The 118,615-nt window shown below is 42.4% G+C and overlaps 4 protein-coding genes across 6 annotated transcripts; 2 read left to right on the top strand and 2 right to left on the bottom strand.

The window, feature by feature from the left end:
- Positions 1–5,544: 5,544 nt before the first annotated feature.
- On the bottom strand, positions 5,545–28,602 carry LOC103759071 (5-formyltetrahydrofolate cyclo-ligase). The gene is made up of 3 exons (XM_029958725.1): positions 28,558–28,602; positions 25,448–25,712; positions 5,545–6,866 (listed from the first exon to the last, which is right to left on the bottom strand). The coding sequence occupies exons 1-3, from the start codon at positions 28,561–28,563 to the stop codon at positions 6,643–6,645; spliced, it is 495 nt and encodes a 164-aa protein (XP_029814585.1). The 5' UTR covers positions 28,564–28,602; the 3' UTR covers positions 5,545–6,642.
- A 3,380-nt stretch (positions 28,603–31,982) lies between these two features.
- BCL2A1 (BCL2 related protein A1) lies at positions 31,983–39,270 on the bottom strand. Its single transcript, XM_008925388.2, is given in 5 exon segments — positions 31,983–32,614; positions 34,069–34,451; positions 36,769–36,859; positions 39,108–39,121; positions 39,124–39,270. Coding segments are annotated over 5 exon segments (666 nt in total). The 5' UTR covers positions 39,197–39,270; the 3' UTR covers positions 31,983–32,509.
- A 21,992-nt stretch (positions 39,271–61,262) lies between these two features.
- On the top strand, positions 61,263–97,658 carry ZFAND6 (zinc finger AN1-type containing 6). Of its 3 annotated transcripts, XM_018069694.3 has the most exons (7): positions 61,263–61,289; positions 64,068–64,157; positions 86,263–86,432; positions 87,358–87,469; positions 89,605–89,705; positions 95,933–96,046; positions 96,652–97,658. In XM_018069694.3, exons 3-7 carry the CDS (start codon positions 86,282–86,284, stop codon positions 96,798–96,800), a joined length of 627 nt encoding a protein of 208 aa, XP_017925183.1. In that variant the 5' UTR covers positions 61,263–61,289; positions 64,068–64,157; positions 86,263–86,281; the 3' UTR covers positions 96,801–97,658. The 3 variants fall into 3 exon arrangements, with proteins under 3 accessions (XP_017925183.1, XP_017925181.1, XP_017925180.1); XM_018069692.2 differs by lacking the exons at positions 61,263–61,289; positions 64,068–64,157 and adding an exon at positions 68,154–68,175; XM_018069691.2 differs by lacking the exons at positions 61,263–61,289; positions 64,068–64,157 and having other exon boundaries at positions 87,361–87,469.
- Positions 97,659–100,629: 2,971 nt separating this feature from the next.
- FAH (fumarylacetoacetate hydrolase) lies at positions 100,630–117,277 on the top strand. Its single transcript, XM_008925394.3, has 14 exons — positions 100,630–100,832; positions 103,063–103,173; positions 103,810–103,931; positions 105,016–105,065; positions 106,561–106,651; positions 107,177–107,274; positions 107,540–107,592; positions 108,666–108,765; positions 109,465–109,595; positions 110,323–110,398; positions 111,005–111,051; positions 112,180–112,281; positions 113,270–113,387; positions 117,054–117,277. Exons 1-14 carry the CDS (start codon positions 100,638–100,640, stop codon positions 117,131–117,133), a joined length of 1,374 nt encoding a protein of 457 aa, XP_008923642.2. The 5' UTR covers positions 100,630–100,637; the 3' UTR covers positions 117,134–117,277.
- Positions 117,278–118,615: the final 1,338 nt, after the last annotated feature.

A 118,615-nucleotide genomic window follows, 5' to 3' on the forward strand; every position in this document is an offset into this window, starting at 1 on the left:
TTATGTGATATTTCAAGGCTGTCTTGGGCACAGCATTCAGAAAATTATAGTTCTCTGTTCTTGGAGAAGTCAGGAAGGGGGTCATCAGAACAGCTGCCTTGGACTTCCGGAGGGCAGACTTCAGCTTCTTTAGGAGTCTGTTTGACAGAGTCCCTTGGGAGGCAGTCCTGAAGGGTAGAGGAGTCCAGGAAGGCTGGACATTCTTCAGGAAAGAAATCCTAAAGGTGCAGGAACAGGCCATCCCCACATGCTGAAAGATGAGCCAGCAGGGAAGACCAGCCTGGTTGAACCACAAGGATGTTGTGAGGTTATGCAGGGAGAAAATTAGAAGGGCCAAAGTCCAGCTAGAACTTAATCTGGCTATTGCCATGGAAGATGCTAAAAAGTGTTTCTATAAATGCATTATAATAAAAGGTGGGATAAGGAGAATCTCCATCCTTTATTGGGCATGGAGGGAAACAGTGACAGAGGACGAGGAAAAGGTTGAGGTACTCAATAATATCTTTGCCTCAGTCTCTAATAGTGAGACCAGTTGTTTCAGCCCCTGAGCTGAAAGACAGGAATAAGGAGCAGACTGAAGCCCCCATAATTCAAGGGGAAATAGTCAGTGACTTGCTACACCACTTAGATACACATATTGCATGAGGGGACATGGTTTAGTGGTGGACTTGGCAGTGCTGGATTAATGGTCGGACTTGATAATCTTAAAGGTCTTTTCCAATCTAAACAATTCTATGATTCTTTGAAAACCTCTAAGATTGCAGAGCAAAGTCTGGTTTCTGCAGCTGTCAGAGCTTCTGCATGGTCTGACCCTACTACAGACCTTAAAGAGATAAAATGGGAGCAGTTTCCTCCTCTGCTGCCATCCCTGCCTGATGTGCCAGCTCGGACATGGAGCTGCACAAAACTCAGGAGTCTCCAAGAGAAGAGATTCCCACCTCTCTCTGTGAGGGCTGCAGGTAGCAAGCAGCCAGCCCTCCAGGGCCAGCCCTGGTGAAGCAAAGCCCTCACAGCTGGTAAAGTCTGGCAGCCTTGTTCTTCACCATCAGTGCGCCCGAAGCACTATCAGCTCCCGTGACCTGCAGGTAATGTGCTCTGTCAAACAGACTTCTGGGATGACTCCCTCGAGCAGTGTGTCACAGATGCTGCCTGTGTGGTCAGAGGTGCTGCCTGCCTCCCCTACCTCAATACACCCCCTGTTATCCTACTCCAGCCAAAATATATATGACCATCCCAATCCTGCCTTATCCCACTTGGATCAGTCTCAGGCAGTCCTCAGCTCTACTCTGACTTACCCTGGCTATGCAGGATGGTAGGGACACAAAACCAGCTAGGGAAGCTCAACCATGGGCAAGGCAACAACAGGTTTATCTGTAATTACATTTTCCAGCTGCATACAGAATGAAAAGTCACACACATTTTAATACAGTCTAGTAACAATCACTCTATGAATCTAAACTATTTAATAGGAAATTATCCTTTCCAGTAATTTTTTCAACCATTCTAATATAACTTCTTTATTAGTAATATTTTATTAAATTTGACAAGGTGATAACAAAAGGCCATAGAAAAGTATTCAGCTTTATTATAGTCTATAGTACTTTTCCATAAAGGTTAATATGGACTCACCATTCCTAATAATTAAATGGCAATACTTCTGCTGTGAATATTCAAACATTATAGTCCTGCCCTTTCAAGAAAAATCCTTCGTTTTACATTATGTCCTACTCCACTCTTCTGTGGTTTTCTCCATCAATAAGGTACCTTTGAGAAATTTAGGGATATCTTCTCTTTCCTCCCCAAGTACTACTGGATGCACTACAGTAAAATACAAAATCAAATCTACTGATCAAGACAATTCGAAAGATGTCAACATATTTTGTTCTCTAACTATATATCCAAATCATCTCCACAATATTGGAGTCTTCTCTTGGAGCTGATAAACCATTTAAAATGCATTATTCTGGTGACAGACAAGCTGGCATTTGCTACAAGCATTTTTATGATTCAGTAGTTTTCAGAGAGACTAGAAAACTAAGCAGCAAATTTACAGTATAACAAAATAAAAGCAGAGATCTCATCTGCCTGATGAACGACCAAAGCAGCTTTCATCTCCAGATTTTCACATAGTTTGCCTGAAGGTGGAGAACTTATTGTTTAGGATGTGATAATGGTGCCTTCAGGCTACAATAACCTGGCATCTGCTGAAGACTGTACATATGCATGGGGTAAAGAGATTTTTAACTCTGGGGTGGTTTCCATCTAAGTGCATGTAAGTGCAATAAATTTGAAAGAAAAAGGAGACCCAAGGTAAAGAGATGTGCTATAGGTATGTATATGGGCCCCAGCAGCTGTGCCTGGCTCTTTGGTAAGGGTGCCACAGCAGATGTGGGGCTTTTCAGAAGTAAATAAATTCAAGGGCAACTGCAGCTGAAAGGCCATTACAAACACAGAATTTGGCATCAACGGACAGGCAGATAGAGTATTCCTGGCTGCCTTATTCCTCAGCAAACAGATATTAGATAATGCCTCCTTCTTGGCCAAGCAATGAGTCAGTGGTTGAGACAAACAAGGAGCTACAGCCTCTTGACTTCCAGTCTCCACATGTGACCAACAGGTCAAACCAGCTGTCTTCACCCATGCACTGGAAAAGGACATAACACCTAACAGCATGAGTGCCTGTCTCTTGGCACCAAAGGCCACACTCAGACCACCTTCCACTAAGGCTTAACCAGAATGCTTTGAGCTAAAATGCCCTAGATGGTGAGAGTGATGGAAAATTCATACCTTCCCAGCATCCTCTTATTCTGCCTCTCCATCACCTCTAATCTTTCATGTCCCGCTGCTGGGACCTAGAATCATAGACTTATAGAATGGTTAAGGTTGGAAAAGACCTTTAAGATCATCAAGTCCAACTGTTTCCTCCGTACTCTATCAAAAACCCCACAAATGTCAGGTCCTCCCTACAGAGCAAATGGCAACAAGGACAGGAGGCACTGTCAGATCTGGACTACATACTAAGCCTTTCAAGGTCAGCAGGAATACTGGACAAAACCAGAGACTGCATTTTCTATGCACAGACTTTTTGGTGCTTTCCATATGATTTTTAAACCATGAGTAATGTCAGTTTTCAAAGATTTGTCCTATATTTGAACCTTGCTCACAGTCACCCGCTTGCTTGGCTGTGAACATGATTTTAACAAAGCCATTTCAACCTCTTAGTTAATTTGTTTCTGAGGCCTTTCTCTTCCAGAGTGTGCAATTAAACTAAAAGAGCCTGGAAAAGCCCCTTATGGTAAATAATTTACAAGTTCCTCCCTGGGGACATTTTTTAATTATAACTCCACTGGTCAGATCTTACTGAATACTCTGAGATAGCATTCCCTGCTGAGATCCTGAAATATAATTAACTTATTCCTTCAGTAATGGTATTTTTCCTTAGTCTGTCTATTTCTTATGCAGGGCAGGCAGATTTGTTTATAAACAAAGTGGGGATTGATAGACGCTTTGTCATGAGAATAGCAATAATGGCATTCGCTGCACCAGACGGGGGCACGTCCATTTGAGGAAAGATGATACTGTTTTGAAGCAATTTTTATAAATCCTACCCTGACAATCCAGCATGGAGAGAGACAAGAGAGCAACCAGACAGCCCCGATTTCTCTCTGTCTTGGCAGCCTGCCTTGCTCCCGGAGTGCCACTTCATGCATAGCAAACGTAAATAATCCTGCTGCACCCACCACCCCCCTAACCCTTGTGCTTCAGGAGTGCTGCTATATACCATCAAACTGACAGTGATTTCATGTTATGTGGCAAAAAGGAAAACCCTGAGCGACAGCAGCAAGGCTGGGGATGTCAAATGAAAACTGTCACATTTATTTAGCTCCATGATTCTCCAGACAATATACATAAATATTGTTTTACTATCCCCACCAGCCAAATGTTAAGAGCTATTTGCATCAGCCAGGGTCCTGCAGCTCACCCAGCCTGACCAATGAGTCTGTCATGATCAACTCTTGACTCAGGAGAGGCTGGCAAGAAACAAAGCACCAACTCTTGTTCCAGTGATACCGTACAGTAAATAGTCTCCTCATCCTTTCCCACTGCAGATGTAGCCAAAAGGGCAGTTTGGAGTGAAAGCAGGAAATAATGGCTCAATGAAGTGATCTGAGACATAAGAAGTTTGTGGACACTCATTGCCCCAAGTCCTGAAAGCCTTCAAAGCTCACTTGCTTTTTCTATACCAATTAGTTCCAGTAACTCCAGTGAGCCCACAAGGACAAAGCTTGGTGCCTATCTGCAGCTGTGCTGGATAAGGGCCTGTATTTTGCATCCAAACTCTTGCTTTTTACTTTCCCCCCTCCTATTTTGAACCCTCACACAACAAAACCAAGTCCTTGTCTCTCTCTAAGCCCTTTGTTTCTGTACAGCTGTTAGTGCTGGCTCTGAAGCCTCTTCCCCATGTCCTGGCCTTTCCGTACACAGTGGTTCACCTGGTATCATCCACAGTGAAACACTTTCAAGCCAAGTAGCCCTTATTGTAATGAATAAATCACAGCTCAGACAGCAAAATCAAAAGCTGATCCAAAGGGCTGCAAAGTGTTGGACTTAATATATGCACTTAAAACACCCATCAGATGTGGGATCCAGGTTTCTGCTGTGACAAGCACTGGCTTCAGCATGGCTTTGCTGATGGTGATGGCAGGCCATGCCATATGGCAGTGCTGAGCCTAATGTGGTAGGTGAACTCAAACAGCCTTAAGACAAACCCAAAAACAGGTCTGCCACATGCAAAACTCTCCTCAGCTTTTTTTTTTTCTGTTCTCCATATGACAACAGAAGTTTAGAAATGAAGAAGGGATTAAAATACTGCCAGGACAGGGATTGAGGGGAAAAAAAAAGGTCCAATTTTCTCATTATATTTATTCCCCAGAGGTCTGGAATAGTAAGACTCCGTCTTCTGTTAGGCAGCACAGCTGGGAGTACTCAGAGCTGAAAGGAGCTGGAGGACACTCCAATGCATCCACCAGCACCCAAACTGTCACCTCACCTTGTGTTTGCACAACCTTTTGTGCACCAGTGAACCCACCTTTCATTTGGTGGAGTGAAACAGTCTGACAAGGAACGGATGGAAGCCCAAGTCTGATCACCATAATTTTACTAAGCAGCCCATCTTGCAAGCTGCTACCAGCTGTCTTGCTCAGGCTGCAGCTTTCCTGTACACACTGGTGGGATGCCCAGCAGGCAAACACTGAAAGGATCTTCAGCCAGATGGACCTTGCTTAACACAGGATGGAGAAGCACCAGGGAGCGCAGGCCGGAGAGACCTCAGTTGTTAAGCTTATGTTCACCCCAGAGCAAGAGGGTTTAATTAGTTACTGTATTAGCAAAATGGAAATAAAACTGAACACAAGCGTTCTGATGAAAAGGTTTGTACGTGCCATACACATGGTTTTGTTCACAAAAACACCAAGTCTTAAGGTCATTCCGCTCTGCTGCTGGTCCTTGAGAATACATGGATTTTTTAATGATGACACAGAGTAGTCTGGTGAAAAGAAACGCACTGATTTATTGATTGAGGGAAGAGTTAAACATGCATAGAAAAGGTGAAATTGCACCGAGGAAGGAACACAAAATTCTGACAGTTTGATTGATCCTGACTGGAAATACTGTGTCCTATTGCTGTGAGGACAGAGTGCAGAGAAAACTCACTATCTTCTTCCTGATTTCCATGATGGTCTGGAGAACCAGAGAACAACCAACCTTCCACCCGAAAATTTATTCAGTCCATAAAACCTGCTCTCTGCAACTCTTAGCATGTCTTTATCACTTGACATAGCACCCAAAGTCCACACAGTATTCTGGGACATTACGAATGGCCCATGTACAAAATTAGACAACTTAAAGTAATTTTGAATATTATTTTACAAAAAAAAAAAAAGGAGCTGTTTCATTACAGAGGGAGAACTCATTGACCACATTTTAGACTACATTACAATCTTGTATTCAGTTATAGAAAGAATCATATACCAAAGTTATGGACATAAGCCTTTTTTTAATAACAGATACTCCCTTTATTTTAAGACAACTACAAGGAGCCAAGTAAACAGCCAAAATTATTGTATACACCAAAATTAATTACGGTTTTTTTCCAATCATCATTTTTTTCTCATCTTACTCTAGGACTTATCTGGCAATTTCTTGTTTTGCTCATGGATGTACACAATATTTCAGTACTGAGAATTTTACCATAACAAGTATCTAATTCCAGAATGGATCAAGAACTGACATTAGTAGACATTTAACTTTTAAACTAGAATAATAAAACTGTTAAGTATCATGAAGTTTGTACCTCAACAATATTATAAGAAGAAATGGTCCCTTATGTATTAACAGTCACACATTCTTGTTTCTATAGATTCTAGAATAAGAATTCACACCAGACATTTGCTAACTAGAAGCAAATCAATGTAATCCTCACTACTATTACCCCATTTACAGTGTTTTTTGGTTTTTTTTTTCAAACACAAATAGTGTATTTTATTGTTCCCAAAGTTATATATGACAATTAAAAACCCCATGATTGATAGATCTGATGTCTTTGGTTGGCTGCTCTGAAGGTGGGTTGGTATCAAGACACTTTCAGCAGTCTTCATAAAGGATTTCATCTATTGGAACATCATTTTCTGTCACAGGCACTGATTCACAAATCTGTTCTCTAAAAGCCAAGGCAATTGTGTAAGGCTTTCCACTGGGATGTTTCATACATCTTTCAAGATAGGTATCATAATATCCTTTCCCTCTTCCCAATCTGTTGCCTTTTTTGTCAAACCCAAGGCCTGGCATGAAGATAAGGTCAAGACCTCCTGTAGAAAAATGAAATAAACATTAGTGGATACCCTGTGGATTTCCTGATGGCTTGACTACAACCACATAACTTCAGACATTTGCAAAAACGGAAGCTTTGTGTTTTGCAAAATGCTTCCCTCTCTTTGATCAGATGAAAAATACTTTGAATACTAAACCTGTAAATTTACATTTTCATCTTATCAATTTCATACTAGATCAGCTGCAAAATAATTAGGTCTTGAAAAGCTAGAAGAAAAAAACTCCTACATATTAACAAATTTATTTTATCATTTTAACCCCACACTTCCAAATACTAACGATTATGACTCTAAATCCAGGCAGAGACTGCACTCAGGGAAATTAAATGCAGGAGGAATTAGAAAATCAAATCAACTTCAACATCAGACACAAAAGTAGAAAAGGAAAAAAGAATGAAAAGGAGACATATAGGAGAGAGAGAAGACATCTTGACACCACTGTAAGATGTCATGAACCTTCTCTCAACCTCCCAAATCCAAAGAGCCTTGAAGACAATATATTCTGAAAGTGGGTATTTGCCATCTTACATCAAGATGAAGGTTTGAAGGCTTGTCTCTTCGTGATGTCAGGTTCCTTTTCTCCCAAAGGACTTTATTCCTCAGTTTTCAGCAATTTTCACTGTTGTTCCAGCACAGCACACACACACATTCTGCTTGCCTGCCCTGAATATCCCTCCTTCTGGAGGGATGCATGGGGTCCCTGAGATTCTTGTGAGATTGCATTTGATTGGAACTCAAAATGAGTTAAAAAATTGGAACACGCTGCATGAGCTGCTGATCACCTTGCTTTGTTCATAGCCTATGAATGGATCAGCACCACGCCAGGGAGTTACAGTTTACACTGGGCTGCACACTGGTTTCAGGAGCTGATTCACAGCACTGCCAAGGCAAAGGAAACTGTCTGCCACGTTGAGTGACCACCAGGCATGGAGGCTGCCAGTGTGCAGATCCCCATCACTTATGCAAGGCTTGTACACTCAGTGTGAGAAGTCTTGCAAGGACACCCCCTAAACAAATGAGCTTGGCTGGCCTGGTGCTGACTGCTGAACCCGGGAACTTCCCACTTACTAGTTTCACAATGCAAAGGAAGTCTTTTATTTCTTGCTGCTGAAGCAGACAGACACTTAAGGAGAGAAGGGCAGGGAGTGGAAAGCCAGCACAGACTAAAAGACAGCTGACACGAGTCTGGAAAGAAAGCAAATACTGCGTCTCAGTCCACTGCTTCTGCCTTCTTAGAGGAACAGTACTTAGCCTTGAGCAGCTTTTCTGTGACCAGCTTCTGCTCTTTCACCTGAGGTACTTTTCTGCTTTTTATATGTCCAAACCTACTTTCCTGCTATTTTGGACTGAGCTGCTCTCACTAGATCTAGCCGAGGAATGATGCTCACCATTCAAGGAGATGCGTGGGAGTATGTACTGGAAAAGCCAGAGCTGAGCAGTTTTTCAGTTGCCAGGGAATCCCATCTGAGATCATGTATCAACTCCAAACTCAGCGTGGAAGAGCATGTTAACAGTTCCCATAAGACCAACTCCTTCGCACACACTTCCCAGGCTCCTGGAGATTTCCTTCCACTCTTCATTGTTCAGAGAAGAGTCAGTGACATAAACACTCATCCATCATGAACTGAAGACTTAATTAGAACATTGATATAAAATATGCAAGGCAACACAGTGTGAAATGCTTAGAGAACATCCATCTTGCAAATCCAGCATCATACAGTCAAGAAACAAGGAGGTCAGAGGAGTGAGAGGATGGAATTAGGCAAAGGCCAGACCGCAGAATAATACTGGTACAAACAAAGACAAGTCTGAGTGTTTCACCACACTGCAGTCAACTTTTGACTCATGGAGCAATAAAATGAGTAAAATGCCAAATGGCAAAGAGAAAAAGAAGCCTGAAGGCAGAAGTATGGCTTCCCCTGAAAAGAGATGCCATTTTCATGGTATCACTTTGTACATCATGTTGGACGTACCATGTCACATCTCAGTTTGCAAGTTGAAAATTTCTCTTTGCCAATTGTCAGACCTATGGACTAGGACATAGAAACCAGCTGATATCTCCCCATTAGCAAGACCAGTAATAGATTCTGCAGGTCAAATCCTCCCCAAGTTACTCCTATTCCTCCTACTCCTACTCTTACTTGTCCTCTCCATAATCTGCCTCACATCAGTTTTGTGTAGGTATTCAGGTGGCCCAGAAACCAGTAAGTACCAAACACTAAGGATGCACAGAACGAAACACACTCTGCCTTATGATCTGTTTTAGCTGTTTTCACTCCGGCTGTCTCTCATGACAAAAAGCAGGAAACATTTGCAGTCACTACTGGTAGCAGGAAGAATGGACACTGGGGGCAAATCTGCACAGTAAAAAGGTGCCAATTCTCCTTACATTTGTGTTCCAGACAGCAAGAAGACAAGTCACAGGAAACACTAAGGGAAGAGGGAAATTGCAAAAACAGTGAAAGGAAGAAATATATTTTCTATGGAGTTTAACTGATAGCACCAGACACCCTCCAGCAAATTTAGATGCATTAAAGTGCTGTGCTTTCTTCTGGGTTCTCTGGAGAAACACAGGCTCTTCTAATGAGTTGGCTCCTCTATAATCATGGGGCTTTTATGGTGAATAACTCCACCAAGCTTGTGCAAAGCTCAATATGAAAAATTATGCTGCAAATACTGTAATGGTTACCCTTATATTTTTCTCCTATTGGAGTACTGAGATACTGCCTTGCTCTGACTCGCAACATGCTGTCTGACATCCATGCAACTCACACTGCACAAGATTAAGTAAAATGCCAAGTAAGACTGTTGGTACACAAATGACACAGCTAACTCTGCAAGGAGCCCAAGGGCAAGCCCAAGCCCAAGGCCCAAGCCCAAGCAGCATTGGCCCCAAGTCCTGCATCTGGATCTAGAATGAATGGCATAGAGCTGCATGTATTAAATGCTTCCAGGCCACATAACTTGTGGAGCAATAAAACCTCTTGTTGTGGCTGTGGCAGTGCGGGGGAAGAGCAGAGAGGTGACACACAGATGAGACCAAGATTGCAGACACATAAGATTGCTATCAGCAATGAGGGTACATCAACAGGTTGGCAGATGAGGGTAAGAACATCTTGACCCTCTTGGCACAGGGTCCTCATGCTCCCAAGCTCTTCTAGCCCTGCAGGACTACTGGGTGACGCTCAGGATGCCCTGCAGGCTTGCTCTGTCTTCACATCCAACTCCCCTTGCTCCCACAGACTGCTGTGTGAAATGGCATCCTTGTCCCTGAGAACACAGAGCAGATACTTGGGCATCAAACATGGCATCAGGTTTTAGCGCCTCCTAAAACACGCTGAGGAAGTCTCACATTCACCACCTACTTCTGGCCCTCTCTTTGTAACATCCACTGTCTCCCATGTGCCTGTGGTGGTTCTTGGATCCCCGAGGGTCCTGTGACCACATGCCAGGAGCCCAGGAAAGCACATCCACAGTCAAGAGGGTTTTGCTATAGGTAATCTGTGATTCTCCTGGAAAACTTGCATATGGTTTGGAAATTGCTAAAGGCTGAAAAACACTGTCTCAAGTGACAGTGTTTTGCTCCAGCTTCTATGTAGAGAATATCCATGCTCCTTACACACTTTAAGCTACTGGGTATACCTGTAAGGTTAGTAATTATGATGACAGCCACCTAATACTCACAGTATCTATGACATGAGCTCTAGTGGCCACAGGTCCTTCAACTGTGGAGCACCATGCATGAAACAATATACCCTGACTTATCTATCAATGTGGGAACACAGACCTGCTGACACTGCCACACAGGCTTCACTTATACTACTAAATGCAGCACAGCCAGAAAACAAATTGATTTACAGCATCACAGGTGGTCAATACTTTAATTGTCAGCACACTGTCTGGCACTGCCGGCCCAGGTGACACCCATGACTGCTCCAGGGGACAGGACTGCTACAGGCAGCAAAGACAGAAGGGTACAGGTCTGCTTCCTTCAACAGTGTGCAGTTCTCCCACACCAACAAACCTGGTTTTACTCCTCCAGACGCAGACACAGATTTTCCTGCCACATGCCAGAATATGCAACACAAATCTTCAAACTGATGCTACAAAAATACTGCTGTGATGCTCTGCCATAAGGTCTGGTAGTATTAAAATACTACAAACTGCAGAAAAGATTAAAACAAAACATTATTGCCTTAGGGCCACAGAGGTATCATGTGAGATCAAAAAAGAAGAGAGGCCAAGTTCTGTGTAATGTGGACAGGACTCCTCTGTGCCACTTAGCCCTGTGTTATTTAGCAGTGTAGATGCTGTCATAGCTTCCTAACTTGTCAGGTGGCTGTAAGGCATACTCTGTTTGCACTGACTTGCTTACATCAGTGTAGACATACCTTATGTTACATAGAAGTGAAATGATTTGCCCAAGGACTCAGGAAACATGTGGCAAAACTACACGCAAGAGGCAGGTGTGCAAACTGCACGTCCCCTGACTTAACCAGCAGACCAAAACATCAGCATCCCCTCTCAGTGTTTTAAATAGGAATACACACTTTCGTTTCCTCTAGGCATCCACAGTAAACTTCCCCAGTTTGGCAGTGCATTTCTCATTACCTTTCATGATGATATCAGATTTGATTTGTTCCCCAGGGAAGGATTTTCTCCTTGCACCTCATTACCTTCCTTCTCCCTAATCTGATGTTCCTATTTGAAATGCCAGCCAGCATTTTCAGAAGTGTTCTTGACAATGGTTAATTATAGAAGAGTCTGTCAAACTGCACAGATACAGGTCATGTAAAGACTGCTGGGGACTTGTTCTGCCCTCTGAAGGAGCAGCCTGCATGGCCTCTCTCTTCCCAGGTTCGAAGGGGAAGAGCCCACTGCCACCTGCTGTGTGGGGTCACTCATCTCCCCCTGCACAGCTTGACAGTCCTAATGGAAGATGACACTGAAATACTTTGTCATCCCACCTTCTCATCCCTTGCTGCCACTTGCTTTGTGGACACAGCACAGTGCCTGGGACCCATCAAAGTGGGAGCTAGGACTCTTTTGATTCTCTCCTCAAAAGCACTGACAGAGGATGAGGCAGAGGCCGAGCTGCAGCAACTCTTGTGTGCCTGTAATGGCAATGTGCTCATAAAAACCATGCTCACAACACAGACACTGCCTGAGCTCAAGCCTACAAGAGGTCAACAGTGATCAGCTCTATGTGCCACTGTTGCTGCTCCTCACAGCAGCAAGGATGGCTTGATCCTCCCAGCCTGGTACCTCAGGGAAGAAGGAGTTTTCAGTGGTTAGTTTTGTTGCACACACACCTCACTCTGCCGTGGTAGTCAGGGCCTTGCCCTGCTTTGCTTGGATGTAAATAATTACACAAGATACAGCCAGAAGAACCAGGACAAGAACAGCTTTCTCTTTAAGGGAAATGAGTGTTAATGTTGCTATGCACACCATAAACAATGTCAGATCAGTCTGTGCACGACCTCTGTGGACCTGAAAAATATCTGAGAGCTGTTCATTTACAAAGAATGAAAGCTTACTTTGGTCCTTTTCTGATCTAGCAAAGACTACAATGGATTAAAAAAACAAACCCTTTTGCAGGAAAAATTTACTTTTCAGAATGGAAAGGGTGCAATAACCATCTGCTGCCTCTGTATCTGCTACCCTGGCACAGAGGAAAAAACTAACTCAATCACTCGATCTTGATATCCAAGTATCAGTCTTGTTGACATGCAGGGTATGAGCCAATGAATTGGAATAACTCAGAAAGTTCTAATTATTGACAGAGTCATTACTGTAACTAATTACTGTCAGCAGCAGCATAGTTAGACCTTTTGGGTAGGTGTTTGCTTTCAACACATACTCTATAGGGCACAGATCATCATCTTGTTCTGTATTTACACCGTACCTAACACGGTGGTCTGGGTTAATCATCAGATCTGGGCAAAACAACCCTACGAAAGTAAATATTTCACTTATATTGCAGCAAAACAAATCCTTTCCCCTTTATGGCTTCTCCCTAGAACACCCCAGGTGCCCCCAGCACCGCTACTGAGGTTGCTAACACTTACTATTTCCTTCCAGATAAAAAGTCTTCTGCCCTTTGGAAAAAACCTGCCCTTGGTTTCGAGCACAGTGTATCTGCTCTTACATGTCTCTTCGTATAAGGTCAAAAAGGGAAATGCCAGCTCTGTTTGCTACAGGCCTACTCCAGACCATATTGAGGCATATGGTTCCTGAAGGGCTGAGATTACTTCTAGAGGGGAAACAAGTTCTCATGCCCACAAAGTCCTGGAGAAGACACGTACTGTTATAACCCCAGTGAAATGAGCAAGGAGAAAAAAACATTACCCTTTGCTGCAACTGATAAACATTTGGAAAAAAGTCATTCCTTCAAAACCAATGATGTGCACATTCAGTAGCACAGAGGACTGCAGACATAAACAGCTGCATTGGTTGCCTTTGCCCCAGCCGGTCTGCTAAAGTGCAAATGCAATTCCTTAAAAGAAAGGAAACTCGTAATCTATAACTCTTATTTGCTTACATGATATAATATCAGAAGCTCAGTGTGAATTCTCATCTCCTCGGAAACCCAAATTACAACATGAAGAATCAGATCTTCAGTTGCTCGAAATCAGCATTGCCCCCTGACTCCCCTCTGCACCAGTCTTGGGAACTACATGAAAAATATCCTGAGTTACTGACATGAGTTTTAGAAAAAACAGTTCTTTTGTCTTATAGCTCCTTACTGTTGTCTTACAGCTCTCCTCTAGTGCTCACTCTGTAGCTTCCTTATGATCCCAAACAGTTACCTAACAGGACTAAAAGTTGTGATTCATATTAGATTTTAAACCGCAGCCAGCAGCTTTTCCTCCAGGTGTTTCCACCGTGTGAACACCTTTAATTGTGCAGGACCACATCACTTCAGCAGGACTTGCTGTTTTCTAACTATTCACAGACATCTATTGCTTTAGAAGGAGACAGATTAATGGTCACTTTTATCCAGTACACACGAGCCAGGCACAGGAATCAAAAATCAAAGTATCACATCCAAATCCCATAGGCTCCATCCATGGTCTCCTGCTATGGGACACACCATGAGGTCCTCCAGGCCTCAACTCCTCCAGGGAGAAATGCTGGTAAGACCAGGGGTAATTGCTTTACTTCCAGTCTTATTTGTGTATGGGCACTTGGAAGGTTTCGTCTCCTTCTGTCTTTTGAAGAACATTTTGCCCACATCCATGCACACCCATAACCCACCTTTATCATCCATACAGATGCCAAGCACAGTATCTCCTCTGCAATCCTGGTGCCCCAGGTAATTGGTCCACTAGCATGACAGAGACAGCTTCTGTTATTACTTCAATAAAATATTTCGCAGAAAATAGAACCATCAGCAGAATCTACAAAACAAGCACTGAGCAACTCAGCGTTTATCTGTCTACTCATCCATGTCAGTGCTTTGTGTCAGCATGAAACATTGGTCTCCATTGGTCTCCACGGTTCACACTTGCCCTGCTGAACTGGAGCATAATAAAATATTTATACTTCTCCCTGAGAAGCTACATGATAGCCATCAGTCATACAGGCTTAAAACAACGAGTGGCAGCCACTCGCCCATTATTAAACCTGAGAAACACTCTAATAAAGCTGCTGGATCAGCTCCTGTGCTACTGAGCTGTGCTCAAGCAAACACCCTCATATTTTGAATTCATTTAAACCAAAATCTCTCAAATTTAGTGCCAATGCAACTGAAAGGTCAAATGCACTGTGCAGCATCAGCTGTAGTTCGTCAGCCCTGCTCAAACAAACCTATCTTGCTCCACAGATGAATATCCTTTAATGTGTCATCAGAGAAGATACTGTATAAGGCTAAGACTTGTGTTTCTAGCTGGTTTCACAATGTGGAAAGGCTGTGTGCGGCTGTAACCATCACAGTCATTTCCCCTAAGGTTTAACTTACAGTAAAATGAGTCTAGAGTCTCATTTTCAGAATTTACTAAATATCTACCTAAAAGAAAATTTTAAAAGTACTTTTCTATTTCACTATTATTCATCAAGTCTCTGTAAGCCCTGTAAATAAACCAAGATCACTCAATGCCACCTACAAAAATGTCTGGTTTTGCGAATTCAGAGTAAAGGGAAAAACAGCTTAAGACTGCTCAGTTATCAGTCTGGGAAAAATTATTTATCTGCTCCTGATACTCAGATATGTGAGCATGGTCTGATTGGGAAAACATGGGCAACTAAAAATGTTTAATTCCAAGGCTTGCACCTGGGTTCTCCTGTGATTTTAAACTACAAAAATACTCTTAAACAAGATGTACCAAGGAGCAATTCCAAAGAGAGGACAAATGGCATTTGAGCTGCTTTACAGTGCATCAACATATCTTGTTAAATCAGCAAATACTGACTGCAAATCTGCTCCTTTAGAGAAACTCACAAGGCATTGATGTGAGAACTGTTTATGTGGGTATACTGCTGCAGCCTAAAATACAAGGATCTTTGTGCATCTTTGCAGGTTTTTATGTGAAATTCTTTAAGATCTTGTCAGCTACACTTCCCATAGTGTTTATCTGAGCACTCATTTAAATACTCCCACTGGATACACGTGCATGTGCACTACTTCATTTTTTCACTCTTTTGCATGCTCCTGTCTGGGCATTTTTAAGTCTAAATATGACAGACGTGAATCATTCAGGGTTTTTTTCAATACTTCATGCATCACTATCAATATTTCCAACACCCTTTGACTCACTCAGCAGACAGCCCATCGTAAAACACACAGAATTGCCTGTGAAATATAAATGGGTAAGACATTAACTTCTAAGTCAGTGCATAAACCTGAATTCTGTAAGGAGTGACACCACTTGATGGGAACATCAGGCATTCTTGCAGGCAGGGTTTATTGAATATGCAGAGTCAGCTGGTTTGGAGGTGATGGCACCTTCACTGTCACTGTCAAATACGTTAACATCATAACTGAGAAATCCTGCTTCTGCCACCACAAGATTTTCTTTTATCTTTTTTTTAAGCTTGCACAGTTTAAAAAACCTGACTCTCCCTCGAATCCTTCACCTCTCTCACTCTAACTCCTGAATTTTTGGGGAAATTAGGCTGAAGCTCTTGTTATTCTGTGCGTGTGAGTACAATATCTGGATGAGATTTTAATTATAGGAAAACAGCCGAAATGACACCACTGCTCCACAGTAAATGTATGGAATACTGACACCTGCCGGCAAAGGGCTTCCTGTCACTCCTGGACAGGAATTTGCCCTCAATTACATCCCAAAAACTCACTGCCATCTCACGTGTACAACAGCCAGCGCAGGCAGGAGCTGATTTCAGTGTGATGCCAAACACGAAGACCAAGAGCTATCCTTACACTGTGAAACAACAGCATGAGGCTCCTGCTTCCTGAAAGCAAGTGGCTCTCGGACAGTCCAAGAATTTCCCGACACAGGAGGGAAATGACAGTGTATTTTGGATCTCAGCAAAGACAGCAGGGATTAACTGTGCCAGAAAGATAAATCTTTTGTAGCTGGAAAAGTGCTGACCTGATTTAATAGCCCACTAAGCTGGCAGAACACCAACCCTAGGAAAAAGAAAGAAAGAAAAAAAGTTGCAATTTTCTGCCAGATTCATGAGCTGAATCTGCTCAGCAGAGTACCAGAGATGGTTCCAAGGCTGAGAAGATCAAGGGAGCACAGAGTTGGGCACAAGAAAAAGGCAGCAGGACTATCCCTCCTGGCACCAGCCGGCTGTGAGTAGGGCTCAGTTGTCTCATCAAACCACGTCTTCAATCTACGTTCCCTACTCAGGTGGAGCAGCAGGAAAAAGCTTCCTCTCCTGTTCTCCAGATTATGTGCACAAAGACACTGAGATGAGCTTGATGCTGGCTCTTCCTTTCCAAAGATGAGAATAAAGGGAGACAGAAAAGTCTTTTTGGATTAATTACCGCAGCCAAAGAAACTTGCACGTTCGCATTTCCCCTGTATGAGTTGTTGTACAGACTCCTGCCACACTCCAGAAATGAATCTCACCTCTTATCTGCCTTTTAAAGACTCCTGTCTCTAGGAAACAGTATGAAGAAAAGGACAGTGCTACTGTTCACACTCATTGGAGCAAAATTAGCCCTCTTTGAAACAAAGCCCTCGAGAGTTACTTGCAGTGAATTCAAGGCCTTTGCTCATATGGCTTTCACTTCTCTTCAAACTTTAACTGATTACAGTAGAATTAACCCTTTTAGTTGTTTTGCTGAGTTTTCTGCAAGAAGGCAAATATGGATGACACTTAAGATGACTCAAAGGAAAAGCACTCTTTGAAAGCCTTAATAAACTTCATGAAAGCAAATAGCCATAGGGCTCCAGAGCTCTCAGCCCTCCAAGTTCACTGCAGGATACCCTGGCATGGGTGATATTAAAATTAAACCACACGGTGTTAACAGTTTCCTTCTATACAAAGGAAATTCAGGACATAAGAACACCAAAAAGCATTACAAAGTCATGTCACATAAATACGTGAATTTTTGCATTTCAGAGCATTTTTTCAAAAGCCTATCAAAAAAGAGTCTCTTTGTCATCATGTTGTGCCTGTTTCTGGACAGAAGCACTGATAGAAACTCAGTTAAAAGTGTGTCTTCACCTAGTAAATTGAATGTTGATTATTAAGCTGTTTCAGAGAGTTTTGGAAGCTGATGCAGACTAGGGGAAGGGCTGAGACAAGCTCCAGGAGAGAGTAATGCCAGCACTGGGATGGACTCCTACATCTTTCAACTGCAGGCTGGGATGCAGAAAAACCCTGAGGGAAACTTGTTATCACCTGAAATGTTTTATTTCCAAGCGAGCACTCTCCTAGCTCTACCTACTAAGGAAAAAGATAGATGGAATAATAAAAAACTATTTAATGGATCTTTAATACTGGAACAGGCATTTTTGTAATGATGCATCATTGTGGGATATCTGTGTGGAAATCAGCAAGAGATCTGCTCAGTGATCTGATGTAAAAGGCAGTGTTATATGGGAATAATTAACATCTCCAGTGCCACTACATGTATTTCACAGTGTTTCTTCACTTGGGCTTAAAATTTTCTCTCAGGTATCTTTTTTTCCAAAATAACATCAGAGAGATTATAAAGGTTGAAAGACCAGTGGCTGGAACTCTTACAGATTTAGAAAAATTTCTATATGAGAATAAGAAAACAGACAAAGTTTGATAGACAAAAAATATAATAGATATACTACAGGTGTAACTAAACAATGAATAATAAAAAGAAAGTAAATCAAATATCCTTATTTAGTTTTCATCATGGAAGAATGAAGTATCACTTGAACTGAAAACAGTAAATTTAAAATGAATACAAGGAACATAATATTTCACACATCGCAGGAACATAATATAATATTAACATAATAAGGAACATAATATTTCACATTACAACTAACTAACCAGTACAACTCACAGCTGTCAGAAGGCAGCAGAGCCAAGGGCTTAATACAAATAAAATTAAATGCTTAGAGGAACACTCCAAGCGCTTGCTGGAAAGAGAAACCAGAACCTGTTTTTAAGGGGATAAGCTGGGGACTGCAGCTGCAAAGGTAGGGAGAAATTTCAGTTATTGCTACACAGCTACAAGTTGTAAGATTTCCTGACTCCTGTAAAACACAGGATGCTGTACTGAATGTCCAGTGCTCTGATCCTGCACTGTGAGGGGAAACATCCTCTCTCCACAAGAAGATTCATCACCAGAATGTTAATGCTTCACTTGCACTGAATTTGTTCTCCTTATGCATATCAAAATACTATGGCTCATTGTCTCCAAACAGAAGTTCATTCCAAACTTTAAATCATTTCATTAAAAAATAAATTACATTAGGAGCTAAGCCTTGATTTTCAATTTTGTTTCGTGCCATGCTCTCAGGTTTTCTTTTTTTTACGACCAGTGTAAAAAGATTTTAAATTATAATCTATCCCTTGACATATTTTGTACTGTAAGTTTTAATCAAGTCTCCCAGAGGAAAAGTAGTACCTTCAATCACTTTACAATCTTGTTTGGGGTATTTTTTAGTTTTTTTTTTTTTTTCCTGTGCAGTTATATTTAACATCTCTGCTTTTCACGTACCCATATTTCACTTATTCCAGATACATTCCAATCTGCATAGAGCTCATTTAAATATTCAGTTACCTCTGAGCATTATTTACTACACATAGTTTTTTCAGAATGATTAGCATCATTTTGTATGGTCCCATTATGTCTTCATGGACAGCTACACAACATTTAATGCAGCTGAAGAAGCGTATTAGACCCTCCCTGTGCTTCAAGCCACAGCATTTTCTCCTCACAATGTTTTTTATTTCTAAACTCTAATGTGCCTCATATTTCAAAGCCCTCTCACTTCTGGTGCATTTTTTTGAGGGAGGAGGGGGCAACCCATTATCTTTTTTTCACATCACATTTTATTCTGCAGTTCTAAGTTAAACCTATTCCTCTTAAGACTGTATTGCCACCACTTCAGTCACACTTCTGAAGAACTGTGCTAAGATTTGGAATAACTAAGAATACTAATGGCATCACAAGGCCATCAGTCCTGGCAGCAAATGTAGACTCTTTGAATGTATGAATAAATAGCAGGAGTTTAAAGACAGGTGAAAAAGAGTTTCTTCAGACAAAAATGTTTCTGCAGGGCAAATCCCAACAGCAAAGTTTCAGATAGGGTTAATGATCACTCAGAAATAGTTTCAAAGTACTTGAGGTTGTTTAGAACTGTAACTTAGAGGTAGCCAGCATTTTCCTTGCAAGAAGATCACATTTCCCATCATAAACAGTCCCTATAAACCAAGTACAACCCCGCAGGTAAGCTGTCCCTGTCTGTTTCTGCTACCAGCATGTTGTTGTAATTTATGCTACAGCAAGCCTCAAAGTGTTCTGGAAGTTAAAAGGGCAGAAAGATAAAACTACTCTAACCTTAAAAGCCAACATTCAAAAGGTTATGTGAAAATGAAGCTGCAAGACATATGTTAACATCTCCTCACTTTGTTTCAAATTCAGAGCTTTCCTTATTATTAATAATAAATATACTCTCAGAGCACAGATTATCTAGTTAATATTTCACTAATTATCTTCAAGGTAGAACAAAAATACCATGATCAATAGGCTTCCAAAGCTTCCAGTGCTGAAAATGCCAGAAGTCTCGAAACTAATTACAAAATACAACTTAAGTTAATATATTCCTTTCTGGGAGCAAAAATACATTATGCTGTTGTAGACTAGTAGCAGATTATTCAGCATTCTCCATTACATATAAGATGCTATATTGTCAAGTGCTGACATTTTCCATCTTAGGTATTTATGCCAAACTGAGGCATGGGCAGAGGGGTTATGTTTGTTTTATTTCTGCCAAAATGGTTCACTGGTTTCCAAGAATAAAGCCAGCAAAAGACAACAACGGGGAAAGCTCTGTTGCTCCATGCCCTGTGGCAAGAACTTGGTACCCTCTGTGATGATGATGTGGCTTTAGCCTTGTGCAAATCCATTTGAGCCGAGCTGATGCAGTGTTGTAAATGTTTGAAAACCTGCCATTCGCATGGGCTTAGGAGAGATGTGTCAGGGTGAGCTCTGGGGCCATCTTCTCTGTACCACTGCTGGAGTCACAGCTGCCAGGGTGGCCCCATAGCTCTCTCTGGGAGCCAGTGCTACAGGGGATGTTCTCTCCATCCTGGCTTCTCATTCCCTCTCCACACACCTGGCACTGATCTGGCCACGTGGTAAACCAGATCCACTCATCCGGGTTACAAAATTCCCAACAAAAACAGGGCAGGGGAAAGGAGGAAAACACCCTGCATCAGAGCAGGAACATGATGCAGCTTATCACAGAGAGGCAGGAATAGCCTGAAAACCGAAAGAGGGAAAATTCCCTAAGTCAGAATTGGAACAAAGACAGAGCACCTAGAGCTGCAGGCTCAGCTCCTCCTGCCAGCCCTGCTCCAGCTGCCAGGACTCCAAAGGACTTTCATTTCAGTGGCTTCTCCTAGTTCTGCTGACTGGGGCAAGACTGGGAACCGAAACATGGAAGGAAATGATGACTGAAGTTTCACTGAGACTTTTTTTGGCACAACACCTATTTACACAACCCCTCATCATCAGCTTCCTACCAGCCCTTTAGTTGCATCAGTCCAACTCTGTGTGGTGGCCCCATCAGAGAGAAGAAAAAACTTCTACTGGTGCTGGGTTAGTTCTAACCAAGATTAATTTCCCAGTATAGCTCCCACTGTGGCTGCAGAGCCATCTGTGCTGGCACAGGAGAGGAGGGGTAGGGAGCAAGAGGAGGAGAAAGGGCAGCAGCTTATTTAATCATGCACTGCCCAAAAGAAACAATCACCAAACTATGTCTTTTGTACTATTTAGTACAAAAAGTACCATTAAACAGAGACATTTTTTTAAGCCAATGAAAAAGAGAAGAAACCAGTACAGTGGGGAAGGAAATGAGTAAACTGGGATGAGGAATCTTGTATGTCTGGAAGCAGACAAGTGAAAGAAAACAAAGCACATGATCTCCTCCCTTTTGGCAGGGACAAGCTATTTACATTGGCCCCACTGCCCCTGAAATCAGAGGCTGGGAGTGAGAGCAGGAGGAAGTGGGGAATATGGTGAGAAAGGCCAGAGAAGGAGAAGGAGATTCAGAGAGGCCGAGCAAAGAGCAAAGAGATGGAAAGGGACATTATGGTGGCCAAGAAATTAAAGCTTGGAAAAGGAGGTCTAGCCCAAGGTGGAGACAAGTCTGCTGGCACCTCCTCTGCACAACTCAGGCTGGAACCAGGATCCTGAGCCTCTGCTGCTTCTCCATCAGCAAATACCACTTAATATCTTTAAGTCACTGAACACTGTAGTGATGAAGAGCCCATACAGAAACGTAGATCTCCATCTGCAACCCAAGGTTTGAATAATGCACAGTAAAGAGGCATATAATGCACCTTATAACCTGAGAGAAAAATGATTGAGCAGATACCTGTTAGCAGCATTCATTAATAGGCAGTACTGTTCATCTTCTGCATCACTGCCAGGGCATTGTATCTGGGTTCATCTATGAATGAGTCCAGATCTGATGGACAAGGTCAGTGTAAAATGTATTTGGGGAGCAGGGCAGAATTGACAAGAGATTAAGCAACTGAATTAAGTTTGTACACATAATCCCATTTCTTGCATTTCTTAGAAAAGCACGTCCCAATCCATTAGAGTAAGCAGATTCAGAGCCATAGATTCAAAAAACACTTCATTTTTTGGCCAAGAAAAATATCTAGGCCAAACCTCCTCTCTCCATAACCCAGGTGAATGTTTGAAAAGTTGTCTATCATTTATTGTACAGCTCCAACTACTAGTCAGCAGTTCATTTAGTTACAAACATTTTACACAATATTTGCTCAGGTTCAAGCCTTCTAGTCCAAAGTTGGCTACCTGCCTCCCTTCAAAAAAGCCATCTCCAAGAATTTTATCAGATGGAGATACTCAACCCAATCTTTTTTTATTTTTTTGTGTCCCAATAAGAATAATCTCTTTTTCAGAGGAGTTAGCTTAGCTTTTCACCCATAGTTTTCAGAGCAGGTTTAAGTAATAATAAATAACATTACAAATGAGGAAGCCCATGTCCAGCTCGATGAATCACACCGCCTCCCTAAACCACACTGAAACTGGAGCTGCTGGGGAAGTGTTCTTGAAATTTCTGTAGGAGTAGTGATAAAAAGCAAACAGGGAGCATGGTTTTATCTGATCTACTCCTTCCAAAGTTGTGCAAGGTATCTACACTTCTGTAAACAAGTACTGCAACCTGCCTGAACTTTCATTAGCAGTATTACCTTGGGCAAAACCCGATACCAGTGCACATTCCTACTCCTGATGGGCAAGGATACAAATGGGAATTGGTACCTATGAAGAAAATGTACCTCTGGCATACTCCTGAAGTTGTTTAAGTCTTTCAGCAGGTATACCTGGAAATTACCCAAGTCATGCACCTACACACAGCCCTATTCCAAAAATATCTGAACTTCTTTCACCTTTGTTCTTTCTGTTATGGTGTCCGTTTAGCCTAAAGAAAGCAACTTTTCATATGCCAATTAGTCACCCACAAATAGTAGAGAAGATCACAGACTTTGTGCTACAAAACTGCAGGGATCTCTGTTTATGCCAACATGTTGTACTGCCAAGATGAAAACAGGTAAACCCTGGTCCAACAGAAGAAGGATCATCTCCAAAAGGAGCGGTTCGTGTCTATTCAACACTGCCTGTGAGTGCCACAAAAGACTGGGAAACTCCATGCAAAAATTATACCTGGTCTTATATGTGAGTTATGTTGCACAGTAACCACGCCTGAAGTTTTAAGGACAGTGTGAATTTAAGCTTTTTGCCATGCAAAATGAATACACTCAGAAATGACATGACTTATTTATGTACCTGCAGGGTATTTCTTGGAAATTACATAGCAACTTATGCCAGCAATGGGAACATTACTAATGTAACACCATGTTATCTCCTTATAACACTGTAAATGCCTCAGATCACCACCGTATTTGATATCATCACTGAGATAAATGTGTCATCCATGCATAATTCCAACAATAGAGGATGGATGTAGCAGCAAGGCAATTTGCATTCCTGCAAATGTAACAAAGTTCAAAAAGATAATAACTGACACAAAAAGAAACCCATACCAGCGAAAGGAATTTAAAGACACATTGAGATGAAGCATGTGTTTCTGTGTGGACAAATTAGGAGTGTGTGTCTGAATATGCAACTGTGTAAAAACCCTAAACTTCTTCTCTCTAATCTACAAACACTCTCCAAGGACTGACTTCCAATCAAAATGGCGTTATTCCAAGATTACTGTACAAACAGTACTAACAGACTAAAATTGTGTTTTAGGCAGAACAAGTCTGACATGGATGTACACCAGTTTTTACAACTGGTCTCTTGGCATCCCTCTGTAGACTGCAGTAGCTCTTTTGGCATTGCTCTCTGCCCATAACCACACTCTGGTGCAGAGAAGGAAGCAGCAGGTCCAGAACTAGCCAGGTACCAAAACGTGTTCCTGCCTTCCCCCACCTTCACTGCCTGGCACCCAGGTACATCTCAGTGCACTCTACACCCACAAGTCCTTACTCATATCATATCTAAAACTGTGTGTTTACTCTGTGATCTCTGCAACAGATTTGTTGGATTTAATTAACAGCAGCTCATCAGTAGTACAAAAGCTTGTCCTGAGTGCCTGAACTAAGCTCAGGTACCTTCAAAAGCCCTTAAATCCTACCAATATACACAATTTACTGACAAAACTCAGGAAAACAAGTAACTGTGCTAAATATGAAATGTAAAGATGATGTATGAAGCATTGTATGAAGCAGTGAAATCCCTTGCTAGCTAAAATGTAGACACAAAAAGGATTCTGAATTAGGAAAGAGGTAATGATTGAAAATAAAAATGAAACAAACACAGTGAAGTGTTCTGGGAAAGTACATTGGCATCCCAAAGCAAATACAAGCCCAAGTTCAATCAGAGTCACAGAAATGTTATGTTGCTTTATCAAGCATTATAAGCTGGTAAGTCTGTGAGGGGTGGAAGCTGCCTGCACGGAGAATTTCCATCTAGAGAAGATTTTCCCAGGCTCAGGTTTCAAGCACAAGTTCAACATGAGTTTTCCATTAATAAGATTAAACGTTTCTGTAGATGTTTCAGGAAGATATTAAAGTGTTTACAAACAGAATGAAAATAACAAATGCAAACACAGAAAAAGTAAGTTTGTTTACAGATTTGTAGGAGTTGGGGAATTTTACATTAAGAAAGAGAGGTTATTTGGGGATTAAAACACATATAACACAAGTTTGATCTAAATGAACTTGTAACTTTTCAACCCTATGAAGAATCCAGTATCTGAGACAGCATTATAAGATCAAAATAAAAATGTGAGAGAATAATAATGGAAAAGACTTTGCAATATTTATCCATGCCTACAAGAAACTCCTTTTATTTTAAGTCTAAGGTCTCAGCCCAGAGAGCTGTTCTACATGGGCAGGCTCCATATCAGCACTTTGATTCATCCATGCAATACTATTGGCAGGATCAAAGATTTCAGAAAATTCTTATGTCAGTCTTCAGGCATCACCTGAAAAGTCCCCTAACTTTCAGGCAGCACAAACTAAAGTTCTCAGAGTGAATCCTAAACCTGTGAACTCCGTGACTTTCAGTGGCAGCCCCCAGCAAGCCCCTGTCTCCTTTATGAGCCTCCATGTTATGCTTGCTGAGACTGTGCTGAGGATGTCCATGAATCAGAGGAAGATGATTTATCTGGAGGGCTGAGTCTTCTTTCAGCTGGATTAGTGCAGTCTTGCCCCTGCCCTGCTGGCATGTCACAGGGGTGGCACAGGGTAGAGAAAAATGGGTAAGAGAAAGGAGCATCTCTCTACAATGTATAAAATCAAAGTGTAACATTTCACTCTTGCTATCAGAGTATTTCCTACTGGCCTCCAGGCTCCTGCTCCTGCTCAAAAACCCCACAATGCAGGAAGAAAATACTCACCTCCAGCAAGAGCTTCCTCTCTTGTACTGTCATCATCACCGGGCTGAAGAATATTCCAGGATGTCAAAGCAAGTGAAGAAATGTCTTCGGCTGATGATAACTTCAGCATGTCCATGTGATTGCTCTGAGGCTTGTAACGGGGGATGAAACACTCTTTGCCTTGCTTAAAAATGTCCTTAATTATTTCTTCTGTCTGGACTTCATCTGGCATGCTCAGGAAGATTGCAATTCTTTTGGATTCTTGGTACTTGGGATGGCCAATCACCTACGTGGGAAATTGATGCAATCAGTTTATAAAAAGTTTTTGAAAAGATCAATTTACTTTAATCTAATACAAAACTGGAGCAAAATATCAATTGAAAAGAGTAGAGATACAAAATTTGATGCATCATAAACGGAATAAACTGGCTTTATTTCCTAGTCCAACATTTCTACCACTAACAAAATCAAAATAGGCAGATTTTTGCAGCTAGTGAACAAAACACTGTAATACAGGTTTGGGCCAGCAAAAAACAATTTTGGAGACAACCTCCTGATGCCCTAAATATCTGTGCTATACAGTACAGACATCCTCAAATGCCCAATATCACTGGAGAAAGATACAGTGGGTCAGAACTGCCAGCTTATGCAAGAAGAGAGGTTTTAGCATTCCTTTTCTTCCATCCTTTTTACATGCCCATCTCTCATCCAGGCCTAGGTAGAATAAGAAGCACATCAATGATAATAACTCAAAAGAAAATTAGCATCAGAGCAGATGACTGCAGAGTACAAAGTCTTCCAAGACCTGGCCCCTCTTTCTTTTGTTAACCTGAATGTCTTCCCTCCAGCAAGTTTAGATATATGACTTTAAACATCACCTGCTTCTAATGGGTGATCTTATTACTGCACATTTTTCAGAGCTTGAAGGAAAGATGGTCTTGCCATTTTTTGCTTTTCATGAGATTGTGCTGGGCTTATAAAAGACTGAATAGAGGAGGGAAAATAAAAAACGCTTATATGGTGAAAAAGTGTTAGCAGACTCATACCTCAGTATGTCTCTGCTCATTCTAGACTGAATTCCACATTAAAATTTGAAAAGAGGCTTTTAAAAGCTTGTCTTCTTGTTCTTTAGTATCTTATATATTTTGTTACTTACATTTGGACAAAACAAATACAAATGTGTCCTTTCTCATTTAAATGTGATTTATTCTTATTCTACACACTTACAAAAATCTGTCAAAAACATCAGACAACTGAGAAACTCTCTAGCATCTACAGAACAGAGAGCAGCAAATCCTGTGCTCTGTGCTTGCATAACTCCAGGGTAACTTGATCTGAGCTTTAGCCTTTGCCCTGGCCTTGTTCTGAGATATAAATGCCCATATCAGAGTCAAGATATGGTTCTCACTACATTTTTTTCTTTCTTTCTTTCTTTCCAGTAGAGCACTTAAAAGCCCAGGTGAATCAGTCAGAAGATAAATATAATTTTTCAAGGGGAAAAAAAAAGAAACACGTCAGACCAAATTACAGTGATGTGTTGTTCCTTGGCCATAGAAACATCTTAACAATTCAAACCCATATTTTACTTCTTTTTGTATCTGCCCAGCCTAACATGTGGATTTTTCCAACCAAGGGATTAAACTCTTAAAGAACAGAATTTCCATGGCAGCTTTTGTTTGAAAAACTGGACTATTAAGTGAAAGTTCAGACTCCAGCAAATGGCTGTGATTCACGCTGTTGAGGGCCTCCAGAGCTGAAACTTCTCATGGGTTTGGTGAAGAGAGAAACTGGGACCCTGAACTCTCTTTCAGAGGGGGCTGTGTGCTGTTGGGCACAACACAGGTCCCATCTGCTCTGACATATCCAGTAACACATTGATTAGGCTGTGTATAGGAAAAAAAATGAGGTTGAAGATGTAAACCCACATGTGAGCAGGAAGACAGAATTTCAGATGTTCTCAGAACTGTGAATATGCTCCTACTATGACTCGGAGCAGTTTCTGAGAAGAGTGAAAAAATTTCCACACTTCACAAGTAGTACTGCCCTTTGTTCACTAGCTGGTGGAAATTTTTGAAGAATCAGAGTATGCAAACAGCACGACTTTAATCATGAACATAAACATTAAAAAAGAATCATAATCCAGGAGCTAATTAAATACTGGTGACTTGGTCTGCCTGTGAAGCTATTTCATTTGGAATATAAGGACTATTTTGAAATGAGATTTTACTACTAAAAATATTACTCAGGTGTTATAAAATAACCTGCTCACTTTTATTAGCTGCAAGCACTGATATACGTTACAAAGCTACATTTTTGGCCTTAGATCATTCCAGATATTTTCTCAGCCTTCTCAAAAACTTCTCCATGTCTGATCTATTACCCCCCTGTAAGGAAGCTGACTCTACTGTCCGCCCCTTGCACAATGCCACTGTCTCATGCAAGCTCAGGATTTTCAATTTGTGTCAGATTATTAAAATGGCAGGATAACATCAATTTATGTCCTACTTCCTGACGGCTTCTTTTAAGCAAAACAAAAGCTGTATCTTCCAGTGTCCTCTCACTAACAGAAATGAGTGCTCTGTTGCTGTATTTATCAGCAGCAGTTAGACAAAGGTTGAGGGCTCCTAAAAATTCAGTACTACATGGGCTAGGTGGTTACAAAGTTGGCTGAGGACTCTGCATTTCTCAAGAGGATGCCAGTATTTGTTAAAATTTGAGAGATTTAAGTCTAGGATGCATGACTACTAAAATGCATTATCATGACCGTAGGACGTGTCATATATACATATTTATAAAAAGTATTCTCCATGAAAAAAAAAGGTTATGTGAGTTCCAGTTAAACTTCCTACAACCTAAAGTTTCTGTGCTGCCACATCCCACTCATGAAGTGGCTACACATTAGTAGTAAATGAAGTCTATAAAATGATTTGAGATCCTCTGGCAGGAAAATAACCATATAAATGTAGATCATCCAGAAGTACCCGCTGGTGCTGCAAAAAAAATGAGGACTGTGTTCTATTACATGCAGTGACTGCAAAATAAAATTTTATCGTGTTTATTAAAATGATAAAATACATCTCCATAAAAACTGTGTAATCCAAACACAAACAGGACATTTCAAAAGTACATACCCACATCACGCTGTGGTAGGATACCAGTTAGGCAAACCCAGCTTGATATCTTTTAAAGTATAAAAATTATATTAGAAATAAAATTGCATGGAAGAAACACTGCTGTAAGATACAGAAGGGAGATGACAGCGCATAAAACAAGAGGCCAAATCAGGCAGTCGCTGAGTTTTTTTGTATGTACGTCCAGAGCCGGCCATGCAGCCACGTGAAGTGATATGAAACGTCTGAGATAAACACCCACCACCAGCCCCGAGGTGCCCCACTTGGGGTGTGTGGCACGCTGCCCCCAGCGTCCCCAACACCCACGGGTCATGTGTCCCCACCACCCCGTGGGTGAAGTGTCCCGCCCACCCCACAGGTGATGAACCCTACAATCCCGTGGGCGATGTGCCCCACAATCCCGTGGGTGATGTGTCCCCAGCACTCCACGCCATTATGTGTTCCGACATCCCCCCGAGCCGTGACCGGCGCATGCTCCCGGCCAGTCCTTGACACGCGGCGCCACCAGCCCGCCTCCGCAGTGCGAGGAGGACGAGGAGGCAGGCTCCGAGGCGGAGTCACCCCGCTCGGCGCAGGGCCCGAGGAAGCGGCTGGGCGCCCTGAGTCACGGTTATCGTCTGGCAGAGGGGCCTGGAAAGTCCCGGCCGCGCGGCCGCGCCGTAGCGGCGCGCTGCTCTGGGGGCGCGTTACCGCACCCACTTGAGCCGAGCAGGCGGGACTGGCGCTGCTTCTGCGGGGCCCGAGCGCGCTAGCGCTGCCCGCCAGCTCCCCCCGCAGCGGCCGCTTGGCCGCCGCAGCGCCGCCGCCATCGCGTCCCCCGCGGCTCCTCATGCGCCGAGTGCGCCGGCGGGACGCGGCGCTGCTCGGGGCACGGGGAGGGCAATGGGCACGGGGAGGGCAACGGCCCCGCGGCCCCGGCCCCGCCGTGCTGGAGGGCCCTGCCAACAACAGCCTCTTTGTCTTTCTTTTTTTTTTTTCTTTTTTTGTTTTTTTTTAAGCCTGGCGCTTATCGCGAAGGATTTCCCCTTCGCCGATTTTGTTGCAGGAAGGGAAATTACGTTTCGGCGGGATATTTTACCACCGTCTGCCAGGCAGTTTCATATCCCTGCGGCATCTGCCAGCGGGCTCCGAGGGAGGGGTGCGGAGGAGGGAGAGCCCTGTGCCCCCAGGGGAGGTGTGCCAGCCATGCAGCTGTGTCCAAAGGGAAGCACTGTAGGCCAGCGTTTGGCACATGGAGTGTTCCAACCCACCTTTAACCGCCAGGGTGGCGGAGTCACCGTCCCTGGAAGTGTTCAAGAAGCAACACATGTCTAGTTGATAGTGTCTAATATCTAGTGTCTATGATCTTGTGTCTAGTGCCATGGTCGAGTTGACAAGCTGGTGATCGGTCAAAGGCTGGACTCAAAAATCTCAGAGATATTTTCCAACCTAATTGGTTCTGTGATTCTGTGATTTTAGGCGCAGAAAGCTACATTTCCACAGGAGAACATCTCTTTTCATAAATCTCTTCCACGTGGCATTTGATGATATCTCAATTTAGCCACAGTGCAGATGGATGAAGTCATCAGCTGTCCCACTGTGCAGCTCTCTGACCTCACCTTTTGCTCTAGAAGCAGCACTGTGTTCTCCCATGTATTGCCTGACAGCTGTAAGGATCCCTTAAACAGCGGTGCCCTGGGACCTGGGCACTGCTCAGTGTCACGCATAGATAACTTCATGACAGTTAACAAAGTATATCTACACGATTTTGTAAGACTTAACTAGTAGCCTTGCTGTTTTCAGACATATTATTGTGTTTAGAATCAGTGTGGTGCATCTCATCACTGCTTTTCTTGCTCTTAAATGAAGGGCAAGGAAGGTTTTTTCCTGGTGAAGATAACCTGGAGCCCACTGGACTGCTAATGATCCAGGCTTTTTTTGTTTAAACCCAGGCCTTGCCATGAAGACAAGTTGTAAAATAATTGTATCATCTGGATTTTGAAAAGGCATGGTTGGCCCTTTATATTGAAATAAAGAACTGTACTCCTGAGTATGAAATAGGTTACTAGATCAGTGTAAAAGGAAGTGGGTGGGGTATTAATAGACTGGTGTTAGCCACTATAATCTGCATTTGCAATAGTGCACAAAAAGAAACTGAGTAAGAATTTCTGTTCTTATCATGAAGGCTTAGACAGCAAATAAATAAATATATGTCATAACATGCTCTGAAATGTTATTTCTGACAGGAACTTCCATAGGTGTTCTGGAGGTGGGCATTTTCCTTTAGCTGCCCCTTGCCCTCAGAATGCTGCCATCTTTTCTTCAACAGCAACAAACTTTATCTCACAAGTCCTGCCATACGTGCTAAATAATCTTTCTTGTTTTCAGTGGGGAGGGAGAGGAGAGAGAGGAAGAAGGAGCAACAGGGGTTCTAACAAACATTAACATATGCTTGTGTTCTGTGGTTAAACCCACCAGGTTGGACCACAGAGTCACAGAACAGCCTAGACTGGAAGGGACCTTGAAAGATTGTCTGGTCCAACCTTTCCTGGGAAAGGGAGCCTAGATGAAACTGTCTAGGGCTTTGTTCAGTTATATCTTGAAAACTGCCAGTGATGGGGACTCTACCACATCCCTGGGGAGGTTGTTCCAGTAAATGATTCTTCTTACTGCAAAAAATGCCTTACATTGAGATGAAATGCAAAATTCATTGCTGGAAGAATGAAAGATGGAGAGCCCTTCACCAGAAGGAGGCTGCTTCATTCTCTCAGTGTCATAAAGCCTGGATTTTCTAGAGGATTTGTGTCAGAGAATAGTGCTGCTGTGTGCCATAGGCAACTGATGGCTCAGTTTGATTCACCTCCCAACATGTCTACAAAAGAAGGGTGTTTAGACCCAGCCTTAGTACCCTAGTCTAGGAGAGTCACTACAGATGAAGTAAACCCTTCTAGAATGAATTCTTGAAGAACTACTGTTTCATCTTTGAAAGCAAGTGGACTTGGAGTCAAAACACTAATTGCCCCAATTCATTTATTTTGCCATGAGATGTCTGTTTCTTATACAAGCTACCAGAAGTACTGCAGAAAATTAAAGTCTTGACATCCATGAATGTCTGGTCAAACCCACATACTATGGGATTTTCCAGTAGCATTGTGATAGCTTTTCTAAGAGTTATCTTACTCAGGTAAAAAATGAGACCAATCCTAAGGCTTTAAAATGCATATTTTAATATATTTTTAAAAAATATTAGTGTATTTACATAATTTTCTCACTTTAAAAATATTTTATACTTGTCTATTTTTTAAAAAAGTTCAGCAAGATGATTACATCACACAGATATGAAAGAACATTCACTGTAGCTATGGGCAATTAAAAAATACAGCACAGAAACACATACCATTGCAGTAACAGTAAGTGAGTGCACATTTTTAAGTTGCTAGCTTCCACAAATAGTTCTTCCCGTAGAAATTGCTTAGTCTGTGTCAGTAACTTCTAACCACTTTTATATTGGAATTTTCATTCCTTTTTTTCTTCATAAAAATCTCCCCCTTTGGCTTATACAAGGATTGCAATAAAATGCATTACAGTAGTATTTCATTTACAAAACAAATGACATAAAAACTTTTTTCTTAACCCATTGGATTGTATTTCGCTAAAACAATGTCCTTTCATGGAGATTCAAGAGAGATTCCAAGAGCTGTCTGGATGTGGAAAATTATCTCAATCCTGCCTGGAAAGGTAGATTTGAATTGCTGCATGATGTCGTGTGGATTCCTCTTAGGAGGGATCTCATTTTCAGGTTTGGTAATTAGGATAGCATGTTAAACATTGTATTTAGTCAAAATAAATACAAATAAATTAAAAACAAATCATGGAAGGAAATTATTTTCTTGTTGACGTGTCTTGGAGGAAGGCTGAGAAGTGAAGGTTGTGGCAATACCTAGATTACACATAAATGGCAGGTCCTTTTACTTCAGTAGTACTCTCTGAGCAAGGAGAAAACAGCTATGAACAGGGCTGTAATTTTGGAGAAAGATAGTAGTGATCTTCTTTCAAACTTTGTTAGGAAGCCATTTTCCTGTGGAAAAGAAAAAGCAGTTAGGGACAGCTTAAAAACATGTAGGAAAACCCCACCACCCTGTGCTAGTGTCAGATTAACAGGGTGCTACAGCATTATGAGTAGAGGGACAGCTTTTGAGAGCTCTACCTCCAAAAGATGAATAAGGCTTTAAAAGCTATAGCTGAAAATAGCTGCACCTCACTAAATGTTTGTTTTATCTCCAAGTCAAGACTGTGCCCTCCCTGTGTAAATAGAAAACTGACATGAACTCTATCACCTGAGCCCACATCTTCCAGGGAGATACAAGTGCTATGTTTCTGATGTAGTAATATACTTAGAAATATCTTCCTTTAAGCCTCCTTATTCTACTGTGATGAGCCACCTATTATGACAGAATGTTGCCAGAAGTTGATACTTCTCTTGAATAAAATTGACTTTTTTTGAAAGAGATGGAAAGAGAAGCCTGCACAATAAATCTGGTGCACCAAGGGGCCCTGAGCCACTATCACTTCTTTTTTTACAGCTACAGACAGAGAAGGATTAAAACAAGCAGAAAAACAAAAGGAAAAGCAAGACACTAGAAAATAAATCTGGGGAAAAAATTAATAGCAAATAGGAGATATGAGAGAAGTGGGATGAGAGGAGGTGGAAAGAGAAAGTGACATTTACATATAAGTAAAGGAAAAAAGTACCAAGGAAATAACTGACACTTGTGTCATAGATTCTCAGATTCCCCTAACTGCAAAAGAAAAAAGTATTGGTCTGATGAAACTCTGCAAAAGCAAAAGGGCCCTTCCCTCCACTGGCAGAAGGTAATTTCAGCAGCTGGGCAAAATAATCCACTTATTGACAAGTGTTTTTCTCAGCATTGACCATTGATAAATGGAAGTCCTAGGATTATTTCACTCCAAACAATAAAGATTTAACCCCAGTTGTACTTAACTGGACCTTGGTTCTAAGTAAAACTGATTTGGGGGATTAAATAATGGCTTTGTTGAAATCCACAGCAAAAGTACAGACTTGATTTGTGAGGAACACACCTGTTCACTGTTCCCTTTAACTGAACCCCAATATTTTCGGACCGACTCCTCTATTGCCATACTGACCTTAGGATACCACTTAATTTTAGATTTAATAATGGAAATTTCATAGTTTCCCTATTTTAACATGCTTTGAGCAGAAGGCTGGACCAAATGATTTTCTAAGGTCCCTCTCAGCTTGAATTATGGTATGATCCTATGATGAAAGATCAGAAAGTGCCTTTTAAAGAGCAAGTTTTCTTTTAGCTTTGTTCTGTTTAAAGCAGAAGTGAAGCTCTCACTGTAAGTCTCAATGAGACATTCCAGACATAAAACGTTAAACTACCAAATGAAACCCTGAATAAAATGTTTCTGACAGTGGCTATAAAAATATTTTCCCTTAATTAAATGCAATCTCCTAATCGAGACTTTGGTGGAAAGTGAGAAACTCACCCAGCCACCGTTCGCATCTATCCATTCGGCCTTGTGGTTTATGATGTACTCTGTAATGAAATAGGAGATCTGCTCCTTCTCCTCTGCAGTCAGCTGAACTCCATGCTCCTGAAGCTTCTTAGTGAGAAGACCTCCAAATGTGAATATGGTCATAATTCGTCCCCAGTTAGTATTTCCATCAGCAAACTTTTCTTCCATGACACCATTGAAAATTCTCTTGGCAACAGCTACAGAGGTGATATCAATCCTGTCCAAGAGTGGTCTGAGAGCCTCCTCAGTTTGATCTTGCAGAGAAGATGCAATGCTTCGCAAGACATGAGCAACCCTGGTTTGGGCTGGTCCGAGGTGTGATTCCTGGAGCACATATTGCAGATAATCTTGGGCTAAGTAATAAACGTAATAGAACTCAGCAGTTTCCATTCAATGGGAAATGCAGAGAGCAGTGCACAGCTCTTAATCAGGGTTGGTAATGAGCAGCCACAGGACATGCAGACGACTTTTTATCGTCTGCTTTTGATGGAATCTTTCTGCTTTTACCACAGAATTTCCTGTAAGAGGTATGACTTAATGGTGTGGGTTGGGGAATATGTCACAGAGGAAATGAAAGAAAAAGTTGTCTGCTCAAAGTGCATAAAATATATCTTCTTGAGTGATTTCTCTAAATAGTGTGATTCCACAACTAAAATCTACCAGATTTTACCAGATTCTTTAGTAGTATAAATTGGCATTTCTTAGGGACTTTTGCTATGTACCACTAGCAGAGGTTAGGAGTTTGGCTTTTAAAAAATGCCTAAAAAGTGCATGCTGTTGGACCATGCAGCCCCCCTTCCAGCACCCCCATCTTCCCCCACTCTAATGTCCTCTCTGCTAGGGTTAAGGCTGCAATCTGTATTGCAGGTTTGTGGGTTATTTCTGGTCACAACTTTTTGAAGAAACTGATAGATAGACATTTCCAACAGGATTGAAGAATGGATAAACTTTCTTCATCACTCAAGGTGTTTTACATAACTGCAAAAAGTGGGAGTACAACAGTGGTACAGGGTTGGATGGACAAAGGGGAAAACCAGCTTTATAGCATTATCCTCTATTCCAGACTTTCCCACACTCTCTCTGTGAGTGCTCTTCAAGGTCCTTCTTTGAAGATTTGAATGGGTAGCTTCAAAGATTTCTTTCCCCCATGGGGAGTTCTGCTGTAAAAGACATTATTAGTATAAAAGACAATGCTAATGCAGTCAGCATGCTGGAATATGGGATGGAAAACATAGGGCCAAGCCAGTGATGTGTGAATCCACCTGAGTCCACCTGAATCTTTCAGGACAGGTAACAAAGAAGTATCATGATATCTACAGTTGTTCTTAGATTCAAATTTTCTGTCAAGCCATTATTTTTGGGAGAAGAGGTAGGGGTATCTAGCCAGCTTTTTCCTTACAAACCTTTCTACTGAGGCAGCCTGATCTTGCTAAAGGGTCAGTACATGTCTGTAGAGAACCCCACCCCTTTGCAAAGGCTTCAGAGCAGCAAACAGTTTGAAGTTCGATGTCTGGAGACCCCTCTCTTTTTCCATCCCCTTTTGTTTATCCCTCTACTTCTTCCCCACCTCTCATTCACTCCTCTTCCTTCTCTGAAAGCAAAAGGTACTTCCAGCCCCCCACACAAACAGCTTTACTTTGCCCCAGGAGTGGCTGTGAGCCTGTTTCCAGTCTGGGCACTCCCTAATGCTCAGATCTATGGAAGAGGAGCAAAGCCACATGCCTGGTGGCCAGCACAGGGCTCCAGTCTCAGCTGTCAGGGTATCACTGGCACCAAATTACACTGGGGCAAAGTATGTCTGGACTGTGATACAGCTCTGTTGTCAATACCTTGCTAATCCTAGATAGCCCCACAAACTGCGTGTGCTGCTCCTCTGACATCAGTTTTTGCAGAAACCCATTGGGTAGACCAGAGTAGTTTCCGTTTCCTCATCAGGTTTTTTCTTCTATATGTGGTGAGTCTGGCTGAGAATGACACAGTACAGTCTTCCATGCACAGTGGGGTTTGAAACCTCAAGCTGTCGCCAGCACAGCACAGCATCAATCACTTCAGTGATGCAGGAAAATAGTTCCCTTACTTTCTGCTGGAAGCAAAGAAAGAGAAGGCTTGGTTCTGCGTTCACTTTTGGAAGGGAGTGGTTTTAGGAGGGCAGTGCGAGCTGGAAAACTCTCATGTTAGATATTGCCTCCAGGGAAGGATGTGATGCCAGGACTGGGAACGGGCTGGGAATGGAAAGCTTGATCTCCACTCTTTCAAGCATGCACGTTCTTACCAAAGCTCATTTTGAAAGTTCAGAGGTGTCCTCTATCCAATACCTGCAGCTGCTGCTTTGGCAGAGCTGTTAGGCTGACTTTGCCTTTGTTATGTTCAGTGATTTCAGGAAACTGCCAGCATTTTATGAGGAAAGCAAACAAATAAACAAAAAAAGATGTGACAGTCCCTAACTCTTCCCAACTGGGGCACTGCTCTACACAACCAGTTTCCCTCATCAGATAGTTGTAAACAGGGCTGAGAGAGGTACTCAAGCAGATGTGACAAGAATCTTTCTATACAGCACAGTTTGTGAAGTTACAGATCACTCCTGACTTTCTTAGTAATTGATTAATGAAAAGCTTTTTGTACCCTTTGAGAATATAAGTAATAATTGAATATGAGAACAGTGAACAATACCTAAGGAGACCAGTTTTGTTTTCTTCACTGTCAACAGTGGCAGAGCACAAGCAGAAGCAGGTATTTCTTCATTAGTGGAGCATTTAGAATTCTGAGGAGGTGATGAAATAAGACTATGAATATGTCACCATTATTGAAAGAAATCAGTGTTGATACCTTGGCAATTTTGGTGCAAATGCTGCTAGAGTTTCTTGATCTCTTAAAGCACTGTGAGGTGAAGCTCAGGGCTCAGCTCCCAGAAGAGGGTGGCAGTTCTAAACAGACATCTCTAACAGCAAGCTGTGACACTGGTGACCAGAGCTCAGGATGGAGCTGTTGAAAATGCCCCAGGTCTCTCTTCTTCAGTGTTAGACACATTTCCTTTTCAATAGCATACAGCGGAGGGTGCAGTTCCAAGTGCTGGATGTTCAGTAGCAGTGACAGTTTATATATTTATACACACAAAAAGTCAGACCAGAGTGTGCAGCCCCATATCCCCAAGCAATAATGGTCAACTCTGAACACTCTAAGAAATCAGCTTTGGGATCTCTTGCCTGTATCTGCCACTTGAGTGCTCTGATTCTCATTTTCTACATTAGGCAGTGCCTTCCTTTCTTCTACCAGACTTTACTCATATTTTGTAGATGTAAGAGAATACCTCTAATTTAATGAAACTCTACTTTTCTTCCTACCTGCTCTGTCTCCCCAGTGCTGCATAGACTGCATTCTCAGACACTGCACTGCTCCTCTTTGCTGAATATACTTTAAGTGTTAAGTGTTAATAAAAGGCTTGAAATAGAAACCAGGTTGACATGGAAGCTCAAATGCAAACCCTCCCCTCACTACTTGGCAATACGAAGGGGCTTTAATTTAAATCTATGCTCTGTGGATTTGACTATACATCCTATCCTAACCTGAAAAAGGCTTATTTTTCCCAGAACAGATGGGGACTGAGTTGACAGATCCTCATAAAATTGACTTGTGAGAGACGATGTTATCTCATTGCATTCGAGACAAAACCAAGCCAAATGACAAAAGCTTTGTTGAGCTATTCATGCTGCATCTGCCTTGCCAGAGTTGTTCCAGTTCCAGGTGATTGTGGGAACTGTGATCTTTGTCTGGAGGAACAGTCTGAGGCCCTGAGAAAATTGTTGCAGGGTTTTTTTTCTGCTTTTCTTCCCTTTTTGATGTCCAAATGGGGGCGATTTATTTTTTGTGCGGTATTGGATTTCATTGCAGAAGAACGGCTTTCCCGTGTAGCTTTCCAGCTGTCCTGCACAACCCTGATATGAGACTTCGTGAGGCTTTGGTGGCTTTTATTTCCCGTGTATTTTGCTGTGAACGGGACTAAGCTGGCAGCCCTGAGCCCCGGGCTCGCTGGTGCTCGCAGAGGCGCGGTAGCCCAGTGGAGTGCTGACATCTAGTCGCAGCCGGCCGCGCTGCAGCAGGGAGGGAGCGGCGCATCCCTGGAGCTCCCCAACACCTTCCATCCTGTGCTCTGGGGTTCTGTGTGCAGCAGATTGGGACTCAGCCCTGTTAATGATCTAAATTAATAAATGATACTGTGTTTCCAGGAGAAAGCCAACCGTGTCCTGGGCTGCATCCAAAGCAGTGTGGGCAGCAGATGGAGGCAGGGGATTCTCCCCCTCTGCTCCGCTCTGGTGAGACCCCACGTGCAGTGCTGCATTCAGCCCTGGCATCCCCAGCACAGGAAGGGCATCGACCTTTTGGAGCAAGTCCAGAGGAGGTCACCAAGTTGATTAAATAGATGGAGCACGTCTCTTATGAGGAAAGGCTGAGAGAATTTGGATTGCTCAGCCTGGAAAAGAGAAGGCTTTGGGGTGACCTAATTGCAGCTTTCCAGTGCCTGAAGGGAGCCGACAAGAAAGATGAAGAGGTACTATTTACAAGGACCTGGAGTGACAGGACAAGGGAGAATGGCTTTAAATTGAATGAGGGTGGGTTTAGATTAGATATGAGGAAAAAATTCTTCCCTGTGAGGGTGGTGAGGCACTGGAATGGGTTGCCCAGAGAAACTGTGGATGCCCCATCCCTGGAAGTGTTCCAGGCCAGATTAAGTTGCTCTGAGCAACCTGGTCTAGTGGAAGATGTCCCTGCCAATGGCAGGAGGGTTGAAACTGGATGATCTTTAAGGTTCCTTCCAACCCAGGCCATTCTGATTGTGAGTCTATGAATTCTGTCAGCTGGGAAGCACCAAAGCTTCCTGTCCAAAGTTTGGGAGCAGTTCATTTTAAAACCCTTCAGACCTTCTCCTAATGTTTCTAGGATAGAAACAAAGTATCAAGATCCTGGATCTCAAATTTTGTGCCAATTGAAACAGAGACTTTGACCCAGCTTACATTCTGTGTGTCAAGATGCACTGAAGACAAGCTCCAGGAAGAATGGGAGGATGCAGCTGGTTTTGCATCTGCTGAGCCAACTGAGACATTCTGGGATAATTGGAAAGCCAAAGTGGTCCCCAACATACACTACAGCAAATTGCTACTCCAGCTTACTATTGAACTGTGGTGCTGTCGAATAACTGAGGGCTGAGTATTATGACATAAGGTCTGTCTGCTCCCAAAATGCCCCACAGCAAAGGCTGGGAGGATGGATCAAGCGGAGATGCACACCGTGGTTCTCCATTGCTCAAGCATGAGAATTGCCCTTGTGACTCCTCTGTAGCACTCCAGAGACATGAGGGGACTGCAGGAATGGTCAGGTTTTGCTGTCTTACTCAGGGCTCAGCTGCTGCCTCGTCACTTCCGCTGGTAACTGATTCCAAGTCAGAACCTGTTTTCCTCTGGATCCCAAGTTCTGTCATCATTATGAGTCAAGGAGGCAGCCAAAGACTCTGCTCCACTGTGTATGTGTCATCATGTGCATATGTGCAGACACATGTTCTGCATTCTCATAAGCCTTTCCAAATGTTTGTCTGGAATTAGGAGAATTTGAACAAATAGTCATAGTTGTCAGCAGTGAGCCACAGAAGCATAAGGGTCCCTAAGCTTCCCAAACAATGGAGCATGAACAACTAAAGTCTTGGTAGAAGCTTAGCAAGATCTTGCAGATGCCAGCAGAAACACTGAAGTCAGCTTCCTGGCTGAAAGTACTTGCTCCCAGAAGGAGGGAAAAAAGTATGCTTGTGAGTATTCATGAAATAAGAAGTCAAGAACTTGTGCCTCAAGATGATAACTAAAACTTTGTGTGTCCCTTGAACCCACAAGTCAAGGGTGGTCTGGAGTGTTGCTTCATCCTCCTATAGCAGGTGCAACATGAACACTTGCACGGTCCATTTGTGATTGATCTGCAGCTTTGTTTCAGAGCTGTGTCTTCCAAAGACATAATGCTGCCAGGAGAGACAGGCATTCAACATTGGTGATACATTGGTATCACATTAGTGATACTCAAAATGCTGTGAGACAGCATTTTAGTGACATATCTGAGCCTTACTTAGCGTACAGAGAGTCCCACTGGATGACAGTTCCAAAATATGAGTAAGATTTAGGCAAAGAGTTTCCACTGAGCATGGATAAAATATAGGTGCCCAGTTCCTTTTGGTGCCTTCTGGGAAAAAAAAAAAAGAAGTAACTATTCATTAAAACTACTAACAGTTTAAAGTTAGGCATGCTTTTAAATTCTTTGCTATTCGATTTTCCAATAGAAATTTATGTATCTCGTGTTTTTGAAATAAATCACTAAAATTCAAGCTCACTTTACAAGTTACAAGTTACCTGGGTGCCTTGGAGCTTTCCTGTCCTCTATATCAGCCCTCCCAGGAGTGTGCTTGCTTCTGTGCTTTTCCCTTTTAAATCAGCTCTGCATCTGCTCATGTACTTCTCCCTTATTTAAGTCAAAGCTGCATCTGCTCCTGGTACTACTAGTAACCTTTACCCTGGGTCAAGTGTTAATGATTCCTAGATTAAACATCTTTCCTTTAGAAGATAATGTATTCTTTTAATAAATCATTTCACCCCCCCCTTTTTCCATATCCCCTCTGTTGATGACCCTGTGAAAGAAGTTTGTAGCAACACTAATATTTCTACTATAAATCTCTCTTCATGGAGGTTCATAACTCATGTTTGTTTTACATGCAGAGTTCCAGTCTGGGGGCACATTTGTTTTTATTCCCCTTTCAAATTGTTTTGAATTATTTTAAGTAATAAATGGACAAAAATACAAATGTACAGTGTATAGATGTTTTCCTCTTCTATAATCAATCCAGATCTTTGAATAGAAATTATGATTAAAGAAGTGAATGTGTAATGTTATTTCAGTAATTTTCATATGCACAAAATAAATATTGATATTAAAACATATTTCTGAACCCTAATTCAATAGTTTTACTACAGTTTTATTACCTTCTCAAATGTGTGTTTGCATGAAAATGTTGTGGTGCTAGTGCCTACTGTTTGAAGCTTCTTTTTTTTTCAATAATTAAAAAAAAGCCCTTCATGTAAAAAAAAGAGAAATACAGCGACTACATTGCTGTTTGGTAGAACTTTTCTGAAGTCTAAAAGCAGTTGGTATGAAGCTCATTCCATCCACCTATAGCCTAAGAAACTGGGCTCCATATGGTAAAATAAAATCTCCTGCATTATTCAACTGCAAGGAAGAACTTGTGAACCTAATATCCCAAACGACCCTTCTGGAGGTTTCTTCAGCCCTAACTGCATTTCTCATTCTCTCGATTTGCACCATTTCAGCAGACACTCGGCTGTTGGCACTGTGCAGTCTTTTCAAATGATTATGTGTAAATTGCTGCAAATTATAGCAAGAAATTAGCTGTAACTCCCATGGTATATCCTTGTGCTTATTATGATTTTCTAATCCTCAGAAAAAGCATGCTGAGATGGCATTTCTGTGCTCCTAGGAGAAGGTTGTGAGCAGAAATAGCAAACTAATCTGTCTCCCCAGGTATTATAGCACATTCATCGCTGTGCTGTCTGAGCATGTAATACTGTCCCCTCAATCTTTTTAAGTGAAATGATGTCCTGTTAACTAAGTGTGAAGGAAGCTGATGCTACCATGACTAGTTATCCAAACCTGCTGCCAATCTTTAACAAAAGCAAAAAGAAATTTGCTTTTGAGCTCATTTTTTAATGATGGACCTTTGCAGTGCTCCGTGCTTTGAATTGCGTTTGTCCATCTTCATTGCCATGGCTGGGTACAGAGCCCAGGTTCATCGAGGGAATTAAGCCTGTAGGCATCTTAGTAATGATGCTGATACCAGGGCCTGCTCAGGCCCTAAAATGCTCTTTCAGAAAGCTCAGTTCTTTTAGACTCTTTCAAATAACCTCAATGCAAGGCTTTTACTTATTTGGGCAGGCTGTTGTAGGCAATAAAGCAACACTGAAACGCCCCAGCTGGGAGATTGTCCCGTGCTGGGAATTCAGCCATCCAAGCCAGGAGGAGTGTCCTGCCCCAGCTCACTGAGCGTGGGGAGAAGCACTGAGCCGACACAAAACCCACTGGCCTCACAAAACAGCAGGAGTGGGACCGTGATAGTCTTTCATTAGGCAACAGTGAGGGTGATTGCATTTAATCTGTCAGGCATTCTAACAGTGAGCAAACTCCATACCAGAAGTTCAGGGTATGTAATTCTGAGTTTTCACAATAAAACCCCAGAATACCCATTCATCCTTAGCAGACTTGCCTTTGTATCAATTTGGGACTAGATTCTTGGCATGCCAGGGAATTATGCATCATAATGACTTAATCAAGGGGTTTTACAGTGTGTTCTAGAGCTGAGAAACCTTTTTAAACCCAAATGCAGACGGAAGCTGGGACCCAGCAGCGAGTGCTTTGCTCATGAAGTCAGAGGAGCTCTGCACAGACTGACCCCCTGTGCCTCTGCAAAGCTCTATTGATTTTGGTAACTTCATCTGTGCAGGGATGTGAATCTATCTACAGGGAGATAAATGAAGCCTAAAGTTAATGATTTTCAAGAGCAAAGAACTTTAGTTAAAGATCTCTTGTGGTTTTTTAATTATTCCTGATTTTGAAACATGACATCACAGCACAGTAATGATATTAAGAAGTGACAGTAAATAAAACAGCCAGTTTCATGTGATTTAATGCAGTAAGGGCAGAGAGAATGGGATTGACTGAATTAGACAAGGTTTTTATTTGCTCTTTGTGCTGGATGACTGTTAATCACTCAATGAGAAATGCATTTCCAATGGCCAGTGCTCAAGCAACGTAAATAATAGCAACATCCTTGTTTCTCCTTTGCCCTCAATCTCCTTTTGGAGGCTTGACAATAAACGGCCATTCCCAATCTCTTCTGTAACTCAGAATCCAGATCCAAAAAGCCCCCATCAAATGTAATTAGTTTGCTTTACATCTCTCCTTTATATTCCTGAACTAATAAATGGCTACTGCAGTTCCAGAGGGAGTTCATTTTTTTGGCTGCCTACAGGGGATTGAGAGTTGTTGTCTCACTTGAGCACAACTCAATTGGTATCTGGATGTATCGGCAGGGACCAGTGTTTGCTACAAAAGGTGGCAAACCACAAAACATGGAGTCATTATAGCCAGTGTAAAACTTGGTGTTCCTTCAGCCTAGCAGACCCCTTCAAGTCACAGAATTTTGGTTTCCTCTACTATTGGATGGGCTTCTCCCACAGATTTGCTGATTCTGCAAACACAACTTTAGCTTTCTAGTTGTACCTACCTGTCCTTGAGAAAACTGTCTCTCTGTGACCCAGTTCCCCACTTCTAAACCAGAGGAAATTTGAGAATTACATTCAGGTCTGCGTCTGTTGCCTGTATTTAGCAGCCTTCCCAAGGAGGTGTGTTAGGGAAAGAGAGTTCAGTATGTGGTGCCTCAGCTGGGCTGGACCTTGCTGAGGTGTTTTAGCCCAGGCTATTGATGGTGACAATTCTGTAGCCACAAGCTAAATGGAGCTGAAGCAGGTAGGAGCTGACTCAAAGGCTCATCACTCCAGTCATTTGCCATCTGTGTGTGAGTCAGAGCCCTAATATTTGTTTTCCATCCTTTGTTGGAAGTCAGTGGAGCTGTTTATTTATGCAGCAGTTAGCATGCTGGGACCTTATTCTTGGCCAGGTCTAGGTGATAGTTTTAATACATAGTCTAATGTAGAGGCTGCTTTTGGCTTTTATATGTATGTGTGTGCATACCTCTTGAATCCCATTTTTCTCCCACATGACACTGTAGATAGCAGCAAGATCTGCCTTGGAGATGCCAGAGATGTAGAACTCGTAATTCTTTGAACATGTGTTTTGGTTAAGTCACCAAAGATTGAGTGCTTGTGAGGCAATCTGAAAGGCAGTTTTATCAAGTTCATCTTTTTAAATCACTTTTCTTTCACAATATGGCTTGCTAGTTGTAAAATTATTCTATTAAACTGTGTTACCACACTCTGAGGCAATTTGTTTTCTTGTGCATCGATCTTTGATCTAAGGTACTTGCTCCTGAAAACATTCTTCCTTTTTAACCACTTAGATAGGACTTAATTTTGTATAAATTGGAAATTGGTGTAGAACAGCATTTCTTTTTTATTTTGTCCTTTGTTATTTGCTAATCACTTTTTCTGGATAGTCAATTTGTGGTCAGATTTCTATTCAGTCATGGTCAGAAATCATGAGTTTAGTGTACTAAATTAATTTGTTGTGGAGCTCTCCAAAATAGTTTAAAATTATAGATTTCATACGAGGGTAAAAATCTCATCTTAAAATAAAGAGATTGTTTTGTTGGTATGTAATGTTTTGCAAATTGGAAACAATTGTAATAACAATAAACTACATTTATTGTTAATTAACTTGTAATCTAATGGAAACTAATCTCCCCTGGAAGGTAAAAACACAACACACTCACATGATGTAGTCAGGTTTTCTGTTCACGGTGTCCAGCTGGATACCCAACAAAGAAAATGACTGGGGGTTTATTGCATCAATTCCTTACCAAACAACGTTCCCTCCATTAGCCATGGCCTCTTGTGAAATCAGGAGGCGTTTTAGGTGCACTGGGGATCTCTAGTTATCGTTCCTCTTTGAGACATTGTTTTCATCCTAAAACATCCGTGCAGTCCTGTCCTCTTTCTTCCTTTCTGCGGATTTACAGCCCAGTCCTGCAGCCTGACATGCACGTGTGTAAGGTTTGCTGATGGTGCATCCTCCTGCATGGAGGGAGGTCGTATGGAGCTGCAGGATCCAACTTGTACAGCTACTGTCTCGATTCTGAAGAGTTATGAACCCTCCTGAGAAAGCAGGGCTGGCTAACAAAGTGTGGTCCAGAAGCTCACACTCTTGAATAGGGTTCAGTTTTAGCAAACATATTCCCTAATTCGTGGTGATATTATCAAGAAAAGAATGCTGAGACAAACATTTACAACTTCAATAATACAGTGAAAGTCGTGTTCTGCTGTGAAAAATGACTTGGTAAAAATGTCAACCAATAATCCTTCCAAGCTGCAGGATTATTGGTTTTCACTGAGCCCAGACCAAATGAGTTCAGTTTACAAGCAAAAGTACAGTATTTATCTCTTAGCTGCTAGCCATAAAAATGGGTTATGCTCTGGGTCAGCTGCCCTGTAGCTCGTGTAGTCATTTCCCCAGGTAGGTGTTGCAGGCATGACTTGGTAATGCTTTGTGTTTGCAATAGGGAGGTTGCAACTGGACGCCAAAGAAGTCAAAATAGGTTCCTTCCTTCTGATAAATGTACAGCTGCTAGAAATGGGTCATCCAGTCTGCCCTCTTTGGTAACACAAGCCATAGAATTTCAGTTAGTACCTTCTGTGTGTAGCTCATAACTCTGAGCTAAGACAGGGTCTGCCAGCTGCAAGTCCCCCACAGTTTTATCCTTTTATTCCATTTTAGTGGTTTTGCAGAGATGTAACAATCCAGAATGGGCACTCCGATTCACACATGCCTTGGAACAACTGTTGTGGTTCCTTCTCCCAGAAGCATTCCCTCTTGGTTCTTGCATTGGCCCTGAAGCTATTTGAATGTTGGTGCAGTAATGTTGTAAACCATCTTTCTACCCTGAGGTCCCGACCCCTCATCAAATCCCCAAAATTTGTTCTGTACTACTGGCATGTTTTGCAGGGGGATCAGTGGTTAAACAACCAAAATGATTGATAACAACTTCACCATTAAAGCTAAATACCTTCACTGGTGGTGTCTTTATGACTGTGTTTGTATACTTATTTGAGTTAGGTTATGGTGACTAAATATGCTGTCATGATTAACATTACACAAACTACTGTCGATGTCTGTAGTCTCCATCCTCTCTTTTATTGAAGTTTGGTATTTTGATACCTTCTGACATATTTAAATGAAGAATAACACTGAGTCAGCACAGGCTATCCCTTGTTACTGTGAGTAAGTGATTGCATCAGTGTTGACTCCTAAGGAATTTGTAAAAATTTATTTTCAGAGAGCAGTTGAGTTATCAGCCTCCAGAGGACTGATCGATAGCAATTGGTTTCAGCTATTACAGTGCTTTTAATTTGGCATATTGTCCTTTTGTCATGCAACTTCACAGGGTTTCTTCTGGCTTAAGGAGCCTGAAGAAAGGGAATATTGACTTTTGAGTGATTAAAATCTGGGAAGCTTTACCTTCAGTTTGTCTATAGCATCTCTATATAGACAGAACAAACTATTGAAGTTAAAGAGATTATTAAGGCAATACTGTGCAGGGAAATTTTTGTGCCAAAAATTTAGCCATGTATGTCTGACCATATTAATGGGAATCCTACTGCTAAATCCCTGTACACCCTTGTAAATAATTTGCCTAATGATTGCAGTTAAGTACAAAAAACAAGCACCATCTCTTTGACTTATGGTGCTTGATACATGGGAGCCAGAGAGAAAACAGCACTGCAGTGCAAGTATCTCGGTTCCCAGTACTGAGAGTGAGGGGAGAGGAGACTGGTGTAAGGATAAAGATGTCCTGGGACATCAGTGCTCACTGTAATGGATTCATGGCACAGGCTTTGGGTCCACTGCCAGGGATGCATCTTTTTTACCCTAGGTCTCAAGACTCTGGTTGGGAAACTCTTTTCTGCGTTGGGCTCCTGGTTTCAAAAATGACACTCAACTGTAGAGTCCAGGTAATCTTTAATTTGCAAAAAAATTTGGTGTTAGAACCAATTTGGACACAAACCATTACTTCTATAGTGATTTTTTCCTTTATCTTCCCTATAAGCAAGATTTCAGCTTTGGTGTATGGTGGTTTGGTACTTTCCATCTGCCTTTGGCAATAATTTTTCAAGGAAAGGTCTGGTCAGTTGTCTTCCCTTGTGGTACAGTTCCATTCATATAATGATAGGTTATACAGGAGGCATGATATGGACAGTCTGTGAGGAACTATCTGCTATTTCAGGTAATAACTAGTCCTTTCATAACTACATGTAGCAGCAAAGTGAATTTTAAAAAGCGACATAATAGAAGAACTTCTCACCTTCCCTGTGTTCAATTCTGATCTTCTTAACCTTCAAGTATACCTAGCAGAGGCAGCCCCAAAGCAGAAGTTAGAGCAGACTGTGGGAATGCACTGATGATGCATCATCTAAGTCCAGTAGAATGCTGTATATCCTCCTACTACACTTAGGAAAGATTAGCTGTCTGTTAAATAGAATGGTATTATCTGCATTACAACTCAGACATCAGCAAAGCACCTACGCACCCCTGGCAGAAGGCTGCCTGTCATCCACCTTCCCACACGTGTCACGTGTTTGGGCTGTAGTGAGTAAAGCTGTGTGTGCTCAGGTCCTGAGCCAAGGGGAGTTGGGCTTCACAAGTCACTGGGCTGCTTAGGAAATATTTTAGAGGAACTCATGCGCTGCTAGAAATGAACCTTTCACAAATGGACCTTGCCCAAGTCACAGCCTTGTCCTCAAGCTCAGGTGGAAATACTGCACTGAGTGTGGTGACAGGGAACCGAATGCTGGAAGCACCATCATCGCTCAAAAGTGATGAAACGACCACAAAATACTTTGGAGCATATTTTTACAAGCAAAAGCGTATCAGCTCTTATGTCCTCATCAAATTCCAAATCAAGCAATTACCTTGCAATTTCAAATGGCAATATTATTGTTTGCTTCATTACCTGCTGCGCTCGCTAATGTTGTTTGTGCAGGATGGTCACTATTTCTCCAGCTTAGCAGCAGTCATGTTTTAGCAATGAGCAGAAAGACCCATTATCAGCCTCCACAGCACCTTGGATCTCTTCAGGATGAATAGTGCAATATAAATGTAGAGGATTATTTAAAAACCCATTGCAAACACTTCTGGTGCATTAGCCATAATAATAGTCTGACTGTTTTATTTGGCGATAATCCAATTCCCTCATCAAGATACAGTACCTGGTGCATGTACTCACAGACCAACCAACTGGCTCATAAAATAGCAGGGTGGCAAAATTATCAGGAAAAACAGTGATGTGGTTTTATATTGCTGTAAGTTATGGGTGTGTAGTAAAAGGGGAACATGTTCTTGAGCCAGTGAGCAAAAAGGTGGGGGGTTTACAGCAGCTATAAGTCCTGAAGTGTGCATTTAATACCATGTGATCTTTAGCTGTCCAGCCTGATTTTTGTGTACTGGACTAATGGCAATAAAGGTGAAGTAGATAACTTGGGAGTTGGAAAATGTAGCAAGGCAATGTTTTCTTCGAGATCACTGAGCAAACATAGATGTGAAACAATTCAAATCAAAAGTAAAAATTTACAGGCCTCCATAACACCACAAATAAGTAGTTTATTTGAAATGTGAGGAGGAATCAAGAAAAAATTTCACTTCTGATATTTAAACAATATAGCCACAATAATACAATTAAAATGGATGTAGTTTCTGTAAAATTTAGTTTCTAATTTAGTGCTTATTAACAGATCTGCAGCCACTCTACAAAGGATGCCTCCAAGGGGAGATGAGGCATGGCACAGTACCAGCATTGACAAAAGCAGATATATCATATTAATTGGCACCTCTAAATAATATATATATTAATGTTGATAATACTCATCAGTATTAACCAAATAATTCCTGAACAAATGTTGCCTGGGGATCTGTGCAACTGGCAGATTGTTAAAACTTTATTTTTCAACCGAACATTTGTTTAAGATGAAAAAACCTTCCTGGAAGGGTTTACTGAGATGCTCTCTCATGCTGTCAGTGATTGCTAAAGAGTTTGGATCTTGATGTGCCGTTATGTGCTCAAGGCTCAAGTTCTACAAATGGGGTCTGTGCTGGGCTCCAAACTCAGCTCAGTCCTGGAACAGAGCATCTTAGGCTTAAGGACAAGGATTTTTAGAAGCAACTCCACAAAGATATTGTGTTCTTCAACCTCTGTGTTGATTCAGAGTTAAGCATGGAAGAGGGTAGAGGTGGCCCTTCATCACCTTGCCAGCTACTCAGATGAGTGGGTGAATTGCCAACTGAGCAAACCTCAGCTCGCAAATCTTCCTTAGTTCCTGCTTGTTTGTTCCTAAAGGAAAGCCTGGAGAGATGCAGATCCCAATATCTACATATGGCTCAACTAATTAAGAGGTGCTTTAGGCATAGACCTAATCAGCCAAGCCTTCGAGCACCTCTGTGCTGCAGATGCTTCTTTTCTGTAACTACAATGGGGCTCAGTCATTCACCTTCTGTGAACTATGGATTTTCTTCTGTCACAAATAGTGTCACCAGGGAAGAAAGTGTTACTCAACACGAGTAAATGTGACAGCAGCTGGGTCTGTAGTTAAGTCTAATCTGCTCTGAAGTGAGAACTGATGTAGGCCTAACCCTGCTGAATGAGTCAGTGGCAGAACCAGGGCGAGAAGAACAATCCCTTATTACCAGCTCTGCGATATAAACACATGCCTTCCCTCTCTGCCCTCCTAACCCTTCATTAACACAGCGGTAGCAGTTAGATTCAGTTTATTTTTTTCTCAGGATCAACTTTCACCTATTTTTTTGAGTTAGGCAGGAATCCTTCCTCTCCTCCCCTTGCTCTTCCTCAGCTTTCTCTGTTCCCATAAAACACCAGGAGTGTCAGACTCCTCATGTTTGCCACCATGAAACAAAAATTGCTGAGAAATACAAAATGCTTCATATTTGCTTGGTTGCCCCATACCTGTCACCTGGGTGCATTTCTTACAGTTGCCCTTCATTCTTTGTGAGGCACTGCAGCCCCACATGAACATTTAAAAGCTGTGAGTCAGGCCTCCAAGAAAAGTCATGCATGACTTAAAATCACAAGGATGATCAAAAACAATAAAATGCATTTTTTCAATTTGCCTTTGGGTTTTCTAAGGTTGTGAGGCACACCCATTCAGGTCTTCAAGCCCTGCTTTGCAATCATTAAGGCTAGAAATTCAGGGCATTCATTTGTCATGAGATGCACATAATTTCTTGTTTTCCGAAAAACAGGAAATATTATAAGACCTAATGGCCAGAATTGGCAGCACTGGTGCTGTCACTGAATGTACTTAGTAAAACTGAATGAGTGATTTTTTGCTTTCTATCTAGAATGAGGATTGCTTTTCACATCAGCACAATCACTTCATGTTTGGATTTGTCAAACTACATGAGAAAGTATAGGTTGTGTTTGCTGAGGCTTTTAAAAATTGTATCAATGGGTTGGTGTTGGATGAAAGTCACAGTGGGGTGGACTGTTCCCTGATTCTGGACTTCCAGCCTATGGTTGATTGTGCCACTGATTTGGCTTGGGTTTGGCATATTCATTTCATCTGTTGACCTTCACACAGCTCAGTACAGTTACACTGAATACCATTCTGAATTTTTTTCCTCTAAGCCTTCTCTCCTTTTTTTTTTTCTCATTGTAAATTTTGGACATTACAGCAAGATGCTCAAATGGCTGGACTTGGCACACTCCCTCATCCAGAGTTTCAGACTAAACACCTCACTGGCAGCCACTTCCCTTGGTAAACAGGATTCTGCAAAAATGACAATGTAGCTTGTCTGGGCAGGGGATGGGACACATCCCAAAGTAAATAATGAACTCCCTCAGGGGCTCATGGCCATTGCAAACATCACCACCTCCTGCTTCCCGTGGGAGATGCAATTCCTAGAGCTTGTGTTCTTAGATGCAAAGAGAGCTCTAATGGTACCTGCCAAGACACGAGGTCCTTCCCTTGAAAAAAAGGATGAGAAAACAAAATACATATGATAGATGTTAGTCATGTTGCTTATTGCACTGTTGGCACAATCTCCACCTGGGGCTCCTATACTCACATCCAGGATTTGGGGATGAGTCAGACATACTGCATATGCACTTATGGGCAATTGAGCATACACAGAACATAGTGGGAATTTCATGATGTCCCAACTTGCTTTGGCTTCCCTTTGTGCAACAAGATGTCTGCAAATCCTAGACAGAGCTCTTTTTCTCTGAGACAAGGTTGCTGGATGGAAAAAAATAGCACGCCCACAGGGAATTGCATGGATGGAACATCAGGTTTTTTGATAGAAAAATAGACTAAAGTTGCACGTTACTGCTGGTCACGTGGTCTTGGTGATGATTTTCTGAAATCTGTAGACACTGGAGTCGTAGCACTCAAGAATCTCTATTAAACAAAAAGTTTTCAGCCTCCACATATGTAAAATAAAGCTGGTTTCATGTGATTCCCCAGCATATCAAAAAGTGAAGACAAATAAGAACACACTGGACCTGTGTTTTGAAAACTGAAAATCTGTATGCCAATCACATGACTTTGGGGGACCTGAAAATTTATTTCTGAGCAGCTGGTGTCAACAACTTTCTAGTTTTCCTTTAATAGCTATGTCTGTGCTTGTGTGGTTTGGCTTCCTACACCTTCTGTAATAAAACTATCAATGTTATTTTGTATATATTAAACAGTTTTATTTTTCCTTCTAGTTCCTCAGTCACTAACAGGAGATATAATGTTATATGCAAGGCAATTATTCAGGCATTACAAGATGAAAACATGGAATATATTTCCCTGGGAAATAAAGTTTTCAGACAGTCTTTTCCACATATGGAAAAGAAATGAAAGCTCCAACACAGCCTGTTCTGGTTCCCTGCTTCTAGCAAAAGAAATTTTGGGTTTGGTTTTTTTTCTTTCTTGAAATGAGAAAGATTGTTAAAAACAAGGATTCAAAACTGGAAGAAGAAAAAAGGCACAAAGCTAACATAACATGTTGAAGAGAGAGTGTTTGTTAGCCTTCAGTGGTACTGTCTCCCTTCCATGAGGCTGTTTTACTGCAGGCAAAACACAACAACATAGCAATGAATAAAATATTAAATGCTGCTGAGACTTTTATAAGGACATTTTTATAGTTCAACCAGGTGCAGTGGCATTCTTTTAATTACCTGGACATGACAAAGAGTGCTGCAAAGTTGAAGTGTTGATTCTCTGCTATACATAAGGCAATAAAGGTAACAGCCAGGGAAGGGAACTCAGCTGCAGGTAGAAGATTCTAGTCTGTCCACAGAAATGGTCAGTGCTGTTTGTTCTGATCTACCCATAGTTATTACACTGCTAACAGCTGGAAATAATTTTAAAGGGTATAAAACCCACTCATAAAAAAATATCACTTGATTTAGCCATCAGATGAATTCAAAGTGCTGGTGTCTTCCCAAATGCTGGCACTGTCCAGTGTTTCCCATTGTGTTTTACTCAATGGAATGTATGTAACACCGTAAGGAGTAACGTGCCCAGTCACCTGCTAATGCTCACCCCTGTCTTCTTCCAGACATTTACTTAGACATTTCCCAACACCTTACCAGAAACTCATTCTTTGGGAGAAGAATCAGTCCTGACTCCACTGAAATATTTTCTACAAGTGGGGCCAATGATAACTCAAACAACATTTTTTTGCAATTAATCAATTTGTCCATGGAGTATAACGAGTGTAAATATTTGCCCCTCTGCTAAACCTGCTCCCTGGATGCTGGTTAGGGAAATGCTTCCTTAGCAAGAGACTGAGTTGAGAACACCTGAATGTCTGCCATGCCCTCAGCTCCTGCTGATTCCAAGGACAACTGAACTCATCCCATTTTCATCTGCTTTTTGCAGGTCTTCTCCCTTCTTCAGGACTTGGTATAATCTTATATAGAAAGCACTCTTTCACACTCAGTGACTCACAACATAAGCTGTTGTAAGGTAGGGAAGTATTTCTAACATCACAGCAGAGACAAATTATGCATCTTGGCCAAGATCACGCAGGAAATCTGTTGTAGCACGCAGAAAAAAATCTTGGAGAAGTAACTTTGTGTTAGATATGGACTAATCCATAGGTCTTTAATGTTTATTATTGGTCTACTTTCTCTGATTTACTCAAGACTTAATATTGATTTTTAACTGATTTTTTACACTGGGATGTTTTATTAATAGAAAGGTTTCTGGTTTATGGTTTGTATTCCTCCCAATTCCTCTCTTGCAGTAGCATGGGCTCTGGCAGGCCAGCTCCAGCACAGTTAGCACTAGTTTTATATATGATCAGTGCTTCTCCCAGTATTTTCTGTGGTTGTTTTTGACACTCACATAAAAGTAACACAAAAGGTTGTGTGTCTGCACCACAGCTCATAATCCAGCATTTTAGCACCAGCACATCTCCACCAGTGCTTTAAGCTGTGAGCTGGGCCAGCTGAGTTATAAACTAGGTCACCATCCCTTTCTCCAGTCCTTACCAGGAAGGTGGAAACATCTCAAGGAGAAGAAAGATGCAGACAGAAGGGTGGTGATGAAACTATATCCCTCTGTGGCCAAGCCCACCAGTGCTCATTGGCCAGAGATGACTGGGGGCTGTGATCACTGCTCTGCAGGCTGACACACTGGACAAGGTTGTCATGAGCTGGCTTGACAACCAGTGGCATTCTGGTTGTTAAAACCAGAGTTTGGCACGGGCTAGTGACTCTGACTCAATAAATATTATTCTGATTGGTTTTGCAGCCCATGTGGCTCATCAATGGCTGCTGGTGCCTGAGCTTTGGTTTAAAGTGGGTTGAGTATTCCTTTGTTACATAACAGCCACATCAATGCCTGTCATGGAGACATAACTTAATGTTGACATATTCAACTATATAATTAGGTATGTCAGAAAATTAACAGCAGCAGTGTATTAAACACTATTCTTTGTGAGAGCTACTGAGTTCGGTGTGGGGTGGTGTAAATATTTTGTCCCAGTAAGGACAAGAAATTAGGGAAAATGAATATTCCCAAGCACATTCTAGAGAACACTACACAAAAGAACAAAGCACAGTGTAAAATAGATTTTTATAAGGCAGTGTTTATGAAGAATTTACATTACTTATACACCCAAACTTTCTCATAGCTGAAGTGCACAGGAGCCCATCACAGCTTCACATGTGGGACGTTATGTTCTAGCAGGTGTGACTTTCAGAAATAACAGGGTTTTGCTCAGAAAAAAAAAAAATTCAACTGCAGTCTGGAGCACTCTACTGTGGTATGTTGCTCTCTTTCTGCAGAACTTGTTCTTTTTTGTGGCAACTCTGATAATTAGCAATTTCCCAGAGGAGGGAAAATTTTGCAATCCTATAAGATGTCCTCTTTCATTTAGAAGAGAAGTAGAAAAAGAAGGAAGAAGCAGAAGGAAGCAAGCTGGGAGGGTTTTATTGCTCTTCAACTATAGATCTGTCAATGTTTCAAATCCTCAATCTTGTTCCATGTGTACTTTTGCTCAGGAAATCCACTGGGTATTTACTGTGTGTAAATCGGGTAAGCTGCTAATATGGCTTTTTCATATATCCTGGACAGTGCACAAGATGTTGAAAGATAGTACAGGGAATCAGGCATCAGACCTTTTCAGGTTAAATTAAATTAAATTAAGCAGTATGTGAGTTGGACCAGACCTGGCTTTATAAAATGTTGTAGGGATAGGGTAGGAATGAGGATGGACAGGCCTCTGCTCTTCTCTGATTCTCTGTCATTGAGGTCCTCATAGGCTACAGCTGTGCAGGAGCTGCTCACATGTGATGGTACCCAAGGGATTTCCATCTGTTATAGGAGAACAGCAACATGATACTTCTGTCTCTCTGGCCCTTCCTTTGCCCTGTGCAGAGAGTGCAGGGAGCGTGGTCTGTAACCTGTGTTCACTACCAATTCCCTGGGAAACTGCCAGGATGGAGGTGAGAGATGGATAGACTGTTCCTCCTGATGTGACACAATGAGCAAAGTACACTGCAGAAAAGCAGGAAGGCTGCAACCAATTTCTGGCCAGGAAAACTTGGGGATTTCTTGATTGCTTCGGGATCCTTGAATAAAGGGTACTACCCAAAAGCAGCCCCAACTATGAATCTTCCAATAGGCTTCTTTTCCAAGGGAAATACCAGGACAGCAATCATCCCACGTCAGCTTGATGTTCCCTGCCAAAGTTTACGAGAGAGCTCAACTCTGACTGCGACACAATACTTGGATATTATGGGACAAAAATATGTGCTGTAGGTATATTAAAAGTCTCAGCTTCAAATTTCCCAAAGAAAGCATACAAAAGCTCAAATGCAGTATGAACATCTGTGAAGCTATAGAAATGTCCTGTTTTATTACTTTCTCCAGTAAAACATTTTATTGTTTTTAAATCCATCAAAATCCGATGACATTTTGACAGAGAAGATTAATTGTCTCACTTAAGGAAACACTGATCAGATCTGCTTTGCTGTAAAACTTTTTATCAGCTGCAAATTTCCAGCCATTCCAGTATCCAAAACTGCATTAGAAAAAGACTTCAGGCAATATAATTTTACAAGAAGTGAGTAACTGCTTGGAGATTTTTGCAAAATGGCTTGCTTCTAAGCAATCAAAGCAATGTTTTAGCTTCTCTAATGAGGTAGTTCCCTCAAGGAGCTGGAGAATACTGACACCAGATAGTCCCTCTGTTGTTGCAGCAGATTTCTCTGGCATTGACAAATAGCCTCTCCAAGCTAGCAAGGTCAGATGGACAGGAACAGAACAAACAAGAACAACAAACCCGTAGTAGTCTGGTGCTCCTGGCATTCCTAAGCAGGTGGGAAGACAGATGAACAGGCATTTTTGTAATTTGGAACATTTGTATCTCGATCTTTGACAGATGCTCCAGGCATATTGTTTGCTTTCTAGACACCAGGATGTGTCCAGGCACTGAGTTTATTTACACGGGACAACCCTCTAAATCCAAGAATCCAGTGACACAGTATGAGCTCAGAGCTCTGCTACATGCAGCGGAGACAACAGAAAGTTGCAAAAGCAAAAATTGGCTCGGAGCACCCTCAGGGATGCACTAAATTCTGCTGGACTTAAAGGCCTTGGAAGTAGTGCTGCTATTAAGGGATCACTGAGCAGTGCTGCCCTGACAATGGGAGCTTTGGTTCCCTTAACTTTCAAGGACTAGAGCAGAGTCAGGTAGGGCCAGCTTTCTGGAGTGCATGGAGACTTCTCAGTGGCCAAAGCCACCCCGTTAGAGCATCTCTGGTCCCTTTGTACCCACAGTTTAGCACCTGGGCACCAGAGCAGTTGGTAGCCTCTGGGCTTTCTGTTATGGTAACCTATTTGTGTAAGGGCTTATGCATATGGTATCTGGTTATTTTAATGTTACAGAATTTAGGAGTCCAGGTTTTAGCTTTAAATAGTAACTAATATTAATTAACCCCCTGTTTCTGCTGAAGTTGAAAGGCATATGCATATAAACAAGATATACAAAACATATACAGAGGCTGATGTGTTAAGATGGTTCTGTTACAGGCAGGGCTGGGGAGCACAGAGAGGCTCTCAGTGAGACTGGAGTTGCTGTGTTGATGACTAGACACGCACAGCGTGAGCCACTCCTGCCCTGAAAGACTTTACTATCTACACAGACAAAGCAGATGCTGGCGAAGAAAAGCACAGAGGTACAAAATAATTTCTTTGCTGAAAGTTACTCATAAGCTGACAATGGCACACTGTTCTCCTGAATACCAAGCCATGCTCAATGAATTATTTAACATGGATATTAAAAGCTTAAGTAGGGAGTCGTTAGGGCTTTAAAAGGCCCCAGCCCAGATTTCTAAACAAGGCTATCTAGAAGGAAGCTCCCAGATTTGCAACCATTGTGGCAACACAATCTGTCTCATTTTGAAAGATATTGAGTAGCCCAGTAGCTCCGACTAGGACCAGCATGGAGCACTGTGCTGGTGGAGGCCCTTCATCCTGCACTGCTCCTGCTCCAGAAACACACCGAGCAGCTGGTTTGCTCTCAAACCAGGTCCCTTGTGCAGCTCCAAGAGTATCAGTGAGCTGCTGGCTCTGAAGCAGGAGCCATCCCTCTGGGCAGGGCAGCACTGACTTGGCTCCACTGGCCCCTTGGATGCTTTCTGGCAGTGGTGGGCATTGTCTCACATGCTGTGCCTGGCATCCTACTTGCCTGTGTTTACAGGTTTGATCCCTTAATTCTCAACCTCTACCAGTGTTCTTACCTGTTGTCCTCGGTGATCATTCAGTTTTCCCCAGATGATCTCTTCTCCCTCTCTCTGAGAAGCAGAAAAACAATTATTTTTAGAGATGGACTCATCTCTGACTGGGAAAACACTGTATAGAGAATAAAAGCAGAGTATTAAAACCTCTGTACAATATGAGGCTTTTTTATTCCAACCATTTTCACAACAGACTTCATGAGTAAGAGTCCAGAATGCCATACATAAATGCCAAGAAATAGGATTTTCATTTCTGCATTTCTTTGATGAGAAATAGTCTCTGGGTTGTTTTGGAAAATGAATGCTGAAAGCTGGAAATCCTGATGGTAATTGGTGGTTTTTTCATTTCCATATGTGCATTTTTCTTTGCAAACTATGTAGCATCGGCACAGTAAATATCTTTTATGTAATTTAGAAGTAAAATGCGTTATGGAGCTTGCTGTTAGAGCTTGATGGTAACATCATATAAACAGAAGCATGAGGGAGTCTGAAAAGATCTTGGGCCAATTTCTGCTCTTGGCTAAAATCCTACAACCCCCTTGAAATCAGTGGCATTCTGGGCTTGCAAATACGAGCTGAATTTGGACTCTAATTCTACAGATCTCTGAATGTGGGCATTGCAATGGAGAGCTGGCATTGCTGCTCCTGAAGGCCACTGCCAAATAACTGCTGGGCCCAATTTCCAATAGGCCTAGCCAGCTCATCCTGTTAGGATAAGGCACAGAACAGAGGTCAAAGTGGCTGTGGATAAAAAAAAAATCTGGAGAGACTCAGAATCAAATAAAATAAAATTTAAGACTCAGTTGTTCAAGAAAACCTTGTGCTTATTTCTTTTGGGTTTTTATAGGCTATCTCTCAGGAAGCAGGGGCTGATCCTGTTCTCATTAAAGCCTATGGTGAAAATCTCAGCAGTCTTGGGGGTTGCACACTGGGCCCCAAACAACAAGATTAGAAGAACTGAAATGATGTTAGCTCTAAACACGGGATCCAAAGCTCACTGAAGTGAAGAAGAAACTTCTCATTTACCAGCTCTGAAGATAAATCTACCTCAAAATGAATACATTAGTGAGATTCCTCTAGTGATTTCTAAAGCTTTAGCAAAAGAAATAACAAGCTACTACGCCAGAAGCAAACATAAAAGGAACCAAAGGAAAAGGTCCTCTGTGTTAGCAGATGGATTAAATGGATTTGGGAGAAGGGAGTAAAAATCAGAAGAAACTCCTTTCAGAAAAATTGTGCCAATATTTTCTACAGAGGTATATGAATAGATGGTCCTTAAAACCATGAAAATAAGTTGTGCTGGGATATCAGGGTGATGGGAGCATTAACGTGAAAACAGATCTAAGTAATGCAGGTCAAGGAGAATAAACACCATGTCAGTTGGGATGTAATAAATGAGGGAGTTCACTGATTTTTCCATTTTGCCATACATCATCAAACTGCTGGCATAGCTGGGAAACCTTTCACCTCTCTCCTGGGTGTTTCAGCCTGTACTGGGATCCCCTATTTAATTGTCTGTAGCTTCTTTAGGACATCTCTATCAAAGCAAAATCATGTCTGGTAGAATGAAGTTGTTCCATGAAGATGAACATCCCGCTGAAGTTCCATGTACTTCAGGCAATCCTGTGTCCTGCTGAACATTTGTGCACTCTTAAAAATCAAAACTATTCTGATCAACTTAAGGTGAACCAATAGCTTTTAATTCCTTCTCTGCAATGGTCCCCAGAAAACAGGCTTCTGTTTTCAGCTACTGGCTCAGGATCACTCTTCAGAAATCTCTTCAGCTGATTTCTGACCCTTGCTCAGAGTCAAGGATGCCCTTCCATGGGTGGTTAACACCTTAGTTCATTTCTCTGATTATACACTTCTCTCTTTGTCCTTATCCTACTTGACTTCAGTCAGGTTTTTTAATCTATCAGTCCTGAGATCCAAAAATCAGAAAATTGAACACTATTTCTCCAATATTATGCCTTCCATTCACAGTGGAACAACATGTACATTTAATTTTTAACTGCATCCTTCATTCTACTCAAGGAATCAGCCTTGCCATTTGGTTTATGATTTTTCTTCCTCAGAGATAGTTTGACTACTGGCTTTTTTTTGTGCAAATGGCATAAAAAACTTTGTGTTGCCTATTTCCCAGTTGTTTTCCTCTTCTAAGCTGTAGCAGCTTCTGACTGTACCAAACACACTGATTCTGAATGCGCCAAGAAACCTACTTACTCCAGCATTACTGTAACTGAGTTTTCTCATTTTGGCACATCAAAAAACTGACAAGCTTCATACACAACTTCAGCAACATCACATCTGAACATTCTGCTACCCCCCCCCATGACATCTGATGCCATAACATTTGTTCCACCATGTGTTGCTGGTCAATAACTCCTGGCAGGAGGTGATCGTCTTGTTCACTGTTCGCAATTCCTTTTTTATTCCCACTGCTGCCCTGCCAGCTGTTGTGCTGGTCACTCACAACCGCAGAAGAATCAGTTGGCCTTTTCCTAAGCACTGTGAATGTTCCACCCTAGTATTCTGCCTTTATATTTCTAATTATGAGATGGAACTTAGCACAAAGAAAGCAGTCTGAGAGCAACCAAAGGGAATTTAGGGTTTTAAAAAAAATCATATAAAAAAAAGATGATCATGGAGAAGCTTGGAGGAATGTGATCATCACTCCCCACAGCTCCTTATGATTACTGCCAAGACCATGAAAGCGCTCCAAATAATGTTGTGGGGAATGCTGTGATACCCACATGCAATGCAGGTCATCTTCTGTTCATGCAACCTGGCATTTGGAAAACCTATTGCATCAGCTAAGACAGCCAAGAGTGAATAATCTCTACTGAAATAGCTGTAAAGCTATGTTAGCACTTCCACGCTGGTTGCGCCAGCATTTTCTGGTGTTGATCAAAGCACAGATAGTCAAAATAAAAAAAAAAATTAGATGCCTTTTTCCCATTAAGTGCTTTTGCCAGGTGTATGGATCTACCTACTCAGCTCACAACCTCCCCTCCTAGGGAGGTTTCTACTTGGACTTTATCTTTGCTGAAATCTTTGTGTATCCTCTTGCAATGGTCTGGAGTTCCTCTGCTCAAAAAAAGACCCAAAATTTTAAAATCTGTTCACAGTTCCCCAAGGAAATCGATGATCCTGATGGGTCCCTTCAAACTTCAGTATATTCTGTGATTTTGTGAAATGGAAACATGTTTTACCCATCCTCAGCTTCTCTGGCTTCACAACTGCTCACTTTTCTTTCTCCTCCAAAACTCCCTGCAAACGCCACTCACCTCCTGGCAGCTCCTCCAGCCTTGGCCTGCTCCTCTCTGCTATCCACAGATAAAATTCCTCTTTTATTTGGCTTGTTTTATCTCCCTGGAATCCCGTCCTCCCTTCCTATCTGCTTCAAGCCGCCAAGTCAGTCATCATCCTTAAATCTCACCTTTAAACCTTCCTGCGTGGTGTGGACTAGAACCACCTCTGACAGGAGGGGAGACTGTATAATACATGTATTTATATATGTATATTTAAGAGAGAGTGGGTGGGAGGTGGAAATGGTCTGTATGAAAACAAGCTGTGGTAGATTGTCTCAGAGCCCCATGGGAAAAGAAAACAGAGACAAGCATGTGACATGATAGGTAGCAAGGGACTGTACAGCTGCTTTCCCACAGGGCACAAGAGGCCACGGGGCTGCGGGTGAGCGACTAACCCCACTGAGCGCCCTGACCGCGCTCCGGCAGGAAACCTTTCCCCTCACGGATCCGAAGGGCAGAGGGAGCGGCAGCAGGCACACACACAGGGGTTTATTTACAGAGGAATGAATTTATTTGCGGCGGGAGGAGGGCGGATTGACGCCGTGCCGAGGCACCGCTGCCCGCCTCGCCTCCCGCCGCCGCGATCGCCTCAGGTCACTCCTGAGGGCGGGGAGAGCGGGGGACGGGCCGCTGTCCCTTTAAACACCATCCCGTGGTTGACGTCGCCGCCGTCGCCTTGCCATAATTACTAGCGGGGCCGTAGCGCCGCCCCCTTTCTGCCCGCGGCCTCCCTTGCTGGGCTCGTCCAATCAGCGCCCGCCCGCGTCACTCCGAGGGCTAACGAAACACGGAGAAGAGGGGAAAAAAAAGTTGGTGCGAAGCGAGCCGGGGGCCGGGCGGGCGCGGCGGGCCCGGCAAAGGTGAGGGAGCGCGGCGGGCCGGGCCGCGGGCAGCGGCGGTGGCTGCGGCCCCGCACGCGTGGGGGGCAGGGTGTGGGGGGGGCTGGCGGGCCGCCTGCCCCCCGGGGAAGCGGCGGAGGGACTGCGGGACCTGCGGGGAGAGTCCCCCTGCGGCCGCCTCGCCCCCGCAACCGGGGGCGCGGGCTTGCGGGGCGGGGGGCGGCGGCGGCGCGGGGCCCCTGCGGGTCTTCTTTTCTGCTTTTTTTGGTGGTTCCGCTCGTCCGTCCTCCCACCCCCGGCGGCTGCGTGCGCAGGAGCCATCCGGGCAGAGGTGTTGTAACTCGCTGTCTTGGTGGAAGGGAGAGGCAGAGCCGGGCCCGTCGCGCAGGCTGCGCCGGCTCGGGGCCGGCCCGCACGGACCGCGGGGGTTTGGGGGGCCGTGGGGAACCGGGCTGGACTCCGGCGGCGGTGCCTGTGGAACCCAGGGCTCCCCCCGGTGTCCGGGGCTCGCCGCCCCTGGGTGAGCCCAGAGCAGCGGTTTTGGCCGGTGTGGGGACAGAGGTACCGGGGATCAGCATTTAGCTGGGGTTGTGGCACCCCCCTGGTTAAGCCAAGGGTTAAAACTTAACGCAGCCTGTCGTAGTTTTGAGTTTTATCGTGTGAAAAGTTGTTTTTGTTGTTGTGCTGGTGTTCGCCCAAGAGCTCTGCGAAATTTAACCCAAACTTTAACTCCTAGGTAAAAAACCTGGAGTGATAGATAAGAGATGCAAACATCCACTCGTGTTTCCACGGGATGTTAGGATTGGGGAATCTTAAAAAATAAAAGGGGCAGCTGTCTCTACTGTTAATAGCAGCAACAACAACGAAATACAGAAGCCTCCACCACATGTGCTGATGTAATGTGGAGGCATTCAGCAAAACCATGGTAGTTGCTTCAGCCCCTGCGTGGACTGACTTAAGTGCACCGTTGTGTTCTGGAGTCCATTCCCCGAGTGTTTGTCCAGACTTGTCCTTTAATAGGTGTCATTGCGTAAGAGTTACAAGGAGCAAAGAGCGTGCCGAGTTTCTTTCACTCTTCTAAGGTTCTTTGCTTGCATCTTAACTGTGCCAAGCTCTGTGTGTACTGGAGAGAGAAGGGCACAGCTTGGTAAGCTGCCCTGTGAGCTTCAGGGGAAAAAAAATAAAGAAGAAATTATGCTCTTCCTCCTACTACTTCCCAGCAAATGACTTTGTTTGTCTGATGTCATCTTAAAAAATTTCTTGTCACAGAGTGCTTGTCCTTATCTGAACTGTGGATGATGGTAGCTCAACAATTGAGGAAGTAAAGTCCTTCCTTTGTCTCTTTCCTGTCTCTCTTCTAACTTTTATGGTTTTGCTCGATTTGTTTTTCTAGTGCCGAGGTACTTACACCTGTTGTTTATATTTATTATCACCTAACACAGAACAAGGGGACTGGCTCTCTTCTGATCAGTTATATATTTGTTCAGGCCAAAATAAGTATGTTTGGGGAGGATTTTTCTTTCTTGTGATACTACATAACAAAGTATGTGACATATCAATGGCCTAATTCCTTGGGTTTACTACTCTGCAGTTAGAGAAGACATTCTTCAGTACTGGAGAAACTGCCTCCTTTATGTATTTCATAGAATTCCTCTTATAATATTTGTTTGTCTTAAAAACCTGTGAATCATATTAAATTTATTTTAATCTGTTATTATTTTACTTCCTGACTAATCTTGAATTTATGGCAAAAATGAACAACAGTGTGTGTGACACTGCATATTTTTAAGAGTGTGATCTAAGAATGTAAGTTTACATTTCAACTTCTTGTTACTTCATGGTCTCAGATGGCACATTGAAAACCTTACACAAATAGCTTGAAAGAGATAGTGGCAAGTTATCAGAGGGAGAGTAGCATTAACACAAACTACTGAAAAGTTGCTATGGTTACAGATAAAGGTAATCCCTGTTTCTGTGAAAGTGTGTCGTTTTGTAACAGCTATATTAATCAGTGTGATTTCTGAGAGAATTGGAAGTATACAAACTTCTGGCTCCATTTTCTTGGCAGCTAATCACTATGCAGCTTTTTCTATTTTTTTTTCTTTTTTTAGTGCTGAATGGGCTATGACTTGCATTCAAGATACTTGATTTGAGCTACAAAGAGTATTATAGATTACATATAAATGTGCTTGGACTATGCTCAATTCAATGGAAACTGAAGTATGCTTATTTTTGCTCCACCCAAGAGATACCTGATGTCAAGGAAATGTCTTTTAAAATGTCTAGATCCTTTTGCAAGGACTTTGACTAAGGCAAGTGTTGTGGCCATTCATCACCAGAGGCCTTGGTGGTGCAGCTGTACAAGTTACAGTTCCATGTCTTGATTAAAAAAAAAACAAACAACCAAACAAAAACCAAAACACACTAAACCAAAAAACTCCGCCCAACCAACCAAATCACAGCCCCCCAAAAAACCCAAACAACCCACGAACAAACCCCCTCAAACTAAACCAACATGGCAGCTGCTGAGGGATTGAGACCTGTTATGGATGTCCAGCTTTATAGGCCAGGGCAATACGAGGCAGGACAAATGATTCTGTTAAGGGTTTATTCCCTACACAGGAGGAGACATTTGGGATTTAACATGAATGAGTAGCTAAGATCTGGGTGGTTTGAGGCAGCTGCTAAAACTGCCAAGGGAATGTGTTTGTCTGGTGTATCTGTGCTGCTGTCCAGACGAGTCACCAGACCTCTCTGAAGGGCCGGTATTTACCACGTGCGCCTCTTTGTTGTTTCCAGGTCTGACTATTGCACAGCAGTGGTACATCTTGGATTGAAAACAGCAAGAGGAATCTCAAAGTTCAAGATTACTGAAATCTCATCAGTCTGGTATGTTCTCTTTAAACTCCTGGAATAGCAAGTTGAATTCTTTTTATGTGAGGGCCTCCTTAGTTACAGCTAAGGATTAAGTTTCCTGGTAGGTTTCTAGGATCTTGGCTTTTCATCAGCAACTTAATTCTTAGTAAGTAATACACTACTGAGAACTGTGACCCATGTATTTCTGGGGTTGTGCAGAAGACTGTTTTTGGTAGTGGTGTTTGTAGCAGGACAATGAACTCCTGCTCCCAGAACCTTTAGTCAACATACACTCTGAACTTGTTTTCATCTTGCCTATCCAGTTTGGAAATTCCAGGTACTTATGCAGACTTTTAAAACTAAAGTCAGGTTGGAAAGGGGCTATTGCTGACAAACTTTGCAGAAGCTGCACACTGATGTATTGAAGAATGTGTAAGAATATGAAAAGGAATGTTGGTTTCTTCAGTCAGGGATTTTTTTTTTCCACTCTTTATGCAGAGGTTACCGCTATGAAGTTAATGTTGTATGGGTTTGATAAAAAAATTAGTAATAATGTCTCAGAATAATTTCTCAAATGCCAAAGTTCTGAAATTGCTATGCTAATGTGCTTTTAAAATTGATGTATTTCCAAAAATACCCAGCAAGTTTGAGAACTATTGTTTATAAACAGGATTGCAGCATCTGAGAGTGTGAAAGGAATGGGAAGCTAAATACTACTTTCAAATCTGTCTCTAATAAGAAAAGCAAAGTCAGAACTATAATAATAAGGAATAAAAAGTTCAGCATATTAGTGCTGACATAATTGACAACCAGAGGGTAAAGTCCTTTTCTCCAGTGCCAGTTCAGTATGTGCACCCAGCAGATCAGTTCCTTTGCTACTTATTAACATGTACAGAACCAGGAGGTGTAATGTACTCAAGACTGAAAAACAGGTGCAAACCACTGAAGAAAGCTCTCGTGGTTCACACTGATCTCTTGGGAACTGGACAGCGAGTAACCATCTCTCATCTAATCCCTGAACAGCTATCACATGTAGCTTTTGATCACTACTATTCTTGTCTCTGTTTGAACTGGTGACTTAAAGATGAAAGGCTCTGTTCTTGATCTCTTGAGCTGTCAAGTCCTCCAAACTTGCTGTCTTCTGTATATGTAAGATTACAGAACAAATGGCCCTTTAGCTGTTTTGTGATTACAATGGTCAGATGAGAGTCAGGTGCTTTCTGTTACTGTCCTCAGTGCGAAGTTGGGTGGCACCAAACTGATTTATTTTTTTTTTAACACTGCTGTCAAAGCTTCCCTGTTTAATGTTCTTGCAGCTGCAATCTGCTATTTCCAGGTTTTTTCTGCATTGCCACAGATATTGTAAGAGTAGCAAAGGCTTAACTTAAGCCTGGACCTTAAAGTGGTGCCATTGCATTTTCTCCAGAATGTATGTGTGTTTACAGGGAAAATAAGTGGCTTTTGTGCAGAAACTGATGCTAAAAAATTAGTTTTTTTTAATGTCTAGTTTCACTAGGTCTCCTTCAGCGTGGGATAATAACTTGAATAGCAATTTTTTTATGCTCAGATTGCTAACATCTGGATACAGATTGCTAATCCAGTGAGCTAAGGAACCTTGCAGGATACCCCACTTAGCAGATGATGTGGGAATCTTCACTTTTATGAGGATGGCAAACTACTCTTGGGGCATTTGTAGTATTACTGACAGTTGTGTTGTGTGGGTGGGTTTGTTTTGGTTTTAAATGAGATGAGGTAAGCAAATCTGGGTGGTCAGTGCTGGATGGAGGAGAATACGTTTTGCCATCCCCCTTGTGCTCTGGGTGAGCTATGCTCTTGCTTTATCAGAGACTGGCCAAGCTTCTGCCAGCCCAGAGATTCGGAGGCAGGTGGAAGGGGCTGATGAGCACCAGAGCTGGGCTGTGGGAGTTGGCCAGACTGCATGAAGGGGAGAGAGGTGGGGAGGAAAAGGGATGAAATGTCTCCCTCTTAGTGATAAGAGCTCCTGCTTGCCTGCGTAACAGAAGCATGAGCTGAAGTGTTGGATGTTTGATGATAAAAATTACTTTTTGTTGCTGTTGCCAGGTGGTGAAACTGCTGTGGTAGCTATAGAGCTGGAAAGTTTTGGGGTAGTGTGTTTTGGGTTTTCTTTTCCCCTCTCCTTTTGAAAGTACCCAAACAACACCACTGACTTTAGGGTTCTTGTGTCTTCTAACACTAGGCAGTTTGGTTGATATGATTTGTGACTTGTGCTGCTGTTTTTATGGGCCTAAAGTTAATGTGTTCTAAATTGAAGCTTTCCAAGATTGGTTACTGTGATACCTAAGGGACACTTTACTAGTCTGTTTTGTTTGCGTGAACTGTGTTCTTGGTTTTGATTGCTTAGATAAGAGTTGGTCAAAAAAGTGTCATGTAAGTGTGACCTCAGGGTTATCCTCAGGGGACCTGAGATTAACCTCCGGCAGTGCTGGCTCTGGCAGGGCACTGAATTCAGATGCAAGGGTTAAGGTCTGCTCCTTTCAGCTTGTGTTTTAGGTACTGAGGGGGAAGTTATGTGAATATTGTTTTTTCTGTGCTTGCTTCATACATAGCAACTTACAGCTGTACCAATTGCTGCTTTTTGGTCCTGTTTGAATTTGTGGCATGGTAGGTTGCTCTAAAATAGGAGGTAACACAAAATGTGCTATTTCACAGTTTTAGAGAGTTAAATATCCTTCCTGAAGGTGTTTTTTATGCTCTTTTTGGTGTTTCACAGCTCAAGGGAGTACTTAGCTGTAAATATTTTCTTGATGTTATGTGGTATTTGCTAAACTGCCTTGGACTTTTTAATCTCTATTAGGGAAGTTAAAACATCTCCATTTTGTGGTATTGGCAGTGGGTGAAGTAAGGCAAAGCAGGCAGCTCCAGCACTGGGAGAGGAAAGGTGGCAACAGCCAGAAGAACAACCAAAATGTGGTTATGCTTCCTCTAGCTTAATATTTTTTAGTTATTTTACACTAAACACGTGAAAATGTTTTATGCAAGGCAGCCTTGCTGCCCAGATAAGTCTTGTGTAACCATGATGATACTTTGTGGGTGCAGGAGGGAACACTGTGTTGTGGCTCTTCCTCATGTTGCTTGTTTGGAATGGGGCAAGGTTTGTCTCAAACCAGGTGTCATATCTGCCCTTGTGAAATATTTATCAAGCCTTGTTTATGTTTACTTTTCTTTTCACTGTATAGATGGATAGGGAACCACATCAGTGTTTGCACCGAGGAAAAAGAAACACTTTTAATCTAAGGATTAAAAGGACAGGGTTTTGTCTAGTGCTGAGAGGAAGCTGTGCCGTGAGAAATGCTGTTGTCACAACGTGACCAGGATCTTGCAAATTCGTTCAGCCGAGTAAAGCCTGAATAAGCACAAAAAGTTTCTGGCAGGAGCCGTGGTACCTTGTGGGATGGAGACAGTCACTTCCTGCGGAGCTCCTGCTGACTCATGCTTTAAATGGGTGGAAGTCTTTGGAACCGGCGACCCGATGTATTTTTAGCCGGGGTTACTAATTTATATAGTGTGCTCGGCCTCCCAGGGCAACTCCAGTCACCCTTAAAGCGCGGATGGGCTCCAAACACACATCTAATTTTATCCCCGAAGTGGAGCAAGCAGCAGTTGTGTAATTGCCGCGGGAGAAGAGAAGGTGCTCTGCTGTCCCCCATCCCCGGTCCCCCTGGCCGGGGGCTGCGTGCCGGGAGGGGTGGGCGCCCCGCGGGGTCTGCGCGTCCCGGGGGGGCCGTGGGCTGTCACGGCGGAGCGGGACGCGGGCCCCTTTAAGAGGCGCGCGCCGGGGTGCCGAGCCCGCCCAGCCTAACCTGCTAGCGAGGAAAAGTTCTTTGCGTGACGGACAGGCCACTCCGCCAATCGGCGAGCGCGGCCCGGCCGGCGGGGCGGGCCCCCGCCCGCCTCGGCCAATGGGAGCGCGGGGGCGGGGCCCCGCGGCCGGGGTAGGTTGCGCCGAAGTGCAGCTCCAAGTGAAGTTAATCTGGGGTGAAGCGAGCAGAGAATTGTGCAGATCTTGGTGGTAGGAATTTTGCGGTTCTAATCGCGTCGTGTGGCGTCGTTCCGCCCGCCAGGGCAGCGGAGTTCATGTGCTTGGGGCTTTTCCTTCGTCGTTTCGCTCGCTAATGATGGCAGGATATTAACATTTATGCAGGGAAGCAGAACAAAAGGGCTCTTTAGACAGGAAATAAGGTGCTGAGAGAGGCTCAAACTTGACCGAGTTTCTTTTGTCATCTGTCGGCTTGCACCGAGTGTTCTGGCGTGGAAGAATCGAGTGGTTCCACATTATCTTATGGAGAAATGTTAATTCTAAAATAGCGAGGATAATGCTGCTGTTTTGGAGTTACACAATGTTACAGGAAGAGAGCTCGATTTTAACTCTAACTTCCCTGATTCTGATGAGATTGGAGGTAACTAATTATGACAGCTGCTGTGGGATTATTCAGTGATAGCATTTGCTCCAAGTCGTTTGTCTTAAATTGTCCTTTGTTGTATCACTGAAGGCTGCTGTGCTGTTGTCTGTGTGTTTGTTCTTGATGAGATGAATGTCTCACAGGTCTTTAGCGTTTAGAACAAAGATATGTAAAAACTATGTAAAACATGGCAATTTTTCTCTTTTTTAATACATTTTATAGGGTGTCTGGGTCTGTCAGAGCTCTGATTACAAACACAGGCAGAAAAATTAAATGTTACTGCTCTGTGTTGCAGCTACTACCCTTCCAGCAAAAAAAAAAAGGGGAGGGGGAAATTGTATTTTTTTTTCTTTTGGAAACCTGTATTGTCTAATGATAACAGGTGTTTTATTTGAGGGGAGATTATTTTCAGTTTGTGTACCAGGTTTATCATATATGGTATTTTTAGTGACACTGAGCATCTGAAAGGGCTTCAGGAACAGGAAAAGTATGATTTGCCGTGGGTGGCATGGGATAGGGTGAGAGGGGGGAGAGCAGGAAGTGGTGAGGCAGGAAGCAAGGGAGGTTCTAATGAGGATAGAGACTTTCTTTTAATTGCCATCCTTTCTGTATCTTTGACAAATATGTTAGATGAGGCCTTATACAAAACAAGGCTTTCAGACTGGGAAATGTATTTTCTTACTTCCCTAAATATTTCCTGATTTTTGTAAAATTACTTGTTTGTCAATATATAGCTGCTCCTGGGAATTGGAAAGAAATACTCATGCCCCTAATACTTGTTGAGTCTAAGGAGTTGATGGGTTTTGTATGATTAGTCATGGTGATAGAAGAATGGATGTGAAAATTGAGCAACAGTCTTCCAAATGACCATGGAACGCAATTGCTTAGATCTCTATTGAATGTAAACAAGTGTTATTTTTAAAGTATACCTTATTCTTTCAAGTTCTGCATCTAGCCATTCTGTTTTCTCCCAAAATGCTGGGTATAGATTACTTTTACATATGTCAGTGTCTTGGCACACTGGCATCTTGCCATGGTCCAGTGGCTTATAGGTCTGAATCACTAATTCACTCTTGCGATCTGTCTTTACCTGTTTATAACATTTTTAAATGTTCTGAATTGTATTTAAACCCTGGAAATACTATCTTAGAATAAGCAGTGACTATATATGGTCTTTTAGCTCAGAGGTGGGACAGATTTCCTGTATCAGGGGAGATATTTAAGACCAGAACACATAAACATTTAAATACCTGGATTTATATTCATTTTTTAACTTGAATGTGATGCTAGACCTAGACAAGGTGACTAGATCAGGTGCATGAGGTTAGGGCAAGAAGAATAATGGAGCTTACTTGAATTTCTATAGACTTGTGATGTGTATATTGAAATTGCTGAAACAAAAGGAAGCCAACTAAAGTATTTGTGTGCTATTAAATATTACATTTAGCCAAAAGCTAGTTTTGCTTAGAACAAGAAAAAAGCTTCTTACATGAGGTAACTTGGTTCCTGTCGTTCAACCACTGAGCAACGATTCTTCTTGGGTCCCCTCTGCCCCCCAACTTAGGAAAGTTGTATTATCTGGGACCAGTTTTCCGGATTTATTCAACACAGGAGTGAAATGTTCAACTCTCCAGCCACATGTATGCAGTTCTAATGCAGGCTGTTTGTAGAAAGCAAATATGCCCTAAAGGATAAACACACCACTTAGCTGGCACAGCTGTACAACTTCTGTATTCAGGCTACAGCAAATGTTTCTTGCCTGCATTCAAAGCCGTTGCTGGCAGGACCTGTGTTGTCCCTGCATGACGATTGGTTGTTCCAGCATTTCTTGTTCATAAAAACCTTCTCCTGCACATGCTCCATCTGCAAATCTTAAACACTGTGAATGTGCTGTGTGCTGTGGGATTTATGTGTCTGCTTCTTGTGCCAGGATGGAATATGCATCTCTGATGTGAATAAGAGATTCTTAAAAGTGACTGTAGCTCTGTGTACAAAATGCAGGACCAAATTTTGTCTCCCCTGTTTATGAGGCAGAGGATGTCTGTGCCCTACAGGTCACTGTCTGCTGGTGGCACTGCCCAGTGTTGTGAGGTGGGTGGCCCAGCATGAGCTGGGATGGTGACCCTGCTTTCTGGGTCTGTCCAATGCTGCTTTGAGCAGGATTCATGTCTGCCATGGGCTCATCTCTGTAAAACATCCCTGAGCCTTAGGGAGGGCAGATGCTGACCCTGCAAACAGGGATGTGGGCTTTGGGTCCCTCCCTGAGGTGCTCCCTGCCACTTTCCCAGCAGAGTGGGTTCTGTGAGGTCTGAAGGTAAAGCCTGGCTCAAATTGTTCTAAATTAGTGGCTCAAGCCAACCCAACTGGCTCTTTTCCCCTCCTCTTCCTCCCCCTGTTTCTCAAGTGGTTTAGTGATCATTTCTGCTAATTGCCCTGTGCCCAAGGCACAAGGGAGGGGGGAGAAGAATAATGACATCCTAGAGAGCGTCAGCGATATCCAAAAAAGGGCCACCTGCCCATGGTTTTAGACGTGGAGTTTGGCCTCGGAGTAGTTTTCTTGCAGTTTCTAGGAAAGGGGTGAGCTGAGGAGGTGTGATCAGCACAGCAGTGCTGTTGCAGGGCAGATTGGTGCTGCAGGACCAGCCCTCTCCCGCAGATACAAGGGCTCCTCGGGAGATAGTTGTCCCTCTGTGGTGTGCAGCTCACTCTGGGTGGGGCGGATCATCTGGCCAGTGATGTTTACAGTGTAATAAGGTTTTGTGAAAACAAGCAGTTAATTACACATGACCTACAAACGAATAAAAATAGCTTGGATCTGGATTCTTGCTTTAAAATCTATTTAACAGAGGCATGAAACATTCGGGATTTTTAAACCTGTTTGGGCTTTTCTACCTTTAGAAATATCAGGAACATTAAGTCCTTCCCTGTTCTTGTTGGATCTCCGATGTGTCATAAGCTTCTCAGCCCTTAATTGAAGGGGTGGGGTGATATATTTTTAACAGATCCCTCCTTCCAAGTGTGTTTATAGGGCTTTTGAGCTAAACAGAGATTAGCAAAAACAAAGCTTTGACAGTGCAAAAATAGTTTCTCCTCAATTAAGTTGTGTTTTTTTGCTCATTCTCCAGTTGTTGGCAAAAACTGAGGTTTTTTTCATTTGAAAAGTAACTTTTTGGCTATTAAATTATGCATTAGGAGATAAACTGAATTAAATCCTAACCTGATCCATCTTCTGCTCCATTTAGATCAACTTAAGACAGTCTTTTGAGTATTACTTAGACAAATGAACACACTCGTTTGAGTGTTTCCTAAAAATAGCTCCTTTTTAAGCAGCAGTTTTATTAAATGCACAGTTCTTCCTTTAACTTAATGCTTCAGCAATCTTGCAGAAGCTCAGACTGTCTCCATGCTAAAGACCACCCCTGCTCAACCGTTCTGCCCTGCCAGGATATATTTGCATCACAGGACTAACCTTCAGGATATGGTATTTGTCAGTCTGAAACATAATAGTCCTGTATCTGGAGAACTAAACTATAAACAGTGTGGCTGCCTTGGCAGGCCCCGGCAACCACCCCAACAGTTTAACTAGCCCAGGGTTTAAGACAACACTGTGCCTGTGTGTCCTGTGATTCATGATGCTAATGCACCTTTATCTATGGGAAGGATTAGGGAAACAAATATAAACTTCATAATCAAATTGGAGTGGGAGCTTAGTAGCGGTATTTCTGAGGACAGAAACGAGGCATTTTCAGTTCATTTAAGCATTTTGCATTGGATGTGGTTTTTAATCGGGGACTGAAGTTTTCACCATTAGCTTGAACAAGACAGCAGGCTGAGTGGTTTTCATGTGTGTGCCATGGAATATAATTGGGCTGATGAAAGCAAAATATTGCATGAGGAAGGCAGGCATTTTCCACTTAGGTTCTAAATTGTGTTTAGGGCAAGAGACGAGAGAGAACCACTGATTCTGCAGGCAAAAGTTTTAGAATTTGGTACCTAAATTGGACATATTAGTGCATTTTTATACAGAAGGCTATATCTAATTTAGATTGTCAAAAGATAAAATTTGAGTTGTTGAACATGCTGATTTTGAGGATGGGTTGGCAGAGGATAAAAAAATAAAAAAGGATAAAAATTGTTTCTCTACTACCCCATGTATGAATTTAGCATGTTTTTCTAAAATCATATGGAATCAAGGCCTTCATACAATACAATGTTGTCATGAACCAGAATGTTTTCTGTGCAACAGAATGACCTTAATTTGGTATCTGTGTCATTATCAAGGTAGGGGCAAAAGAAGTGTTCGTAGATTGAATGGTTTGTAGATTGTTCTTCCTACCCAGCTCCTTTAGAATCAGGTAAGACACTTTAGAGGTGGCTTTTGTTGCTGATACAGGAGACTTTTCTAAGTGATTTCACCAGACTTCTCATGTTGAGATTATCCTATCCAAACATCATGCTAGTATGACACACCGTTGGATATTTCTGTTAAGTCCTTGAATAAAGTGATTTTGTAGGTATTAATTAGAAGTAGTTATCAAACAAATGTTGTCCAAATGAAAATGACAAGAAAAGTAATTATCTTAGTGGTTTATGATATCAAAAACATTTGAGTACGAGCTTGCAAAAAAAAAAAGAAACTGTGGGAACATTGGAAGGACTTACCTGGAATGGTCTTTAGGGAAGAGGCTCTAGAATTGCTTAATAGGATTGTTTTGAATATCAGCATATTTTCATGGTGTTTGTTTAAAGTATCCTGGGAGAGGAGGAAAGCAGCATTAGTAACAATAGGCCAAGGTAAGTGTATTATTAGTTACATAACAAATAAATTGTCAGCTGAGTGTGACAAACCATGCAGGGGCTGATACTAGGAGTGCTGAGATCAAGGAGTGTTTGATTTGTTATGGAGTGTCCTGGCAGCTGGGCATGAATTTTTTGCCTTCTTAATAAGTCCAGTCAAACTTGGTGCTTTGATTGCAATTTAAAGCTCCTGTGCATAGCAGTGGAGTAATTGGCTTTAAATTTTTTTTCTTTTAATAAAACAACAAAAATATCTAATTTCACACTCTGGTCACTTGATTGATTGTGTTGCCTTCCTGTATTTGCTTTTCTCTTACTTGGTGTCTGTCAAACTTTTGGCTGTTGTCTATGGTTTCTCTTTCTACAAGAATTAGCTTGTTATTCTGCAAAGTCATAAAGTGACTGTGACCCATGGTCTTAAGTTTATACCTAGTCATTCTCTATATAAATAAATCCCTGATTAGTTGCTACCTGCTTATCCTTCTGTCTTCAACGTCAGATTCCCCATTGCACAATCGGAAATTGTCTGCTCTGAAGAACACCTGTGTCCTTGCTGCAGCTCTGACACCTTGATTTCTCAAACTGGCAAGGCCTGAGATGAAGAATTTATTGAAACCTCTTTGTATGGCCTGAGAGCTCTGTCTCACCCTGTGAACTTACACAGTGGCACATACAGTGTAAAATGTGTATTGCAGTGTTGCTGTATTTCCTCGAGTAGCATCAAGTAAGTTGTTAAAATGGGAAAGTCTTCTCTTGAAACCCAGGGTTATGGGTTAAAATTAATGATTTTTTGTGTGTGTGTGTGTGTGTAAAGGATACAAATATTCTTCAATGGTCTTGTGTGGATTTTTGCCTTCACAAAAGGGGTGTGAGACAGAAGGGATTTCTGGGAGACAGTGTAGAGGCGTTGGGATTTTTTTTCAATAGTGAGGACAGGGTACTTGTGGAATTAGCTTTGCTGAAGTAATGGTGCCTGTGAACACAGCTTTAGCAAGCTAAAGAGTGTTGTTCTTCCTGATGTCCCTCTTGTTTATGACCTTATACCATAATAAAAGGGAATATATTATGCTCTTTTTCCATCCTTTCCTGATAGAAGCCCTGTTGACCAGTGTTGGTGGTCAACAGGCACACTGACAGAAAGCCACACCTTGCTGACAACTGAGGTTCAGCATCCTTTGAGCAGATTTTTGTTCCCTGTTTATCCATTCTGAAGTGTGATATTGGCTTTAATATGTCATAATTGGAGATCTGCCTTGCATTTTTCTGTTTGTCTACTTTTCCTTTATATCATGAATTTTCCTTTCTCTAGAGAAAGTGCTGTTACTTTGTTATGTGTCAGTCTATTCTCTGGCAGAATACAATCACTATGGCAAGAGGATAAAAAGAGAAGTCAGATCTGCTTCAAGAGTTATTGTTCAAAATGCTTCTAAAAATGTAAATTTCTGTTTACGTGGCTTGAAGAAAAAGGGGAAATCCCATGCCACTACTTATCAACTTGGCCTTTTGGATACAAGTCCCTCCCTTGAAGCCATTTATGGCTTTATTTTTCCATGTAGAATTGTAGGAAAAAAACTCTGTACAAAGGTAGCATCATAATAAATGGGGGGATTGGCATCCAGCCATGCTATTTTTAGGCAATTGTGCTCTTAACTTGCTGATCTAAGTGTTCTGGACAGTAAGTGGGGGAGACATTGTACTAGAAATGTGTGCTCACATAGCTGAATCTTGTCTGGAAACAGAATGAATAGCAGACTTCCAGGAGGGCAGTTTACGGAGCCGTAACTGGAATATTAGTAGGTAAAAAGGATGCCCTGGTGATTAAAGCACAATGTTTGCAATGCAGACTTTTACTCGAAAGCTGTCAGCTCTGGCTTTCTCCTCAGCTGAGAAACTGAAATATGTGCAGTCTGTTCTGTATGGGCTTAGGGAAGAAGTGTAAAAAACTATTTTCTGTTCCATGGTGGCAGTGGGGGAAGAAATGCCAGTTGCTCTCAATCAAATTGCTTCCAATATTTAAGCTTTTCTTAAACAGTGTAATGACCTCCCCATCTAAGCAAGTGGTGTAGTTTTGGAAACCTTCAGAAAGGAGTATGTCTCACAGCAAATTTCTGATCATTCCTTTGTCCCTTATGCCTACCCGCTGTCTCAGGTTGTTAAAGCTGACACAAGGCAATTCTTACTAATTTTCATTCTGACCTTGTTTCACTCTTGGTGATGTGTTCATTTTTCCTTGGTTTAAGCTGTAAGTGAGTCTGTGCCTTAGAGTTCAGTTCTGTCACCAACATGGTAGGTTCACCTTCCTCCTGCAGTGCACTGTTAACTTTGACTCTTCTGGCACAGAGCAGCGCCATAAACCACATACAAGAGCCAATCCAAGCTTTTGAGGAATGAAGTCTTCAAGGTAGATCCATTCCTGTCCCACTGCAGTGCTGTGGCAGAGGTATCCAAGGCCCCAAATTACCTGTATCATGAAACCATTGCATTGGTTGCATATAAGTACATATTGAATGCATGTGTTTAGGTTACACTTGGATGTTTACATGTTCCCTTGTTTCAGGCAGTATAAAGTAACAGTTGAGGGGAAACTAAGGAAAGATGCAAAACTTCATAGTGTGACCAGTTGGTGTATTCATATGTTTGGTGAAACTTGACAATACAGTGAAGTGTTGGATAAATACCAGTTGCCCAGCATGGTGCTGCTGATCACCTGTGTAATATTTTCCTATGCTTTGTGCAGGGTGATAAATTTTAGTCTATTGACGTCCAGTACTTAGAATTGTGTAAGCTGACTTCCCCAGTGATTGAAATAATAATTAAGGGATAAAAAAGGCAAAACCAAAACCCCCTAGAATAGCATTAAGGTTAAAACAAAGTAGCATCTTTAAGTCCCTTGACTAAATATAAGTGTATTGCAGAAGATGAGGAATGCAGCTTTGCCACAGGGAACATCATACTTATACCTCTTATACTGAAAACTTGTCCTTAAATACCCTCTTTGTTTAGTCAGGATTTAGCTTTAGGTTGAGCTCCCCATCAAACCACAGTAAGGGTATTGTATAATTTTGAACACTTAAATTAGACATAGTGCATAATTCTAAATAGAGCTACACATCATGCATGATAATCACAGTGTTCTTGGGAGTTAAGCTGAATTCAAGATGCCCTAACCAGAAATGATGATTGTGATGATGGTTTTATTTATTAACACACAGGAACCCTGATATTAGAGCAGGAGCTCCCTTAGCATTAAGCCCACATAGAACTGTAGCATTATAAGCTAATTAAAATTCTACATACTGCTGTTTATAAAAACAAATTATAACATGTTTTGTGCTTACTGTCAGTTCTCAGCAACAGGTGCTTTGTTAACAAGAAGCTGTCTATTTTGGGAACTCGTGTTAAAGCGGCTTTTATCTCTTCTGGGTTTGATATGCTTAAAATAAGTGAAACTCATGCTCTATTGAGAGAAGATTACTTATTCACTGAAGCTCAAAAGAAGCGATTACTGAATCTATATCTATTCTTTCAGTAATTATGAGGGTAATCTTGTAAGTGTTTGAATCTTCTTACAGATTATTCTTCATCAGCTTGTAAAGTAAAACCTGTTTTAAAATATAGCATTAAAGATAGTTTATGGAGTTGCTTTCCTGCATCCATTAAACTTTGGCCTGGTATTTTAAAGGAATGTAGAGAATTCTAGAATCTCCTGGTTCTAATTTTATACAACCTCTGATTTCTGAAATGACCAGCTTCAAAATACGATGCCAAAGAAAGCAGAATGTAGCCCTGTCTGGTCTGTTTCAGAGTAGCCTTTCTTAACTTTTATAGAGCATTTTAAAAGAAGGCATTTCTTTACTGACAGATTTCAAGTGAACCCTAAATTTATTTATAGGGCTGTGTAGAAATACAAAGGGCAACTCAAGGATTCCTGCAGCACCTGAATGCCAAAATACAGGTATGAGATGGCACAAACTGCAGAGGAAAGGAAAGAGCTCCTCGAGCAGTATCTGCAGCTTGTGCAGCTCGACACCAGTTCAGCCACACACGATGGAAACTGTGGTTTGTGTGAACTGACTTAGCAGACTGCTGACAAGCAATTTCTGAGATGGTTTGATTTTTCTAATGGGTGTAACTCCTGAATTTTTATTCCTCTTTACCAGATACACCAGAGCAAGCACTCCCTAAAAGTGTGCTCTTTTAATAGTAGCTGGGTATTCCATCACAAGTGTAACTTCATGTAAGGTTTCTGAGGCAGTCTCATCTCAGACAGCCATTTTCCAAAAATGGGCCTGCTGAGCCTGTCTGCCTTTAGCCTTAAATGTTGTGTGATCCGGGCAGGCTAAACTTAAGTACAACCTCATATTCTGGGAGAAAAACACTGTCCTCTGGGTTGTGTATGGACATACAGTGCTTTGGGTAGGACAGCATGGCCATTGGGGTGGCTGGCTGGTGTCCTCTGTGTTCCTCAGATACGCCTCTTGGGCTTCTCTCACCATGACTCCCCCAAAGATACCAGATTAAAACCAACTTCCCAAAACACAAGACATACTCTTTCCTCAGGTTGACTTTTCTTTGTCTATAATTCCTCAGAAACTGTCTTTACTTTGTACAGAACAATTATAGTTACTGTGTTACTCTCAGTGTTTTTAATGTTTAACTAGTTATTTTTATTGAAGGTCCCTGTCGTGTCTTGCTGTAAACAAGTGTGCCGAGCCCAAGGGTTATTTGCTGGTTTTTCTCTTGAACCTAAGAAGTGACTTTGTGGTGTGCGTGAGTTTTGTTTTGTTGTTTTCACTTGCATTCAGGTTGACCTCTCCAAAAAGGCAGCTTTGTCAGCTTAGATTTTCTGATAGTCATCACTGAAGAGACAGAAACTTAGAACATGTGGTGATGCTCTTTCTGAAGACATCTCTGTGCTGGTCTGGACTGGAGTCTGCTGGATTAACTAGGGTTGCCTATAAATGTATTGTGCTGCTGGGGAATAAGTAGTAACTAAGAGGCTTTTAAGTTTTCTAAGTCAGAGGAAAAATTGATGTTTCTTTGAATCTCACAAAGTTTTGATGCTGTCATATGCAGGGGCCTAATTCTAGTGGTGCTGCAGTGTTAGTCTTGAACAACAAAAGTCCAAATGTACACGCTTAAATGTATTAACAGTGATAATCCTTGGTGTCTTGACTTCTATTTTGCTGCTTTAGGCTCAAATTGAAAAACATGATAAATAAGAGTGTTGAAGGCTTTATACGGAGTGCTGCATTTAATCTTTTAGGTGCTACAGCAGTTAGCACATGCTTCAGCTTAAAGTAGTAGTCATTCCTGCAAAAAATCCACCATCACACTGATAGCTCTCTGTGGTAGCTTTTTGGAATTCCAACACTTTGATGAAAATTCTCTTGTCTGTATTCTGCCTCTGAAATCCAGCATAAACAAAATGTGTTTCCTCCTACGAGGCAGTAAAATGTCCGTGTTACTTAGCCTTTTAAATTTGTTTTCCTTTTAGAAATAATCTTCAGTAGAATAGTGAATTTCATGGAATTGCCCCTTTATTATGTGTAGTGACTCTACAAGAAAGTTTGGAAACTAAATAAGTAGCAGTTGCTTATACTTCTGGTTTTTGTTTGTAGACTTCAAGTGGTCACTGCAAGTCATTTGATGCTTTTGCATGAGGTGAATGAGAATCTGAGGTACCTACAGCAGTTAATCTTTGGGTCTAGTAATCCTTACTTTGCAAAGGTTAAGCGTGGCTACAAGTAGTAATTACAGTTTCAAAGTAACATCTATTAATAGTGTGTGCAGACAAGCATGAGAATCTGAGTCCTTATTATCAGTGATCTCCTTGATACCAGTATAGAATCTGTGTGTCTTTGTTCTTGCCTAGTAAGAGTGAAGAGGTTGTAGTGAAATGTTCTCTTGTTCCTCGTGTAACCTTGAGTACAAGAGCAGACAGCTGTACGTAGCAATATACACACTTTAACACTGGAGGCTTTGTCTATACCAAGCGTTCCTGGGTTGTATGATATTCTGGCTTGGATTAGTTATGAAAGTTGCTCATGTTCTTTCCCTTCCTAAGACCTGAACTCTCTCTTTTCTGTCCATCTGCCACTTCTGAGCTTGCCCTTTCTCTCGTGTGTGGCTCTTTTCCAGTAGTGTGATTCTTTCACAGTCTTCCTGGAATCTTAAACCTGGGATACAGCTTTCTTAAGAGTCCAAAATTTACCTATATTTTAACTCGTGTACTGAAGGATTTAAATGTGCTGACTGCCTAAGTTTGAGGTGAAAAGAGACTTCTGTAACTTGTTCCGTCTTTTTGTGAAGTTTCTGCTAGGAGTGTCTGATATATCAAAGTGCTTGATTTTAAAATAAGTCTATGCATGAAACAAAAATAAAAAGCTGTTCAACAGGAATAGACAGGAACATAAGAAGATAGTGAATGACTTGTCAAGTGAGTTGAGAGAACATCTTATGTAAGTCTTTGGTCACTAGTGTGAGTATTTTGTTTTTGATACTAAGTCATTATATAAATTCTCCTTCAGTAGTTTTAATTGCAACTTAAGTTTACTTAGTTGTGGACAGGAAGAATACTGGAGGGCTACTGAAATGAATGGAAAGCTTTAAAATGTATGGATTCTCTTGGTGCTGAGGAAGTTGGATCACTCCTGTGTTTTGAAAAATGCAGCAGCTGTGTGTTCTGCTGCTACAGGAACAAAGAGGTCGCTGCCCTTACAGATCTGCTTGCATAGTTGGTCCTTAACCATATTCACTTTTTTTAACTCAAAGCATTCTGATGAAACTGGGTCAGAGTGTAATACACATATAGCTGTGCTGGCAAATGTGAACCAGCTGCAGTCTTTTAGCCAGGGTGAGCTGTAGATGAAATGACATGTCTGACTGCAACCAGCAAGCTGGGCTGAGCTGTAATGACTGAGGCCCCTATTCAAATCTGCCAGTTCTTCTTGGCTCCGCAGCAAGTTGCTGGGACATGGCAGTGCCTTAAAGCAGCTACAAATGACTGCTCAGTGAATTTAAATTGGAGCCTTTTGGGAGACAGCAAGTAAGTAAAAAGAAAACAGGGTTGTTCTGTAGCTTGCTATTAAATTGAGTCTAGTGCTTTATACCCTGAGAAGTGTCCTGCTTCGAGCAGGACACCTGAGCACCAAATTCCACTACGGAGCGATATCCTCAGTCACAGCCAGTGCTCTGGTAACTTCTGCAGCAAGATTCAACAGAACTCTGCTCTTGGGCCTTTTTTTACCATTTGTTTTGATAAGCCTGTAGAGGAATGCATTTCCTATTTATTGTTTTTTGTACCAGCATGCCTTTTCATATGGTGGTACAGGTGGTTATTGGATGTCTGTGCCAGTACATGCTCTAAAGTGAAGTGTCTGCACAACTACGTGTCTTGCTTTTATTTGTGCCTGGGATGAAGCTTTATATGTTTAAGCAACGCAAAATACCACTTCTGCAATTTCTTCCTTGCTTCATTAACTCAAAGAAAATGACCATTAGTACTGGTGCTACTTAAATCAGTGCTGAACTGTTTCATTATAGAGGTGATTATGACAGAGGAGGGAAAATTTTAATCACTTGTTAAAATTGGATTCATTATTTGAGTTGAGTGTCATGTAAAACTGTCAGTGTGTTGGTCTTTCACAGGGAAGAGTAGCTCACACCAAGTGCTGTGCTTTCTCTTTGAGAAGCAGTTTCAGAGCTGGCATTAGTGAGGTTCAGACTGTCTGGTGTGGTGCTGAGGCAGAATGCTATTTGGGTGGTCTCATCAACCTCAGCGTTAGCATTTGGGAGAGATCCTTCCCATACCAGTCACAGATTTTTAGGAGTGTTTGCAGAACACAAGACAGTACTTCAGCTGGGGCAGTGGATGTGAGGATCTCATTTTCTTACCGCAGCCTGAAGTATGAGGATAACTGGAATTTAGGAGACCTTTTTCTTTGGGGAAGACAGCTGAACAGAAGGCTGGCTTCTGTGTGTGGGACTTTCTTTTCCTTATTGAGAAGGGGGGGAAAAGAGATTATTCTTAAACCTCGTGTGTTTAATCCTGCTAAATGCTGCTCTCTCTGATCTTACTGATTAACATTTGAAGTCTATAAAGCTAGAGTATCAGTTATTTGAAACTAGTAGCATATAAACATTTTAATTAAAACAAAGAGAAGAAGATGAGGGGGAAGACCAGTATTGCAGTGCCTGCTCTGTGGAAAAAGAATGTGCACAAGTATTTTATTTACTTTACAAAGTATTGGAAGAGGTAGCTCTTTCCTCAGAGAACTTGATGGCCATAAGAGTTACCCTACTTTAGTGCTTCAGCTCTATACATTTTACTGTCAGGAATGCCCTTTATATATTTTTACTTGGTACAGAGAGGACTTTACTCTGAGGATGTGCTATAGTGAGGGGGGAAAGGTGGGACCCGTAGCAGCAGTAGTAAGGAGGAAGGCCTTATAGATGCATCAGGTTGTTTGGAATGGGTAGACTTTAAGCACCAAAGGAGGATTTAGCCTGCAGAGCTATGTCCTGCCATGCTTATAGTAACAATAAATATTTCTGAGAAGCAAATGGAGGTAATTTCATCTTAAATTTATCAGCTAATGCAAAAAGAGCCAGTTTATTCCATAATCTTCAACAAAGTGGATGTTCTGGGGTTGCACTGAGAGGAGTTGTTTGAGGCTCTTGCACTTCCTTCTAATATACTTCCTTCTCATTAGTGCTTGTACAACTGGTTATACAACTATACTGCAAAGGAGAGCAGGGAAATGTGCTTAAAATATTGTAAAGAGTCTGTTGTTCTGGGTTTTTTTCTTTAAAATGAATCAATTCTGCATTCAGAATAACATTCAGAATTCAAAGAATTGCCCTGTGCATGTTGTGCAAGCACAGCTCGGGGGGAACAGACAGAGCCCAGAGGCATTTCCAGGAATTTTACAAGTTCAACGTTTGTTTTGTGACACCTCAAACAAGTAGGACATACATGTAGTCATGTTGATCCTAAGACTTTGCAGTCACTTTAGGTATGAAATTGCTTCCAGTTTCATACTGAAGCCAAGCTAGGAGACCAGTTTTGAAATACAGAATAGGGTATGCACTTGCACTTGGGATTTATTTTACAGTGGGCTTGATGCTCAGCAAGAGCTGACTGCCCCTAAAGAGGGTCGTCCTATTTTTAGACATGTCACTTCCTGTGCAGTGTGTGTCAGTTCTCTGGAGCTGATCTTCTGTCAGATCAGCAAGCTCTCCAGTCCACCAGAATAAATAGTCCTGTTTTTTCCATCAGATGACTGAACTGATCTGACTGGAGGCAGGGGCAGGGGTGTGCAGCAGTGGGAGTGGGCTCGCCCTTTCACTGCACCGTTCCAGCAGTGAGTGCCCACCATTACTGGCTTATGGGATGTTTGGGCTCAGCGATACTGTGGATCTCCCTGCATGAGGAATTATGGACAGTTTTGAGACAAAAATCTGAAGCTGAGCCAAAAACTGGGGTGATTGGAGGTCCTTCCCTCCCCCAAAAACATCTGTTCAATGATCTCCTGCTGTTCATGTTTGCTGAGCTGGGGACAGAGTCCGGCTGCTCTGCCTGTGGCCGTTTCCTCCTGCCCAGGCGGTGGGGAGGAGAAGTCCCTGAGGCTCAGTGCTGTGTCATCCTGGCCCTTGCCCTCCCGAGGGAGGGAGTGGATGTGTACGGGAGAGGTATGTCTGAGGTGCAGTGCCAGGAACTGCCAGCACTTGGATCTCTCTCAATGCCTGTTTTTGGCTAGTGGTTCTCCTAATTCCTTAAGCCTCTCTGCTGCTGAAACAAGTGGCTCCACACGTGTCTGCAGCTAGACCCTCTCTCCTGCCCAAACAGCACACGTGACAAAGGAGCTGGGAAACCAGTCTGTGGTGAAACTAATTGGCAGAAGATGGAGTGGTCGACTTTAAGTTTGATCACTTCCTTGTTTCATTTTGGTGCATGTGAGCACTGAAAGGGAGGGCACAGCATGAGGGAGTGAGAGCTTATTATACTGGCTTGGCATTCTGTGGCTTTAGGGTTCAAATGGATGAGTTCAACCATCTCAGCAGCTTACAGGCTGCTAAAACATGTGTTGTTCCTCCTGGTCACATGTCATCCCTCACATCAATTCCAGAGGTTTTCCTCTGTTGTGCTTTCTACTTTTCGTGTTTTGGTATGTGATCTGATTGAGCTCACTGAACTGTCAGAAAACTGTATGTGGTTGTGATAGCCCTTTTTTTTCCTGGTGGTTTTTTTTTTGGTAGTTCATGGCACTGATTGGGTGGGTGAGGGTCCAGCTGAGCACTAGAGCTGGCATGGGGGATTGTACACAATTGCCCCCTTCAAACACAACAAGCTGCTTTGTTGGTGCAATTTCTTTCTCATTTTACTTTGTAACATTGCATCAGTTTGATCCTATCTCTTCTTTTTATTCCTCAAATATTAGCAACCAATGAAGGATATTCTGCTTCCTGTGGCCCTTATTAAAACTCCTCAGAAGAATCCCTGGCACTTCCCCTTGGAGATTTAAGTGTTCTGGAAGCTCATGCCAGTGGCTTGTGCTTTGGCTGGTGACAGTACCCACTGGTTAATGAACTTGGGAACTGGCTTAGCTGGAACTCAGGCCAGCTTTTCTTGTTTTTCATCTGGGCATCTTTGTGCACCTTTCACAATTTGTTTATTAAATGGGAGCAGAATTATTTATCTTTTTACATCCGTCTTAAAGATTGTTATGCTGTGTTTGCATTAGCACCTGGTCCCTTCAGCAGCACTGTGTTGGAGAATATTAGCAGTAGCTGGTGCTGTTATTGAGTTCCCGTGTGTTGCTTGAAGCTGATATTGAACAGAAAGGCAATCATGGTACATTTTGAAAGTTAGTGTGGTAGGGTTCTTTAATATGTTGCTGCCTAAAATTAAAAGGATTAATATGTGTATTGTGACATTGAATCTCTATTAGCACTTGAAATTCTCAGTCAAAAGTGTTTTTAATTAGTCTTTCAATCTTAAACATTCTATACCAGGAGTGACTTGCATAAGGTTTCATCCTTAAATTGTTTCTAGTTACCAAAGCACAGAAAACTCGTCTTCATTTACGCTCCCCTGAAATGGCTTTGCTGGATGTTGGGCCCAGCATAAAAATTAAATTCCCACTGCACTACTTGCAGTTTCACTCTGAAGGGCTGTCTGGGGAAAGGCAGGAATGAAAGTGGTCTTTCAGCTACAAGTACAGTACTTCAGCAAAATCAAATTTAGCTGTCCTGTGAGGTCAATGGGGGCTTTGTATGTCGAAAGCAAGTGCTTCTATATTGGGGTGGGGGAGTGCAATCAACAGCTGAATAAGCTTAATTGCAGGTTGAAGCTGAAAAAGGTACTATCAGATTTTGTCTTCTTGCCTGTACATCTTCCTTATCATATATCTTGAACACCTTCTCATCCTAAGAGTCACTTATTGCTGTGAGCAGAAGACTTGTTTCTGTGTTACTGTTGGCTTTGCAACCCAGAGGTTTGCTCTTGGTATCAATTTCATATATTTTGGGGAAATAAAAACAAAATGCAGTGGGATGTGGGTGTGAGAGGAGATGAGGAGATTTGTCTGGAAACAAAATAATGGGAAAGTTGTTTGTATTTGAAACCAAATGCATCTTATGTAAAAGGAAATCTTTTTTTACCCTGGTGCTTCTTACAGTGGTTTAATCTAGTTTTATAACGTGGCAATTGGTGAAGTATTCAACTATCTTGAAACCACTTTCCCTCTGTTTTGTTTTTCTTTTCTTTTGAAACATATACTGATGTTACTTGAAAGATTGATTTCGGTTTTTTTTCAGTAATATTGCTCATTTTTGGTTTGACTTAAAGAGTTAAAATCACACATGCTTTAGCTTAATTTTTAATCAGGAAATATAAAATGACTGACCCAAGTCGATCTTGAATGAAATAATTGATACCTTAATATACATAGTTTCTTAATGAGAAACTGTTTTTTCTTTCAAAACTGATTTAAAAGGCAATTGTATATTTATAGAGTGGGGTAAAAAATGGAAAATTAATTTCATCTCACCAAGTGACAGATGTCAAAACTGATTTACAAGTTAGATCACTTGATAATAATTAGGAGACTCAGAATACTGATGAAAATGGTCATTTGCTCTAGTTTTCTTGTAAATATCTGTAAACCTTCTTAATACAAGCCAGGGACAGAAACATATAAATTATACAGTTGAAGATTAAATCTAAGGATGTTAAATATCATGGCAACTCATATATCTCTAGGTTTTCACACAAACTTGATAAATAGGTATGTGTACCTGGTCTCATTTTTTTGACTGAAAGGGTGATTATTTTTTTTTTTGCACGTGAAAAATCATAACATGGGGTTTGTGGTAAGAAGTCATGTTGTCTTTCACTAATGACGCAGTGACTAAACAGTGACGTGTCAGTTCATGTGACTGCTGGTAATTATAATTATTATGCAGTAAGTAAACCTGTGTTACCATGCTGGTCTCTCATTTTACAGTTCTCATGCACAGTATTAGGTGTTCAGGTTTCAAGGAGAATTCAGCCTGATTTGTCCCCCTCACCTATCTCCCCTCACCTGACTGACAGATGCAGTGATGCTTCCAATATTTGCTGAAACGAATTTTCTTTGTGGGTATATATTGAGCATAAATTGGTGGGGCTGGGAGGGTCTGAATGTGTGGGTCATGCAAAGCCCACAGATGACTGTATTTGTGGTACTGGGCAGACTTTATGGACTTCTTGGGAAAGGGCACTGAGTTACCCACAAGGCATTTATTCTGGAAGATCTTTTTGCTGAACTATGGGAAACTTCAGATTTTCAAATGTCAACTGTAAAGGAAAGGTTTTGTCAGGCCTCTAAATACCGGGTTGTGTGTATCAATTTCAGGTTTATAGAAGAAGGGAAAATGGCTCAAGAAACGAACCGTAGCCAAGTGCCTATGCTTTGTTCCACTGGCTGCGGATTTTACGGGAATCCTCGCACAAATGGCATGTGTTCAGTGTGCTACAAAGAACATCTTCAAAGGCAGAACAGTAATGGTAGAATTAGCCCTCCTGGTAAGTAACACTGACATATGTGTGTTTGAGCAGCTCAGACTGACACAGTGGACAGCAGCTTACTGCTCATGTCCAACTACTAGATGTTAGGAGCAGTAAGATGCTTGAGTAAAATGGTTTGCTCTCCCTCATGGAATGAGCCCGGATGAAATGCTCATAATATGATTGTGCTGCGATTAATCTGCTCAGAAGTAGACTCCTGATACCTTTGGTAGTCATTTGAGGGTTTCCAATTTGAAGATCTGAAAATGCAGAAAAAATACCAACATATTTTTCCTGAAATTACTGACAGTAGAGATAAGATTTACCTTGGGGTATGTTTGTGAAAAGCATTTAAAATACAGGTATTTAATCTCTGCAGCCTCACGCTGAAGGATTAACCTGTAGACACTTGATACTTTCTCCTTGTCTTCAGATACTTCTTTTTAGCTCAGCACCCTCTGTACTATCCTTTCCTTCAACTTGACCTTTTAAATTGAAGAAAAAGCTTCCATTGAAATCTGGGGATCTAAGTTCTACAACTTCAAAATGGATCTGAATTTGGCATTAGGATGCTATGTTAGTGTTTCTCACAGATCCATCTTGGTTTTTCAAACAAACCCCAAGCTTCTTATGTCAGAATACTGCAGTTTATGCTGAGAAAGCTGTTTGTCGATGCTTTAATTAGCAAAAAATAGTAACTATTTCAAATCTCCAGCTTCAAAATTCTCCGCAGTGTAAGTTCTGGGGGCCTGGGGCTGGAATGAGATGGAGATATGGCCAAACATAATTACTTTTTTGTAAAGTTATGTTTCATTATGATATAGGCAGAGATTCAATTACTTTCCTGGCTGGTGTCATAGGGGTCAAAGAGTAATTGCAGTGTGTAACTTCTGTAATCCCAGGCAGTAGTGTAACACATTCTGCATTGGTCCGTGTCTTCCAGCAGCCTCTGTCAGTAGTATAACCGAGTCCTTACCGGTTCAGTGCACAGAAGGCAGCACCCAGGAAACTCAGTCCACTTTAGATTCTACATCGACTCCATCTATGCAGCCAAGGTAAGGTGCCTTTATGTAAAAATCTGTGTCAAGATGGTGAAATGAAGTGTACTGATCCTGCATAGTTTAAATGCTGGGACCTGAATTAGGGGAAGGTGCAAGATCTAACTGCTGACTTTAAAGCATGGGATCTCATGGTGAATAGTAGCAGATCTCTCGGCTTCATCTTGCATTCAAATGGAAATTTGTCTTTAGAATTTAGCCTCAAATAGGAGCATTGCCAGCTTCATGCTGTTCTGAGGAGATTTGTCTGGCTAGTCTTCTGATTCCACAACTTGCAGTTGTATGTTTACCAAATGAGAGCTCTTTTCACCTTAGAAGTTTGAGGGGTTTGTAAAATGGCAGAGAGCTGCTTACTAGAGCTTTCATAAATAAATGTGTGATAATATGTTAAGAGCCAGTTGTTTCATAAAGATTGGAGAGTGCTAGGACAGGGGAAGGATATCTGAATCTTGGTACAAGTTATGCTACTGAACCGATCTCTGAATCTTGGTACATGTTGTGCTACTGAACTGATTTCTTATTAAACAAGTAATTTCCATCTGGATTATTCAAGGATACATAATGTCCTCTTGCAAACTGCTCAGACTTACTAAGTTCTCCATTTGTAAAAGCTAAATGTTTTGTATTTGGTGGCTGGATTTCAGTTTGGAATGACACAACCAACAGCAACTCCAGTGCTTTGGAAATTTTTTGAGTGAAAAGTGTTAGTGTGTTACACTATGGAAGCTAACTTGCAGAAATACTCATTCCAACTTTTTTTTTTTTTTTAAATCAGAATGTAGTAAAACACAGGTTGAGGGTGATTTCATCAGTTATTGCTGGCTGATTCTGCTCAGACTGTGTTTTCTGCTCCCTAGCTTTTTATAGGACGTGTTATCTCGTGCTTGGATCCTGCATATGAACCGAGAGCTAGGTGCCATGCTTGAGGCTATATTTAGTCTTTCCATTCTGAGACTTCTAGTTGGGATAGAAAATATATATCTTACCCTGAAACAACTCTTCTGGTGTGTGTAATAAAAAGAAAAGTCATCCAGGTCAGTGCACAGATCTGAACCAATTACAGTGCCTTGGCTTTGTTCTCATACAACTTCCGTAGAATCATGAAAGAGAATAAAAGCACCTCATTGATCACTGGCTTGATTGCAGGAGAAATAAGTGGATGGTTGCTCTTGGACTTGTACTTCAAAAGAATTGGTGTCACTTATTTGGCTTTTTCTCTAAAATAAAAAGTAGGAATTCAACTTCAGTCTCTGGGAATACCTCAGACTTACAATACTCTGAGGACACATACAGTAAATTGACAGTGTAACCAAAACTGCAGTTGAAGACCTTTGTGCAGTTCTTGGCAGTTAAAATTGCAACTCGAGTACTCTGGTTGTGCTGTGGACCTCTGCTGGGGGAGTGTCATGGTCTGCTGGCTCATGGGCTGCTCAATAATCCAATTGTTTGACTTCAAAGTGAATCCCTAAGTGGAAAGGAAGAAACAAATAATGTGAATGAGGTAGGGCTACCTGCTGCTTGGGACTTCAGGTCTGCCTGGTCCTGGATGAGCAGCTTGGCTGGGAGCGACTGCTGGTATTGAATTGGTTTCTTGTATATCTGTTCAGGGTGTTCATCTGTGAGTTTTCAGTCAGGCTGTGATTTAGCTGTGTGACTGACAGGGTGGGGAAGTTTGGCCAGCACTGCTTTATGCTGTGAAAATCTAAGGGGTTCTGTGTGCAGCTGCAGCTGCTTTATTGCTGGAAACATAGACATGCTGCAATCTTCTCATTCCTATCACTAGAACACCAAAAGTAGCTCCTCTACAATTATCTTGCTCACTTATGTTATAAAAATCCTTGTGTATTGAATGTTGCATTGTTGCTTTTGTGTAAAAAGATGGTATGCCAAACTACCCCAAATATTTCCCTTTTTATAGTTGAACTGGTTTATTGCATTCAGTATGAATGCAAAAAATGTTTACCTTTTTTGTCAGTTCAGGTTGTGGTGTTTTTAAATCATTATAAAAACAACTTCAGAGTGTGAGAAGTTCTGGCATGCTTTTTCATCAAGAGGTGCTCTAATGTATCCCTTTCAGGAAAAGAACGTGGAAATGCATCATAAAAGTTGTAACTGTCTTCTTTTGCCCCCAGCCCTGTGTCAAGTCAGTCACTTTTAACAGAATCTGTAGCATCATCCCAACCGGATAGTACGGCTGTGGACAAAACAGTACCTGAGACAGAAGAATTGCAAGGTTGGTGCCTAGTTTTCAGAGGGAGAACTTAGGAATAATGTTTTTAAACTTTGACTGTTCTTAATATATTCCTGTTCAAGAGATGGCTGGTTCTCAAACCCAAATGTTCTGTGAAATCAGAAGGCAAAATAAGGATAAACTTTCTTTTCTTAAAAGGCAAGTCAAGCTGAAAACTGTTATGTTTCACTGGTGATGTCAGTATCTGCCATAACAAGTGTGTTAATTGGTGTTGGAAATGCACATTGTAAATCAACCTTTTTTTTTCTATCTTTATGCTACAGCTATTACATTTAAGTAGAGTTCTGAGTATCTGCTACCTCTCAGAGGAACCATTTGCAGCAGATACCAGAGAGGTTTATGAGCATATTTGTGATAGAGGGTGTTATGACATAACCTTTGCAAAAACAGCTTTAATATCTTTTAGAAACAGGAAACACCTACAAAAGAACCTTTCACCTATGAACTGTAGTGGTGTAATATTTTGACCTACCAAAATTCATTTTATCAAATATAAAATTACCAAACCACAGACTATGCTTGGTCAAAGGAAGATGGCTGAGTGGGTTGTTTTAACTATATTGGCCTAAAATCCTTATTGCCGGTACAGTGTAAAGGTTTTGGTTTTTTTACTTTCTTTCTGTGTGCAAGCTTTCAGAGCTTAAGACTAAAAACTTTTAATAATATTTTTTCGGAAATGCAAAAATGCCAGATAATATACAAAATGTACTCAGATTTGTAACCTGTAGACGTTATAAAAAGTATTTAAAGGTAAGTCAGTAAGTATTCTGCCTTTTACTTCTGCTGACACAGTTAAGGCTTTAGTGGGTGAAGTCACATTTCTGTCTAAACATAAGAGTTTGGATTTTCCACAGGTACAACTTGTAATTCCACTTAAAGATGCTAAATATTAGTACTTTCAGTGTACCTCTGGTATCAAAGTTTTGCTTCTCAGATTTCTAAACCTGACCTGGCCCTTTTTGTGGGGTGGAATGTGAGAGTCATTAGTCAGCTACTGTGCTGGGTAAGGACACGTCCTTGGTCACACAAACAGTGACTGTAAAACTTAGGAGAGAAGTTTTTAATGCTATTACTATTTTTACTAATCTTTGAGATGGTTCTCAAGATTCACTTCTTACTCATTTGGATAAATTTGTGCTCCTTCTAATTCTCCACCTTTAAAGCTCATTCTTCTTAGTAGAAGGTAAGATAGGTTTTTCAACTCAAAGCTTTTAATTGGGGGGCATATCTTCATTTTTTTACAGTATGTGTTTCAAGGATCAACCTATATCAGGTGTTTAGATTACTCAGCTGAGTCCTGTGTCCTTTTCTTTGTACCCTAGTTTCTAAACTAAGAATACCACTGCCATGTAGTTGCAGTTCTAAATTACAGTCCCTATTTATAACTCACTGTGGCAGGGTCAACCTTATTTCCTTAGGAGTTTCTTCTGTGCTATCCCTTAACTGAAAATTATAGGAAATGTAGTGTTTCCAGGTTTAAATATTTTGATTTGAAAATGTAAGTTTGGAAAGAAAGCAGCTTAGAATGGATGCTAAGAGGATTTCATTGAATTGGTGTCACAGTTGTGCATCCTAAAGTTTCTTTTATTTTCCCCACATTTGAATTTCAGGCTGCTGTCAAGAATATAATACAAATGTGTAAATCAAAGTTCTTTTAGTATTGCCTGACTTTCTAGCATTAAAAAAAAAATTAGAAAATCACAACAATGTGGTAATTGGTCCCAGACTGAAGAGCATCTAATGCTACTTCTGTTGATTTAGGGTAGGAAAAGGAGAAATTATGTCTGCTCTAATGACTTGTTCAGTATTTATTCTGCTAAAATCTTGCCTTGTGGGAATGTCTGTTTTGGGGCAAATTGTTCTATGCTACTTGTGTAAGGTCATGTATTGTATTTAGTTGAGTTCCCCGTAACTTACCATTAAAACAAAAATTACCAGGCTACAACAGCATTGAAAGAAAGATTGGGTGAACAATTAAGCTTTCTTAGATTACTATTATTACTTTTCTAAAGCAGACAGATAAATGGGACTTGTGCTGTGTGCACACAGTCCTTGCTGTTTGCAGACAAGCTAAAACCATGAGGGGATAAAAATCCCAAAGAGCAGTTCAGATCTGTTTTTCTTTGTTCAGTTTATGCATTGCAAAAGAATAGAGGAAAAACTATAGATTATAAGTCTAGGCTTTACAGTTAGTGTTTCTGTGGTGATACTTGTAGATATGCAACACTGCAAAAAGCCCAGATGCTCTTTGATAGTAGTACTAGACTTTTTTTAAACTTCAATGTTCTTAAATACCATGAAGATACCATTAAAGATGACCTAAAATGAAACTCATTAAGTACAATCCAGCTTTTCTAGAAGCTGTCTTCTATTCTGAGCATCTCTCCAACTCATTTTAGATTGCCTCCTGGGCTGTTGTACCTTTTGCTTAACATTACAGCCCTGTTAGGATTAGCCAGTCAGGATTCCTGATTTGTTAGCCAGAGGATTAACCAGGCTGCCTCCCAGCAAGCCTGCAAGCAGGTAAAGAGGCACTTCCCTTCCCTAGGATTAATGAGTTTAAAGCCATCCAGGTTAGGATTCATACCTTGTATTTCAGGCAGGTTTTCAAAGGTAAATGAAACTTGTCGTGGAAGGCAGGAGCACTCAGCACATACTTTATGGAGCTCTTAAAGCTGAAGAACATAGGGCTAAAAGTATAAATTGAACTAACAATTTATGTTAGTTCATAATGGGCTAGTTAGTTCACTAGATGGGCTCTCGGCCTGTTTGGGGCTGAAAACTTGAGAAAGCCAAACCAGCCCCTCTGATTTTCAAACTTATTGTGAGTTGGAGAGGAGCATGTATTGTTAGCATTGCAAAATGCCATCACTCACGTAATGTGGTGTGGTTACTACTTTGAACAAACAGAGTACAAACTTAGATTTGAATAACTGGGCACATCTAGGTTTTAGTGAGGTAAACCTGTTTAATTCAGTCATTGATGACTGAGTTTAAAAAATTGATACTAAAACAATTAAGCTACTGCAGCATTTTGTGTGGAGGTAACCTGGACCAAAGGTGAATGCAGTTGAACTAAAGGCTTTAGTTTCAGTGGACCTCAACAGGGCTGGTTCAGTAGGCAGTATGGGAAAGGAATTGATGGATACTTGAGATTTTTGTGATAGTACCAGGGAGGTAGAGTATGACTATGATATAAGTGTAGAAAATAATATAGGATATCCTGATATACTGGATGAATGCTCCAGGGAGAGAGGAAACATTCAACAGAGAGATTTAAAGCTAAATTTTGTAGATGAGTGTGCTCTTACTTAATTTGCCTCTTCCTAACGTTGAAATATTGTATTTTAGGCTGATTAGTTGAGTTTAGTGTTAAAATGTTAGGAAGTAGTGATCTTCTGCTTAGGATTAACTTCACATTTCATTTGTCTGGTGGAGTGGGGATTCTTCTTCTTAGGCCATCTAATCAGGTGCTCTTAAGAATTAAATGTAGCTTTTTATTCTCTTCCTGTGGGAATGAGGAACCTTTTTCTTTAAGAGGCTCTGCCTAGTTATGCAGGGGTGATAAATGTAAAACATCCAGAGAGAGAAGAGAACAGATGAGGTGTCAGGAGTCTTGCTGCACACACAGGGAGCCGAGTTGTGCCTTCAGGGATTTGCAAGTGCTGGAGTGAGCTCTGTCTTGCGGGTGCTGTTTTTGTGGTCAGCCAGAGCACACTGAAGTTCAGGCAGGGTTGGCACAAACAAAGAAGCAGGAAAAGCTTCTACCTTTAGGAGGAAATCCAGACCCTGCTTGTTTTGATCAGCTAAGAACGTGTTCTGTAAATCAGGGAACTTTTAGCAGCCAACTCAACTTGTCAGCTCCAGAAAAATGAGTGTGTGTTCATGCCTTACTCCTTTTTGGTTTGGCACCCTGTACTGGTGCTGCCAGTGCTTCTGTGCTCTGGCTAAAGGCAGAACTGGGGCTGGGGAAGGGAGGACTTTTGTTCAAGGAAAGCAGGCAGCAGCATCCTGGAATCCAGATGAAGTCCAGCAGCTGGGAGTGGCTGCAACATGTTTCCTGCAAGCTCCAAGCTGTTGGGCAGTCTTGTATTTTACCTGCCTTTGTTCTGTTGTGGTCATCACAGCTAGCTTATAGATTGAGCACTGAACCACTGGCACTTGGTCATCTAAGGATGTCTTAGTGGTTGGGATATTCGTGATTGTCATCGAGGATTTTGAGTCAAATCTCTGGCTTCTGTGCAAATTGAGACCTAAAATTTATGGTTACTACAGCAGATACAAAGTGAGTGACTTGTGGCACAGTAGAAGAATCTTCCCACTCAGTTCTACACTGAGCAGCAGTTCTTAAATATTTTTAAACCTTTTTAATGTGAGAGCCATACGCACAAAGAAAATGTAAGTATGTATGAGAGCCTTGTTATGCAGGGAAGAGTGCCAGTTTTCCCTAAATTTAGCAAATAGTTACAGAGGCTTTTAGTGAAACTTATATTGAGGTAACTGGATTTTGCTACAACAGGAAATGCAAGCTTGAGAGTCTTAGCTGCTAGAGGCTAATTCATGGCATGAGGCTGCCTTAATGAATTAATAAACACTGCAGTGTCTGTTTCATATAAAGCTGCAGAAATTCATTTGAGTAAGTCTTGCCCCTTCTGGTACTTACCTCTCCTATTTTAGTCTTTGCTGCTTTTGATTCTTATCTCAAAAACCTTTGGATATTATCTGTCCACTCAGGAATGTGCCCTTTACAGCCTTTTAAAGCCATTGAAGCTTTTTTGCCAACTATCGTTGTTAGAAATTTCAGGACAAAGAAGAGCTCTTCTTGTAACATACATGGTGATTTAAAAGGATTTAATAAACCATGTGTAATAGTATCTTTGCTAGATGAACTTGTGGAATACACTGTCCCCTCAGGCAAAGTCTTTGCTGGTGATCAGGTATCTTGCTACCCACTGATGTTGCTTAGTACAGACTATAATGTTTTGATACATAGACAAAATGATAAGTGCCCTTTCCTTTAAAAATAAAAAATCATCAGAATAGCAGCACAGGAAAAACCCCACTGGAATTGTCATGCAGAAGAGCTGTCGACTGGCGTAGAACTAGCACAGAACTGCATCTGACAGTCTCTGCTGAACAAAAGTCCAGCTGCACAGAGATGCCTGCAGCTTTTTCCCTGACAAATGCCTGAGCTTACTGTTGTATTCCTTTCCTCACAACACTGGTTCTAGCTCTGCTTCCATTGACATTTCTCCCAGCTGGAGCTTGCTTTTGTTCTTTGCTGCAAATACTCCTAACTTCTGTGTGCCTTACTCACTGGAGACTTGTTCTGCTGTGGTCTCATTAGGCAGAGGTTGACTCTTAGCCCTTCTTGAAATGAAGTTGGGGGTTTTGGTTTCTATTTCTGTTTTGTAATGTAAGGAATGTGCAAATACTTGAGGAAAAGCAGCCAACTTCTATTTTTACCTGGGTCAGGCAAATACTACCATTACTTGTTTGTATTCTCCCATACAACCTATAACCTGTTTCTTTTAGATGTGAGAGAACATTAAAGTAGGTTGAAAGTGGCCTTAGCAAAAGCATCTTTAAAATTAGGTGTTCACCTGCTTCCTTCTGTGTTTCAGGACAGTGTAGTTCTTCCCTGTAAGTCTGTGTATCCAGAGCTGATGTTTCTCACCCCAGGTAGTGACTAGCTCCTGTGTAGGCTTTTTCCAGGTGTGCAAGAGCAGCAGCATCACAGTGGTAGATATTGTTCTGAAACACTACATTCTGTGTGGTCTCAGTGTTGCAGCCTTCAGCAAAAATAGTGTTGATTCAGGATTTGAAAGAGGGTGTTTGGCTCAACCAATCCTGTTACATACAGTGCTTCTTACAAGCAGATTGTGGGAACTGGGCTGGTGAGCTGTGGGGAAACACTGGGGTGTTGGATTTTCATCCCATATCTGAATCTTACTCTTAAACCTAATGTTTAATTACTCTGAGTTTTTTATGGTATTGTATTGTGAACTTTATGTGAGCATTTAGTGAATCCTCCCCTTAAATTATGTTGACGGTCTAGAAGGAGGGAGTTGCAGTCACTGCTGAGACACCATTACACTTCAGGTGTGGAAACTAATTGTACATCATGAACTTTAAATTATTGTAGGACTTAGAGGAGGGGAGAGACAGACTTTTTTTTCCACTGTTCTTATTAACTTCTTTAATGTCAGCTTCAGTGTCAGAGAATGCAGAGCCTACACCTGAAGAACAAGACAAGTCGCTTGACAAACCAAAACAGAAAAAGAATCGTTGTTTCATGTGCAGGAAGAAGGTTGGACTTACTGGTAAGAAATACTGATTTCAGTTTTGAGATTTGTTGTTCAAAGCCTTGGACCTTTGAAATGTTCTCTTAAAGGGAAGATGGGGCATGGTCGTCTCGATGTTGATTTGAGATAACACTTAGTCAAAGATGGTTTTTGCTGACTCTTGCTAGATTAGTTTTTCATGTATTATTTTGTTTTTCAGCCTCCTGTCTTTAAGTGAAGTTCATAATTCCAAATACTTCCCTTAGGAACTCTGCTTAGCTGAGGAATTGGATGATAGTTTGCTGCCCTTCACTAACCAGCTTTGCAGTGGTCAAGTGAAAGGGCCTGAGAACTTGAGTTCTGCAGGGTGAAGGTTCATAAACAAAGAAGAGAGCACGAGGTGTCTAGGAATATGTTCTGTGCTAGTGTATCGTGTGATAGGAAGGAATGGTCAAATCAAATCTTCCTGTGATCACTTAAAAATGTATTATTTGTGATTCTTATGCTTTCTGCAGCAGAGGCTCTTTGGCTGATTGACACTGGTGACTGAGATTTATTGCTAGTGAGTGAATACATTCAGGATTTAAAACAAGCCAGTGTAATTAAGAATGTTGAAATGTCTAAGCTGCTGTTTCTGTCCACAGGGTTCGAATGTCGGTGTGGGAACGTTTACTGTGGAATGCACCGTTACTCAGATGTACACAGTTGCTCTTACAATTACAAAGCTGATGCTGCTGAGAAGATCAGAAAAGAGAATCCTGTAGTTGTTGGGGAAAAGATCCAGAAGATCTGAACTGCTGCTTCTGCTGGAATACAAAAATCCTTTGACCATCTGCAGATTAAATTGACTTGAGCTTTTTTCCTTAGTCATCAGGAACGTAGAGCAGTGTATCTTGCCTAGACCTTTTAATCATGCATGTCATCAGATGAATAGATTTTTTTGTTTTCATTTTTTTTTTGTTTTGAAAATGACTCTGAACATTATTTTCATTGCAGTTTTCTGTGGCTGAAGACTTAAGTAAACTTTACAAATATTATCCTTTAAAATCATTTTAATTTTAGTTGAGTGCAGAGGGCTTTTATAACAAACATGGAGAAAATATTGGAGGGCTGTGCTTTTCCAGGATAAAACATGCATGCGTTAACTTTGCAGTTTATTTTCTTGTTGTATATAGCTTTTCTCTGCAGCACAATTTCCTTTTTTTTTTGTTTTTTTTTTTGATAATGCCTTGTATGGCACAACTAGTTATCAGTAACTGAATGTATTTTAATCATTATGGCTGCTTCTGGTTTTTTTTCCCATTAACGAGAGGTTATACATGTTCGCATATTAGCTTGTTTGCACCCTCTACCTATTTATGTATGAATCATTTGTAATGAGAGTGTGTGCTGAGATTGTGTGGGGGATTTTTTGTTGTTTTCTTTTTTTTTTTTTTTAATTGGGGTTTGTTTTTGTGTGTGTGGGGGGAAGGCTGTATGCACTTCATTGACTGCAGTTTTCATTGGGATTTCATCCATCAGTTTGTCTGTACACAAATATGAAGAATGATCTGAAGTACCTGTGCTGTATTTATGTTTATCCACGTCTTAACTTTGATTAAATAAAATTTAAAAAAATCTGAGCCCCTGTGGCTGTCACTGGCATATATAACTTGGATTTCTCTTGCTTTCTTTTAATGGGGACCTTCCACTGGTGATTTCTTTACTCACAGTGTATTTATTCACAGCAATCATGTCTATCCCAATGCCAGCTAACTTTTGATTCATTTTTTTTTAACCTTTTCACTGGTAACTATCAGACACCAGTTTCCAGAAGCTTTTTACTTTGTGTGTTGCTTCTGCCCAGGGATTGCTTCCCATGCAGTGTGTCATTCGTGTGCAGGAGTTTGGGTCATTTGTGACAATGTACTTGAGCTGGGGCAGACCTGCAGGTAAAACTGATGTGATCAGTGGAGATGTGGAGCAGCCATGTGTGTGATTCTGGTTCTAGGAAATGGAGCCGTGGGGTTTGGGATCTGACAGACAGCACTGCAGGAGGAATTGTTCTTTTATTGTCTTGTGAAGGTGCTCAGTAAGTGTCTTTCTTCAGGTGTCATGAGATTAAAGTCTGTGCCTCAACCCTTCAACCCCCCTGGTCTTCTCCATAACTTTGAGGTGGTTTCTGTAGTGCCATGGAAACTTCAGCCAGTGTTGCTTATCACCAAACCTAACACCACTCTAAAGTAGCACCAACTTCCCTCCAAATGGTACTGATCTGCAGTTGAAATTTCACTGGCTGACTTGCTGTTGCTTTGAAGCATTTGTGAAATAAATGTAATTGCATGGCTTTATTTAAAACATTAAATTTTTAATCAAAGCTGGCTCCATCCTTTAAAATTCAGAATGCTTTCTAAAAGCTGTGGCTGGCAATTAGTAGATAAAGCACTACATTTGGGATATAAACTGTGCAGCAGAAGGAGCTTTCTCTGGTAGCTATAGAAAGTAATCTGCAAGACCCAATAATAAAAGAAGTAGCTTGTGCTTGCAAAAATGTTGTAACCATAATCTATGAGCACATGGGTTTTATAAAGGAAGGAATAAATAACTCTGACTGGCAAGTTTCAGTAATGGCCTGCCTTATCAGGGGTCAGAGATCCTGTGTTTCCTCAGAACACTTCCTCTTGCACAGCACAGACCGTGGAAGAGCAGCAGCATCATCTTTGGTGGTTGTTTGTTTGGTTTCCTCTTTGCTGCTACTTCCCTATTCTCTAATCCACTTTGATTTCTCCCTCTTCCCCTTTTCTGTTCTCTCCCTTTTCCTGAGTGTGTCCCTTTCTCTCCCCTATGCACCCTCCCCACCAATCTGCCTTGGACATGACTGATACTTCTGGGCCATGCAGAGTGGAGACACCAGAGATTTCACGATGGGGGGAAAGCGAGTGATGTTTGTATTTTCTGGTGTTTGAGAGACTGAAAAAAGAAATGATACAACAAAAGTGACTGCCTTTGGAATTCACACACTACCTTTACCACCACCTGTTAAAAAGCAACAACCTCTGGCTCCTGATCACAGTGTAGGAAATGCAGCTGTGCTCCCAGGATCCTTTCCTGGCAGTGCCCACAGTGAGGCAGGTCTGCATTGGGCTGTTCTGCTTCCACACCTGTCCTTCTCCAAGCCATCTAACAAACCTCCTTTGGCCTGGCTTGTGCAGGTCTCTCAGAGTTAAGAATATGGAAAGAGTATATGCTCCCGATGCATGAACTTGCATTTGGACTGGAAATCCACCTTTCCCTGACACCTGAGAATTGTGTGTCATGTTTGTTTGCCTTGGCATTGGCTCTGTGTTATCCTGGTGGCTGATCTGCTTTTCATTCTGTATTTTGTGTCATCAGCTCGAGGTTAGCAGGTTAACATTTTAATCAACACCAGCATATTCACAGCACTACAAAATGCTTGAGTAAATGTCTTCTTGCATTGGACAGGGTGTTTTGGAACACGCTTTCAATGTGGTTTTGCTTTGTTTTTGGAATAAGCAGGTTCTATAACCCAAATCCTCCAGTGTTGCTATGAAACATTTTCACTGTGTTTAAAACAATTCCAACAGCCAGTGGAACGGAGTTGTACCTTAGGTACAGGAACTTTACAGGAACTTCTCCACAAGTTTGTGCTATGCACAAACCCCCTTTAAACAGCACCTTGTGAGCCACTAGTAAGTGGCTGTCCCAGGTGGGCTGTCATGGATGCTGTTGTATCATCTTGCACAAATCTCTGGCTGTAAAACTTGATGCGTTTCTTCTGATGACTGCCAAAAAAAAAATTGAGCAGGAAACCAATTCTTTGGCTTGGCAGTCATAAATATCTAATTTTTTATTGGAAATAGGTGGTCTCTGCTATTTAGTTCTAATTTCAAGGATGTTCCCTCAGTGGTTTCTACTTCTGAAAATGGGTCAATTTTCTCCTGCAGGTGGGAGAAAGTCAGGACTGGAAGCAGAAGGATCGGCCTCCCTGCTCTTTATGGTTGGCTGCATTTTTTCTCTGGTTTTAAGCTGCTGGAACTATCTGGGGAAAGTAGAAGGACTCAGAGAGGTGCAGCATTGCAAAACTAAAATACACACAAAGTGCAGTTTTGGGTGTGAATTTTGCAACTTCAAGGACTGCTGAGCTCCTGGTGGGAGAACTGCTCAGCATGGGCATAATCGTTTCACCAGCATCCTGGCACATAAGTGACCCCTCAGAAGGTAAATGAGTGGGTTTCCCTCTGGTCTTGGAGCTGTCTGGTCGCATCCTTGACCCGCAGCAGGGTACCTGTTACAGGAAGGCCTCAGTTTCGTGTGAGGGTTTGTGGAATCACAGAAGCATTAAAGTTGGAAAAGACCTCCCAGATCATCCAGTCCAACAGTTAACCCAGCACTGCCAAGTCCACCCCTAAATCAAGTGCCACATCTACACATCTTCTGAATGCCTGCAGGAAAGGTAACTGTGGGCAGGGAGACCCTGTTTCCCCGGGGTCGCTGCCTGCTGGGAGCAGTCAACAGCTGCTGACTCAGGCAAAGCTCTGGCACTGATTAACCTGCCAGGGGACCGGGCAGGGGGGTGGGATGGCTACTGAGCAGCGATTGGTTTGTGTCTGAGGACAGAGGGTGGGATTTGATGCTTCCCTGCCCTGGGCTACAACACCTGGAGAGGATCTTCCTCCTCGGAAGGCGTGTAGCACCCGGGAGGTGGGTGCTGTCATCTGGGAGCGGGGACTGCTCAGGGTTCAGCATGTCTTTCATCCAGGTACACAAGGACTCGGATTTTCCTCTCCAAAATCTCCCCTATGGGGTTTTTTCCACTAAGGAGGAGGTGAGTAACAGCAAACTTTGTCCTTGGGGTGTTGTAATTGTTCCAGGGCTATGAGAGAGCACAATTTCCCGGCAGCCTGGGAGAAAGGAAAACTTCCCAGCCTCAGACACTTGCGTAGCCTTCCACCTGTAGCTACTGCATTTCCTTGTGTGATTATTTTGATGTCATCTTCTTTAAAACTGCACAAAAGAAATGAGAAGTGTTAATAGTGATGAGAAGTACTTTGGCTAATATGTATGGTAGTTCTTGTGTGTTTGACCATTTCTGTGAAATCATTAAATCTGTTTGATCCTCTCACTCCCTATGTAGAGGCACAGCACAGTTCACACTCAGTTTTTTTAACTTAATCCCTCATCTTTTTTGTGAGTGATTGTAATCACAATGTCACCCTTAAGAAGCCACATGAAATAGTGCTCTTAGTGAGTTTGGTTAGTGGCTGCCAAAACATTCAACCAGGGCACCAAATGTATGTTTTATCTGTTTTTGCAGCTGACCTGTTGTGTTTTACTGGGCATGTTTATGCAGTGCTGCATTAAACATGTGCAAGTGTGTTATATTTAAAGCTGTGCCCAAAGGCTACAGGTTGAGCCAGCTTCAGATCTTGTATTTATGATCACATATGAAAACATGGTTCACCTTTCTGCCGAAAAGGTAGCTCCCAGTTTCTGTTTTCATGAATACTGAGCCCAGCTAGGCTGAACCTCACACCTCCAAGTGCCTGATGGGATGGAGGCCCAGAGATGAGTCCTCCTGGAGAAAAGGAAACATGCCTAGAGCTGCATCTTGGAAGGAAAAAGCAGAGAATTTATTTATCATTGCTCATGGAAACTTCATGATTACCTCTTGGTTTCTGCTGCTTATCCGTGCAGGTTTAAAAAAAAAAAAAAAGAATTTAAACCATAAGATTGTGTTTTCTGATGTGGTATTTTCTAAAGATAAAACTGAGATGGTTCATTTAATCTCCTCCTAGATGTGTGTGCTGTTATCTAGCAAGGTTGGATTATTTTTCTGCCTTCTTCAATAACTACTTGAAGAAAACATCTTCGCTCAAACCCTGTGACAAGACAGGCAAGGACTTACGGAAATTATTTAGGAAAATAACATTCTAAAAGTAGCCCAATGTTTTAATGATTTCAGGGTAAAACAATTGATGTCATTCCTGACTATCCCAGTTACAAATTAACCTGACGTGACCTTTAGGTTTTTTTTCTCCAGGAATGTTTGCTGAATAAATACTTACTACCACACTTGGAATCTTGTTTAGAAATTAAAGGTTAAAAAAACCCCAGGTTTAATAGCACGGATGGTTATTTTGGTGAGCTTGTTTTCAGAGTGACTGCGACTAGTTTGTCTCCGTTTGCCTATAGACACAAATAATTGAAATTTGTCTGCATTTTTTAGCCCCACGCAGCTGCGGCGGAGCTGCCGTGGGTCTGTCCGTGCTGCTGCCCCGCCGGCACCGCCGGCTCCGCACGCGCCGGGGATGAACGGGGGCTTTGTCTCTTGGGCTGCATCTGTCCAGCCAGTGCAGCCACAACCCACCGTTCCTCTCTGTTCCTGAAGGGAGGGTCTAGGCTGGGGTTCACATGCAGGCTGTGTGGTGTGAGGATGGGTGGTGCAGGGCAGCCTCGTCCCATGTGGTACAGAAACAATGTGCCTGGGCAAGGTGCTCTGCGTGCCTGGTGTCGTCTGGGCGGTCCAGAGCACCCGGAGTCCTCGGGGAAGGAGCTGGGGTGCAGAAATGCCTGTTTTTCTCTCCTGTTACATGGTTATAGGGATGGGATCCATCCTGCCCGTAGTCTGTCTGTCTGTGCTTCAGTTTCTCACTTGTAGAAGGGGCAATAGCATTTGGCTACTTCACAGCATATTCCAGGTGTATAGGCTTACTCTGCAATGCTTGTCATTAATGAGGGGTGGGCAAATACTTCTGGGGGAAAGGGAGAGAAACCTCTTCTTGTTGTGCTGTCCTTTCCCCAAAGGATGGGGCTGAGGCTGTCTTCCACCTCTCAAGGTCGGCCGGAATTCTGCAACGATGCTCTGCCCATAGAAGTTTTTCAGCAGCCAGGCTCATAGACTGGCTCTTAATGGCCTATTGCCCTGGCATCAGACCCTTGTCCCAGATGGATTAAACTCACTGTGGTCACTGTCTTCCCCCATGCCCTCTTTGGAGAATTTCTGGCTACAAGGATAATCTCTTCTTCTCTTCCCCCTTCCTCTTGCTGCTTTGCAGCCTCGCCACAGGCTCGGGGTAGCGATTGGAGACCAGATTTTGGATCTCAGCGTCATTAAACATCTTTTCAATGGACCAGCTCTTGCCAAACATCAGCACGTCTTTGACCAGGTATTTATCAAAGTCTATTCTTCTAATTTCCACACACATTTAGAAATGTTCCACAAGGGACTTTTGCAATGTGTGGTGAGATAATGAACATGAACTAGAAATGTGTTGTCAGGCAGATTCTGCTACAGGGAAAACCATCACAGGTGTGACAGGAAGGAGAGCTGGGGCATTGGGGGTCCAAAGAGCATTTTCAGTGAAAGTGTCATCAGCCTTTGGCAATGCAGGGGTCCGACACAAAGCCTTAATGTCAATTCAATCCTACTTGTGCCTTCAACACTTCATGGCAAGGAATTGGATGGGATGTTAATGACAGGGAGGTTGTGTTAAGGGTAAAGGTAAATATAAATGACCTCTGGTTACAGCTGGTTGAGATATCAAAGCCACTAAGGCCTGAAGTGGTGTGTTAGGATGGGGTGATGCAACCATGCAGCAGGTCCTGCTGCAGAGGACTTGTGGGGGGTGAATGGGGGTGCAGGCAGTCATGAACAGGTGGGACGGATGATTTAGGCAGCCACTGCTGCATAACCCTGGCCACAGGCATCCAACACGGATGGGAGTGCAGGACATCTTCATGCATGTGAAGGATGAACAAAACATGGTCTTTTCCCTGTTCCCCCACCTCTGTGTCTCTGCCAGCCCACCCTGAACGCCTTCATGGGGCTGGGCCGGCCGGCGTGGATGGAGGCGAGGGCTTTACTCCAGAGGCTGCTGTCGGCCGGAGAGCCCACCCTGAGGGACAGCACGGAGCTGAGGAGAAGGTGAGGGAGCAGAGTGAGGCTGTGGGAATGGTGAGCTTCCAGCTGTGCCCTGTGTCACTGAGGTCACCCTGTGATCTGAGCCACCAAAAGCAAAAGTCTGAATGTGGCCACCTGCCTCCTATGTGGGAATTAACTGGGGTTTGAGCACATTGAGTGCTTCCTTCTCTTTACTACCTCAAGATAATTCTCTGATTAATCCTGTAACTGCCTGCAGGTCTGGGGTGTCACCCTCCACCTGGAAACACCAAGCTCTGCCCTGGGGTGTGCCTGGACCTGTTGCCTCTCTGTGGAGGCTGAGCAGGGCTGCCCAGGCAGGTGTGGGGTGGGCTGGACTGGTTCCCTGGTTATGGCCCCTTCACCGTGGCCTTCCATGAAGATGTGGCTGCAAGTCTTCACCTCTCCCTTCCCCAGCATCTCCCTCCCTGCCTGTCACACCTGGAGCAGTTTGCCCTCAGCAACTACCTGACTTTGCTAAAACTGAATCTGTGGTCGCAGATTGGCTTCAGAGTTGGGGCAGTGCAGTGGCCTAGGGGCAGGAGGGGAGGACTGTGCTCTGCTCCTCGATGTGCTGATGGAAAATGTATGTTCATTAACCCCATATCTTCTTGTGTGTCTGGAGTGATGCTTTAAATGGTGCAAGTGCCTGTCCTGACAGCCAGCAGGAACTGTTCCTCCCTGGGGGACTTAGGCACACATGTGCAGGAGCAGGTTGAACCTCGGTTGAACCTTCCCTGAGCAGTGCCAGAAGTTCAAATCGGCCACCTCAAGAGCCACATCCCATGAAATCATCCTGCCCACGCAGCAGAGGCACAGGGTGTTTCTCTGTGCCCCTTGGAAACCCAGCTGGCCTCAGGCATGCCCTCCTTCCCACTCGCACCCTGACAGATGCTCCTTTTGGCTGTAACCGTCTCAAGTAACAGCAGCTTGTGCAGTCATCAGATTTTTTCTGCAAGGTTTTTTTGCTACAAGGCTTTGCAAACTAAATTAAGGAAGGAGCTGGGAGAGCAAGTCGGTCTCTTACGTGCTTCTTACAGGTGAGAGTTGCAAGTTTTCTGAGAGCTGAAGGCGTCATTTTTCATTTCAGAGCGTTTGTACCTCAAGCTTCTGCAACGATGCACCTGCCCGCCCACATCGGTGAGTTCCCTGCAGCCAAGGGCTCCTCAGCACTGTCCTTTGCTCCTGCACAGAGAAGCTGCTTTGTTTCCAGCCTGCTCAGACAGTCAGATCATAGCTGTGACAGGGAATGGGTTCTGCAGCAGCCAGAAGTAGATTATTGCACATAATGAAAGGTAGGTGCTGTCTGTGGCACAAGAATAAAAGCCTGGGGAAGCTCAATAGCAGCCAGAAGATTCCTGGACGCAATTTCCACTAAATCAGGGTTGTCTGGTGGTACATAACTCCTGTCATCAGATTGGATTACCTTTGTGATGCCTTTGTGACTACAGCCAGGCAGGAAACACTTGTTCGGTTTCCAACAATTTCCCCTTTTGCCATCAGAAAATAATTCAGGTCTTGCAATATTTTTCAAGGCAGATACTCTAGCATGGCATCATAAATAGGGATGAGTTTCTACTCCCAGACCATTACTCTGCATCCCAGATCTTACCACCGCTCCCATGAGGCCATGGAATGCTTTGGAATTAGTATATTCATGTAGAGATATAAACATTTTCCTGTTTCTAACAGAAATTTATATTTGGACCCAAACCAACTTGATCAAAGTCACTTGAGGGCATAACCTTCATAGGAGCAAGGATGTAAACTTGCCCATTTCCCATCCAACTCTGTTCCCACTGGGCTTTTGACTTCCATGGAGCACAACCCGGTTTGGGACAAAGCCTAGCCTGTCCCAAAGGAACCATGTGGAGTTCCCACAGGTGTGATACCTCCCTGAAAATAGCTTCAGATTCAATATGTCTTGTCAAAAAATTGCTGGCTCCTGTCTCTCATGAGCGCTGGGAACAGAGCACTGCCCTGGCAGTGTGATGGGGCTGTGTATCATGGAGATACAAGGAATTTAGGATTCCACAACACTTACCTGCAGCTCTGCTCTGTGCGTGGCTCTTGCTTGTCCTGAATGGCTGGATCCTCTGCTGGGAGGCTGAAACTGCAGGGGATAACTTACTGCTGGATCCTCCTGGAGCTGCAGGAGAACTTACTGAGCTCACAAAACAATATAATGAAAATGCATCCTCCTAATTTGAGGTTTTCCCCCCTTTTCCTCCGGTTTCCCGTGGTTCCAAAGGGTGGGAGCTGTTTGCAAGGATGGCAGCAGAGGGCAGCAGATGTCCTGACTATCAGCCGAGTCCCTCCACGGGGTACCACCGGCAAGAGGAAAAGCACTGGGAATTGCCTTGTCTCTGAAAGGGGGCCGCTGCTTTATGTCCTGTGCTGTTCCCTCTCTTATCTACTGAAAAAAAAAAAAAAAGAAAGCCATTTTCGTATGCATAATTTATAGGTAAACTGTTAATCACCCCTTCATGCTGTAATTACATGGCCATACCCAGCACTCTCGCTCTCTCCTTTTCTGCTCTTTTCATTGCCAGCAGCATATGATGTGCTTTAGCCCCCCCCAGATGAGGGACTTTCCTGCCATTGATCCCTATTTTATGGCTTTCTTCTCATGCAGGAGATTACACTGACTTCTATTCTTCACGCCAACATGCCACAAACGTTGGGATCATGTTCAGGGGGAAGGAGAACGCTCTGATGCCAAACTGGTGGGTAGCTTAGATTTTTCTCTAGTGCAGAATTATTTTGCAGGCTTATCTCTATGTATATATAAATTTTTAATGATCTGAGTAGTTTTTCAGGAATGTTCTGATTTCAATTCATAGCAGATGAGAACAAAGTCAAGAATTTGATACCAGAACTGATATTCCAGACCTCATATTCCCAGCCTCACCCAAGTGCACTGCATTTTGTTGCAGCAGCCACACCAGTTACCCTGCAGCCCCCTGGTTCAAAGATAGATTTACCTAAGAAATTAGTTTTTGCTGAGTGACAAAAAACCAGGGTTTAAGCTCTAAGGAATTAATTGGAGCAGTGGCACTGAAGTGCCTTGAGTGCTACATGGCTTTGGATTACAGTTCACTCATGTCTTTATATCAGAGTCAGTAAGGTGCCAGTGATCAAGCCCATCTTTGCAGAGCTCTCTCCTTGTACCTCACAACCCCACGGTGCTTCCACCTCAAAAAGCTGCTCTGGTACCCAGCTAATCATGCTCTGTGATGCTCTTTCACAAGGCTGCACTTACCTGTTGGTTATCACGGCCGAGCATCGTCTGTTGTGGTGTCTGGGACACCCATCCGGAGACCTGTGGGACAAATGAAACCTGACAATGGTGAGTCCATGGTAGGATTTTAATGTGGATTCTTACTTATTTTTTTTTTTTTTTACTTTTCCTCCACATCACAGAGTAGTGGAGAGGAAGGGTCTGGGAGGCCTTGTCTAAAGCCCAGCCTTGGGTCAGGTCAAGAGAAAGCTGTGGGTTAAGTCCATCTTGTGTTTTTATGCCAGGCAGCACCAGCTGCTCTGTTTCTTCTGGCCATTACATCTATTTCCCTACCTGCCTTCCTGATGTAAAATACTCTTTCTCCTACCTACAGATAAACCTCCAGTGTTTGGTGCTTGTAAACGTCTGGATATCGAGTTAGAAATGGTGAGATGGGTTTGGGTTTTTTTTCCTTACCACTTGAAAAAACATTAAAATAGAAACAGGGAAGAAAGGGTGGGTTTAGCTTCTTCTAAACTGAATGTCCTATAAGGTCCATTCCTGTGTTCCCCTCTGAGCAGTTTGTGTGGCAGGCAGTAAAGAGTTCTGTGGAGAAAAGCTTCCCTTTTGACGTGGTGAGGGTGCATTAGCTCGCTGGGAGGTTTGCTCCCAGAAGGGAGAGTTGTATAGGACTGTTCATTAAGATTTATGTCATTTTAATGATTTATATAATTTTTATATGATTTGTTCCCCATCTTTCCTCTTAAAAAAAAAAAAAGTGAAAGAAGTGTGATGTTGAGGCAAATTGTACTAAAAATGAGGTGAAAGCCTTTAATACTGTGTGCTTTGTAAATCAGTGCTATAAAGGGGGAAGCAGTCCCATAAAGTGGGGTACCTGTGGTGCTGCTGTACCTCTTCTTTGCAGCCTGAGTTTTACTGGCGGCTGCTGCGAAAGCAGAAGAAAAAACTTCCATATTGTTGGCAGAAAGAGACAACTGATTCCTCATAGAATCCTCTGCCATGTGCTCTGACTGTACATTTCCTAAGGGAGCGGGTGCAGGCACCCAGTTCATGACCTGTTTTATTTAGTGGTCACATTTCTCCATCTACCTCCTCTTCTCCACTGTCACAACAGGCTCCAGCCACGTTCAGCATTCCCTCAGATGACTTTAAACTCTTTCCTGTTCACTGTCTGTGGCAGAGTCCTTTCAGTGGGCAAACTTGTTCTGCATCCGGATTGTAATTAGGAGGGACTGTTTTTCACTCCTTCGTTTTGACAACATCGTGCCCTTGTTTAATGCCTGTCTCTTAGCAACACAGTGTTCTTAAGTAAATCAAGCCTGCCCGCTTCATGGAAGGGAAGAAAGAGGGAGTAGGCCACAGGTTTTTAAATCTAAATGTGTATGGGAAATGCACAGCCTGTCCTGTCCAGCCTCTGTTGCTGGTGCCTGTAATCCTCTGTGCAGTGAGGATTTTTAGCTTAAAAAACCCTCAATCAGTGTGTTGCTTTTCAATTTCAGGCATTCTTTGTAGGTCCTGGAAACAAGTATGGGGAGCCAATTCCTATCAGCAAAGCCCACGAGCACATCTTTGGGATGGTCCTTATGAACGACTGGAGCGGTAACCAGTGCTGCAGGAATCTGCCTGGAGAGGGGGTTACAGTGTCATGAGAAACCTTAGAGAGGGATAAATTACATATTTTAATAGTAGAATAGCAATCCTTGAAACCACTGGGTACAGTTGGAAGGGATGAAAATGAAGTGCTGTCTGTATTTCTCAGTGTCTATATTAATCCGTCTTCAATCAATCAGTAGAAGCAGAAATTACTGCCTAATGAAGATTTATTTACTTATAGAAGAGCTAATATCAGTCTAGTTTCTTCTGGGCAGGGATAGAGCAGCCCTGAGGATGGTGATTCCAAGGATGGTGATTGATTTCAGTGTCAGGAGAAGGAAAAGGATTTGGCAATCACAAATCCCTCAGTCTCTACAAAGATTTAACTGGTTGAAATTGGCCCTCTGACTGGCAAAGACCATTAGCTGGGTGTAAAAGCATTAATTAAACTGGGGATAAAAATGCTGGTTATATGGGGATGGCCTGACTTATTTTACTTATTGCTGACTTTTCTTCCTAATCTCGCTGGTCAAAGAAAATGGGGTTGAAGGTCCAAAAGGGATGGATTGAAATTAGGATTTGGGCACAATGGCTAGAAAAGGGTGGGGGTAACATTTCTGATTCATGTTACTCTTTCACAGGTCTGATGGCTGTGCAACTCCTAGGATACATTTAACTGCATTGCTTTGAATTTTCTCTTCCTAGCCCGTGACATCCAGAAATGGGAATACGTTCCTCTGGGTCCCTTCCTGAGCAAGAGCCTTGGCACAACCATCTCTCCGTGGGTTGTTACCATGGAAGCTCTCATGCCATTTGTGTTGCCAAACCCTGTCCAGGTCAGCAGGAGAAAGGGTTGAAATAAAGGAAAAGCAGTGGTAGAAAAATGTCAGCAGAGCTGGAAGGTCCCATCAGTGGAAATCACTGAGCTGTATAAATGCCAGGCATTTTCTTCATGGAGTTTACAAGTGTGATTCTGCTTCAGAACATATGAAGGCACCAGGGCCCTCTGAGTTCAAGTGCTCATTGATGTCACTGGCCCTGGCACGTGGTGCCCTGAGTCATCCTGCTTTAACAGGGCAGAAAAATCATCTCCTTTAAAACACCTGGAAAATAAACTGGTCAGAGATCTTCTTTTGGTAGCACTGAGCATCCAGCAGGCAATGGAGAGAGGGTGGACTCAAGCCAAAACACTTTGTTCAATCATTTCCAGTTGTCTGCATTATGTAAATGTTTAGTTAAATTGGAAAGGGTAACAGAGTCTTGCAGAGACCTCACCATCTTCTCTGTGCTGGCATAGGGCAAACATCCACGTGGAAATGATGGAGATGGCTTTTGGAGCCCAAGTGCAGAAAAAGGAATCAGATTGTAGGGATATCCTATCTGCTCAGAGAGATCTTTCTATGTGTGTTCATGAGACCAGTCAAAGTGATAACCTGAGCAGTAAGAACAGTGAAATGAATGGGGTGGGCAGCACAGGCTGGGTAAACAAAAAGTCTCTCGGGTGGCTTATGGAATTTTTCCTTTCTGTTTATTTAGACTGTGATGTATTTTATGTACTTTTAGGATCCCAAGCCACTGCCCTACCTTCAGGATAAAGAACCCTACACTTTTGATATCAATCTCTTCGTTGCTATTAAAGGTACAGCAAAGCTGAGTGGGTTACAAAGCTGAAATTGCCAATTAAGGATTGCAGAATCACCATATTGTTCAGTCACTTTGCTCTTGGTTTCACAGTCCTTCTTTTCCATCTTTGCCCAGATTGCCTCTCAGAGAAAGAAGCAAAGCTGTTCTTGCTCCCCATTGGCCATACAGCAATGTGCCAAGGAGGGAATGCCTTCCCAGATGGTCGGCTTTTGATGAGGAGGGTCCCTGTGGGGTCTCCTTGCATGGGCAGGGGAAAGTGGGGCATGGAAAGTGCACATGTGTGTGGGATCCAGATGTCAACTCAGCTCAGACCCCAGCTCATGGCCCTGCTAACTGCTAGGTCCAAGTGTTGCTCCTGTAGGAGAGCAGAGAATAGAAAATGAGCAGCTTGATGCTACTCCGGTGCTATCCATCGGAAAAACCCACTTGTTTTCTATGAAATACTGGTCTCTGTAGCAATAAAAAATGTTATTACTGGTTTCTCACTAGGGATTACAATGGCAAAAGAAGTCTCCATTCATCTGTAAAATAAAAGACTCCAACATCATTCATCCAACACAAACAAATTGCTTCTCTCTTTCTTACTCCTTATTTTCTGCAGGAGAAGGAATGAACACATCAACTACTATATGCAGATCCAATTTCAAGGTAAGACTCCAGTATGTTTTGTTTGTTTGCAGTCTTGCTGATGCCATCAGCTCCAGCCTTAGGCAGTTTTAAACTCTGTTTTTTTGCAGTAGAATCATAAAATAGAATCATGGAATCACTAAGGTTGCAAAAGACCTCCAAGATCATTGAGCCCAGATGTTAACCCCCCACTGCCAAGTCCACCACTAAACCGTGTCCCTCACACCCACACGCCTTTTGAACACTTCCAGGGGTGGTAATGATTCCACCACTTCCCTGGGCAGCCTGTTCCAATGCAGCTGAAGATCCAGCCTGGTGTGTGTCTGCACAGGAGACAGAGGGAAAAGGTTGGAGGGTGGTGATAGTTCACCCCTGTGAGATGGAACCTCCTGGGTGCTCAAGCACTGAGGAAGGGGGCAGCTCTTTCCACTGCTTGGTTTGGGGTGCTCAGAGCATCCTAAGTTATGTGCCCATCTGGCAGTGGGAGCAGAGGGCTCATAGGGAGAGGGAATTGCCTCTTGCCTTGTCAAGGTGCAATACAGCTCTGCAGCCACAGCTCCAATTTAGATGTAACTCACTGCTGCCAGCCTGGGTCTGCCCCAGCCCTTCTGTGGGCAGTGTGGCAGCTCTGCCTCTACCCACTGATTGAAGCCAGGAGATCTGAGTGCCAGCTGCAGCATTTCTCAATCAATTTCATATTCATATTTGGTTCTTTGCATAGTAATTACCTTAATCAGTAAATCAGTAGTCAGCAAATCAGTAATAAGGAGATTTTTCTGTAAAGCCATTAAAATACTGGACTTAATCATGGAGCCTGGGTCAGTAGTGCTGGCCTTAGAGAGGAAGAAGAAAAGGGAAAATCACATCCAGCTGAAAAAAGGGAAATTTTAGAGAACTAAATTGCATGTTAAAGTATGTGTTTTATAAATGCTATCAACCAGGCCACATAACTGCTCAGAATGCAGTTACTTAGTAACTGTGGATGTTACTTTTAGGTTGTTGAAGTTTCCTGATTAAAGAGAGAATTTTTCCTTTAGGGACAGTCTTACCAGCATCATCCCGAGAATGCAATATATTTTGCATAGCCTAGTGGCACACCAGAGGGGTTTGTCCCTCATTGCTTTAGCATCCTCTTCCTGCTTCCTCCAGCACATGTACTGGACCATGAAACAGCAGCTGGCTCATCATTCCATCAATGGGTGCAACCTCAGACCTGGAGATCTCCTGGCCTCTGGCACCATCAGTGGACCTGTAAGTGTTTAAATAGTGACAATCACTGGCAGCTGGTCAGTGATCCAGAACCAGCTGAGCAGGGCTTGGGTCAGAATCCTGGCTGATCTGAGCAGCCACGGAACTATTTGCAGTTCTTTCCCAGGCACTTTGATCTGCTGCTGCTTTGGTAGCCCCAAAATCACACTGTGAGGAGTTTTTGGTTTCGTTTTTCTCTTTTTAATTGGTGTTTGGTTTTTAGCCTCTCCTGCATTCCTTTCTCTAATAATTGTTTTACAATAGATGCAAATTAATTTCTGTGTCCAAGCATCCAGAGAGCCCATTTACCCTCTATGAAAGTCTGCTAAGAATGTAAAAGGTGCACGGGTATAACTTTTAGTTTCTCCAGTGAACTTGGAGCCAACTTCACAAGCTGTTATTCCCCTTGAACTACCATATGGGCGATTGTTACAATTTATGGGTAACTCACACTTTCAGTAACACCAAATACAAATCCTGTACATGCTGTCTCAAAGACAGCCTCAGGTAAGTTGTTTTCAAGATGGGATGCCTGTACTTCCAGTTTGAGCATTTCTCATGTGCTTTTTGAGTCTTCTAGCTATTGTACTGGCAGAATGACATTAGAGATTCACAAACATTCGCCAGCTTTGCTCTTTTGAAGAACAAAATGTAATTAAAAATCTGAAACGTGACCACATAAAAGCAATGGATTTGTAGAAGTCTCCTCCATTTGTTTCCATTCTTGCTGTGGCAGACCCAAACTGCTTTTACAGGGTTGAGCACTGTGTTAAACGCACCAGATAACAGCTGTAAACATCACTGCTGATAGCCAGCAAGCAATTAAAATGCAAAGACAGGGAAAGAAGCCAATGTGTCAATGAATTAAATCAACAGCAAAACTCTGTTCCTTAGAGGTAACATACTTGTGTGTCTGGTCCCAGCAGCAAGTAGCTGAACAGCAGGAGAGATACTAAAAAGTTGTTAATTTGTTTATAAACTCTTCCTGCAGGAGCCAGAGAGCTTCGGCTCCATGCTGGAGCTGTCCTGGAATGGAACAAAAGAAATCCCCATTGGCAGTGGACAGTCTCGTAAATTCCTGCAGGACGGAGATGAAATCATTCTGACAGGTACTGGTGGATAGCTGCTCTTACACTGCATCAAGGACACAGTTCCATGGATTGATCCCAGCAGGGCAAGCACCTGGTGCAGACATGGGCTGCTCTGTACATACCTGCCATGCAAGCACAGTTGTTTCCATCCTACCTGCCAGGAGGCAAAAGCAGGTAGATAGAAATTTCCCTGCCATAAATGCTTTCCAGATGAGGTTGTTGGCTTTGCTAAGTATTTAAGGCTCTTGCTATGCTGGTGTGTGACTGCTAAGGGGATGATGGAGCTAGGTTTGCCTTTAAGGGTAAAAATACCCTGAGACTAGAAGCAGTTGATGTATTGCTGCCACCACAGTTCAAGTTTGCATGTAGAGCAGAACTCAGCAAATGCTGAAAGAAGTTATTCTGCAAATAATATTTCATTTGTAGCCTGGGCATCTTCAATGAAGTGTGTTGCAAATCAAATATGTGGGAAACAGCATGAAGCCTGCTAGAACAGCTGACCAATTCCCCTCTGAAAAGGGCTCTGCTTCAGAGCTATTTCATGCTGGGACATGATTTTAGTTTTCATCTCTATGAACTAAGGATTTTGTGAATTAAAATCTACCACGGTGTTTTGTGATCTTAATCCCACTCCTACTTCTTTTTAACCCAAACCTAGCGCAAAACAAATGTATTTTTAACTTTCCTCTTTTCAACCCCTTTATGGCTTTGAAGTGGCAGATATTTGGCAAGAACAGTCATGAGAAACTTTTGGTTCACGCCTGCATGTCTTTGCTATGTTGCTTACTGAATTTTTAGGGAATGTTTTGTGGGATGTTGCGCGTCATCAGGTGAGGTCCAGCCTGGCTCTGAGCTGCTCCATCCTGCTAATGTGATCAGAGATAGTCTGCACAGGAACAAATGGCTCAAGCAATGGGAAAACACTAACAGGTGTGACTGAGGGCAGATAAAATGTGAGTGACTAATGCCTGTGAGCAACCTGAAGGTGTGATGCTACTGTGAGCCTACGTACCTGTGCCTTCTTAATCCAACCAGGACTTTTAGAATTTTTGACAAAACAGTCTAATATTATCATTTTTTTTCAGAAAGATTTTTAACAAAACCCAAGAACTTTTCTGTGATGAAAAAAGAAAGCAATGTACGTATTCCAGTCTCCCAAGCAATGGCTCTATAAGTGGTTTTGGTGGTGCTGCAGCCAGAGCCCCAGTGTCTCCCACCTGGCAGCCTGTGCAATAGCCTTGAAAATTGTGTTTCTGTGAGGTGCTGCAAGTTTTACAGAGGGAGATGCTGAGACAACTGGAGATTGAGAGGTACTGGACAGAGCCATAGATAATGAAAACCAGGAGTCCCCAATACCTCTGACATCCTTCAGCCTCCCAACAACCCCACAACTACTCATGCTGACACGTGTAGGAATGTGACACTGCTCTCTACAGGCTCCCTATATATCCAGTGCAGAGACACTCCTCCAGCAATTCCAAGTGCCACACTGCCCTCCAGAGTTGCCAATCTCCCTCCACTAACTATGCCAGGAGCCCTAAATTAGGGTATAGTTAAGTATGATGAACATCCTTTTCGATGTTCATGCTGATGGTCCTTATTGGTGAGAAGCACCTTGTGGTTTGGGAACTGCTGCCATGGGGATCCACCTCAGGGACAAATGGGATTGGTCCATAACCCATGCTATTCTTCATGCCCAGAACAAGCTGTGTTACTTACATAAATACTTGAATCTCGAATGTCTTTAGCCATTAAAGATGGCAGAGTGGCACTGGTGTTGACCTGGATGAAGGCACTGTGGGCCCAGTGGGACAGTCTCATGTTCATTGATCTGCTGGGCTATTTTACACTGGCAGCAGTTTGTGACTGTGGTGGTCAGGGCATTGCAAAGAGCCAGGTGCTGCTGGGGCTGTCTGCTGGGACAGTTTGGGATCTGCTCCTGTTTAGTTATGTATGGCAGGTCCAGTGCCTTAAGGCACTCTTGAGGCAGGGCTAGTGCTATTCCATCTTATCCCCGAGGTGCTTCCAAGTACCCAACCCATCATTTTTAGTTTCCTGTTTCAATCTCATATTCTTGTTCGCCATGTGGGAGCTATTTCAGAGACCTAACACATAAAATGAGAGAAATATATTTCTTTCTCCCAAGAAATGTGTCAGGGAGGGAGCATTGCAGGGGACGGGCTGCTGATGGTGTGTGGCAGCCAGCTGCAAAAACCCCTCAGTAGCTCCTTGGCACACATACAGCTCAGGCCAGGGCTGCTGGCAGCACAGAGCTCGCTTTATTTAATGTGCTTCTCCTTGGTGCTGCTTTAAATCGTGGCTGACAGCGGGAATAACTAAACTAGACTGAAATAATAAGCTGGCACTCAAAGGAAAGCTGGCAATGAAGCCTAATGAGACAAATGGAAGCGGAGCTGAGCCTTACAGCACCTTACTCCAGTATTGTTTATGGATGAGGATTACCTGGCAGACACTGGGATGGTGTCTGTGGCTTTACACAAGCATTTACAGGCACTGCTGTCCTTGGGAAAACTTCATTTCAGCCTGGCTGTGAGAGCTGCACCGTGGGTTAGAGCTGCAGGGTCTGTCCTTGTGCTAACTTTGGCTACCCTGCAGCCTGAGCCCACCCATCCTCTTCCTCTTAGGTGATTTCCACTGACCTGTGCTAAGGATGGGAATTAGAGTTAAGGTCTGTTCTGTTTAGCTCCATCTTGGCCTCTTGAAGGCAGCTGTTTCTTATCACGTGCAGGGAAGGTTGATGTATTCCATCAGGAAAATCCATCTCTAACTATGAAATCAGTCCTTAAAATCCAGCATATGCCACTTGTGTCCTCCCTTTGATCAGCTGTTGTAGCAGAAAGCTACAGTAGGTCTCCTCAGCTGTTTCTTCCTAGAATAGACTTCCCAGATGGGCCAGAAGGCCCTGGCTGTGTCTCCTCCCCTGCCTTGCCTGCAGCTTTGCTGGTGGATGCTGTTTCTGGAGCAGCTTGGCTGGCCTGTGGCAGCAAGAGGCGCTGTGGCATCTCCATCCCAATGTCATCTCCTCCATCACACAGGAGTAGGGAGAGATTGAGTTGTCCCAGAGTTAGAGATTCTGTCACAGCCCCACGAGTTCAGCAGCAGCCAGCAGACCTTCCACATCTGTCAGAGAGGATAAATGAGTACTTTGACTCAGATGCCGAGTTTTTCCTGGAACTAAACCACTTGATTTTAGAAAGCAAAACAACTTCTGCAAGGGTAGGTCCTGCTGTTTGGCAAGGTTTAATGACCATCTTTCTGGCTGTAAGCATCCTGATGTCCCAAGAGCAGACCTAATGCTCCAGAAAGAGAATCCAGATTTACTTGATTAATTGCAGGGCTGGACGAGGCAGCAAATGGCTTTGCCAGTTAGATTGATGGTGCTCCAGGTTAGGTTTGAAAACAGAAATATTGCATATCTTGTTTGCTCTTTGATCAATTCACTGAACTTGCATATTGCTGTAGTTAACATTTTGTGCTTCTTTTTTTTCTTATATCTCTGAGCTACTTGAACTCTTCCAGGTGTTTGGGGTTTTTTTACCCCTCATTGAATTTCTGATATGTTTTCACTTGGTTTTGGTCTCTTTATGCCTTTATTCACTTTTATTCCTGGTAAAATCCTGCTGTCCTTACAGAACAAGCTGTCTGTTGTTTTCTGTCCCTTAGGTTACTGCCAGGGCAACGGCTTCCGCGTGGGATTTGGCCAGTGCTCGGGAAAAATCCTTCCAGCTCTGTCAAATCCCTGATGACTGGAGTAAGGTGACATCTGAGGAGAAGAAACTCTTCCCCCCACCTCTACCAGTCACGCTGCTTTACTCAGATTTATTATTTTTATATGAGTGATTGAAATCTTATTATTTTTAATTATCAATAAATATCTTAAAGATGAATGTGTGTGATAAGAAAAATATTTCAATGCTAGCTTAAAAGTCTCAGAAGAGGAATAAGATGATTGAAATGGAAAGTGAGATTCTTAACTTTTCTACTATATTAATGTTTTTTTCATAATTATAAAAAGAGACTTTCAAGTAAACTTAAATATTCAGAGTACTAAGTTGATGATAACATCTGAGATTCCGTGCTGACTTCCTTTTTCCTCAGTGTTAATATGCTGGAGGTAAAACCCTGAAGGTGAGTTGCATATGGATGTTAAAACTTACAGACCATCCTGTGTAAGAGTTACATGACTATGCCCTAAAATAATTTGCAACAAAGCAATTTGGAAATGTGATAATTGATACAACTGACAGCAACAGGTGAGGGTGTCCCTGCTCCCTGCCCTTACACAACCAGAGGCAACTTTCCTACCCCAGAATAAAGATTGATCCCAGCCCACAGGTGGGAGCCTGTGTTGGGGCACCCCTCAAAGGAGCATGGAGATGCCTCGTGCATCCTGCCTGGGTTTACAGAAGGGAATTCCCCATTTCTCTCACCCTTCACACCAGCTTCCCCGGGGTCAAGGAGCAAAGGTGAACTTCATCACTGGAGAGACTGCCACCAGACTCTCACTGGTGGCAGTCACACCTTGTCACTTAACAGGGGCTGTGGTAAGAGGACACCAAGAAGGCCAACACCCTTCCTCCACCCCTAAAAGGCATCTCTTGCCATGGCATCCCCCTGCAGCAGCCGGTAAACAAAGCCACGTGCCACTTTTCTCAAGTGTAAAGGGCACCTGCTGTCTCCTGCTGGCCTACAAATCAATTTAACTCCATGGCCTAGTGCCAAATCACATCAATTAGAGGATATTACTGACGGAAGGAACTCAGGAGACCAGATAATGAACTCTGGTACAGTGCAAGGGGAACTTGTTAAATATTTGCTTGGTCCTCAAAGTGAAGAACCTGATGAGGCTGCTGGTTTTGTGCAGCAACAGCAGGATGAGTACAGGCTGTTGCTTTCCTAGGCTGTCCCATTGCTGCTCCCAAGGTCTGCCAGGTAGTTTTGCTGCTGTGGGACATGTGGGCATTTGATGCCATCCTGGGGAGCACCTGGTGCTGATCAGGAATGCAAACCTCATGGCCATGCAGAAGAGGAAAATGAATTTGAAGTTAAAATTAATAAAAAAAATGTGGCAGTGCAGATAAATCATTGCTAATGGGGCATGTGAACTGAAACAGTCTTCCAGTGTGCAACAATAATGGTCCCTTAAAGAATGATTCCTGAAGGATCACCCCCAAGTCAAGGACTACCTGGCCAGGAAAACAGTGGCTCATTGTTGTTTATCAAGG

This window comes from Manacus vitellinus, unplaced genomic scaffold, assembly GCF_001715985.3.
Source record: "Manacus vitellinus isolate BGI_N305 unplaced genomic scaffold, ASM171598v3 scaffold_16_pilon, whole genome shotgun sequence".
Lineage (NCBI taxonomy): Eukaryota > Metazoa > Chordata > Aves > Passeriformes > Pipridae > Manacus > Manacus vitellinus.

What these genes read in the sequence shown, in the direction of transcription:
- LOC103759071 (XM_029958725.1), bottom strand. An exon ending in AGAGGAAGCTCTTGCTGGAG is followed by an intron (nt 6,867 to 25,447) that starts GTGAGTATTTTC and finishes ATTTTTCTACAG; the next exon opens with GAGGTCTTGACCTTATCTTC.
- ZFAND6 (XM_018069694.3), top strand. Translation starts at nt 86,282, where the DNA reads ATGGCTCAAGAAACGAACCGTAGCCAAGTGCCTATGCTTTGTTCCACT. An exon ending in ACTCCATCTATGCAGCCAAG is followed by an intron (nt 87,470 to 89,604) that starts GTAAGGTGCCTT and finishes TTTTGCCCCCAG; the next exon opens with CCCTGTGTCAAGTCAGTCAC. An exon ending in GAAGAAGGTTGGACTTACTG is followed by an intron (nt 96,047 to 96,651) that starts GTAAGAAATACT and finishes TTCTGTCCACAG; the next exon opens with GGTTCGAATGTCGGTGTGGG.
- FAH (XM_008925394.3), top strand. Translation starts at nt 100,638, where the DNA reads ATGCTTCCCTGCCCTGGGCTACAACACCTGGAGAGGATCTTCCTCCTC. An exon ending in TGGATATCGAGTTAGAAATG is followed by an intron (nt 107,593 to 108,665) that starts GTGAGATGGGTT and finishes TTTCAATTTCAG; the next exon opens with GCATTCTTTGTAGGTCCTGG. An exon ending in AGATGAAATCATTCTGACAG is followed by an intron (nt 113,388 to 117,053) that starts GTACTGGTGGAT and finishes TCTGTCCCTTAG; the next exon opens with GTTACTGCCAGGGCAACGGC.